Genomic DNA, 107,280 nt, shown 5'->3' with positions numbered 1-107,280 from the left:
ACAGAAGCTGTCTCTGCTCAGCTGCTGCATCCCCACAGCAGAGCACCCTCTGTGAGAACAAGGCAAGCCAGGGAAGCTACAGAACAGCAGCAATTCACTGCACTTCTGTCCTCTGGCTACCTACATGCCCAATTAGGTAGCTCACTTTCTAAGGGAGAGAACATGACTCCAAGCTCTGCCCCTCCCTTACACATTCTTCCAGCCTCCCAGACATCCAGTGCCATAGGGAGTGCTGTGCTTTACACACAATTAAGGCACTTGGCACCACCAAAATCAGGTTTCATGAGCTCCAAGGAGCAGACAGGCCAGAGACAGGACTATGGCACACACTCAGTCCATCATCTCTGGAGAGCTGAGTCTCAGGGAGGTCAGCTGGGTGAGCCCTTCAGAGCTGCCAGTCCCCATTCAAGCCTACACTACTGGCTTCCCCTGGGGAGGAAACACTACCTAGCTTCCTTGGCAGCCTGCACTGTGTTTACCTGCCAGTACTTAGCAGGTTCTGAGGCTTGCAGGATAGAGGTGGTTCATCTTCCTCCTTCTCTACAACCGCTGAGACTCCCAACCCCCTCATACTTCAAATGCTGTAAGAACAAACATGAGATGAGGAAAATTGGTTTCAGATTTTTATTTCTCTGTACTCTTTAAGCAGGAGTGACTGAAATAGAAACCATCATGAGTCCCATCGGGGGAATAGTTTGATAAAGATAGGGCAGGCAGTCACCTCTGCCCCATGCCAACCTGTACAAACATCAGCTGCCACTGTTTAGTAACTAGATGGTTTTCAAACAAGTCCGTGAACAGTCATAGACTACACAGAACAACATGCCAGTTCACAATAGGAAACAACTTATGTATACTTCTTGATTTCATCATAGAGGACTAAGACAAAAGCACCACCCATTCCTCGGAGTACGTTTGACCATGCACCTTTGAAAAAGGCCTTGGAGCCCTCATCCCGGGCAATCTTCCGCCAGCAGTCAAGAGTGCCGGAGTACATTATGTCAGCTGCAGGAGACAGACAGCTTTAGCAACTGGATGCCCACGACCCCCAACATCCAAGTCAGAAACAGCCTCATGTATCTACTAGCTTTACAACCTCAAGTGCATCCCATTTCTTGGCTGACTTTCTCCAATACTAGCACATCAGAGGACGAGACTGCCCAGGAGAGATGGTGCTGCTGCTGCATTGTCTCTGAGAGACACTGGGAGGACCAGTTCAAGCAGAAGGCTGCAACTCCTTGCTTTGACACCAACACTTCCAAACCCAAAAGCTACCGCACAGTTGGCCAGGCTGTGCCTACAATGGAGGCTGTATTTTCTTGTCCCAGAGACATTGACTTGCAACATCCAAGGGTGGTTTCTGCTCCTCCTACCTACTGACATATACCTGACTTGTGCATGCCACCTTACAGGTGTGCTGCACAGGCTGACCCATTCGTGTTCCTTCCTGTCACCTGCTTCTGCAGCCCCTCCTACATCCCTGCTTACAAGAGATGAGGATATCTACACAGGCTGATGAAAGCCAAGCCACTGTGCCTTCACTTCAGCTCCACCACCAGCTATTGATTCAGGGATGCCCAATAACTCTTATACAGCGAGGAAGAAACTTACCTCCTTTCCGGCCAGACTGCATCATCATGCGACGACGAACCGTATCAAAAGGGTAGGAGACCAAACCAGCGACAGCAGTGACGGTCTGAGCAATCATCCAGCTGACAACAATGTGGGTGTTCTTTGGGTCTGGAAGCATGCCTGCAGGAGAGAGGCTTTGATGAGAACGGCAGGTAAGCCACCAGCACTATCGAAATGCACTTCAGGCCTGCCGCAGCCTACAGCTCTGTTTTTGTGCCGTTTGGGTCAACCTACCCTTGGCAGTGTCGTAGATGCCAAAGTAGGCGGCTCTGTAGATGATGATGCCCTGGACAGAGACACTGAAGCCCTGGTACAGGCCCCGAATGCCATCCGAGCGGAAGATTTTGACCAGGCAGTCACCGAGCCCACTGAACTCCCGGTCGGCCCCGGCTTTACCCACATCCGCTGCCAGGCGGGTTCGGGCAAAGTCAAGGGGGTAGACGAAGCAGAGGGAGGTGGCGCCGGCGGCACCCCCGGATGCCAGGTTACCGGCGAAGTACCGCCAGAACTGGGTTCGCTTGTCCACGCCGCCCAGGAAGATCTGCTTGTACTTATCCTTGAAAGCGAAGTTGAGGGCCTGGGTGGGGAAGTACCGGATCACATTGGCCAGGTTGCCGCGCCAAAAGGAGAGGATGCCCTGCTCCCGCGGGATGCGCACCACGCAGTCGATGATGCCCTTGTACTGCTTGTCGGCGGAGATCTGCTTGCTGGCGTGCTGCACCTGCAGGGGCCGAGATGCCGCTGTCAGCGCCGCTCCCCCGCCAGCCCCCGGCCCACCAACGCCGCCCGCCCTCTCCTTGCGGCGACCTTGGAACGGCCCCGGCCGCCGGCGCTCACCTGCAGCAGCAGCTTGACCCTCTCGATAGGGGCGACAGCTGTCTTGGAGATGGCGGCTGCCACCCCGCCGGCGAGGAAATCCTTGGCGAAGGACACGGCCGCATCGGTCATGGCGGGAGCGGCGCGAGCGGGAGGCGATGCCGGGCGAGAAGGCGGGAGCGGCGCTGAGGGGGCGCCGCAATGGCCGTTAATATAGGGGCCGGGAGCGCGCGCGCGGGCGGGGCGCACGGCCCGCACGCCCATTGGCTGCGGCAGGGGGCGTGGCCGCCGCAGGGGGACGGGGCCGCCGTTGGAAGCGGTGGGGGGCACATGGCCGCGGTGAGGGGAGCCCGGCATGGAGATCCTCGGGACAGGGCATCCCGGGATGGAGCACACCGGGACGGGGCATCCCGGGATGGACATCCCCGGGACGGGGCATCCCGGGATGGAGCACACCGGAACGGGGCATCCCGGGATGGACATCCCCGGGACGGGGCATCCCGGGATGGAGCACACCGGGACGGGGCATCCCGGGATGGAGCACGCCGGGACGGGGCATCCCGGGATGGACATCCCCGGGACGGGGCATCCCGGGATGGACATCCCCGGGACGGGGCATCCCGGGATGGAGCACACCGGGACGGGGCATCCCGGGATGGAGCACGCCGGGACGGAGCATCACGGCGTGGAGGATCCCACCAGCACCGCGGGCAGGCCGTAAATGCGGCCCTGGCCGGTGACGCCGCCTGTCCCTGCCCCGGGCACAGCGCACAGCGCACGGCGGTGGCGGGGCCATCCCGATGCCGTGGCGAGAGCAGGCGGGCACGGCACAGCACGGCCATGGCGCGGGCTGGATCGGGGCGGGCTCTGAGGCTGCCTCACCCACGGAGGCGGCCAGGCCCCCATCTCTCTCAGCGCTGCCGGGAGCCGCCCGGGCACCCCTCGGGATGCTGTCACCCGCACACCGGCAGTGACCGAGCTCCTGATCCGTGGGTGGAGCCCCTGTGCAGTGCTGAGCTCAGCTGAGATGCTCAGACAGAAGCTCAGCAGGTACAACCCGCCCCCCATCACCCAGCGGCATCCAAATGTCACTCGAGTACAACTTCACCTGTCCAAGAATTTAGCCTTGCTGCTGACTGGTTCTTCATGGTCATACACCATTGCACGTTAGTGCTCCACTGATGAAGGGCCTTCTTTCAGTGACATCTTAAATATTTTAGTGCTGCCTTTTGGGGATTTATCACATGTATTTGTGATTACAAAGGCCAGGCTTGGTTGATAAAAGGTTAGGTAGTGCTTGATAGGTCGTAGGAATGCACTATGATACAAAGGTGGTAGTAGCACATCAGAAACAAGTTAGAGATAACTTTGACTCACTTGACTCTTCAAAGGTTTGAAGAGTTGATCAGACATTCATATGTACCCAATCTTTCAAATCTATTTAGAAATACAGTGTTAGTAAAAAACATACAAGTATGCTTGGACAAGGCAAGAAATTCTTTCCTCCCCAACATGCTTACAATTCACATCTCCATATCCATACATGTCCAGTAAGTCTCAGTATTATTACCTGCCCTGTGCCCATGGGAAAACAGACACAGAGAAAGAAACACCATTACTAGGCAGTATTACTAAAAAGCCTGGAGATTTCAGTAGAAATTCTTGCATGTTGTATGTATTTTATTCTGTTTTATTATTTTTAGCTGACTTGGTATCTCAGATTGCTTTATGAAAATCCATTTTCTTAATGTTTTTGGAGACAATTTATAATCTCATTTCTATTCTCTTGCCTTTCTGAACTTGGTTTAATCTCAAATGGCTATTCAGTTTTAAAAAGCACCTAAATTAATGCCATTTCAAGTTCCAGTAGTATAGAGTTTTCAAACTAGTTGCATCTTTCCTCTTCAGTATGTGCTTGCCAGACATATTCTTTACATCCATTCAGCAAATACAATACAGATTTATTCTTTCCTATCACAGGTGTCTCACTACAAAAATCATGCAGTCCATTGAAATGTCAGTACCTGTAGCTCAGCATGTCTTTCTTGCAAAGTCCCTCAAGAAAGGTATTTGTGTATCTGCAGTGGACACTCTGATGTCAGTTTTCAAGTGCTGATTTCCTTGGCTCAAAATTTTCCCTTCGGAGGAGCTTCAATTCTCTCAGTTCTTGTGGGTGTAAACTCTGGTCAACGCCAGGTGTTAGCTTGTAATTTAAAGGAGATTCAATATAACCATTTCTGTAGAGACAAACCCGCTTGCAGAATTCAAAGGTGCTAAACATAACACCGAAGTATGGCACAATCTGATAAAAAAGCAATATAAGAAAAAAAATTAGACTCAAAACATCCATAGCATAGATGTTTTAAAAAAAGGGAACTTCTAGGACTTCAGATCTGATCTAATAATAGACCTTGTCCTCATTTATATAAAATCAGAGTCTCATCTCAAGCTATACTGGCAGCTGCAGTGTGCTAACAGTAGGAGTTTATTGTTGTTACATAACTAATTATAGCAATATTGTGAGGAAGAAGGTCTGTGCTACCCTATAGATTACCAGAACTTGTCAAATACCCAAGCACATCCTAAGCAATCTCAGCAAATCCTGGCAGGAAATGTGGAATTTATTCTACACACACTGGAGTGACTCCACAATTTTCTTCTCTTGCCCCATGCAGAACCAGCAGCTCCAGGGCCACTGGCTTCGTATCAGCCAAGGCAAGGCAGTCACAGGCAGGCCATGACAATCAAACCTACTGTCACTCAATTAGCACTCATTAGCTTACCTATAGTGCTCTCTGTAGGTAATCCTCATCACAGCACTGTAAAATGTATTTATGTAAATTAAATTACCTTCTGTTTAAGCTACCATGCTTTATTTCATGTCTTCAACTCAGCAAATCTGCAGTAACTGAAGCACATGTATTAAATAGCTGGCTGAAAGCACTGCTTTTGGACTTCTGGGCAAGTGGCTTATACAAGCACACTTCTTTTACAGCTCACTACAACATATCAAATCACTGAAGCTCAGGTCAGGAGAACTTGTTTAGCTGTCCTAAGTGGATTGCTTGCAATCCCTCATCCATTCCACACCTTGTGTGTTAGGAGCACCCCCTTCAAAGATGTTGAAATGAACTTTCAAGTGGTGACATCTAGAAACCAAGCTTGTATTTGGAGAAATACAACCAAACCAAGTTCCAAGGCTGCTTTATAACCTGTTTTGTCACTGATTCTGTCATCTATAAGCTACTAAGTACAAAAGTATGTCATAAGCTTTCTATCCCCAACTGCCCAAAACTGTCTTGATTCCTTCGGGATAGTGTTTGACTGGGATGAAAGCAACACCTCACCTTGAGCAGACTGGGTGTGAGTCCACTCCAAAGCCCAAGCACACCTTTGTTCTTCACAGTTTGCCGGAAGCAGTCAGTCATGCCAGTAAAATGGACATCAACTCCTCCATAGTGGGGAAGCCAAGGACTCTGAGCCTGTCAAGAGACACCCAGAGGGATTTAGAACAACAATTATTTTCTCCATCCTTGTATATAAGGAACAGTCAACACCAGGTTTCAACAGACAGATCTGGATTCCTCCCAGTTTTGCATTAAAATATAAATTAAAAAGGGAAAGAACTCACTCTTTGATAGGTATGAAAGTGAACAGTAATTTCACACAGTGCCTCCTTTTGCACCATGCCACTACTAGAAATAAATCCCACTCTTTGAGGACAAACCACCTGAACCAGAGCCACACATCCCATCAGCCCCATGCCAACTGCTCAGGTCCAGGTAGAGCTATTTCACACTCCTGGCAGTGGAACACTATGAGAGGGAAGGTTGGAGCCACACTGCCTTCCTGTACCCCTGATCAAACCAGCTGACTTGTCTCTGGCTGCTGAGGCTGTGCCTGCACTGCTGTGAGAAGCATGAACTGCACTACAGGCTGAGGAGCAGCAGCACAGCAGAAATGGAAGGATGGAGATTTCAGCCCAGGCTGTTCAGGCCCACCAAGGGCTGCAGGTGAGCAGTTGGTGCCCATGCTCCCATATCAATGTGCTCAGCTGATAGGTACTAGTTAAAGTTACCTGGGGAGAATCCTGCTGGCTGGCAGCTGAACTTCTAACTGCAATACAGTGTCTGTTCACATGGAAGAAGTGTAGTTGGTCATTTTTAACAGCTAAATCCTTCTTCATTAATCTCCTACTGCATTAGCACAGACAGGATAACCTGACCTTGAATAATCTCATCCTCATCCATCTGTGCACATGCAGCCATGGATTTATCTTGCATTGACAAATCAGGGTTTCACTCAAGCACAAGTGACACTTGTGTTTGACACAAGTGACACTCAACTGACAAATGACACTTCAGTGTCAGGGGCCCCAGGACACAGATTGATGCCTTGCAAACTGATCATCCTAAGATAGAAGTTTGATAAAAATGGGGCTTGTACAGGTAATTAGTGGATGAATATGGGTATCATGATCCCCACATTGATCTGAAACACCACATTGTGTAGCAATTTGTCACTCCTTGTCCAGACTAATCTGTAGCTTCTCAGAGCTGCTAAGCCTATGACAAGCCTCATCAATTGACAAGTGGTGATGAGATTTTCTAGGTGCCTTAGCTATAGCATTTCAAATACTTGGCAACTGAGATGCTGGAAAGGCAAACAGATGAAAACACACACTCTGTGTATAGCAGAGAAATTGCTAATCAAATAATTACTGGCAAGTCTACTGTTAAAATTTAAAGGCTGAACAAAAAAACCCTGATAACACCCACACTAAGGGCACGTATTCTTTGTTTAAAAAACCACAGATCATAATTTCTTCTCTCTTTTTTTTTTCTGCCTGATTGAAATGCATGTGAAATACCTCTTATGGCAGGTAACAGGTAAAAACCTTATGCACAAAGACTTTCATGTCTGTACTGCAGAAGATGCTGAGTGCTCAAAATGAGACTTCAGAAACCAATTCCATAAGAATGGTGATATTAGCACCAGTAATCCTTAGAAGAAAACTAAAATTATTAAAGTATACCTAAAGATGCAACAGCAGTCACAGGAGAACTGGATTCAAAACCCTCTTCTGCTTTCTGGATTGTCAGTCAGGTTCCACAAGGGTTTTTTTGTAAATGAAGTTATAAGTAGTCAAGCAGTAAAGAAAGACAGGTTTCTGAAATGCTTCAAGAACGCAAGAATGCCATTAAGATATTATTTCCTTCCTTTTTCAGTCCCTTTGTTGTAGGCACAGCAAGGCCTGCCAGAATTTAACTGCGTAAATTTGACCTAATCCTCTTCATTACTGTGCACATTGCAAAGGCACAGATCAAAGATTTGATTGCAGTACCCTTGCCTGCAACACCAAAAGAAGTGACAAGCACAGTGCAGATTTCAGTGACACACTAAACACCTCCAGAAGGCAGTTTAAAAGGAACAGGTAAGCCAAGCCTCTAGATTTCCAATCTGCACATAGATACTGACCTTGAGAGATTTACTGAAATTATTTATAGCACCGTTCCCCATAGATAGAGCTGTTTCTAAGATTTCAGTCTGTGAAGTAAAGTATGTGTTGCCAGCCTTTCTGCTTTACAGGAGCTGTATGCTTCTAGGATCCTACACACAGTCATTAAATAACAATTGTTCACAGAATCTCAGAATCACTTACTACAAGAGGAAAACTAAAATCTGTATCAGTGTGTAGTTAAAACTTCAATATTTTGGAACATAACTAAATGAAGTTAAAACGTATTAATAAAAGAATACTGCAAATGTGTTTCATTTGGCACTGTTGTTCATGAAAAAGAGTTAGCTGTGGGTTTTGGTGATTCTTCATCTAAGCATGTCCACCACACTGCAACCCTCACAACCACCCTATGGCACCAGAGCCAGAAAATGGAAGGAGTGAACCAGACCAAACTGGTTTTTCTACTTCTTTTGCAGAAACCTATCATGACATACAAATCAAACAGCTAATCTCATCCCCAAAACGTCAGCTTTATGACAGAGAATTTCATGCACACAAAGCAGCTGAATTCCTTGCTTTTGACACCCCTTGACACTATGGGCTGCTGCATGGAAACCTGCTTATTTTGAAGACTTCCTTTCTCCCAGTTGCAGCTGTCTCAAACTGCAGGAGGCTGGGGATACAGCTCCCTGTTCTGATAACACAGAGCCAAGGTGTTACTCATAGTAGTAGCAGGGCTAAGTTGCTTCTCGTTTTACCTCTGATGGACAGTAGGCTCTCTAAATGATTAAAGCACATCAAATGCAGAATTGCCTCCACTTGCTCTCTCACAAACACAGTATTTTTATGTCCAGAGCCCACCAAGTTGATTATGTCACTGCAACACATCCACAGAGGTAGCATTGTTCTACTGCAACACTCAAAAACTCAAAAAGAGAGATGTACAAAAAATGCCCAACTACCTGCACACAATATTCTTCTAAAAGAAACAAAATATTTAAATAAGAGTGCAGTGTCATGACTGCAGGTTAATTGTTATAGGTAATTGTTACCTGAAGACTCTTCAGACACTGTCTCTCCCATTGCCTGCATTACGAGGTGACTGCCACAACAACATAATCCCATTCTGGGAACTGATCTCACAGACCTGTTCAATGACCCCCCCTCAGCCCCTCTCCTGGGCAGATAAAAACTTTTCACTTGCTTTTTGGGACATTTTGGTTTGTAATTATTTGTATTCACATGTACTGGAGACTATGAATTAATGTATTTAATTCATGTACTTCCCCCCTTTTCCCAGTTCATAAAGTCTGTTGGTACAAATATTTACTATTTATTTTTTGAGTACACATTACTCTTGGCACAGAGTATGGAAGACAGCTAACAGTGAATAGCTGTCATCAGTGTCATCAGCTGTACGCTAATGGCAGAGAGAGTAAAACTGCTTGTTATTTACATATTTTCAACAGATTCAGGTGTCCTACATTTCTGATCATTTAAAAAAAAAAGTGCAGGAAGACAATTCACACATAGCTCAAGAGTTCACACTCTTAATCTGGAAGCTAAAAAAAGACATCTTTGCAGTCTGGGTTAATAAGGGCACATGCAGCAGGCAAGTGCAGCTGTAGTTCAAAGGAAACTAAAGGTCAAGGATTGCTGTTTTCATTCAAGTTAATACCACTCCAGTCAACAGAAATTTTACTTAAGTGAGAACTGGATGCTTGAAAGAGCATTTCATTCCACCATAATGAAAAAAAAATTATTAACACCTGTAAATACATGTTAATATTTTGGGGGAAAATACATCCTCTTGGGCTTAATAAATTCTTCCTCCTAAAGGTCAGCCTTACTCAACAGTCATTCCCTGTCAGTGGTTTAGTAATGCTGACATACGCCTGGTTAAAGTCTACCCAAATTATTTAGGCACAGAGGAAGGTAAACCATGGCAAGCTATCAGGATACAGTCAGTTCAGAGCAGCACAGCACAGCTGACCTCCAGCGTCCTGCACTCCAGGAACACCTTGTCCCTTCCTCTGTAACCTGAACTGGGAACAAATCATGCCTTTCTGGGAACAATGGCACCAAGTGAGCAAAACAGCTTCATGCTTGGTCGAAAGCTTGACTCTTTGCTTTAAATGTATATAACCAGGCCTGTTGTACCCCGAGGCTTCACAGTTGGTTGCAGAATCCCTCCTTTGCTGCTGAGCCTAAGCTTCCTCTGCTTTAACACCTGCTGTGTGAGGAAGTCTTTAATACAGAAGTATTTTTCTTCAAGGCAGTGCAAACCCCTTGCATGGGCAGCTCTGGGTGGCTTCCAAATGCCACCCAGATGGTTCAGCTCAAGCCCTACAAATGGGTGCATCACTTTCATGCACATTAACACTAATTTATTTAATGGTGCAAAACTTTAGGCAGACTGGCTTGGTCCCATCCTTCACGCAGTGGATGGCAATGCTAGTTCCTGCATCTCCTGCTGCCTATCTAGGAACTGAGGAGAAAACTAATTTTTAACAGGACTGGGGCTTTTCACAGGTCATACTTTCATTTGTCTTATGTGGATGAGTTAAGGATTTACACAAAATCAAAATAAATCACCTATAAAAGAATCACAGAATCACAGAATGAACTAGGTTGGAAAAGACCTTTTGAGATCATCAAGTCCAACCTATGACCTAATACCTCCTCATCAACTAAACCATGGCACCAAGTGCCACATCCAGTCTTTTTCAAAAAATGTCCAGGGATAGTGATTCCATCATCTCCCTGGGAAGATGATTCCATTGCCCAATCACTCTTTCAGTGAAGATTTTTTTTCTAACCTAAATTTCCCGTGGCATAGGGGAAGTTTAACTCGTCTTAAGACTGTGTCCTCTTGTTCTGTCAGTTGCTGCCTACAAGAAGAGACCAACCCCCACCTGACTGCAACTTTCAGGAAGTTGCAGAGAGTGATAAGGTCACCTCTGAGTCTCCTTTTTTCCAGACTAAACAACCCCAGCTCCCTCTGCTGTTCTTCACAGGGCCTGTGTTCCAAGGCCCTCACCAGCCTTGTTGCCCTCCTCTGGATGTGTTTGAGCATCTCAATATCCTTCCTAAATGGAGGGACCCAGAATTGGACACAGCACTCAAGGTACAGCCTCACTAGTGCCAAGTACAGGGGAAGGATGACCTCCCTGCTCCTGCTGGCCACACTATTCCTGATACAGACCAGGATGTCATTGGCCTTTTTGGCCACCTGGGCACACTGCTGGTTCATGTTCAGTCAACCACTCCCCCCATGTCCCTTTCTGCCTGGGCACTGTTCAGCCACTCTGTCCCCTGAGCACCTGTAGCACTGCAGGAAGTTGTTGTGGCCACCAAGAGAGTGTTGATCAAGTTTTAGCTCCTGTTCATGGAGTGTTTTCCATAATTAGTCACCTCACATGTCATAGGTACATCACTCTAAGCACAGACAAATGGATACAAGGCTGTCCTGTGTAAGTGGGGGGTAACAGTACTAGCTGTACCTCCAGAGACAGTATTGCATTAAAGTTATGTCTGTAATAGCTGTGTGTGAGCAGCAGCAAAGCCAGCCTGTGTCAGGTCCTGTCTGCTGGGTGAGCTTATGGAGTTTAAAAAGGTGGGCTGAGTTAACCCAGCTGATCTGTCCCAAAGCAGATTAAAGAGCTCTCACTCACACCACACTGATGACAAAGCCAAGGCACTGTAAGAAGCTGGCAGACATGATCAGCTGGCACTGCCAAATCTCACTTTGGGGGCATGGTGGCCACTTGAATGGCTGGGGAGAGCATTTGGAGAGAATTGCATTCTGCCATCCCTCAGACTTCCTGCATTTTAAACAGGTGAAATGTGTTTTCCTGCTTTTCTTCAGCAGGCCACTGTGTTGCAGTGCAAAGCTAATCTGCCTCAAGGTATTACACAATTATCACACCACAGCTTCTGAAGTGAACAGGTTTAGAGTTAAGGCAGACCTCACAGTTAAAGCAGCCCGGTCCTGCTTCCAATTCTTGAGCTACAATTTCTTCCTCTTATTCAGTTTTCCTACCAACACTGTTCAGTGTTCCAACTTGAGAGTCAGTCCTCACACTTTTCTCCTGTGGAAGTCTGGGGATTTAAGAGAAATGCTTCTGAGATTTGTCCAGATTCATAAAAGCTGATCTAGGCTGTTACAGAAGACAAAGCCTATGTTATGCTCCATAGCTTTTTTCCAGCATTGTCTCAACCATCTACCAGACAAAATACTTCCCTAACCAGCAGAGCAGCATTCTGTAACAGCTTAAAATATCTTTTTAACAACATCAATGAAACTATAAAAATTGCAGGTAGCTCAAAGTATTCAGATAAACAAGAGTGAGGAAACAGTAAACAAGAGAAGGAAAGAAGGGATTTTACCACAACCAGAATCTGTCATCTATTACCTATTTGCTAATAACCAGAGCAGCCAGGCTGATCTCAAATTCAAGTACCATCCAGGCATGGCAACCTGGTTGATGCCTTAATCCCAGCAGCAAGAAGAAGATGAGTGTGAGATCAAAGAGAGAAATAAGAAAAGTAAGAACTCACACTGCAGTCTCCCCCTTAGAGATGAGACTCTAAATATTTCACCTATCTCTGCACTTGTTTTCACAACACTTGATGGAAGTTCCTGTCTCTGAAATCTCCACTCTTGTCAAGTTTACTTGAAGCTGCACAGCAGAATCAAAAGTTATTGGGGCATGGACTAGGACAGAGAGCTAGCAACCATATATGCCTCACTGAAGAAATCATATTAGAAGTAATACTGCTCCTTATTTGCTTCCACACTATGGAATTTGTGTGGTCAAATGGCTCAATTTCTGAAAACTTTTGTTTCCTGCTGTTCACTATTAAAAGGTCTTCCTGCCCAAAGTCTCATGTATGCTTTTGAGATGTTGTATGAACCACATGATCCAAAAAGGATTTCTTAGTTTTAAACCAGGTCATGACTCCAGTAACTTCCATATTCCCAGCTGAGAAGAACACAGATCTCACCACCAGCAGTGACACTACAGCTTGTGAGCTTACAGAGGCTGCACACCAGCCCAGTGACTGTCCCAATGACAGAACTCTTTGCAAGTCACTCATGCTTAAGCAAAGCAGGAGCACTGCTCATCCTCTCAGCAGAGAGAAGGAAGATTTATCATTCTCTTTTTCAAAACTCTTTAACCTAGCCACTGGGTTCTTGCTAGACTGACTTCTACCCTGCAAGGGGACTATTTTAAAATAAATACTTAAATAACAGTATTCCTTTTAAAAGAGAGGTTTAATTTTAAACAGGGTACCTCAAAGAGGAAATTACTGCTTAGTTTTTTTTCATGTTATTAACACACAGCATTTATATAATTTACATCAGATTTCACATTGGCAGAGCATATTGTGTTCCAAGGAACAAAAAAATCCAACAAAAATCCCAAAACACATTGCAGATTTATAGGCAGTTGAGGCCAAACTGATTGAATTTGAAAAGAGGCCACTTCTTGGGTGATACATGGCAACCATCTACACTAACCAAAAACTGTAAGCCTGTTTGTTTGCAGGAGTGAAGCAAAGTCAAAGCCTGCAATTTGAAACAGAAAGATCTGCACTGAACAATGCTTTCCCCACAGAGATGTCCTCACAGCTTAAGGATGCAGTGCAGTCAACACCAAAAATGTGCTGAACCCTGCACTTTACTGACAGTATGATTTATTCTATATTACATGGGTTTGATGGCAAAGCTATACCTGAGTAGCATTTACTGGTGAAGGAGAGTTTAAGAAAGGTCTTAGTCAAAGATTAATATTAAAGTATTGAGACACGGCTGAGCTTCTGAAGACAATCCAAAGTTTGTTCATGCAAGCAGGCAAGGAGTAACTGTGGAGTATCTATGAAGCTTTAAGGACATCTTTGTGCATTTTGCTTAAAAAATTACCAAGGTCACATGTCAGTCTGGGATGGAGGCTGAAAAGTGCCACTCTGGGGTGTCTGAGCCCACCTCTGCACGTCCTGAGCACAGAGGGAAGTGCCAAACTTGACTGTTGGGTTTGCATTGACCATTTGTGTGTTTGTGTGTTTTCAGTTCCATACATAGCCTGGGATGGATGCCATTCTAATAATAATCTTCTGCACAACCTGTACAGCTTTAAATTCAACTTCCCTTACTGAAATGCCACAGCTCAGTCCAATAGGCACTTATGAGGGCTATCATTGGCCAAAAAAAAAAAAGATGTGGGAAAGTAGAAACATTACTGGCGCTTCCTTAGACCAGACTCATTCAAAGTAAAAGTTATATGCAAAAGGTAGAAAAAAAAAACTGAAAAAGAAAAAAGTGTTCTTGTATGCAAGTCTGCAAGCTAAAAAGGACAGTACTTGAATATGGCTGAGAAACTGGATTTAACAAAGAACCTCACCTATTGTGAGGTAAGGAAGGAAAGCCAAGAATAACAGTCAGAATAATATAAAGATCAGTAAGTTTTTGTTCAGAAACTGAAACATCATAAAAGTAAGTCAGGAAAGCACTTACTATAGAACATAACCCTCTCTTTCATGAATCCCCTTCTACAGATGTACAACAAAAGCCATATTTCCATGCTGAAACATGCATACAGTACCTCTGAATTCTCTAACATGCCAATCAGGAGCAAAGTGAAAAAAGGAAGACAAAGGAATAAATTAGGATAAGCACAACACAGAAGACTCAAATATTAAGTAAGATTCACTCATATTAATTAACATTTCTTTTAAGAAAAACATTCAAGTATATATAGCAAACACAGCATCTTAAAAAAAAATAAGCTCAATAAAGCTAATTCTAACAGCAAAGGTGGGAGAAGCCATGGTTACAGAGCAAATCTGATACCCTAAAGCATCACCAAAACACAATTCTTCCTCAAGAATCGTTCACTGACAGTCAGCTCCTACTCCCACAGCTGTCAGTGACAGAAGCAGCCAACGTCAGAAGTGTAGGATTCAGATATTTAAAATAAGAAAGGAGGAAGCAAGATTATTACAATGGAGATTAAAAATAGCATCTTATCCTTCCTCCCATAGGAGAATTAATTTCCTAGTCTATGCAAACACTTCAAGCATTGTCCAGATGAGCTGAATGGAGGTAAGTCTTCTAACACTGCCTAGCACATCAGGTAAAGATCTGAATGGGGATGTCCTGGTCTCATGCCTGTACTCAATCTCAGAATCTATGGAGACAACCTTCTGTCCTATTTTCTCTGCTCTATTTTTGAAGCTCCTGAGTCTTACAACTTCTTGGCTCCCCATCAGCATCAGCTTCATTGGAAAAATCTTCTTTAGCAACATACTCCCTCCATCTGTCAGGCTTGTGGGACAAAAGGTAGGGAAAAGGAATCTCATACTGACTTCCACAGTGGGCTGGGTTCCTCTTCATAGACCATAAATCCAGCATTCACTGCTTCAAAAAAAGCCCAGCACTTCTCCACGTGCACTGCAGAGCACACAGCAGGCCCAGAGGTAGCTGAAGGCTTCGGCAGTTCCCTTTTTCTATCAGCCAGAAAACCAAAGCACTAAATAGAGGCTGCTCAGAATAAGACGTGGGAGAAAAACTGATCAGAAGTATCTGCTCCTCCATTTTCTACAGAAATCTGAAATGTCTTGAAGTTCTTTTCCTTTTCCTCCCCCTTTCTAGGTCCATCCCTTTTCATGATACTTTTCCTGGTGCTGTACTAGGCATTTCTCTCTTCTGACCAGCACCCTACAAACTGCACAGACCAGCAAGCACAAAGCAGAGCTGATCTCTGCAAAGCTGGGCCATACCCTGGTGCTAATGGGAAAATCCAAACTTCTTGGGTAATCTTGCAGGAGTTCCAGTGCGCTCTTGGTATCAATATGGGTTGCAATTTTAAACAGGTGTCTTTTTTGGACAACTCTACATGAATTAAGTAATTTCCAGCACCCAACAAATTACAGGATTTTGCACCTAGGGTGCTTGCTCTTTTGAAATATCCTTGCCTTCTCCCATGCCTTCAGAATAAATCACTGAACAGGAGGTGTTTCTCTAAGCTCAGAGAATCCGTATTCAGTGTTGCAATGCACTTATGAGGAAGAAACCCTCTCTGCTGATGAGCCTTTTGTTTTCATGTAAAGTATTTTTAGCCTCTCCAAGTCGTACATATTTAGGCTATAAATCCAGTTCCCGTGTTGCTGAAGTACCGATCAGACGATTAAGCCTCCCCTCGGTGGAAGAGCCCAGCCTAGTGGCAGGAAAATGAAACGTGTGCCTGTCCCACTTCTTCACTCCTGTCACGACACAGCCCGACACAAACCCGCACCATTTACAGCCAAAACCGACTTCTGAACAGATTACAAAATCTGAGTGTTCAAGTAACTGTAACACAGCATCTGAGCCCTGAAAAGGGGAACTCGGAGAGCAGGAGAGGGAAATGCACAGTTTCACTGATCTTTTGCTACCTTGTGACTTGCCACCAGGCTACCACTTGATGAAGGGGGTAAGAACCTATATAAGGCTGCAACAATTACTGACCGTTTTTCTAAAAATACCATAAAAGCCTCCCATAAATCAGCATTCCCAGGAACTAGGCTGAAAACCCAAACTCATATGCCCCTGCCAGAGAATGACCATATGATGAAAACTATTCACTGTCTCTCTACTGAAGTTCCAATGAAAAGTCAACATCAGGAAGTGAATTACGTCAGTGAGAGGGAAGCTGTGGGATAGTGGTAGTTTTGTGGGGTTTAGGTCTTTTTTACATCATTATTTTTAAAGTTCCGGAGAACAGATCAAGAAGTAACTCTGGTTTTGTTGATGTTCCAGGAAACAGCAGCACCTGCAGCTGGTAAGTCACTTGTTAAACAGAGGAGTCAGAAGTAAGAACAATGATCCTTCAGACTTAATACTGAGCAAGTTTGTTTCGTGGTGAGGCATAAATGGCAGACATATAAGCCCTGAAAATCACATGGATCTCATTCATCCTGCCTACCACCAAGGGGACTAAATTTCTTCAGCTGGCAAACTTTCAAACTTTCACCGAAGGTTTGCCAGTTCTGAATTTTGAGAATTTGATGAACTACTATGAAAAAGGAAAGAAATAAAACTACAGAGATGGAGTCTGAGGGCATAAACATATCCCATGATAGTACTTGAACTCACATTAAAGGTATAACCGCCCACTCATAGCAATGATTTCCAGAGTTTAAAAACAAAACAACAAACAAAAACCCACCAATGAGCAAAAAACCCAACAAAACCAAAACCAAAGTCTCTGTAGCCTACTGGTAAGGGAAATAAAGTGGTACACATGATCACCTGGCTGTCTTGACCCAAGTTCTTGCACCAAGTACCTATGACAAAGTACTGGTAACATGAATATTCTGTACCTGCATCTTCCTCTTGACAGTCTCAAAGGGGAAAGAAAGTGTCTGTGCCACAGCAGCTGCTACACAGCCATTTGCAAAGTTCTGAAGAGGAGTGAAATGAATGATGGGCTGTTGCCAGATTGTGTCTAGACTGATGTAAACAAAGAATGAACCTGCAGAAAATGGGACAGCACCTAGAAAGCAAACCAGACAGGATTAAATCAACACACTGTACACTAAGAAAGGACAGCTGCCCATCACATAACTAGAAAGCTGGGAGGAGCTGCTGCCAATTTACACGTCACATTCCACAAACCCAATCCAGATTTTGAAGAGCTTCATTCTTTAGTCCCTGGTTTATCACCAAAGACCCATATTGTACCATCTAGATATGCTGACAGGGGCATACATTTACCCACTAGAATGTTCACATTGTTAGAATTATTAACTGCTATAGTCTCATGACAGGCCAGGCTGCCATGTTTCTCCAGATTCTCTCTTGTGACAAGCTCTTTCCCAGTCCAACCCAACCCCAGCATTTGCACAGGTAATCAGAGCTATGTCTTCAGTCGAGCTCATCAGGGATACTTCTGGCCTCTTTTGCTTGTTTCATGCTCTCATCAGTTTTATAGTGGGATTATACATTTATTATTACTGTTACACATTTTATACAATGTCATATTGTGAAACAGTGGACTCAGTTAAATGGCATTTTTAAAGGCCATGCAGAGTAAATAGTTAATTAATAATTTAAAGTAAAGAGAATATAATGAATCTTCATTTTTCACACCTACTATATACTATAGCTCACACTGGTTTCACTGAACAGCTCAGGAGACACTCACACTCAACAGGAATTACAAGCACTCTGTGTGTGTGTGTATAAATGTGTTTTAAGAGTTTAATGGTGAAAATTGTGCATCTAAGCACAATTAGATCTTCTATAAAAGAAGGATAAGAGTATTTTTCTGAACACTTAATCATACATAAATGCTACACATATGGTTCTAATTTGAAGTAAAAAAGCTGCAGCAAAGGTTATCAGTATTGCAGTGCCTCAAAAATTTCTACATCTTCTACAAGAAAACATTCCTATTTGCTTTTGAAATCAAGTGAGCAAGCGAACACACTACACAGCTGCAACAAAAGTCAGGCAGTGAGGTGATTTCACCCCACTATTGCTTTACCTAATATTGCTGGTGAAACACCACGGTAGAGCGCACGGAGCCCCTCTTGATGATAGATCTTATAAAAAGCATGAAAAATTCCCTGGTAAGATGGTTCCAGCCGGTTCTGCACGATGAGCCGTGTTTTAATCACGTCAGTGGGATACGTCACGATGGTGGCAACCATGCCAGCCAGGCTTCCAGCCATGACAGCTCTCCAGTGCGAGATATGGCCCAGCTCATCCATGAAAAGGGTAACAAGTCTAAAAGCAAACACATATAGGAAGTACTATTAATGACACTATGAAAAAAACACATGAAAAATTAAGGTAGATGATTCTTGATGCAAATGTTCTGTCCACAAGCCACTTCAGCAGCAGGAATTGAAATTTTAGCATGTGATTAATCCAAGATCTTATTATACATAACACCACATAAAGATGAAAATCTTTTACAGGATGAAAATCTTTCTTTTGTATTTCCACATACACAATGAAAATTACCATGATTCAAAACACATCTGCAAGAAATTATCCGATCATCAGTTAAAGACACTGGTCCAACCTGCCAGTGAAGGTTATCATGTAAGAGGAAATATGTAAATAATGACATCCCAGGCCTTCTGAGAGCACCTGAACCTTTCTGTTACTTATCTTGGAACAGGAAGGTTCACAGGGACACACCTCCAGAGAATACTTACGTCCAGCCACTATTATGCTCAGGAGTTTAAGTCTCAATTTGAAAATTTGAAATTGAAGCACAGTTTTAAAAGCTACACACAAATCATACATTTGTGGCGCACTGAAAGACCTTTCTATTACAGGAAACTCCTACATCAGGGAGTAATGTCCTGGAGGCAGCAAGAAGCAAGTAAAAACACTTCAGAGTTTTCACTGGATGTAAAGAAATGTATTATTCTATTTTGGCAGCATTAACTAAAACATCTAAACAGCACATCTACGTTTAACCTACGTGGTGTAACCATGTGCGGAACACAATAATTTGCAAGTATTTACAAGTCACTGCTCGCTCAGTTGATGTTTTTTCACTTGAATGTGCATTTCCTACTGCATGACAAATCCCTGCATCTACTTGTCTCAAGCCCTGTGAGTGCCCAGGGAGAAAGCCCAGCCAAGCAGAAGCAAAAGGGCATAAACCTTTCTTCCTGTGTGTCTTATGCAGTCCCTAAACCCACACAGCCTAATTTTCCTGCGTGTGGACAAATGTGTGGGGAAGGTGGAGGGGTGTCTCTGGGCACTATGTGACAACATTTCAAACTGCCATGGAAAGACAAGAGTCTGTGAAATCTGTGCTCAGTCCTGCTCCCCTGGGACTGTTTACCTAAGCTGCCTTATAACTTCTCTTTTTGTGTTTCTTGCCTTTATGTACACTATTCTCCCAGTAAAAAAGACTTTCCAAAACCCCCAAATAGTATATCAAGGACTAAGCATAGGCACCTTGTATTTAATTTCCTGGTAGCCTACTTCCACCCATAATTCAGAACATCCTGTACAAACTAGGCACAAGCTTTAGCCTTGCAGAAGGCATACACTGTTTCAAGCTGAACAAACAATGAAGTTATTTTGCTCAAAATCAACTGCTGTATATTGGTACAACACACTGCCTTTTCTGTGAACTTTAAATGGCATTTAAATTACTGTTTGTACCTTCCCACTCACATTATGTTGCTCTTTGTTTGACCACTGCATCAATTATGGCACGAAAAAGCTGTCCAGTTTTAGGGTCACTTCATTTCTGGTCTCCTGAAGGGCGCAAGCAGTCATGGGCAGATGACTTGCTGGGACAGATGAGTGACAAACCCAGCAGGTTGGCAGCACCAGCAGGGCTGTGCTGCTGCCCAGAACAGAAGAACTCAGCTGCCAGCTGAGTGGAAATGTCATGTGCATGAACAGCTGACTGCAATAAAAAAAAGAAGCCAAGAAGCCCAGCCCCCAGAGTAGCAAAACATTCTGATGTGTGCAAACAGTCAGGCACTCCCTGCACAGGCTGAGAGATAACTGGCAGCAGAAGGGAATCCTAGGAAACAGCACAGCCAGCAGAGATCCATCAGCACTGCTCCATGTTCATCCTGCTGCAGTCCTTCCAGCACTTACCTTAGTATAAAGTCTGTGAATTATCAAAAACATGGTCTTTAAACAAACAATGTCACATATCAACATCAAAACCGATCAAATTTGCTTAACAACTCCTGCATGATAGGGTAAAAATATCTGACTTGTGATTTTGTTATTTTCTTTGATACAAACAACAGAAATACTTGAGAGTGTACAAATTAATTAAAGAAACTGGTTGCAAAGAACAGATGTGACAGCCACACCTGCAGGTTGCACTGGAACTTCATTTCTAAATGAACCCGAGCAAAAGAATTTTAACAGACTATCCACCCTTCATCATGTGAAGAATACCTATCATTTTATCAGCAATTGCTGGCATATCACCAGGCCCTAACAATCGCTACGTGCTAAACAAATTAGGTAAATAAAATTACAAGCAAGAGTCCGCGTCCCTGGGGAGAAGGGGCGCACAGCCACTGACCGGCAGGCACGGACAGAGCCGTCCGACCGAGCCCGGCCGGACAGAGCCGTCAGACCGAGCCCGTCACACCGGACAGAGCCGTCAGACCGAGCCCGTCACACCGGACAGAGCCGTCGGACCGAGCCCGGCTCGGACAGAGCCGTCGGACCGAGCCCGGCCGGACAGAGCCGTCAGACCGAGCCCGTCACACCGGACAGAGCCGTCAGACCGAGCCGGGCCGGACAGAGCCGTCAGACCGAGCCGGCTCTCCCTCCGCCGCCCCGCCGTGAGGAAGGCGGCGGAGCCCCCGAGCCGCGGGACCCGCGCGGGCGGCGCTTACCGGCGGGAGGCGGCGAGCTGCAGGGCGCTGTAGGGGCACAGGCGCAGGCAGGCCGTGAGGTTCCCCTTCCAGAGGGCCCGCACGCCCTCGGTGCGGCACAGGCTGCGCCCGGCGCCGCGCAGCCCCCGCCGGCAGTGCCAGGTGCCCACCTGCGCCAGCACCGTCAGCAGCTCCAGCGGCGCCGTCAGGCTGAGGCTCAGCGCGCCCGCCAGCCCGGCGCAGCCCAGGCGCTGCAGGGCGGTGACCCGGCCGTCCCGGCGCAGGGTGGCCATGGCCCCGCCGTTCCGCCGGAGCGGAGCGGAGCCGAGCGGAGCGCACCGAGCGGCGCGGCCCGGCCCGGCCCGGCCCGGCGCGGCCACAGCGGGGGCGGCGCCGCCCGCCTCCGCCGCCGGGGGGCGCTGTGGCGCGGGGCTCCGCGCGCCCCGCGCTCGCGCTGTGGAGGCGGAAGGAAAACCCGGAGCGGAGCGGCCGGAGCGGAGCGGCGCTGGCCGCGGGTGAGCCCGGCCGGCGCTCCTAGCCCCGCTTGCACCCGAATTCATGGATTAGTACACATTACTACACTATTGCATTTATGCAGCTAGAAGAAAAGCAACAGTGACCCAGCTGCACCCAGGACACACTCCTTTCTCCTTACAATTAAACGTATCTCCACGGACAGTGAATACACACCTTTCTCTTTACAATTAAATGTATTTCCACAGAACCCAATGCAGCAACGGCACAAAAACACCGCGTTCTGCTCCTGAAGCACTCTGTTGCTGCTGGAGCTGAGTGACTGAGTGATCATCATTAATAAGATTTACGAGATCAATTAGTTCAGGTTTTCTGACGTGCTGCCAGAGAAAAGAAAAAAAGGCACAGGGAGAGGAGAGACGAATGTGGAAAGGAGATACAAGTTGAGACCAGAATCTGTGGAGTGAGGAGATAACAGCCAGTACGGAGGTAGTAGCAGAGATTTGCACCAAAACAGGATGTTCTGTTTCTTGTAACAGAAAACCTCAAACAAACAAAACAAAACAAAACCCATCCCCTCCATAAAACCGAAAACCAACAAAAATAACCACCCGAAGAATTCCACTCAAACTGAAAGCTGTGCTCAGTATCTTCTTACAGTGCATTCAACAGAACAGTGTCGGGTGACTTAGTCTGCCTCTGGCAAGAATGCTCTGCTGCTGATCCAATGCACTATTCTTAGATCAATAAAAGAGCTAAAAGACATCTCTCTAGAATTGCCTCTCTCTCCAGGAACTCAGCTATTTATGGTGTTGTATTTTCTTGGTGAGAAGAAAGCATTTAACCATCAAGGAGGAGAAGAAAAACAACAATAAATGGGTATAACTTGCTATGCATGATTAGTGCTTGGAAACAGAAGATTTCAAACCTTACTTCAAGACTTCAAAGAAAAGGGTGATATTTCTTCCAGGTTGGGTTTTTTTTTGTGGTTTGTTTTTTTTTGTTTGTTTGTTTGGGTTTTTTGTGTGTGTGGTGTTTTTTTTTTTTTTTTTTTGTGTTTTTTTTTTGTTTGTTTGGGGTTTTTTTGTTGCTCATCTGCACAAGACAAACCTCAACTTAAGATTCTTACTAAGCACTGGAATTTTCCATTCAGTCTTCCCATTTTTATTACTAATTTTGGGGCAGGTTTTTCCATACATTTTCTGGCTGATAAAATGAATCACTAGTTAATCTCAGCCTCCCACAAGCAGTCCTTGGAGAAGAAGGGGTTGGTGTGAGTCTCTGTTGTCATTTTTTCTCCTTTGTAAAGGGAACTGCCAAAATAAAAACAAATTATACATTAAAAAATTGGATATGTTCAAGGTCAGGTTGGATAGAGCTTTGGATCCACCTGATCTAGTGGGAAGAATCTGTGCCCATGGCAGGAGGGTTAGGAGCTAGATGACCTTTAAGGTAGTTTCTGTCCTTCCTTCCTCTCCTTCCTTCCTCTCCTTCTTTCCCTCTAAGCAAAATAACCCACAACGTACAATACAAAGTATTTCTGAAGTAACTTTCTTGTAGATTAAACCCATCACCATACAAAATAATTAGAAAGTCTAGACAGGGAAGCTAGACACTTTGAAAAAAGAAAACACCACCAGGTATTTTCTAATATTACCTTAAAGACATGCAAGCTTAACAAGTTTTCTGTACAGCCAGCTAGGTGATGGCAGATCCAACCCATTATTCACTTGTTCCTCACTAGAAAGCAGTTGTGTAGGTGAGCTGCCTCTCACTCAATAACTGGTCACATTAGTATCTAAGGAAAGGATATTTCAGCAGTGCATGACTTAGTTTCCTGGGTCAAGCCTGCAACGACAGCAAACTGCGATAAACAAGGTTGTATCATTGTTATTTATTGAACATAACTATGTGAGTTTTCTCACTGTCCCTTGGAACAGGTTTCAGTTTTCTATTTCAAAATTAAATACAACTCTGAGGTTAGGGTTTTCCTACAGACTGTACAACCTAGAGGTAGCAGACCTATACCTATATTCTCAATCAGGACAGTTATCTTAGCTTTTAAATTGCTTAAGCAGTACGTAACATTCAGATGTAATTCCTGGAATGACATTACCAAGCCACAAGCAGAAACATAGCCAAGAGTATTCCTTTTATGTATTTAAACAAGCTTTGTGTTCAGAGTTTCTTCCAACCATCTTCCTCCCCAGCCTAATCCTGAAGCTTCCAGAGAAGTTTGTCTATGTGCCCTGGTTGCCAGGCTTTAAAATAAACTAATTTGGTTGTGATGCTGCTCTGGCATTCCTTGACTCCTTTCCCAGAGAAGACTTCCACACTGCTCCAGCTTGATCCCAGGGAGGATATTCTACAATGGCAAAAGACTTCAGTTTACAGTGGTTTGCTCCCTGAAATACAGAATATAAAATAGATCGTATTGACATAATTTGCTTAATTACAGGCAAGGATCTGGTTTCCTGCATCCAGGGGGCACACTCTCGGACCTTGAAAAAATAGCTTTGTGTGGCTACATTAAAACCTTTTATTCAAGAGGTAAAACATTAAAGTTTCTCAAGTTGCAGGTTTGGAAAAGCAGTAGGGGTATATAATGACTGTGCTGCTGCAAACTGATCTCAAATGCCAGTTTGCCTGTTTGAATTTGGAAAAATTATGCAGAAGGAAAAAAAATCACATAGAGTATACTGGAAATTTGTATTATCAAAGCACAAGTTTATCTTTTAAGAAAAAAAACCCTCAAACAAATGTCAGCATATAATAACTCCTAAGAAACCTTCCTAACACAAGAAGAAACAACTGTGGAGAAGGCACCCAGACCAGAACAACATTAGTTAGTAAACATAGTATCTATGTCTTATCCATTTGTATAGTCAGAAAACAAAGACATGCTTTTAGGCACACAAAATTGTAACAGAAATACACTCCCACAGTAAATATATGTGTAACCCTTGGTCTCAGGTTGTGATTGCATACATAGAAATTAGTCCATTGCAGAGTGGAAATGGCTGGTACACCCCCTCTGCCTGCAGTCCCTACCATGTGTATCCCACGAACACCACCCGTCCTAGTCACAACTGTATTGGTCCAGAAGAAGAGGTAAAGTGACTGTTTATAGCAAGGTGGATGAAGGACATAAAAGGTGTATAAACATATATATATATATATATATATATAAAAGTTTGTACAATTGCATTTAGAATACTGCAAGAGACAAAAAAACCAAACTGAAATCTGAAGGAATAGTTGAAAAAATAACTACCCTACCTTCCTACCTTGAATCCCCTTGGGAATGCTAAATTCAGAACAACCAAGGAAGTGGGGACGGTGCCATCAGCCGCACATGGGCAAGCATTGCACCACTGGGAGCTGACAGCTGTACTGTGCAGAGGCAGGACAGTGCTTTCCCACCAGGAAAACACCTGCAAGCCAGTACTAAACCAGGGAAAGGTTGACATTAACCCTCACACACCACTCAGGAGCTGTGGTGGTTGAACTACTTGAACTACCTTTGCTACAGAACAAAGGAAAACACGGTATTGCACCACAACCAAGCGTTTACTCTGTCTGTGCGAGGCAGCTGCTGAGGAGTAACTTTTTCTCTTTGGCTTATTTTTAATATAATGCACACACACAGTGACCACAGGATGAAGATGCTGGCAGCAGGCGGCTGCAGCCGAGAGTGGCCGTGCAGGTCACGGGTGAAGGACCGGGCAGGAAGAGGAGCCACTGTGTGAAAATGCCAATCACTTGTTTTTAGAATTTTAAAAAGTTTAATAATAATAAAATGATTATAAAAATAGTAATACAATTAGAGTAATATAAATTTAGAGTTAGGACAATTACAAGATAATAAAAAGCAAGGAATTACGGACGTCTGGATGTTTTTGGGCACTAAGCTGCCAAAAACATGTTTTGTGAACAAAGGATTAACCCTTAAAAACCATAAACTGTTGCATATTCATACATACTTCATGGTTATGCATAGATTCTGTTTAAAACAAGAAATCCTGTCTGGTATATGTCAACTGCTTCTTTCAATCCCCATAGTGTCTTCGAGTCTGAACAAGGCCTGAAGAATTTAGCTTCTTCTGATAAGAAAACCATAAATTCCTCTTCTCTGGATGATTTAGGTGTTCTGTGACTGTTATCTCAAAGTGAGTATCTCATTCTTTAAAAAAACCCCACATACATAGTTACTATTTTATATTGTGTTATAACCTAGAAATATATTTAACACACCACTTAAGAGAATTAACACAGCATGACTTTCTAACATTACCCATCCAATATTCGTTGTAATATTTGCGAAAAGCCAATCACAAAGCACGCATTTTTCACACGCTGGCCCCTCCTGGCACTCGCTTGGCGAACCGCTCCTCGAGAGCACCCGCGGCGCTCCCGGCCCGCCCGGCGTGCGGCCGCGCTGCGGCGGCGGGCGAGGCGGGCGCAGCGCAGGAGCCGCGCCCGGGGGCGGCCCGGGGGCGCGGCCGCGCTCCGCCCCGGGTGGCGGCCGAAGGGCCGGCGGTGCCGCGGAGCCGCGGGTAAGAGCGGCCGGGGGGGGCGAGCCGAGCCGAGCCGAACCGAGCCGAGCCGAGCCGGGCCGGGCCGCGGTGCCCGCTCCGCCGGGAAAGTTGTGGCGGCTGCCGGGGCGGCTCCGCTGGGGCCGCCCGAGCCCGCGGGGCTGCCGGGACGGGCGGGCCGAGCCTGCCTCCGCTCCGGCGCTGTGCGGGCGGCGGGCCGGGCCGGAGGAGCCCGGAGGGAGCGGAGGGCGCGGCGGGTCTGGGCCCGGGGGCTCTGGGCGCTGGGCCCGGCCCGGCTCGGCCCGGCCCGGCTCGGTTCGGTCCGGCTCGGCCCGGCTCGGCTCGGCTCGGCCCGGCTCGGGCAGCCCGAGCTGGGTCCGCACCTGCCGGGCCGGCAGCCGGGGCGGGGTCGCGGTGCCGCGGCTCCCGCTGAAGCCGCCGGGGCCGGGCCCTGCCCGCCCGGCTGCCCCCGGAGCTCGGGGACCGCGGCCTTCAGAGGCTGCATGCACCGGGCTGGGGCTGGCGGTGTGTGTGTGCTTGTGTGTGTGTGTGTGTCATCCTCGCCTCAGACAGCGGGGAGCACACCGGTGCTGGGAGTGTTCGCTTCAAAGCGCTCCGTTATTGCAGTGTTCGTGAGAGCAGCGGCACTTCAGTTAATTTTGCATAGAGCAGGCTGGAAAAACTCATTTGTTAAAAATCAGTTTAAAGCTCTTCTTTATACTTCTCCTAGTGTCTGGTAAGTGCTTGTCATAGAATCACTGGGGTTGGAAAAGCCCTCTAAGGTCACAGAGTCTAACCAGTAACATTTACCATGTTTACTGCTAAACGATGTCTCCAAATGCCATAGCCACAAACCATTTGTAGGCTTCCAGGGATCACGTTTCCAGCCTCTTCCAATGCCTGATCACCATTTCACTGGAAAAGTTTTTCCTAATATCCAACCTAAACCTCCTCTGATGTAATGTGAGGCCATTTCCTCTCTCATTACCTGGGAGAGGTGACCAGCACCCACCTGGATCCAGCCTCCTTTCAGGTGATTGTAGAGAAACATAAGGTCTCTCTGAGTATCTTCTTCTCCAGGCTAAACAACTCCAGCTTTTTTCCCCTGCATGATAAACTCTGCTGCTGGGGATCAGTACATACAGTTGCCACATTGCATTAGCTTATAGTGCTCCTACATACTCACTCTGCAGAATTAAAATATTTCCTCTGCCTTGAGCTTGCCTTCACCTCTGCTGGTGGGATTTCTTGAGGGTTACACTGTCCATGAGAGCATGGGAAGTAACCTAGGAAAATATGGGTTTTTTTTTCTCTTTAAAAGAACCTTTTATCCTGACCTGGTTGATGGTATGGTCTCTAAAATGGCTGTGATGGCCCAGGGCCTGGCATGAGTGACCAACTGGAAAACTCGGGATGGTAAGAGTTGTTTGAGCTAGCAGTACAGTGAGCAAATGTGAGGGGTGCCTTTGGAACAATTATTCCCAGTACTTGCATGTTGCTCGTATGGACTATGTGAGTGTTTCAGGTTAGATATTGCCAGGTTGTTTATTTTTCCCAGAAGTGTAAGTTTGTTTTAAAGTATGAACTTAGGTGACACAATTTAGGGTGTTGTAAGATAAGGACAGTTCAGCCTTCAGTTATTGTAGTAAATCCTAGTGCAAGGGCAGATGTGTTCCAATTGTTTTCACCATGGCAGAGTGGCCAAAAGGAAATAATAATTTGGAAAAGGGGTTGAAAGTCAAATTCCTTGTAATTTGTCAGTTGCAGCAGTTAAGGTAGTGGCTTATTGATAGGCCAGGGTTGATTCCAAAAGGCCATGCTGCTGAGCAGCAATTCAGTGCATCAGCCAGTAAATAATTCTATGCCTTGTTCACAGTTATGTAGAGAGAAATAAATATATGATGCTTGAAGAGCTCCTGGCTATGAGCACAAGTGGGGAAGAGCAAGGGTAATGGTGTGCACTAACAAAACACTGTAGTTTACTCAGCTCTATGAAGAAAATTTAGGGCTTTTAGGTGATTTATTGCAGTAGTAGGAAGATGGTTGCAGCTGTGATGGTGTAAGGGTATAAGTGAAAGAAGATTTACAAGAGCAGGATAATATATCAGTTGGTTCAATAGAAGATGTACTTGCAAAACAGAGCAAGATTTTGTGTACACCAGGTGGTCTGCAGGCTTGACATTCACATCTCTACAGGCTGTAACAACAGAGTCCTGGGTGTTTTAACCTGTTGCACAACAAATCTTAATGGGGTGGCAGAAGTTTGGTTGGAACTAACTTGGTGGAAAGCTTTAGGAAGCTCTTTATTTTAATGCACAGTGGGTGGAAAGGACTCTAGAGATTACTCATTGCTTCAGTCTTGTAGAAAGTGCTTTGTGTATCTGTTTTGCTTAAATGAGACACTGAAGGTGTGTCTCTATACATACACAGCTGTGTGCAGAGATTAATCCTGAGGGATTCAGCCTTGCCTGACAAAGTTAAAATTAATTCTGAGTGCATTTGGCTGCAGTTCCCTAAGAGGAGCGATTCAGTGCTGCAGTCTGTGCTGTAGCTGCTGCTTCCAGAGATTCCTGGTTATTTTATATTAATGGCACCAGCTTTTTCTCCAGTACATATGTGGGTTTTTTCTTTGTCATTCTCCATAAAGTGTAGTCACCCTCTTTTATCAAACAGTTTCTGTGCTTCCCTTGTACATTCCCATGTTGAAAGAAAACAGGCATTTTTCAAGTAATAACAGTATCATTTATAACCTGTGAAAACCATCTTACAAACTTTTTTGTCATGTTCCTTCAGTGGAAGCTTTTATGTGGCACTCTTGCAGTTCTCTTTGTATATGTATCTTTTTTTTTTCTCCATTTCATTTAGTTTGTATTTATGTTAAAATGATGTCTATAAAATAAAGAAAAATATAGCATATGGACAGCATTAAAATACACTAAGCTTTACTTGTAACTAGGTGCTGAGATTTTGTGGAAGAAATTGGCACAGATGGTGGTTTGCCAACTTCTGTTTTTTTTCCTTGGATTTAGGCCTGAAGAGTCCTTGATAACCAGTGGAAGCGTCTCTGTAAACTTTTTGTACAATTAAGCATGTGAGGGGGAAAAAAATCCTTTTGTGACTATCCTGTTTGTACAAGATGTAGGTGTACTGATATATGGAGTTCAGGTATCTGAACTTATCCCCTTTAATCAAAACCCAGCATTATACTCTTTTGATTTCCTGAAAAATTTCTCTGGTAAACTAAAGGTTGCCAATATTTTCAGTGTAGTTGGCACTGAAACTGTGAGATGTTCTCAGGAACCGATGAGACTCTGAAAGATACTTAGTTTCTTGTTGTTAAATATGAAGTAGGTGTAACAGCTGTCTGGTGATTATTGGCCTGGGAAGGGTACCTGTTCTCTTCTCTGTACCTTTTTCTTTAAGTATGTTGAGAGATGAATCCATTGAAGTGGATTTTTATAATGCCTAGTGTGGCATTATAAAACAAGATGTGCAACCTGTAAGCTTAATTTCAGCAGCCTATTGATTTACCTCTATAAGCACTTATTAGGGAGTATCCTATTTCATTTTTTAATCCCAGCTGGTAATTTCTAAACTGTGACCCTGAAATATCCCTCTGTGCTGGAAATGCTGGAAATAATGCTTCCTATTACCTTTTTTTTTTTTTTTTTTTTCTTTTGGAGAGACAGACCTTGATGCAACTTACTTGAGTGTTTTCTTTTAATGTGCTCACATCTGGGCATTTGAAGCTGATGAAATGCAGCACACATCAACAGAATCCATGATTTTTTAAGCAAGCAAACAAGCATTTGATCCAAAATATGTTGCTCTAAGAGTCAGTGAACTCTAGTTTTGGCAGAACTGCATGACTCATGCAACTAGGAATGCTGTGCTGAATATGCTGAATTTTGAGTCCCCAGAAGAGCCTACCAGGAATGAGTTGGCTCAAAGGCATGATGGCAGACTGTGAGCCCTGATGTCACAGCAGGAAGAGACATTTGAGAGAGGGTTGTTTGAGCTGGATTGACAACCCAGAATGAACTTCAGAAGTTCTGGCATGTCAGGTTAGAGAGAGGCATTCTCAGGAGTGTAGTGGTATTTTGGTGTCACCTGAGGTCTCTCATTTTCTCAGCAGGTTGTCAGTGTTTGTATAAATACACAGCAAACTGGGCTGCTAAGTCTGATTCTGCCTCTTCTGCAACAGGTGGCTTTTAAAACAAGCCAGACATTTTTAGTGAAGGAACCATAAGACAGAGAGGCCTGGAAAGACTAAAGCTGCAAGAACAGGAACATGTTTGAAAAAGAGGGAAAAAAAGAGAGTGGGTTGAAAGGTGAGAGTATATTTTTAGAGAATGTCCCATTTTCTTGAGAGTTGTTACACTTCATCATACCAAGTAAAATACAGGCAGACTGGCTGTGTAAAAATCCAGGCTTGGAGGAAACGGGAGTTGAAGAAACTGAAACAATACTATGTAGTTGTTACTTTATATATAGGAAAGAAAACCACTTTGAAAATTCTGCATTTAAGGCATCCCATGCAGGGTCTGGATTATGAGAAACGTTGAATTGGAGATATGCCAAGGTCCCTTTCAGATTGGATTATTCTGTGATTCTGTGGGCCTACAGTGAAATCAAAGAGCTGTTACTCTCAAATTTGTTCTGAGGATTGTTTCCTTAAGGTTCTGCATGTGGGCTTTTTGTATTGTCCTTATGCCCTGAAATAAAATTAATGTGATGTACATTTCTCAGTACCTTCCAGTTGAATGGATAGTCCAAAGCTATGAAATGAATACTTTTCTGTCTTTACCCATTTTAATGGTGATATCTTTAGTGCAGTGTTCTTAAATTTGCACATGAGTAATAGTAGTATATTGAAGTTTTAAATCTTTAGATAATGTGTTTGGATGGCATCCTAAACTGTCATTAGTAATCAATCATGTTATGCACCTTCTTGAAAAAACAGACACTTAGAATGCAGAGCATAATGAATCTAATACTAGGTCTCTAAAAGCACTGCTATGCTTGCATTGCTAATTCTTCCTTATTCAAACACTTATTTAAAAACTGGTTTTAAACACTCATTTGTGTGAACACTGTTCCTCGAATTTTCTGAAGGTTTTTGTGATGTGTCATATTGATTATATGGTAGAGCTACTTCCAAAGTTTCCAAAAAGTGGTGATAGCCTGTTGAGGTTTAACCCCAGCTGGTAATTAAGTCCTACAACAGCTGCTCGCTCCCTCCCCCTCTCCCCATTGGGATGGGAGGAGAATCACAAAAGTAAAAGTGAGAAAACTGAAGGTTGAGATCGAGACAGTTTCATAGGTAAAGCAAAGGCTACAAGAGAAGCAAACCAAGGAATTCATTCCCCACTTCCTCAGGGCAGGCAGGTATTCTGCATCCCCAGGACAGCAGGGCTCCACCCCACATAAGTGACTTGGGAAGACAAAAACCATCCCTCCAAATGCCCCCCCTTCCTCCTCCTCCTCTAGCTTTATTGCTGAGCATGAGGCCATATGGTCTGGGATATCCTTTGGGTCAGTTGGGATCAGCTGTCCTGGCTGTGTCCTCTCCCATTTCCTTGTTCGTCCCCAGCCTCCTCACTGGTGGGGTGGGTGTGGAGCAGAAAAAGCCTTGGCTCTGGGTAAGCCTTGCTCACTGATAACCCCTGAATTACTCTTGTAATACCTCTTAAATGGAACCCTCATGCTAATCTGTAGGGGAGATTTGTTAATTTAAGAATTGGATCCAAATGATTAGTCTCTAGTTGTGTCCTTGGGGACAAACAGTCATGTGATGCTGTTGTCTTGGCGGTGCTTCTAAAGGAAACCCAAGAGTACAGACAGTTTGAAGAGACCACTTTCTAACTGTGGGGATCAGTTGGGTGTGTGTAATTTATGTTTTTTTAAAAGATGTTATTTAAGCAAACAACATTCCCTGTTAGCCAAATGTGATTCTTGATGACTGCTTATTATTAGTGCTTCAAAGACTTACACCCAATTCCCCAGGACGCACAATGTACAACAAGTGTCATCTAAATTGTCCCATATTGATAATTACCTAGAAAAAGACGTGGTGATGAAAAGAAGTTCAAGAGAGAAAAAGGAAAGCTAAGCGCAAGAGGAGAGAAGAGAGGCAGATAGATGGAGATGAGGAACATCCCCCAAAGCAGCAGAAGGTACCGGCTGAAGAACAGCAGTGGCCAGAGAATATGCCTGAATGGGAAGAAAGGAAATCCCTGCTAGCTCAGAGAAGAGTGGAGTCTGTCAGACTGCTTACAGTGCTGTTAAATCGTGTGAAAGTAAGACTCTTTTAAAACGTATTTTAAACTTTTAAGGATATCTATTAGAGCTTGAATAATATACCAGACATTTGATATCTTGATGCTATTCAGAAGATTGCTCTGGGGCTGACTGAACACTGAGAAGGTCTGAGGTCTGTGTCATGGGACAATCTGCTCTCAGTCTTGCCCTGAGAGCAAACATAGTGCATTTTCATCCAGAAACTTTGCCTTTGTGCTTTTCAAGACCTTGTCTTTACTGAGTGAAAAATAGGGCTGGAAAGGCTGTTTTAGCTCTATTAGACTTGATCCAGTATTGCAAGCAAGGAACATAAGTGATGCTCTCTCTGCTTGTTTTGGTCTCAGGTCTACAAGTGACTGAACTAAATTGGCAAAGATTATACCCGTTGGATTTCTAATAGCCTCTTACTTTTCTTGGCCAGCTCTCATTAGCAGGCTTATTTCAGTTTGATTCAGATAATATCTTGAGAAAGTCAGCAGAGAAGTGATAAAAATTTGAGTGTTTTGCACACAGATTAATGCTAGCAGCTTTAATTTAGTGCTTTGGGCAAAAAAGGTTTCAAATGAAAACGGTGGTTTTAATTTCCAATATGACTTTGTCTCCACTATTTGCAAAGAAAAATTTGCTTGCAGCTTTTAACAAATGTGTATTTTTCTCAGTCCTTAATGCAAAAGATTTCTAAGGGACTGTAATTTACTATGAGTTGAAGTCAGAGGCCATCCTTGCCATTCAGCCTGAATTTTAGGGCCCCATTACATCTGACATAGCCTTCTTAATTACGAACATGGTATGTTAAATATATTTCTATTTTCTTGATTTCGCAGTTGGCAAGTCAAAAAGCGGATCCTTCACTGGGTGTAAAGAAGGACAATTCATTTTCTGAAACAGCATTTAAAGACATACAGCAGGAGCTGATTAACTCCCTTTATCGTACGCACAAAGAGCTGAAACGTAAGGAGTTTAAGTGCCCGTTAACCCAAAAAGGTAGTGGTTTATGCTGTGAGGAAGGAGATGTGAGTAACTTCCATGCACCTGCTTGTCCCTTAGTCAGGACAATTTTAAATGATCCCTCTCCAGCCCCGAGCTCTGACGGACTGCCTGGCAGAGATGTGGGCAACTCCTCCACCGAAGGCTGCGGGCCTTTGCTGATCACAGTTACCCAGGACGGCAGGGTCATCCAACCTCTCCGTGGAAGGCACCGCCCGCCACTGGATGTAGTTCACACACAGACATTGCCTGAGGAAGATGATTGCAGAAAGCAAAAGGTTTATGAGACTGATGAATTCATCCATTATTTATTAAACTACTATCAGACACCACACTATGCACGCGTTTGCTTAGAGCCAAAAACCACTGCGAACAAGTCCCGGTGGAAGCGAGTGGTGTCTGATGATGGTAGTGGGTTTAGCACCAGCTTGAGTAATAAACATGGTCAGCACTTCAGAGAATTGAGTCCTGTACAAAACCTCCACAAGAGAAATCGTAGTAGTGATAGTAATTTTAGGCTGGTGATCACTCTTGGGGAACTTGAGTCAACAGACAAAGTGTTGGAAAGCAAGGTCCATGGGGGCAAGCTTGCAAAAAAGCTGCAGGTGCAGAGGAATTACTCACTTGCTGTTGATAACTTACCATGTGCTGGACTGAATCATTCTTTGGAGTGCACTACTGTTACTCATAAGGAGGAATTCAAAGAAGATGGTAGAGATGAAGGCACTGTACCATATGGAACATGTAGATCTGCTTGCAGATTAAAGGATTTGTTGGAAGAGATCAGTGATTCTGAGTACCTTAGAGAGGCATGTGGCGGCTCAGTGAAGAGAGCAGAAAGAAGGTATGAAGAAATTTACAGCAGTTGTAATAAAGGTTGCTTGTCTGCAAGAGCTGGGGAAAGAAAATTACTGATTTACCATAAAAATGTAGCTCTGGAAGGTCAAGAGAAGGAAATCAGCCAATGTAAATCCTGTTCTAATTCTGTCCATGAGGGCTTGGCAAAGCAGTGTGAACGTAAACTTAAAAAGTCATGCAAGAGGTCTAGTAGTAAATTAAGATATGAAGGAAAGAAAAGTGAGAGACAATCCAGGGAAAAGGAGAAAAATGATCATAAAATGAAGAAAAAGCGAAAAAAACTGTCTTCTAATCTTTTATCTGATGAATGTGGCTTTTCAGAGACGGACAGTTGCATGCAGCTGGAGTCGCTCAGAAAGATACAGAGAAAATGTAAGAAAATGTTGCACAAAAAAGTGAAATTCAAGACACATCACATCTCTATGGCAGCACCAGATGTTACCCCTCATGAAGGCTCGCCCCTTCAGGAGACCCACCAGAGGAGAGGTGAGAGAGGGACAGCACATCTAAGGGGATTGAATTTGACAGGTCTGTGGCAGGTAAGATTGCCACAGTTCTTACAGTGATGAATGGTTTTTTATTTTAAAAGGCATAAGCATGGTATAAAAAAAAAAAACAACAGTGCAACTTCTCTGCAATTAAGGGTTTGTTCAGTTTAGCTCTGAAACACACAGCTGCACCTCAAGAGTAATATTTGTATACTTAACTGGGTAGCACAGTATCTGTCCTGGCACTAGCAGATGGTGGTTATTCTGTTAACAACATATATGGTAACAACATGCTGTAGACAACTAGAACACTGATAGACAATTTGATGTGTGGCACAGCTGTGTGAGAAGTACTGTCTCAGGTGAGTAAACTTTTACGTTGCTAAAAAAATACATCTGATGTTCATACAGGATTGCTACTGGCTGTTCTTACAGCCTTTTTTACAATTTACTGTGCTTCCAGTTCGTTGGTGGATATCCTTACAGCCTGACAAACCCATTTCAAGTCACTTTCTCTTTATCTACAGGAGATGAGAGGAAACTAATGTTGAGAAGACAGATGGATACAGATGTCAGAGGATGCCCTCTATTTCCTCTTGAAATAATTCAGACAAACCCCTTCTCAGATACTGTCTGTGGAGGAGAGCCCAGAAGAGGATGCTGAACAGCTACTGTATTATAGCTCTGAAGTTTTTATAAAGAAGTGGGAGAGGAAAGCCCTTTGGTCATTAAAAGGTATATGAACTACTGGGTTGGTTTTTAATTTTTCTTTTTTTTTGCTTATGTAATTCCTTTGGTTAGAATATCTAACTGGTGTAGTGAGGCACAGAAGCAGAATCTGTGTTTGCCTTTTGGATAACAGGACCAAAACTTTCCCCAGAGCCAGAATAAACTTTCATGGACTAGTGGCTAAAGAACTTGAAAGGGCACAGACCAAGATCTTGGAGCATTACACTTTAAATGCAGAGAATCATGAAAATGACAGTATTTACTAATAATGAGTAATTGTGAAAAAACCTAATTGTCAGTGTTAGAGCAAGCATATGACATGCCTCCTCTATCAGATTGTTATATTGATGGGACTGGAAGGTGTGGGGGACATTTATACTCATTTTTGATAAGTATTAGATTTCCAAATGTGAAAAAAGTCCCATCTTCTGTAAAACTCACACTAGAAGATTCCTTGGTTTCTATTCACAATTCTAGAGGTGTTTCTGAAAACTCGCTGGCTTTTGGGAGGATTTCACTGAACTTATGCTCAGTGTAGTGCTTCCAGGAGTCTGAATGGTTGTCTAAGCAAAGCTCTGAGTGTCAGATAATGAAAGGGCAGTGCATCTCAGCCTGCTGACGGTCCCCATGTAAATGCAGGTTGACAGTTCACAAGATTGTGAAGGCACATATAGTGAGGTAGCTGTTTAGTATGAGTTTGCCTACAAATGCTTTCCAGAGGAATTGTGAAATGTTGTCCGAGTTGTGCTGCATGTAGATAAAAATGGGAAAATGCAGTCTAGGAGCTTGAATGATATCCATATTTAGTCATCTGGCTGTATCTAGAAGACAGCCACAATTGCTTTTGGACGAAGTCCCTTAGCAAGGTACAGAGTTTGAAGTTCAATACACTGATTATTACAGCTTTCATTTTATTATGCTTTATTTATTACATGTCAGTAGACGAAGTTAATGTGAAAATGTTGCCGTCATTAGATAAGATCTTACTCATGTTTGTAACTTTTGCTCTAATAAATAGTTATAAAAAAGAATATTTGTAATTGTTTGTGGTAATAGGTTTTCCCCCAGTCTTCAATACTGGTGATTCCTCTAGGCTTCTAAGCTAGATTTTATCAGTCTTTCTGTTCATATGTCCAGACGTTGAGTGCCTTTTCAGGGTCATGAATGACAAATGCTTGCTACTCAAAGTACTGTTAATCTATTACTTTTATCTAAAAAATGTTATTTTCTTGACAGAAATATTTTCTGACTATTTTGAAGAACATTTATGCCCCTCTCAAACTCCCCTTTAGTATTTTATACAGTTATAATGAAGAGGGACTATTGTATTTGGTGACCGTGTAAAATGTTTTCAGTTGCACTGATGTGACATACCAAGGGTGTTTTTTCTCTATGCAATATTTGCAGATTAAAGTAAAAAAATTTCCCCCTCTGTCAGTCTATACAGCTTTGTGTCCATGAGTACCCATTTCCCATGAGACAGGCCTTTTGGTAACAGGTGAGGAAATATTTCTTTTTGTTGATCTGGGGGAGAAGGAACTAAAGCTTTCCTTCAGTGTAAATTTCCAGTATTTTATCAACATGTTGTCACAATAAACAGTAACAAATAAATACTCCATTTCTGTAATTGCTTCATGCGTTCACCTGTATTGACTGAAATTGATAGAGGATTTGCTTTATCTCCCAAGTCCTCATTCCATGTAAAACATCGTTAGTTAATAAAATATGCATGCACTTTAAAATATGAGACATCATTGTAATCTTCATATTGAAAGTGAACTTCTGTGTTTCCTATTTGTCATTGTTTAGAACCTGACTTCAGGTGTTTAAATAATAATTTTGCTTTTCACAAAATCATAGAATGGTTTGGATCAGGACCTTAAAAATCATCTTGTTCCACCCCCCATGCCAAGGGCATGGGCACCTTCCACCTGCTCCAGCAGTGTCCAACCTGGCCTTGAACACTTCCAGGGATGGGGCATCCAGTTTCTTGTGGCAGCCTCTGCCACAGCCTCACCACGCTCACAGGGAAGGATTTCTTTTTCCTGTCAGCACATTTAATAGGAGCCCCTCCTTTTCATATACTGGACTGCTTAATACGATCTTATTATCCTGAAGGCTAATCTTTAAAGATACATGTAACTGATTGCTTTAAAACTTTTAAAATGCATGGCTTTGTAGATTGGATTTTAGTTGTTATAGATATGTCACATCCCACGTATGAAAGTTACCGAATGTTTTGGGAATTAAAACATTTATTAGATGAAAAGCTGTATTTATATAGTTAATCAATGGAAATGTAGAACATTTCTGGCATAATTTCGTAACTTCTCAGTTTGAACCTGATGTATGCTATTGTGCCCAGCTGCTGTTTCAAGAGGCTGGGTGTTTTTTACAGAAACACTTTTTACTCTGACATGTATGAAGTTGGGACCTGAGACTGCAGATCTTGCTATCACATCTAATTTTCTGTACAGAACTAGTGAAAATGCCTCCTCATAGAGCTGGTATGAAGAGAAGTGGACTGAACAATGCTTTGTTACTGAAAATATGTGAGCTGTGAGTTGTACCTTGTGCTGAATACTGAAGTCAAAATCCTACAGGTTGGTTTTAAAGCAGAAGTACTCAAAGCCCATTATTAAATCAGTCTATCTGCCTGAAATACAATACAGCAATTATTATATAAAGCCCTTTCTTCTTAATCCAGGGTTTCCAAGCAATGCATAGAAAGCCTCACCTTTCATAAAACCCCTTATGCAATTTTCAACAGAAGCATTCAATACTGAACTTTTTTTTGTTTAACTGAAACAGCAGGAAGTAAGAGCTAATAAAGGTGATTACAGGCAGGTGAAGTCCAGGTGAAAGAATATCTGAATTTTACAAAGCAGTTAACAGTATAGTTGAAAATAAGGTATGACTCAATTGTTTTGATTTGTCCTGGAGAAGATCTTTGTGACAGGTGTAGGACATGTCAGACGAGGGAGATTAGTGATATTCTCTACATTTAATTGGTCATCATGACCTGCCTGGTTAATGTACAGCTTGGTAAGCTGCCTGGCATGATTCTTTTGCACAGTCAATGCTGCCAGTCACTGTTGAAGGAAGGGTTCAAGTTGTAATGAACAGACTAAAAAAGAAGCTAAAACCCATCCATTTTCTTCAGCACTTTAGAAGGAAATAAAACCCATGCCTGCTGCTTTGTGAGCAGCTTTTGTGACATGCTTCTTCTTTCACAAGAAATTCTGTTTTCCTTGAAAAAGTAACAGTCTTAACAAAGTGTCATACCTCCTCCCCAAGAAGTATTAACAATGAGCTTTGTCTTGTGTTAGCATCATTTTGTTACTATTTTTCTTTGTGATGCATAATGTTCTGATGTACAGATTAATCCTTCAAAGAGTGTTCAGTTCCTTGGAAAATGCTATGGAGTAACTTTAGAGTCAAGGGATTGGGTCTGGTAAGGATAGGTTACAGCCTTCCAAAACTCCAGCTTTTGCGCAGTACTAACAATTACTTGGGTTTTTTTTTCTGCCTAACCCTGTTTTTGCAATAGAGCATGTTCTCTATTTAATATTCTGTTAAACTTTTAGTAGCAAACTGCATTTACAAGCATTCCCTTAGAACATATTTTACTCAATCTATGCATTGGATAATGTAACAGATCAGAGAAAGACAATATAAATTTTGAAACATTAGGGGATATAATATATAATATTTGGTTGCAGTAAATAAAAACAATCTCCACCATTATGCAAGAGTATTTTATTTTCTGCCTTAAACAAATAAAAGCACATTTCCAATTTGAGGTAAACCATTAGTAGTAGTTTGCAAAGAGTATAAATGTCTCTAAAAATAAAACAGCAACACAAAGGTCATGACAAGGTCTATGTGAGTCTCTAGACCTTCGCCAGGTAGTTCATACAGTACCACTTTACACAACTCTGGCTCAAACAACCTTGCTTTTCATTGGAAGGCCCAGTGCAACCAAAAGAAAATCCCAGGACAGTGTTGGGACTGAGGGAGAGTCAGTTGCTCTCACCACAGATGGTCTCAGGCACTTTAATATGTTGTGTCAACTTGTTTATGAAAGCTGCTGTTCTGCAACACACTCTACTTCCAAACGCTTTTGCCTAGCTTACACCTTCCCACTCAGAACTCAGTTCATCATTTTGGACATGTTGCCAAATTGAAACAACCAGACAGCCGAGTCAGAGAAATAAAACAGAGGGCACTACACCAGACAGGCACCCTGGATATTCTGCACTAGCCGAATCACCTGGACAAGAAACAAGTTTACAAGTGATCAGCAGATCATTAGTTATCTTGGAATTTATAAGAAAGTCTTACAGAAGTGTTTTGGACGATGAACATTTACATTTTTCCTTGGTCATATCCATTTACCCAGCCCTCTCAGGTAGGAGGCAGGTCACTTAGAAAAAAGCCTAGTAATTAAGCATAGAGGTAAGCCAAGAGAGCAAATAAGTAAAAAGCAACTCAAAGGTCAAGTCCACAGGTATAGCATTGCTGGTTATGCATGAGATTGTGTCATTTCTTTTAATGGCAACATTCCAAACCAACAAAGGCCTCCATGCAGAAACAGCTTACACTGTTTTATTTTGTACAGGAAGCTTATGTATGTTATGTTGACCAGTAATGCTTCTCTACTAGGTAAAGGTGCATGTACAAGAGCACTTGTTAATCATGCCATACCAGCAACTTTTTGTTTTTCAGGCCTAGGAATCAAGAGCAGCTGATCTCCCATGTTTAATATAATTCCATTAACATTCATAAGAGTGCTTTTTTCTAAGAAGAAAATCAAATGAACAAATGAACAAGTCACACTCCATGATGTACCTTTAGGGATGCCTAGTTCTACTCATTATCTAAACTTCTGTTAGATGTGCTTTAAAAGTGAACAGAGAATATTAGTCTATGCAGAATTATGTATGTTGAATACATCAAGCATTCATCAGTCTTTATTAAATACTTAAAAGTGATTTAACCTCTCAAACATTCTTAATCTTTTTCAAAAGCAGTGTTTCATCTGTAAGTTGTTAATGCAATATCTTGAAAGCCAAATTATCTTAGATAATAATGAATTACACTGCACAACAAATGAGTATGATGCTTTGTGGACAAACAAAATATAGTCCCTTTTCTGAAGGAATTACAACCCAGGGGCCAGATCCTGCAGAAGCTAACACAAAAGAAGATTTAGTGGTGTTTGTGTTGCATATGTGAAGTGAGTCGTGTGCTTGTCTCCACAGTTATAGATTGGTAATGAAAAACTTGATTTTGACCTACTTTGCACTAAACAGTGATAGCAGAAAAACAGTCCTTTATTGCCAAAATTGCAGCTTATTTTTGCACAGACATTTGTCATGCATACTGCTTATTATGTGGGTTTAAAGGAAGACATAATAGACCTTCAGAAGCTTCCCACTGAATTTGAAAAGGAAATATTTGAAAAGAAACCATTGACTGTACCTCTGGACCTTTTGTAAGCCTGGCTGCTGTTGCACCTTGTGAAACAGAAGTGGAATGTTACAAATGATCCTTGAAGTTTCAAAAACAGATTGTTCCTCACTGCAGTATCTACTCTTTCTTTCCATCCTGGGCATCTTTTTCGTCTTCATCAGAGTACACAGTGGGTTCCTCCCCCTCCTTCAGCAGCTTACCAACATGATGATACTTAACTGGGGGGGAAAAAAAACAAACAATAATTTTTCTGGTTATAAAGAGACACCTTTTTAAACTCTTCTGTTTTCTGAATGAACAGGATAGCTATATTTCAATAAAACAGCTCTGAGCAACTTGTTCCAAACACTGGGGGAAAGGAGAAAAGCTAAAATCAGCTACTAATACTGTTGGTAAGAGTAACGTGAAGGTGACTCTCATTTTATTGCCTAAACCAAAAGATGAATAAACACAAACTGAGGGACTCACACAGCCAAAGAAATAGAATCCTGGATTAGATTATTTTTCTTGTCAACGTTAAAACCAAAGGCATTGTTAGACTATTTACATCTATTAAACATGCACACATATGTGCACACACGGACACAACTTGGAAGGGGTTTTATTTTTTGTAATGTGTATTACAAATATTCAATAGGACAAAAGGGAGATAATTTCTCCCAAAGATAGAGGTAGGTCTGCTATCTGATTATATGATTAAGCCTCTGATTTATTTTATATCTCCTTTTGAGCATGTAAAAATGCCAAGACATGTAAGGACTGAGAGCTATACTATGTTGCCTGTCAACTTCAACAAAGCAAAAGAACCCCCTGATTACAGGTGTGTCAGATTAGCAACGTTGTTACAACAATTTAAAGCAACTATTTGACATATTAAGTAGGAACACAGTAATAAAGACAGTGTATTTCACTGTCAGTCCTGATGTTCAACACTTGTAAAGGGAGGTTTAACATTAGTTCAAGTCATATATTTGATAGCATAGTTCTGGTTTCTGGTATAAGCTTGTTAGCATAATAAAACAGCTATTCAGTGTGGCATGATTAACAGTCTTAATTAAAACAGGAAGAGGGCCAAAATAGTAGGGGCACATCAGGTCAGGACTGAGATTTCTAAAGACATGTGGAGAAAACTCCATTGTAGTTGGTTATAGTAAATCTTTCAACACTAGATTTAAAAATAAAACACAATTTATTTCCGCTATACTAGTTATTGGTGTATGCAATTTCATCATTTTTGTCCCAGCTGGCTACAGCCTTTTAACTATTGCTTCCCCTATTACCAGTTAACTGCTTCTTTGTAAATAGGTTTAAAATTGCTTACATGTGAATTGTGACTCCCAGTCCCTCAAGGTCTCTTGCTGTGTAGCGTTGAGATCAGAGAGGTCGTCATACGTATCCCTCAGTGCCTCCTTATCCAGGCAGAAAGTGGCAAGACCTCGGGATGCATCTCTTCCAGCAAAAATCCCATATGGGCCCTCTTTACAATAAAAACATAAGCAGCATTATTGCAGAGGTAATGGAAGCTACGTTATCTTCATAGATCACAGTCCCCAAACTAAAAGAGATGATGAGTTTCTACCCTGAGCCATACATCAGTGCCTCAAATTTCTGAAATGCTTTAAAGTTTTTATTCTAATTGGTAATAAGAGAAAACAGAGGAAGAGGACAAGAAACAAAATAATGACTGAGGTTTGCTGAAACATCAGGACAATGAACCACACAACGATGCATGGTACATATAAGGATAAGGATAAGCATACAGACTGGGATGCACATCCTTAGAATAAGGAACAGAGGAAGGATTTCTATGTCTGAGGTGAAATGGAAGTTTTCTAATGGATACTCCCAACTTGAGATGAAAGGATGTCTTGACAGAAAACACAGTAGAGCTACTAGAAACTATCAAGTTGGAGGAAACATCTATTAAAACAAAACCCAAGATGAACTCAAATGATCAAAAAATTCAACTCACAGCAGATAAGAAACATCAAGATAAACTCTTGCTAAACTTAATTAATGATTAACTTGCTTGCATGACAATCCAAAAATCGAGATATTACATGTTCAACTAGACATTCAAAGTTCTTCTAAAAAGAGCTTAAAGAAGTTAGATGTGAACTCTGATTTTTGTAGAGCACATGCCAACTTCCAGAGTGTGCTTTTTCCTAAATTAATCAAAAGAATCTTACTTTTCCATTAAATTGAAAATCAAACTAGCCAGACATTGTGGTGAACCATTCGGCAATTACCAAATCAGATGCAACAGGCAGCTTTTATTGCCATCAAGGAAGGAAGCATCTAAAGCCTGGACCTTATGTCAAGTGGGTTTTGGGTTGTGCAAATACAGAACTGCACATTGAACTCGCTGTACTTATCATCCTGACTGCTGCAGAATGCAAAGTTACAGCCTGGCTTCATCCAGTGACGGTCTTGTCTATGTTTGGCCCAAAAGTAGTAACTGATAATGTTTCCAAAAACATGGTGTCTCCTGCATTTTTCTCCTCGTCTCTTAAGTATCACTGGCAGCTTGCTACTGCAGCTACCAGGCTGTCTGGACAGCTCAAGAGTGGTTATGCCAGGCAGATCCTGGTATAAATGAGCAAGCCTCAGTGAGCCGTTTAACAGGCAGTCTCTGATAAAAATAAAACCCCATGACCTCGTGGAGGTGATAAAACTCTTTCACCTCTTCACTCTTTCACAGTCCTATCCACCTCATCCCTGGCTGCTCTACAAGCATATGTTATTCAATCTTTGCACGTTTGAACTATGCTCCTGGTAGAACGCTGTTTTAATCTAAATTGCCAAGTATTTAGTATAAATATTATGCAATAGAGTGATACCCACTAAAATGGAACGCAATGGCAATACTGAGAGAATGCTTCGCTTGTGCTGCCTGCCATCAGGCAAAGGTAACCCAGGCTGACAAAGCCGCCCAACCTCTTATGGTACGTGTAGCCTGCCATTCGTGGGAAAACACCGAGAATAATGAAACAACGTAAACCGGCAAAGCCGGAGTTCCCACAGCACGGGGCCCGGCTCTGGAGGCCGGGCGGCAGCCGCCACCCTGCCCGCGGCTCGCCGGCACAGCCCGCCAGCGCTGCAGGGGCGCGCAGCCGGCCCGGCGAGCAGCCGCGCCCTCCCAAACCTCCCAAACCTCGCACCGGGACCGGGCCGGGCCGGGGTCAGGCCGTGATCCCCGCGAGGGAACCCCCGCTCCCGGCAGCACCGCCCCGACCCACCCCGCGCTCCCCGCCGGCGGCCCCGGGCGGAGCGCCCGCGCTGGGCCCGGCTCGCAGCCGCCGCCCTCACCGGGCCCGTAGAACTTCCTGGCGCGGGTCACGTCGAAGACTTTGCCGTTGACGGCCATGAGGATGCGCGGGTCGCTGACGCCGTCGAAGGGCCGGAGCTGCTCCAGCGTGAAGTCGCGGCGCTTCATCTTGGGCAGCGGCGGCGGGTCCGCGTCGCCCGCGGGTGCGGCGGGCCGCTCGCCCCGCAGGATCTGGTAGAGCAGGAAGAGGCAGAGGCCCAGCAGGCTCAGGTTGAGCGGGGAGCCCACGATCTCCAGCAGCAGCCCGCCGCCCTCGCCCGCCGCCGCCTCCTCGCCGGCCACCGCCACCTCCTCGCGGGCCATGGCGCCGGACTGCGCGGCGGCTCCGCGGGCTCGGAGCGCGCAGCACGGAGCGCGGCCGGCGCGGCGGGGCGGGCCGAGGGCCGAGGGCAGGGCCGAGGGCAGGGCCGGGGCGGGCCGAGGGCCGGGGCGGGCCGGGGCTGGGGCTGGGGCCGGGGCGGGCCGAGGGCAGGGCCGGGCCCGGGGCCGGGGCGGGCCGAGGGCAGGGCCGGGGCTGGGGCTGGGGCTGGGGCCGGGGCGGGCCGAGGGCAGGGCCGGGGCGGGCCGAGGGCAGGGCCGGGGCGGGCCGAGGGCAGGGCCGGGGCCGGGGCGGGCCGGGCGCCGGGCCGGGCCCGGGGCCGGGGCGGGCTCGGCGCTCCGCGGCGGCCGCCGGCGCTAGGGGGCGGTGCGGCACCGGCCGTGCCCGCGGCTCTCCGGGCCGGGCCGGGCCGGGCCGAGCCGGGCCCGCCGCGGCGGCACTCGGTTCCACAGAAATTCCGGGAAAAATAACCTCGGGATGGCGTTGGACCCGTGTCAGGGCTGCCGCCATGGGCCGTGCGAACCGCCCTGCGGGATGGAGGCGGAGCCAGGCTCAGCTCCGCGGTGCCAAGCGCTGAGACAAGACGCAGCGGGCAGAAACTGATGCGCTGGAAGTTCCACCTGAACATGAGGAAGAACTTAACCGTGCAGTGACTACACAATGGAACTGATTGTCCTGAGAGTTCGGGGAGTGTCCCTCACTGTCGAGATTCCAGAAGCGTCTGGATGCATTCCTGTGCCTCGGGCTGACCTGGGCAGGGAGGCTGGACCCGGTGACCCACTGTGGTCCCTTCCAGCCTGACCCGTTCTGGGATTCCCTACACTCGCTCCACCTGTGCTAGTGCACATCTTCTCTTTCTTGGCAAGGCACTGACTTTTCCAAGTGCTCTAGAAATGTTGTCAAACCAAACAGAAGAAGAGGGAAGAAATTACCAAATTTCTGGGTTTTTTTCATTCAGGTATTACCTCCAGGCCCCACAAAACCACAGAAGCAGCGACCACGATGTACTAATATAACATGAAAATAAAAAATTGTCCTGCCACAGAGCTCTGTATTCATGTTTCTTCTCAGTGGAGGCTTCGGTGAATTAAAACTTAAGCTGAAGGAAATACTAACTTGGATGTATCTACTTGGTGTGGTGTTCATATGGTGCAGCAAATGGAGTCCCAAATACAGGTACAATACAATTGGTGACTTCTGCTCCTCAGTATCAAGTGTGAGAATGCGCAAAGTGATGCTTTGGGCCTGAGTAGTTGCCTTTGCAAATTGTGTCCTTCAAAAAGAACACAAACAAATGCCCTGCCAGAGTATCGTCATTCTCTCTACACGAGTCAGTACCTCAGGGTACGCGTAGAGGAGAAATGCAGTGTACCAGCCTTGATCACAGAATCGCTAAGGTTGGAAAAGATCACTGAGATCACCAAGTCCAAGCGTTAACCTGATCTCACATGATAGCTTGGCAGATGGTTCATCCTGCTGCTTCAGGGGAAACAGGCAGCTTTTACTGACCTAGCCCTGGGACATGTAGTTACAGAAAACTGCAAGAACTACATTGTGTTTACTTTCTAATCCTCAGTGTTAGGAATATTTTTAACTCTTTGGGTCAATGCAGATATGACTTTGAGTGCTAAGATGTTTAGACACGTTGGCTCTAGCAAGGGAGGGTGTTTGGTTCCACCTGCTGTCTCCTTTGGGAAGCTCCTTGTTTTATGGATCAGTACTGGAACTTGGATCTCTCCTGTCATGTATGCACTGACTTTGCTTCCAGCTGAGATTTGTACTTGTTAATAAAATAGCTCTGCATTTTGACCCTATTTCAGATACTAGAGAAATCTCTGAAACTTCAGAATTATTCAAACTGTATTACCTAGTTAATTCTGCTCAGTGGAGACATGACACTATTAAACTTCATTGTGTTGATATTATGTTGTAGAAGAATAGATGTAGAAAAAAAACAGCAGAAATGTGGAGGGATATTTTATATTTTTTTCAACAGCGAGGAAAAAACCCCAAGACTCCAAAACAACCCCAACCATGAATTTGGCCTTGAACCAGATGCTAAGACAGGGAAAAGAAGCTCTGTTTATGCCTAATATCCAAGAGAAACTATTCAAGAACAGTTCATTCTTAGATTAAGAAGGGCCAGGAAACCTTGCCAAGATCGATAGAATCTCAAGTAATTTGCCATGCGAGCACTGGTACTGGAAGTTACAGTGGCCCAACTTTTCAGCTCTTTATAAAAAAATATTCATATACCTTAGAGTGCATCTTAAGCAAAAAATAAGAACAGATATTTAGAGATAAAAGGGTATGAATAAAATTATAATACATCAGTTGGAAATACCTAAATTCATGAACCTTTTGTTACACATTTCCTTCTAGCAAGCCTACTTGGCAATTCCTTTAAACAGGTTCTAGTCAGAGAGGAGTTGGCCCCAGGTCTAGTTAAACACCACTGGCATTAGCTGTGCTCCCACACAGGTTTTCCTCCCCATTCTGTAGACAATAATAGCTTTCTCCTTTAAACTATTCTGCTTGCATCTATGAGATGGGTTGATAGCCTCCAACACAGTGTTCTAGTATAATACTCTCTTCTTATTAATTGAAGAAAACCCTGGAACTCGGACAATTTTCATGTCCTTGCAAGTCAGGATAGTTCTGCCAGTTTTAAAGTACTCTTACTCTTATTTTTTAATAAGCAGCATTGATCTGTTAGAGATGAAGAAAAATTAGCTCTGTTACACCTCATCATTCTTCCTACTGCACTATTTCCCCTTTGTATCTTGTCTGGTAGATTTAATGCATCTTTTAGAGCAAATTTAATGATTCTAAACAAAGTGTGCTTTGCCTGGGTTCCCCATGATTCTATTGTTACCATGTGGTTTTGGGCCTCATGTTCTCTCATTGTTCCTGTGGAAGCCCTTCTCAGGAATTCCTTTCTCTGACTTACCTGATTAATTATTTTAATTTAAGCTAAGGCTACAAGTTTGCTTAGATGCTAATGCCTCATTTGTATTACTTGTGATTCCCAGAAGTGCTGGTCACCTGGAACTACTGCTGATTTTATTTGACCTGCAAGGAGCCAGGGTTTCCAAAGTTGAGAGAAAGTATCTCAGTCTTTTAAGTTACTGAGAACTGGTGATGAGTAACACCACTGGCAAATTAGATCTTTGCCGCCCAGATTGAAGTCTGATTATTAGCTCCTATTTGAGAATTTGAGACTTCAGCAAGGTGTTGTAGGATTGCATTGCAAACAGCTTGTGGTACCATGTAGCCAAAGAGAGAAGATTTTTGCCTTGTTGTCCAATGGCCTTCTTATATGAAGTGGGTCCGTTCCAGGTGTGAAACAGGCACCTGACCCAAGAATGCCCTGAATTACACCTAGTCCTCAGATCAAAAGCACAGACCATCTTCTTGCGGGGCTTGCTTTTTTTTTTTTATTAGTTTTTATTTCCATCTCCATCACATTTCAGTTTCTTTTTTCAGTTGCATCTTCTAATTTTCTAGCTATACTCTTCATCCAGTAATGTGCAAGGAGAAAGGATCGTGGAATGTGAAGAAGACACTATGCTGAAGGCTATCAAGATCCTGTCATTCCTGGAGATAAATCTGTAAACATCTGCAGCATAAAGCGGCTCCAGATGGGATTTTTTACCAAGTTTTAGAAAATGTTATCTGAGAGGAGTATTGGAAAGACAGGCTGTTTGTGCTGGGGAATTGCTTTCCTTAGAAATAACCTGTAGTGAACTTGCAACTAAAATCTTTCCCTCACTGGCTTCATCTTCCCTCCTTCCAGGACTATAGGTTTCAGTTCAGTCATGTGGAACAGGGCTGACAGTCACTGTGACAAGAAAGCTTGCTTGTATGTACAGCAGTAGGTACAGCAACTACACTAGGAAGTTTTAGAGGTGTCTTTTAACTATAGATGAAAATCCAGGTGTGAATTATCAGTATTGGCTCCCATTTTTGAAAGGCAGCAGGTATCAAAACCAATCTGCACAAGCTGCAGATACTTCTGGAAGAGGCAAAGAAAAAAGAAAACATAAATCCACATGTGATTCTTGCAATGTAAGAGTCTTAGTATCCCTAGGAAGCACACTCATTGACACTGAAAGAGTAAATGAAATCCCTGACTTCCTGAAAACAACTTGGATTTCCTTCCAGGTCTAATGAGCCAGAAGGATTTTATATATCAGAAGTAACTGGATGATGTGAAGGAAAATTGGTGCATGCCCAGATCAGGTCAAACCAGTAGCACTGTTAGAGGGATTAGGAAATGTTATCTCTGCTCCATTAGTGTTGGATGTGGGAATGCTATTCATGGCATGTACACATGTTGTTCACAAGGAGATATTTTTATTTACACTGGAGACATTCACTTTGCATTTTGGAATACATGAGCTGTTTTCACTCGTGTCACTGCATCCCTGAAGGAGGGCTGGTTATTTCTCTGCCAATGTGATGCAATGCCAGTTTTGCAACAGAGCAGGTCAGTCTGTTTCACTGGGAATTGATAATAAAATTCAACATTGATAGATTCAAATGTTAGAAGGTGGAAGTTATCCATAAATTCTGCTATTTTCCCAGGTGTAACCTTGCAATGTTTTTGTTGCAGAAATGCAACAAGATGGATGGATTCTCATCTCAGTTTATTTAGCTGAGATCGTTTCAGTCACTGAACTTGATTTGACACAAACGAAGACACTACATAGTGATCCAGTAGAATCCAGTTTTCAACAGGCTAAGGAAGCATGATCCATTTCTAGTTATACAATGCCCTCAATGGGAATTTTTTTCAGACCCTCAAAGCCATCCCACAGCCTGAACAATGTCACCTGAATCATGTTGCTGAGGGGATGCCTCTCGCTGTGCCTTGAGCCCTGCAGGTAATGTGCTGAGTGCTGACTTAGGCCAAGCTGAATGTTTTCCCTGAGACATCGTGTCTCAGGAGCTGAGCCCCAAAACCTGTCGCTACCATCACATGAAGCTGAGTCGGGGAAGGTTGAGGTTAGATACCAGGAAAAGGTTTTTCAACCAGAGAGTGTTTGGGCACTGGAGCAGGCTCTCCAAGGAAGTGGTTACAGGACCAAGCCTCTCTCAGCTCAGGGAGTGTTTGGACAATGCTCTCAGGCACATGATGTGATTCTTGGGGTGTCTTGTGCAGGGCCAGGAGCTGGACCCGATGATCTGATGGGTCCCTTCCAACTCAGCATATTCTGCGACTCTGTGCTCACGCCACGGTTGTGCCTTCACAGCTGAGTTGTCACAGGTTTCTCAGGCTGGAGTCTGTACGATTCCACGGACAACAAACCAGTAGGAAGCCTTGGAGGCAGCAGGGACTTCCCAGACCACAAAGGCTTGAGAAAGAGCCAAAATTCCTTCAGCGTCAAAAGCCAAGCGTTTTGTGGAAGGTGCTCTCCCAGCCACGCGCAGGCTCCGGGCGGAGGCGGCGCATCCCGGCGGCGGTGCCGGCGGTGTGTGTGTGTGTGTGTGTGTGTGTGTGTGTGTGTGTGTGTGTGTGTGTGTGTGTGTGTCTGTGTGTGTGTGTGTGTGTGTGTGTGTCTGTGTGTCTGTGTGTGTCTCTGTGTGCGTGTGCATGTGTGTGTGTCCGCTGCCGCGGGAGGTGGGGCCGTGCCCGGTGCCCGGTGCCCGGTGCCCGGTGCCCGTGGGCAGCAGCGGGCGGGGCCGGTGAGCGGCGGCGGGGCCGGGCGGGGCGGGGCGGTCCCCGGGACGGGCACGGCCCCGGCTCCCGGCACGGGAAAGGCTCGGCCCGGCCGCCCCGCGCCCACGCGGAGCCCGGCCGGCGGGTTCCCGGCGGTTCCCGGCGGGTTCCCGGCGGGTTCCCGGCGGTTCCCGGCGGGTTCCCGGCGGGTTCCCGGCGGTTCCCGGCGGTTCCCGGCGGGGCCGAGCGGCTGAGGCGCTCCTGATTCCAGCGCTGTATTCTCGGCTCCCTTCGGCGGCGAACGCAGAGGCTGGCAGGCTCCAGGGGCATCCCCGTCCCGAACTTACAGACTTGCAGTCTTCCAGTGTCGGACCTCTACGTTTTATGCTCCAAATCAGGTTTTTAACCTATGTTAGGTAGCTGGAGTTAAGTAGCTGGTTGTTAAGATGAACTGGACTTTATTTTGTCTCTTAGGTCGTTAGTGGCATTGCTGGAGTCGGTGGCTGTCTCCCAGGTGCGAGGTCCTAGCGGTGGTGTGGGGGACTGGGAGAATCCCTGTGATCTCAGAGCTTCTGTGCAGGAGTGATGTGAGAGAGGCTGTAGGGTCTCGTAAAGGGTCAGATCCATAAAGTGCTGTAGAATGAAAATACACTGTGTCATTTCTTTCATTATTATTTCGCTGATACACGTAATTGCTCGATCTTAACAAACAGCTGTATGCAGGAATAAAGCCTTAATCGCATTACAACTTCGATGAATTTTCCATAACTGCTCTTGTACAAGTCAGCGTGGCTCATGTCAGGGCAAGTGCTTTCACCCAGGTGACAAACTGCAGACAAGTCATGAACACAAAATATCCAAGAACCCCAGCAAACCACCTTCAGTCTTTTCCATTTTCTAGTTTAACTCCTTTTTTGAAATGCCATTCAAAGTGACCCTTTCCCTTCCAGCCCTTGTGCTGTCCTTAGCCCACATCCTGTGGAGAGCTGTCTGAGTGGACTTCTCTCCCTAGAGCTGTGTGCTGGGCAGAGCTTGTCTGATGCGCATGTGGATGGGGTCTCACTCATTTCAGACCTAGTGTAGCAGACTGGAGAAATTTAGAGTTATCCTAGTACACACACATTCTGATCCACTTGGGATTACAGTCTCTGTGGATCTTTTACACTTCATGCTGTCTTTCTGGTATTTGACAGAAACTGAAAGCAGTTACAGGTAACTTGAAGTGTACTGTTTGAAACCTTTCAAACAGAAAGGCAAGCTTGGTGCCCTTATCTTTTATTAACAGCTTAATGAATGTGAGTTTTCTTTTTCTTTCACACAATATAATAGATGATAATTAGGACTCCAATAGCTTTGCAGATCCATTGTAAGATAGGAAATGCAAATATATATTTGTCTTGCTGCTATACAACAAATAAAATGAAAACTTAATCCAGCGATTTCATAGGCATGGAATAAATTTTTGCACTGCTTGCTCAATTGGTTCTTTATAGTTTGGACCTCTAGCTCTATGACACATGGACCAGTACATTGGTAATGGTTCATGCCAACTCCTGAAGAATATCGTACCGGAAAATTTATGTTGAGTTAGTGAAATTGCTCATCTGTTTCCAAAGCACGTCAGTAGATCTCTTATCATAAGTAGATGACTTATCAAGAACACACTACATAAAAGCAGCTACACTTCTCCAGTGAGGTTTGCAAGGATTCCAGAACTGTCCAGTTCAATGTAGAATTTTGGTCCATATCTGCAAAATTAAAAGTTGACTTGGTTCTAACTATAGTATAAGAAAGTGCAAAGCACTTCTGACCTTGGACTTGACCTGACTTGGCTCAAGTTTAGAGTATATTTAGATATTTAGGGGATTTATTTATGTATATAAATGCTTTTTCTAATATACAAACCCAAATTACTTGAATGCTATATGAACAAAAAAAAAAAAAAATCCCTCATTTTTTTTCAGATCAGTGAGAGTTGAAAAGCTTTTCTACATAAGCTGTTTGCATATGATTCTGTCAAAGATTTGATAGAAGTTTTCAGAAAATGAAATGTCCGATTCCTGGATTGACCATGGAGATGGAGACATGCCTAATGCAGATTGGATCTTTCAAAATCTTTGTCCTTTGGAACCCACAGTACAGGGTTTTTGACTGTATTCAGACATTTGGGAAGTAGATCCTCTTTTAGGCTTCTTTTTAGTTTTTCTGGGAGCAGTTAAGTGCAGACAACTATCAAAAGTTAAATTTTATCACTTAGGAAGTGAAACTTAAGAAGTTTTACTGGCATTGGTTTTTGTTTCAAAGTTAATATTTTTTCCACTTGTAATGGCTCTTAATTTGCTGGTCAGGGAATTTACTTCAGACAAATGCACAGCTATGTTTTCTTTCTCCAGAAGATGATGTATAGCAGTCAGAGAATAAATAAGAAGTTGTACTTGGTCCAAAGACTTGCTCAATACAGGCCCATTTATTTAAATCCTAAATACATTTATTTGGAGATCAGTGGGTATTTATAATATTTCACAAGAAAGCAATAGCGTAGCTGCAAGTGCAAATACTGGAATCTTGCATAAGCATTAAGAAAAGGGCTAAGATGTTTCTCAGTTTTGAACAGCTGTGAAAATGGGTACTCAGGGAACAATAATTTGTGTGTGTGTGTGAGTCTGATACATTTAATACAAACAAACACATCTTTAGTTGTTCCTGCTTAATACCTGCTAAAATCCTCTACAGCTTTGACCAGAATGTTTCCTGTATCTGATACTCTTGAAGTGTGTTATTAATTCATAGGTATTCATTGATTTATATGAGGTCTCTCTATATATAAAATTAAAAGGAAGTACACACAATATATTAAACTGGGGAGCTGATTTTTTTTTCTGCTGAGGATTTTCAGTAATCCTTATGTTTGTGCTGTGACAGTGTGCGTGGTGTGGCTGGTCTCAATATCTCTAGTTATGTAACATAAACATCAAGCTGTGCTGTAAGTCAAACAGGGCACAAAGCAGTGTGACTGCAGCCTCTGTGGTACATCAGTCTGCAAGCTGACTGCTATGATCTGAGGAGCTGAATTTAGTGGAAAGGCTGTCATTGATTTTAATGAGCTCTGGAAATGGCCCAAACTCAGGAATCGGTGGCTTGGTTTTATTGGAGTGGCACCAGCATCGTGTTGAGTCATGTGTGCACAGATACATAGACATCCTCTTAAAGTTTAAAAGGAGTGCCAATGCCATGAGCAGAGATGCCATTTGTATTTCATCATTTTCTTCTAAATGAATTCAAACACACTGCATGTGATTTTGGTACTTGACACTGGGTTTGGTGGAAATGCAGTTCTCATCCTTCCCTCAGATGAGTTTCTATGCCAGTTCTTCTGTCTAAGTTCAATCTATTGTGCAGTTTAAACATAAATAGATTTCTCCCCATTTGGAGAGGTTTATTTCCGTGTCTTCAGCTGACAGGTTCTATGTGCAATGGGAAGGAGTGTGTGACAGGTTAGAACTTGACACCACCTCTTTGGTGAGCAGCAGACACTCGCTGATGTTATTAACAAGGATTGTTTCAACTGCTATTCATCCCTGACTCCTGCTGACTATTGCAGTTCTCCCCCAAAATCTTGTAATAGCTCACACAGCCAAGTGACCATGCAGGGCTCTGAACATTATTCTGAGTAACCAAAAGTGCATCAAAACTGGCAAAATACATCTCCAGTTACAAAGCTTGAAAGCAGGATCTTTAATAATTCAGAAACTCAAAATGAGGAGAGCACCAAATATTTTTTCAAATATACCCACTTGTTTAAGCTGTCTCCTAGTTTAGATGACTCAAAAATGCTGTGTTTGATCAGTATTATCACAACTTTTGTGGATTGGATAGAGGAAAAAAAGTAATACAAACAATTACTTGCTCTGATTCTGATTCTTCTGCTCTATTGGTCCTCAAACTATGGCCATTGCATCTTCTTAATCATGTCACCACTAATACCATTTTAACTGGTGACCAGTAGTAATTCTGCAACAGTCAGTGGCATTTCCTTTAGATGGTTTTGACTAACATGCCTTTGTATTTAGCAACTATGTGGTGAGAAAACTTTGTACAGGCCAAGAAAATTATCTGAAAGTCTTATTATTGTTTAGCATTTGAACATGGTTGTATTTGCCTTTGTGAAAAATTAAATCTCTGTTTTCTGTGGTGAGAAAATATTACAATATCAGTTTTGTAACCAGGAAAGCACTGCAAATCCATCCTGTTAAGTTAGCTCATAAATCTTCAGTGGCTTTTAAATCCTATCTAGTCTTATGTACATTAAATATAATCAGTCCCCAATAGAAGGAGGGCTTGCTTAGTATTCCCATGACCAAAGGGAAGCTCTCAGAGTGCACAACAAGCAGAATTAATATTTGGGCTTCACAGTAGCTTATCTCCAGGCAATATATAGAGTCCCTTGAGGACTCAATTAGTATCATGCCAGGAAGTATCAGTTGTATTGGCCTCTGTTATATCCTTTCTGTGTTATATCCTATCATTCTGTGTTATATCCAAAGCAGTTGTTTCATGAGAAAAGCTGAGTTTGTGTTCTTGGGTGAGTGTTGATAAGATCTGTAGAAAGGGTAGGTGACTTTTCAGCTCCATGGTGCATGGTGACAGCTGCTCCACTTTTTGTTTGGACCTGCAATGTTGGCTGCATGAGTACCTGGTTGGAAGGATCCACTTGGTAGCAAGGATGATTTAACACTTGATGCCAATACCAGTGGGTCTCAGGTATGTTCTGTTTAAAGGTTAGCTATAGGGCTGGAGTGGTGAGGCTGAGAGTGGCATTTAATCTAGGAAAGCTGTAGGTGTTCCCTGAACTCCGTGGTAAAGCAGAAAGATACTACAACAATGGACTTAAGTTTGACACGGCTTTTAACTGCAGCTTTTTTGGCTGCCACTGATCCCAGGATGATAGACACACCCATCAGCAAATAGCTAAAGTGTGTGCCAGGCTCTGTGGCTGGGAAAGACCAAGCAGAGATTCAGTTTAAACATCTGATGATGTGACTTAATGACACAGAATTGTGGTTTATTCAACAGTTTTAGGTAAAATTCTTTTGCAATTAGCTTATTTCCTGCCTCTGGGTATATATATTAGATATTTTCCCTTCCCACTACTGTGGGAACAGCGCCAGCATATTTAAGAGACAATTGAGAGCACACTGGGGTATTTAAAGATTGCCAGAACTTGTCTGAGTAATGTGTTAGGCTGCTGTGTAAGGACTCTGATGTGCTATGTGTCTACTCTGGTGAAATTGGCCCCATATGAGGGATTTTTTATTATGTGATGATTTTAAAACACTCGACATGCGGGGCCAAACCAAGTTGTGCAGTCTCACTGATTTCTAATTTAACTCAGCATTTTGATGCCAGTATTCCTGTATGAGTTCCCATGGCTGAAGGCCGGCTAGTGAACTTAAAATCTTGGATATTTATAGGGTGTCTATTCTTGTAGGGTCTTTCTGGCTGTCCTTATTGAGCAAGGAAGCATGGGAGAAGGCTCTAAAATACAGTTTCAGACACCAGGAATTTTGAGTTCAGTTGCAGTTTATGGATTCTGGAGCAGTCACTGAATTACTCGTCCTCAGTTCTCCCCTCTGTATCTGCAGTATGGAATAATACATTCTGTACAGAGGGGCACCGGTCTGATATCTCACAGATATCAAGTGGTAGGAATAAATTTATTCTTACTCAACATTTTCACTTGTTTTGCTGACTGGGGAATGAAGTAGGTACTGTATTCATGCCTTTATACAGAGGAAAGGTAACAGAAAAAACACCATGTTACCATTGTATATGCATTTGAGTTAAATGCCAAGAGTATGCAGTTCTGAGTTTTATTTTTCTGTTTATTTCCCCTTGGAGAAATAAAGCCTGCAGGCAGGACATCCTGGGACTTCCCTGCCTTTCTCGGAAGGTTAATGGTCACCTTATCTTTAGCCTTGTGTTTGCAGGCATTGGATTTCCCCAGAGCTGTGCTTCCGTGCTTTCCTGTATTATTGCTCCTGTCGACAGCACTGAGATGGCATCAGAGACGACCTTTGCTTTTGAAGTTTCATTTCAGTTGCAGCTGGAATCCAGGATGTTGATGGTTTTAGGAATATTATTCCAGATGTGTGAGTCCCTGGTTCTCCTCTTGCTTATAGCTGTACAAACAAATCAGAAGTAACTCTGTTGAAGAGGTGGGCCTGCATTAGTGTTGAACTAATATACATGGGAAGTCATTAAAGCTGATTGCTGCTCACAGCACAGGCATTAGTGGCAGCCTTGGTCTGATCTGTCTCTAAGGGACTTGGTGAGAGTGTGTGAAGGACATTTACTGGATCTATCCCTAGAGAGGAATTCGGGAAGAATGGCTCATAGAAAACCCAATTCATTATTCAAATCATCTCAGGATATTTGTTTAGACTCAGTAACTGTTACCTCTGATGTTCCACACTCAGACCAGGCACTGGTCCATGTGCCTGTAGCTACATACTGTGTTCTCACATTTCTTTCCAGATGCTCTTGTGTGTTGGTGCCTGCCCGGACACTGAGAAGGAAAAGTTCTGTTTTTGGAAATTAATATTCTCTAGCATGGTATTTTCTTATGTCAGAATGTGCAGAAATAGAGCTCCTTTGTTCAACTTCTGCACTAACCCCACCAGGACAAAAGAACCACAGTTTTCCAGTATATAAAATATTGACCATGCTAGTATTTTCACAGGAAATACCAGCTCTTCCACTGTGTCAAAAATAATCTGTTTTTCATTTAGATTCTTTAAAATCTTAGATTTTAGATTTTTGGTCCTGGATGAAAAAAGCAAAGATGTGAGAGGCAGCACATCCTGGTCTGTATATACAGGGATGCTGTTACTTTTCTAAAAATAAATTACATATTTATATGCAAACAAATCCTTGTTTATCGTAAAATGTCAAACAAGCAATTCTATCTCTGGATCTGTATTATTTTTTAGGCAATTGATATTTCCTGTCACTGAAGTCTGAGGTTGCATCTGTGATCCTGTTGCAGATCTAGAGGAAATTACCTTTTGAATGACACATGGCCTGACCTTCATCTCCAGTTAATCCAGGAAGAGTTCACATTTGGCTGGGGGGGCATAAAGGATAGATTTGGAGTGCCAGTATTTTTCTGGCCATATTTTAGAATTCAGTGAGGCACTGGATATCACATACCAAAGTTTTTCTTCACTTCCTCAGAGGAGAAGACAGTGTGTTTGTGATAAACTGCAAGAAACAATGAAGACTTAAAATTACCAAACACTGGAATCAAAGAGATTAAATTATTCTTATTATTGAAGGAGACTGCAAGAAGTCCCTCTAACAGGGAATGACAACAAAAATCCCCCAAATCCCATACATTGTTCACAAAGTGTGAAAACACACATCATTAAAGCAGCATAGAGTAATTAGACTCCAGAGCAAATATAATGGCAAATTTTTCTGGCATGAAGTATTTATTTGTACATATGTAAATATACACATTAATAAAAATATGAAATAGTGCATATTTGAATGCGTCTGACTACACTCTCTACTTTCAGTTTCAGAGATAGGCTTTGACCCTTATTTTCCTCATTATATTAATCACAGATGGATGTACAAACTCTGCAAGGCAGAAATCCTCTTATCTCCACTTCTTTGTTGTCTGCAGACCACTGTGTTGTTTAAAGCTCTGGTAGTGCAGCTTTTAACAGTGATATGTGATTAGTTGTTTCTTTAGAAATGGAGAGTTTTCGCACAAAATTTCTAAGCCTGGCCAATTTGCCAGCCTGGAAATTTCACTTGAAGGAAAGCTGAATCCCTTTCTTCTTCAGCAGAGGGTTTCTTGAGAGCCACATTTATGTTGTCACATTGCTGCAAAGTATTGCTAGGGGTACCAATGTGACATGCTTGTAAGGAGCACACAGAATCTTCATGCCTTAAACCCCAAGTGGCTCAAAGATTTGTATATGATGGCTCATCCGATCACAATGTGACATTTACCTTGCTAAGAAGTCAGTTCAGAGACATCAAAATATACTGGAAATCTGAAATGCTACAATCTATCACTTTGGTGTAGGATTTTTACTCCTACCTCTAAATTTGTTTAGTGAAATGCTCAAATGAAACTTTTGTCCCTTTCTGAAAATAAATTTTTAAAAATGTAAACCAAACACTCCTGCTTAAACACATTTTGTGAAACGCATGATTTCCTAACTGTGTGTCATCTGGTCCCTTCCTGCTGCTGTGTGTCCTGCTGCCATGCAGGCTTTGGATGAGCACTTTGCAAAATGTGAGGTGTTTGCAGTCAGGGAGCTGGGGAGGGGTTTGCCCTTAGAGATCCAGTGGCAAGAGGCTGCAAGAAACTCAGTAGCTCTGTTGGACACGAAACCTACTCAGGATTGCTGGCTGTGTGTGTAGCTCTAACACCTCAGCTCTCAGGCTGTTGGCATGTACCCTGGGTATTTGTAATATAAGTGTATTTGAGTTTTCTCCATTGGATTAGTAGTTGCTGTTGGTTACTTAAGTTGAAGAGGCCCTTTTTGCAATGACTCAAGTGCATGTGAAATAAATAGCTTGATGATTTTAGGAGCTGTATTTTGGTGCAAGGATTTCTTAATGGTTGGCTGGGTGGACCTTGCTCAGTCTTGCCTCCCTTGTTCCCTTTGGAGAAATTAAGAAACTTGTTGGGAAGTTTACCAGGTGCTGGGAGCTTGCTGCTGGTACCACTGTGGGAGGACAGGCTGCCCTGGGACTGCTTGTTCTCCCTGCAGATTTGGATGTGCAGTGATTTGGGTGTGCAGTGATTTGGGTGTGCAGTGATTTGGGTGTGCAGTGATGTGGGTGTGCAGTGATGTGGATGTGCAGTAATTTGGGTGTTCAGTGATGTGGGTGTGCAGTGATTTGTGTGTGCAGTGATGTGGGTGTGCAGTGATTTGGGTGTGCAGTGATTTGGAGGTGCAGGGGGCTGCTGCAATGTTGGGCTGTTAAGGGAAAGCCATGACTGAGTTTGAAGAAAACCATGATTTTCAAATGAAAGTAGGCCTAAACTAGGCTATTTCAATCAAGCCAAGCCACAAACTTTAGAAGCAATCCAGATCTGATTTCCAGATCTGAAATTTCAGGTGTTTAAACTTGCTGTCTTCTCTATCTTTGAAGAACCATCTTTACTCTGCTGAAGTCCATGGTTATTTGGTGTTTACCTCCCAGCTGAAAACAGTATAAATTAATTAACTGAGCAGCCCATTCACTTCAGCACTTGATGAGTGAGGAGCAGATGTCAGTGCAGTGATGTCTGGCTGTCAGAGCAGGTACAGCTCATACCTGCTTGCTTGCACTGATTTGCCTGTGGACATAGAGCTCTGATGTTTATCAACATCTAAGATTTCAGGGCTGTACCCAAAATGCTCAGTGTGTAGCCATTTGAAGCTGTGCTGGTGATAAAGAGGCAGAGGAGTTAATAATAAATCTAGCATGATGTACCTTCGAGGGAGATATGAAGATAGAGAATCAAAAAGTATTAAATCCTGAGGTGGGATAATTATTTTTAATGACTGTTTACTAGCCTGTGCTTCTTGGAAAGTAAGGGGGTTTTGGGATGGTGCAATGTGTGTTGCTAGCTGCTGGTTGCTGAGAACAGGACTATGACTAAATGGAAGCCAACAGATGAAGTTTTGCATGTTCAGGTAAGTAACTTCAAGACAAAAATATATGAAGGAAAGAAACAATATTGAAAGGAAGCATATTCTGAAGGCAAGCCATCTGAGGGGGTTTGGAGACAGGAAATCTGCTTCTTGTTAGCAAAAATGCTGATTTTTTTTTAAAGCTTCCAGGCTGTGTTCTATGCCAGTTAAAGTGATGAAATTATTCCAAAGTCATCAGGATTACACCCTTCCACTAGCTTTAGGGACTGTGCCTTCCCACTGGAAGGCCATTTGATCTTTCTTGATTTTAAAAATAAATGTGAAATTCTCATGAGGTCTTCTTCATTTCTTACTCTAATATAAATGTTTCTGTTGGCAGCATTTTTCTGAACAAGATGCCAGGCAGATTTCAGATGCAGTCCTACATCCAAGGTTTTGTGCATTAAGCCAGTCAGAATGTTTCTCCAGTAATCTCCAGGAATTCCTTCCTGGTGGTGGTTGCCCAATAACTGAAGCCTTGATTTTGTTATTTTTTTTTTCCCCTATGGGCTTTGTCTGATGGATGGAGATTAATGCTCTCTAGTGATCTTTTTTCTGCTGGGATTAAGAGTTCAGCCTGAAGTCATCGTGACAAGTGCAGTAATTCCCAACAGTGAAACTTGTTCAGGTTGAACTTCCACTAATGCTACTGTATTTTTACTGCTTTGCCTTTCCCCAAGAGACAGAAAATGTGTTATATCTTCTTGAGGTCAGCTTTGATCTGCAAATGCAAATGTACTCTGTGGATGGCATTGAAGTTGGCTGCTTGTAGAGGCTTTTGCTTTCCAGCTAAGTGAGAAACTGGACTAGAGTATGATTTGTTTCCTGTTTGTGATGGCCTTTGCAATTGTCATCTGATACTTGTGTGACAGCTTTCCTTTGTGTAGGGACCTTTATAGAAAATTGAGAAATGGAGCTGTCCATTCACAGATGTCAAACTTCTGCACTGTTAGAAAACTGCTGCAGCTCAGCCACTTATGGGACTCCTTCACAAGAAGTCTATTTCTCAAACCATATGTGTCTCTCATGAGAAAGGTATTAAAATAAAGTACTTTTTCCAAGTATTCAAAAAGGACTTCTCCACTGAATGTCTTTAAGAAACTCATATAAAAATACTTAATAATACTTCCTCCTAATGGCTTGCCAGACCCAAGTATTCAAACACTATATATCAGCTGAGAAATACAAATAAATGTGGTTTTCTTCTGATCTTCTAAGAATGACTGTAAATCTTTACTTTTCTATTATGAGAGTTATGAACCTCCTAATTTTAAATATCCATGCACTTTTTAATTTGGAGCTGATATTCTTAGCAAGCCATGTGAGTGCAGGAGCAGGCTCAGGCTGTGGCAGTGGCTGCTGCTCCCTTCCTGTGTGCAGGCAGCACCAGCAATGTGTTGCCTCTTTGGTTTTACCTCAACAAAGGTCATTGATAGCCATGATGCAAATTCACTTCCATGTGATTTTAATGCAATGTAATGCCAGAAATGTTTAGTACAGCAATATTGTCCCCAGGACTTGGGTCACCCCTGTGAAAGAGGCACCTTGAGGTTTATGTTCCCCAGCATTTACCTGTTTCCACACCCAGTGAGTGCCTCCTTTGTTGTGATAGTGAGTAGCAATTGTTAGGATATTGTCAGAGGTCATCACCAGGCTGTAATTCTGCCATATGGGTGTGCTGGCTAATTTAAACTCTAGAGCTTTTTGCCTGACCTTGCAATACTGCAGGGATGCAATATGTTTGGGTTTTTTTCCTGTTAATGTGCAGAATAACGTTAGAATAGATTGTGATTTACAGTGAATTGGGATAATGCCTGTTTTGAAAAGATCCTGTGCTCCCCTTTTGAGCCAGAGAATAACTGCAGCTTTTAGTCATTATTTCAAAGCTGTTGCAAGTATTTTCTGTAGCTTTCCTCTGTCTAAAAAAATAACAATAACAATTAATCTCCTCAGGGCTTCTCCACATCCTAATTATAAGCAAGCCTCTTATTAGTCCCACAGGGAGACGGAATCAAACGCCATATGGCATTTTACACTTCGGATGCTGTGCGTACCAATAGCTGGAAAGGGACAGGAAAAGGGGGAGTTAACAATTCATATCCATTTATGGAGCAGGCACAGCCCTCCTTGGAGCCAGTTCAGCAGAGTCTGAGTGCCTGGGATCAGGAACTTTATCTGGGCTGGAGCTGCCGGGGCTCTCGCGTGTGCGGGCAGAGTCCTGTGCTGGCATCCCCACCCAGGGGTGAATGAATGCACACAGCCTCCCTGGAAACACCATGGCTGGGTTCTACGGGTGCCTGAAAAGTGAAAAGTAAGTGCCATGCTGAGCCCTCCCCTCCACCTTTCCAAAGGGAGCTGAGTCTAGTGGGTACTTTGAAATTCTCTCTTTGTTGTATTGCAGCTGCAGCGTTGAACAAAGTGGGTTTGCCTTGGGTCTGAAGTGCCAGCCTGAGCACAAAAGTGCAAAAAAATACGTCCTGGCTAAAGTATTCATTTGGTGAAAATTGGTCAATTTTTTTCTCTTTCAGAGGTATAAACATGAAACATTGAAAAAGGCATTAAGAACCTTTTCCTGTTTGATTATAGCAAGAGGGAAAATGCCCTCTTTCCTAGTGATCAGCTGTATTGTTTCTATATTAACACATAAAAAGGAGAAATACAGAAATTCACACTGGCTTTTAAAAAATATTCAGCTAGAAGTCTGGCAGTAAATACTGGTTAAGAACTTGATGAGCTCAGTTTTTCTATAAGCAATCTGAGGTTTTTTTGTAATTACTCCCTGTTGAGAGATTTGGTTGTATTTAAATTTTTTTTTTTTTATTGCTTTGCTGGCATGTTCTTTTGGAGAATACTATCAAGGGAAAAGAGAATGAGAGATGCATGCTTTAAGCCACCATGAAGATGCATTCTGTTTTTCTTTTGACATTCTCCCTGCTGAGGGATGGAACAAAATTTCCTGCTGCCAAACCTGAGGAGTGGTTTGATGGTGTTTTGCACCAGCAGACTGCAGAGGGCTCTATTCTTGCACCTGGTGAGAGATTCCAGACAGGGAATGTGCACAGTGGAAGGCAAGTGAAATTGTGTCTTGGGGCTTAAGATGTGAATACTGATAGTTAAATGTGTGGGTAAATCCTGGATAGCAGAGGGAGGAAAGCAGCTCAAAAGTGGAGCTGGCAATTGACTCCTTTTCCTTCTCCCAAAGCTTGTATCCCTCCCACCAACAGTTTGTCTCACATTACTCTGGTGGAAATGTGCATTTTCAAAGGCACACAACTCCTACTGGATTTCTGTTAGCATTTCCATCCCACATTGACTCCTTTCCTCCTCTGAAATTTGTAACAGGGAATAAATATTTGGCAGAGAAGTTTGCTTTAGAGAAAGGGAGAGTGTGCCATCAGAACTAGTAAAAAGGGCTATGAGTGAGTCCAGATGAAGGTAGGTGGATTGGCACTTGAATTGATAAAAAGTATTAAATTTCCGTTGTTTGATTCTCCCCCCGCCACTCCAAATCCTTCAGAATCTAATGCACTTAAAACAAATTTGAAATTCAGAGAGAGGCTATAAAGTTTGGACAGATGAGGCATTTTACATGTGGTAAACCATCTCTTCTTTCCTGGTCAGTCTCCACCTGACTTATGAGGAACAGGTTTTTTTTTATTCAATAGATTATTCTTTATTGATATTCCTCAATTAGGTCTCTACACTTGATATATATGTATCCTGAGGAATATGTTGTATTCCTCAGTCTGTTATTTCAGCCCTGTGAAGTGTTCCCAGGTGAATCAATACAACTACAAACCCTTTGCAGTCTTCACATATTTTATATGCTGATTTGGCTGTGGTTATTGGCAATTAAAATGTGTTCAAGACACCAGTTGCAGAAATAGTGATGTTTTTAGCCTGAGATTAATTTTAAATGAAATTTATTAGGAGTTAAACATGAAGTATTTGTCTTTCTGGAGAACATTGAAACAACTTCCCGAAATTTTCATGTTGTCATTTCACCTGTAGGAGATAATTTGCTTTCTGAATGAAAGCTCTTTTGGAATGAAATTACTTTTATCCTTTAAGCAATTGGTTTGGATACCAGTAGGAATTTGAGCGACTTAGAGCTCAGTACCTGCCAAGAAACCTATAATTGCCATGGACTTTGGGGAAGGGTTCCCTCCAGGGCTTTGAGCTGCTGAGTCCAGCTAAAGGACCTGGAGAGTTTTAAAAGCTGCTTTAGGGAGTGCTCTGCTGTGCTGCTGTCACATTTATCCCACTCTCCCACATTTTACAGGAGGAAGCAAAGGCTCTGCCTTGATAGACTGTAATAATGTGTGGCTAAATCTGATTTTATACAGTCTTGTCCCTGTGCTTTGTTAATGACCTCTTATGAAATGGAAAAAATAACCTAAAGCCTAATCCAGGTAATTCTTCATCACAATCTTGTCTGCTATTTCACTGAAATAAAACTTCTAGATTGTTTTCATATTTCTCTTTAACCAGTAAAAGCAACCTGAGTAATCTTGAGTTCTGCTGTTAAGTTTATCATCACCTTTGTTGCAGAGTTCTGTTTCTTTCTTGCTCCAAGCATGGTGCCAGGAAAAAAATATTATACCTAAAAAGGTATGATAGTTTCCTAAAGCCTGTGGAGGAATCTTTTCATATGCTACTCAGTTTTTGGGACTATCTAAGTATGTTGTTATGAGCTGAAAATGTGGTTGCTTGAATAGTAAGGTTCACTGATGGTCAATGCAAACTGCCAATTTCCAAAGACAAATATAGTGTGTTAGAAGCTATATAAAATATTTGGCTGAAGGCTTTATGTGCCAGCTCAGACTGGTTTCTATAGTAGGCTATAAGAAAATGTATTTAACTGTGTTTAATGTGGTCACTCAGGATTTCATGGTGCCTTTCACAAACAATCCCAGAATTATGGATTGAATGTCTTCTGCTTTGCCAAGCTTTGCACTTCCAGTGGGGTATTGTGTTCTTTTATATTCCATAATTGTAAAAAAATGCTGATGTGCACTTTTATCCTGCAGAGAAGTTCAGCATTTGGGCAAAGCAAGTTGATCAAGGAATGCATCAGTAGAATTTTCAATATATTTCTAGATAGTTTGAGATGAAAGCAATTGCCAATCTAAAATGATGTTATGACCATGAAATTGAGTAAAATATGTTTTCTGGAGTAGGTGCTGTTGCTGTATTTTGTGTTGTTGCCTGTTCAGAGAAGTGTCAGGAGTAGATTGTGGCGATTGCTGGGTTTATTCCCAAGATGCTACAGAGCTGTCCACCTGATGGATAGGCTGTGTGTTCACTGCCCCTGCACCTTCACCTCAGCCTTCTTGTGGAAGAGGCTCGTGGGGGACGGTGGAAATCCAAAAATCCCTTTGTCCTTGTGGCTAGTTACACTTTTTACAGCTTTTGTTTGTGCAGTCCTTCAAGCCTTTGGCTCCCCATCCACAGCAAGCAGCTGCTGTTTTAGCTTGGACAGTGACAAGTGGATTGGAAGTGGTTTAAAGCTCCACCAGCTGCTGAGTATGATAGGTGGTTTCTGCCCAGCAAAGCAAGTTCACTTGTGCATGGACAAACCTTTAATGAGTTTCAAGAAGCAGCTTTTATGCTCCTTGAGAGAAGAGATCTTAAGAGATCTCCCCACTAAGGCCAAATCAGAGAGCGTGAGCTGAGTCTCCTCAGGGGTTGTGAGTCTTTTGGAGGAATCTTTCAGTACACAACCTAGGAGCATATTCTTCTATTAGACAATTGTACAGTGTTTGGATATTTGTGAGCATTTTGTCTTCAACCCACAGGAGCCATTCAGTGCTCTGCCTGGTATTAAATGTACAGAGACTTAAGTCCTGTTCTCTTATTCAAAAATAGCAGAGAGGGTGAACAAAAGCAGCTAGGAGGTGTCAGAGCCATGGCACTGCAGGCAGTTGGGCACTGTTAGTACAATGGTACTATATTATTAATGAAAAAATCTACTATTTCTCTTTGTGATTCATTCTGTTTGACTCATATTTGTGCAAGAAGTTCAATTCTGGCTTAATATGCCAGTGAGTCACTCCCAGCTCCTCATTCTGTTCATGCTTCTCTCTGGACGGTGTTTGTTTTTGCAGCCACAGTGGTACAGTGTGTTTGCTGGCTGTAGGCAGAGGAATTCCAAGCAGGCCTGTTTATTTGGTTTCACTGGAACAGCCCTTTTGCTATCACCAAGGTTCTCAGTATTTGGCAGATACACTGTCAAACTGACCTCTAGTGCTGCTTGTCCTACATCACTTGCAATGGAGCAGAAGCTTGGGTTGGGACAATCTGCTGAATGTGATTCTCACTCTTCTGCATCATTTGACCATCAGATTTTTTGTCTATATAATTTTTGCCAGACTGAGCCATGAAAACATCTTGTCATAATTTTCCCTTGTGTTCTCTTCTTAGACAGAAATTTCTGCTGCTTCAAGTGTCTAGCTTTGTATGCCTAGAGCCAACTGGAGAGATTAATTTGTAATTTCCTTCTTGTGCAGAGGTCTACAAAGTTTTAGACTTTCACATCTGCTGTGATGTGAAGGCCTATAATTGGATGTAAAAGCTGGAATCTGATGATATATGGAACAAAAATGAGGTGGGTTCAAATTGTACTTCAGTAGATAACCTACCTGAGCTGGTGTAGGGCAGCTGGTGCTGATAACTAGCCAGATTTGAGAAAATTTGAGATAAGTCTGTCCATGGGGAAACAGGAAAAACCCCAAGGTAATTCCAAGGTTGATTCCCTTCCACCCCCCATATTCCTCCTGCTGTAAGAAAACTGTTGAGCACAAGGTGTTCTACACTAACATAATTCAAGCTTATAGCTCTGCATTACATCTGTTATAGTCTCAAGGTTTGTAAAACTATTATGGATTAAGTAGTTTTACATATTATTTTGAATACAGCAAATACTAACTGCAAACTCTCTTATTTTATTTTGTTTATCTTGTTATTTTATGAATAATTATTTTTTTCAAGTTTGCAGGTGACCTCCCGCTCCATTGTGGGAGTCACTGTATAAACAAAGAAAAAAAACCCCAGTCAGTTGATATCCTGTCTGATTTTGCTTGCAGAAGCTGAGCTGCCACTGCTCATCACTGTGCCAAGTCAAGGTTGTGCCAACAGCCCAAGGTTTCCAGCACTATGTGTGTGAAAAAGGTCACAAACATCATTATTAATTTCTTTAGCTGTATTGTTTTACCTGTGTGTGCTGCTGCATTTGGAGAAGTGTACCAAGACACTTGGTAGAAGGGTGCCAAGACATTCTGCTGTGTCATATGCTATAGCATGTTGGTATCTTCTAACCCCAGCAATTCAGCCCTACAACAGCCACTCATTCTGGGATTGGAGAGAGAATCCCAAGGTAAATGTGAGAAAACTGGTGGGTTGAGATCAAGACAATTAAAGAGATAAAGCAAATGTCATGCACACAAGCAAAGCAAAACAAGGAATTTATTCCCCACTTCCCCAGGGCAGGCAGGTGTTTAGCATCCCCAGAACAGCAGGGCTCTGTCACATGTAATGGTGACAAGAAGACAAAAACCATCCCTCCAAATGCCCACCTTTTCTCCTTCTCCCCAGGTTTCTGTGCTGAGGATGAGGTCAGGAAAGGCTCTGGGTAAGACCTGCTTAGTGATAAGGGAAGCATCTCAGAGTTATCAGCACTGTTTCAGGCATAAAAGCAAACCACAGCTCTAGACCAGCTGCTAGGATGAAAATTAACTCTACTCAGCCCAGAGCAGGGTGCTCTTAGAGGGAATTGTAGCACTCGGAGTCAGAGCAGGGAAACTTGGCTGTGCAGACAAAGCTGCTTGATCTTACTTTTTAACCATTCATCCAGAGCCAAGGCAGCATTCCAGCTTCAAAAGTTTGTGGTGGTTGTTCCTTTTGGCCTCTGAGATTCAAGGATCTGGTGTTAATTAATGAATTAAATATTTGACTTGTGTTCATGATGAATTAATTTATGCTTATGCATTCTGGGAAATATGTAACTGTGCACATCTGCTGGGGCTTCCAGGTATCACTCATCTAGCAGGGCACTTGTAATCCACACAGTAGTTCTGATGCAAATGAGATGAATTTGAGTGGTCTAGCTCAGAATTAGGATGGAGACATTGTGGTAACCATCAAGCTATCTGTGTACATGGGAAAATACAGACCTGACAGAGGTGTGGAGGAATTGTTTGCTGGTTCACTCTAGCAGTTAAACTGCTTTCCATCACTTCAGTTTAGTAAAAAGAATATTTCAAAAGCTTAAATTAAAAAGATGCAAATTGTCTCATTGCTTCCTTTCTTGAAGCCTTGGCTTGTGAAGATATTACAGAATATCTGTCCCCATCTGATTCTCTCCCCTACATTCCTGCATGTCACTATCCCATCTTGCAGTTCTTGTTGTCTTTGGTGTCAGTTTCTGCTGAATTCAGTTGAATTCAGCTTGATACTCCATTGGTGCAAAACAGCATTAGCTCAGATAATCTTATTTTAGATGATCCTGTTTTAGAGAGGTATTTGTGTCTGGAATCCCAGAGAAGTAGGATCCCTTTTTAGTAGTTGCTATCCTGAAGTGAAAGGTCAGGAGCTGCCCCTGGGACAGAACTGGCTCAGGAACTGCTCTGAGCACATGGATGATCTCCCCTGGCTCCAAGAGTTCTCCATGTGCTTCACGACCAATGGTACTTCAGGAGCTGCTGACTCAAGGCTCTAGAGAGAGCAGAGCAGGGCCAGCAGGAGGCTTTATTTAGAATAGAAGGGAGGGAACCCATCAAACTTCTCACAGAGCTGCAGAAGAATTCCTCTGCAGGCACAGGGCTGCCTCTGCCTCCCTTGCTCAGGAGTCAGAAATGGGCTCTGAATTCAGAAATGCCCAGGGGCAGTGGCAATTCAGGCTTAGCCAGGCAGACACTCTGTGTTTGAACTGGAAAGGAACTGGCCTTGTTTTTATTTGTTGTGTGTACAGGCAGCAGATACTCACAAATAGGTTTGGGGACTTCACATGAAGAGAGATTTCCTGAGCTTCCTGCCAAAGGCAGCTTCTGAGACCACAAAGCCTGTGTTTTATTTGCTTCTTTATAGCCAAAAGATGGCTGGCTGGTTTCATGGTGTTTTGATCTTTAGAGTGAAAATTTGTAGCAGTTTGTCCCAGAATTTTCTGTTGGCCTCCCAGTTTTTAAGTGCACTTTGAATTCTTGGTCATTAAATGTCTTTATCATCTCTTGTCCTGTGAAGTTTCATTGTATCTGAAGATTTTCCCCTCCCATCTTTAAGCTTCTCTTTAACCAAAAGTTGAGGGATAAGTGACTGTTTTGGAAAAACCTTAAAAAGAAAGCTTTAGATGTAGCCTAAAGTTCCATGTTTCTCTATTCAGTTCAGTTCTCTATTGTTTCTGCCTCATTTTCCCTGCAATAGTCAGCTTAGTTTGGTAAAAATGCCTCCAGACTCTTTTCTTTCAGGGAAAATCCAAAAATCCAGGACGTAATGATTCTTCCTAGTTTCTGAGAATAACATACTGGAAATCACTGTGACTCAAATATGAGGGCAAGGCAAATATGCAGATTACTGCTGTGAAATTTTATGGGTTTTTAAATTTACCTTCGGTGTGGTTCTAGCACTTGTGTCAGTCCATACAGCTCCAGCGTGCTGTCTCCTGCAGCAGAGGTGATACTAACCTCTCCCATAGGGCTCACTAAGCTTTCCAGGAGTTCAGTGTGACCATTGTGATTCCACAGGTAAAGAAGCTCGTGGCTGAGTGATAAATAACTTGGCTCTTGATATAAATCCAGTCATTTGCCCTGCAATTCAATGATAGAGCCAGGAAAACCAGTGAATTGACCCAAATCCCAGCCCAACAGTCTCCATCTGCTAGAATATGTTTAAAAGACAAGCTCTGTCTCATAGATTTTGCTGTGTAAACTAATACTTGTCACCTTCACAGTTTGCAGATATTTGCAATTTCCTGGAAGTTTTCTCAGCCTCTCAGTCTTTCACACCCCTGTGGAGCATGTTGATGCCAGCTGATGGCAAACCTCTTTCCTTTGCCACCTTTTGCTGATCCCTACAAAGCAGCCCATAGACTCCCAGGGCTCTGCACACCACAGGCCAGATCCCACTCCTCTAACTTCATGCTTGAGGGGTCCAGGTGAAACAAAATTAATTAGGAATTTGGAGAGGGGGTAAAAAGCACATACACAGGCTAGAAAACACAGCACCTAAATATGCCCACTACCAGATCTGGGATGGAAGATTACACTTACTTGGAGAGGCAGAGACAGTGAGCTTGACTTTTATTCCCATACTTGACTCTCTGACATCTTGACTCTGCTGACATGAGGCATGTCTGCTGTTCAGTGATAGTGGCTTGACATTTCCTGTTGCTTTGCCTTGAAGCCAATTCCAAAGGCAGTAATGCACACTGGGAGTAGCTCCCTGGCTGGCAAAGGCAGCCTTTGGTTACATCCCTGATGATTTTTAAATGCATGTTCCTCCTCCTCTGCAACTTCTTCACACGTATCACTGTCGAGTGGATCTGAGAGCATCTCCTGCTGCTGGCTGCTGGTTCCTTTAGTGTGGTTGCTGGAAGACTTTGCTATTCTTTTTCTTCTTTTTAGGAAGAGTGGGAGAAGATCCTCATTCCAGCTATTTCCTGAAATTTCCCCAGTGTGTTAGTGTGAAAAAAAAAAATTACTACATGGGAAAAGCTTAGTCCTATGCTAATGCTAAACTGTGGGATTTAACTGGGTAATTTAATGGCCATTCCTTTAAAATGGAGACAGTCTGGGGCCAAAATCTTGCTGTGGCTTAGATCATGACTAGGTTAGAGCCAGCCTTGATTTGGGCAAATTTCTGTCACATTTCTCCTGATTGGTACTGACCTGCAAATGCACTGTAAAATCTGTGATAAATTATTATTAGGGATGGGCTATCAAGATCCATTTTCCTTGGCTTTTGGCTGACAGGTAGATATTTGCTGTATTGTCTGAGCTGATGCACAGACAGCAGCTACCTAAGATCATGCTAATAAGCACAGCAGAGTAATTAGGTGCATGAGGACAGCTTGAAGTGGCAGCAAACCAAGTTAATCTGTCTGGCGTGGGTGCCAAGTGTTGCAAAGCTCTGGGACTCCAGTTTGGCCTCCTGAGCTGGGTACAAGCCAAAGCTGCCCTGCTGCTGGTGCCTGCCTCAGGTTTCAGGCAGCAGGTCTGTGCTGCAGTCAGTGCCCCCGTGCAGGGACACAGTTCCCAAAATCAGAAATGGAGGAGTGCAGGGAGGGAGGGAGGCTGGGGATGTGCAGCAGCAGTGCAGGGGCAGAGGCATTGACTCAGTTTCTGGACTGGTACAGAGTGCTTATGAATTTTTCCCATTTACCCTTCCCCCTTCTTATCCTCTTGGCTTCTCACACAATTACAGAATGAGTCTGTGTGACTGTATGAAAGGCATTTCCTCCTCTTACTTTTTTTTTTTTTTTTTTTTCCTAAAGTCTGCTTCAGCCCACCAGCTGCTTTCCATTAGTGTTGCACACACACTCACTAGGAGGGCAGGACATAATGCTTCAGGCACTGTTGAACAGCAGAAATCCTTCAGAATTGCTGTCAGGCAGAGGCTTCTCAAAGCAGATTGTAGCAAACAAGAGTTCAGCACTTTGGGACCTGTCTTCTGGAGAGTCTTCACGGAGGAGCCAAGGTGTGGGGACAGAGGGGGTTGGGGGCATTGTCTGAATGCAAAGTGTGAGAGCTGGGAGCAGATCTCTCCATGTGGAGGGTTGTTTGCTCTGGATATCTTCTCAAGGTTAGGAGCTGAATGTTGCCTGTTGGTATGGGGAATTATGACCCCCTGCTTGATTCTGAGAGAATATTTTATTGATATTAAATATTATCTAGATGCTTATCCAGACTTCCTGGTGGGTACTACTGCTGTATTTATTATTTGTGATCCTTGGAAAAGGACCTTAAACTTTCTTGAACTATTCTTCTGTCAGTGAAAATTACAAGATCAATATTCTTTAACTTTATAAATTCTTCCCCTCCCCATTACCAGTGGAGAGAGTTGCAAGGATCCTGGTGTAAACTGCTATTTGTGCTATTCTCTTATACCTACATTGAACAGTCATGGAAGGGACCACATGGGAGATACCAGCTAAGGGCTGGCAAAAAACTTTGGGAATATCATCCTAGAAACACTACATTGCAGAAGAGCACAAAGGGATCAGCTGTACAAGGTCAGATCCTGGTTGCCCCTCTCATGTTGGATTGTACCCCATTTCAACAAAGCTGTTTTGTTGAATCTTACACTGTTCAGATATTCTGTGACCACGGGCCTGGAAGTGCAGGTCACTCAACTCATGGGCAGCAAAGGGTTGCTGAGTTTCTGATATGCTCAAGGGATGTGAAAATTGAATAGAAATCTTGCTGGCTTTGCTATTGCTAAGATTGACTCTGAAATCCTTCAGTGAAGTTGCAGAGGGTAAACTTCACTTAGCTGTTATTGGATTAATGAGTTCATTGATAGCTGGTTGGTAAAAAGCTGGGCATTTCCCAGAGAGGAAAGCCATCAACCACATTTTGTCAGAACAAAGTCCTCTAATGTGCTTTAATAAGAGAGAAGAAAATTCACCTCTCATTCACCTTTTGCTGCAGAATGTAATCTGAATATTAAACCTGCATTTCGTGTTTTTTTGAACCTTGGTTTTCAGGAGGAATAGAGGGGTTTTCTGTGAGGTCCTGCAGTAGCTTGAAGTGTGTTCTGGGGGAGGCTGGCTGCAGGGTGGTGACCTGGAGGACCAGATGAGGTCCACAGGCTCCATTTTCCTGTGCTGATGCATCTTGCTGTGGAAAGTGTGCGTCCTGAAATCTGGAGCACAAGCTTCATTTCAAATAATATTTGTAGCGTGGTGGAAATTGGTCTTTAAAAGCTCCAGGCAAAAATTTCACCTCTTTCTCTTGGCTGCTTGCCACTGTCTGTCTCCTATAGGCTATGGAGATGCTAACTGAATGCAGTGCCTCGCATTCTTGAGGCTTTATTTCCTCAAGCATTTATTTGATAAGAAAGAAGCTGTTCAGGGTTCAGCATCTCCTTTGATCTCTCTGTCATAAGGCCTTCAGGAATGCTCCTGCAGAGCCATGGACTGAAGCTGAAGAAGCACTAAGGGTGGGCTAGGAGCTTGCTTGCTGTGCAGTTTCCAAGTCTTCTGCTCCACTGGAGGCTGTGTCCCTTTTCTGAGGCTGAGCAGAGAGCATTTGTCTTGGACTTTTGTTGAATGCAGGAAATTTGAGTCCTGTACAAAGTTAACTTCCCAGGAGTCCTTAAATACACAAACCAAGCAGTGAAAGGGAATTGTCTTTTATTCATTTAGCATTCTCCCACCCCTCTACCCCCCATGTACATATTAAGTCATGTGTTCAGCTCAGCAGAGCAAACGGTCAGAACACCATCCTGGAACTTTATGTCTTTTGCCCTATCATTGCCCTCCCATAGAGTACTCCAAATATTTGTCCAGTTGGTTCAATTTGCAAAGGGGAGACAAGGACATTTCTCATGTCCCTGGAGATTTCTTATTACTTTTCAGACTGACTAGTTTCTGTAATGAGTTGAAGAGCTCCAAGTGAATGCAACACAGTGGGGTTATCAATGGAAATGTTATAGGGGATAGCAGAGATAGCCTAGATCTAAAGCTCAAACCAAGTGAGGGTAGTGGTGTCTGTTAAGTTCCATTGTCTGTTTTGAAGGTAAAGCAAACCCTACAACTTTGTAGGAGTTTAATTGTTTTAAAGTACACCCTAGCAATGTAAATAGAGTCTAAAAATGCCAATATTATTTTTGTGATTGCATCTACATAGGAAACCACTCTTTGCAAGTAATTAATTAATTCACATTTGTGGTAATCCAGCCCATCACGCTGTGCAGGGAGGGCAAATGCTGTGATTTTGGTAAACTTTCAGTCTTTTCCATGGCCCTACATAGGAATTGATGCAGTGGACTTACTGGCCATGGCTGAGTCTGGCTTTTGAGAGGTGTGGCAGATTCTACATCTTGTGTGCCCTGTACCTCTGCAGCAGGAGGTCTGTGCCTATGCAGGGATTGCAAATATGAGAGAGGATTAAGAACATATTAGAAAGCTGTAGACTGGGGAAATTCACCCACTGTTCCACTTCTAGTGGGAAGCAAACAGTAGCTGTGGCTTGGCAGCTCTCCTGTCCTGGCTGGCCGTGTCTGCCCCTGCTCCCACACTGAGGAGAAGTCTCCTGCATCCTCCTGCAGGCATCTTCTCCCAGCTGTCCTGTAGCACCTCAAGAGTATCAGAAATACTCCTCTAAAGGGCCATTTATTTAACCTGATATTTTTATCACTGAAAATCAATACACAGGCAGTATTTGTTAAAAACTTTGTCTCTAATGGTGTAATGCTCTGGGAGAGCTCACAGGGTGTTAGTACAGCTGATTGAAATGGATGTACATGGTATTGATACATCTGACACTGTGTCTGTCTGCTGTTATTGAGGCCTGGAAGTGGTGGGTGTCTGGAGGTTCGATTAGTTAATGCCTGTGCATCCATGTGTATTTGTATTGATGGGGTTTTGTCCTCTTTTTCTCCATTACACTGACCTCCAGGCTAGGGTTTGTGGCTCGGAATATTTGCTAACAGTTCTCTGTAAAGTACAACTCACTGCCACCAGAATTTGAAGTCTAAATGCCATCTGATTGCTAACTTTGCTCCAGGTATACCATCAGGTTTTTAATGATGGTATCTCCACTTTGCTGGTAAAATATATACATCATATGTTATATGGAGTTTTTTTGTATAATTCAACTACTTCAACTAAATCAAAAATTTGTGATGTTCAGTTCACTGGAAAAAGATGATGAGGTATACAAAGGCACCAAACCATTAGGTCCTAAATGGGGCACCCTTGTAGTTGACACTTGAGCCCCATGTGCCCCAGAGAACTCAACTATAAAATTGAGTTAATGCTGGAGCTGATTTCTCCATGAAGAAAATGCCTTAGAGCTGAACTGCTTTGCAGTTGTAGCTCTACTTGTATAAAAGATACACCAGTTGGAAGTATATGCTTGCAGTTATAATAAACACTGCAGTCAAAACATCTTCAAAGGCTGGAATGATTCTGAGAGAGCAGCTGAGATGATTGAGTGAGTTAAATAAATGTTGAACTAATGCAAACAAAGATGAATCTGAAAGCATCAATTTTCTCTTGCTTTGATTTAATTGAAGGTGGATAAAGCAGAAGTTAGAGGTCTAGATGAGCCATACTCCAGGTCCACTCACATTCTTTGAAAATAAACTCAAGGCTGGGGACTTGTCAGTTTGTCCTTGTAAATTTGTTGAATGCTTTCTCAATGTTTTGTTTAAAATGCATTTCCCTTTACCTCAGAAAAATCTAATACAGTGTGAATGGTGTATAAAGCTGAGAGGAAAAATTGCAACTAAATTTCTTTTTAATATAAAGAAAGTCTACTGATGACTGCTTTAAAGAAAGTATGCAGGAAATGCAAACATTTTCATAGATAATTGATGAGACAAGGGGAAAAAAGGATAAAAGTTGAATGGTTATGATCATACTGAAGGAAACTTAGAAATCTTATATTTTATTGTCAATATTGTCTGACAATTATTTCAAGAACAACCTCAGTGTATCTGTTAGGAAAGGTGCAATCAGCCCTGCTTGTTGCAATGACTTTTTCATTGGTTTTTAACAAGCTGAAGTGAGATTATTTGGAACTAGATTGTGTTGATGCTCCCCTGTGCCCAGTGCTCCCAAGGGTTCTGTTTGACTGCACTTTACTTTTCTTTTATACCTCCCCAATTCCTCCCCAGAGTTCAGCAGCTTTACAGTTTCCATGTCTGTGTGGCCAGTGCAGGGAATGTTTCTCTCCATGGCCTCTTTTCTCACAGGAGCCCTGCCTGTTTTACCTCCATGAGCTGCTCCTTTCTTGTCTCTGACAGACACCTCTGCCTCTGAGTTTGTGCACTTTATCTTTTAAGGCTGTCTGAGGATGTGGGCTCATAGAAAGGTCCCAGTGCTTTTGGGCATGACAGATTTTAGAGTACGGGGGTGACCCAGAAGAAATGGAAGAGTTTAGTGATCGACCAAATTACTACAGAACCACATTCTTGTTTGCTGTTGAGATACTTGACTTAGCTGTATTGTTACACCACTGAAATGTGGAAAATTGTTAGATGTGACCTGTGCAGAAAAGAAAGCAGGATTTGGTTGTAAAATTCTTACTCTTTGAATCCTGACAGCATATGGGAACCTCAACTTATATAAAAGTATCACTGAGGTACCCTGAATAACAGAACACAGTATTTATGAGCTGCCCTGCTAAACTCACATTTCCATTGTTGCTTGACATTTGTACTGTAACTCTTGTGGTCTGCTCCTCCATTCCTTTGTCTGGACAGACACCCATTTGGAAAATACAAAGTGGAACCAGTTAACACTGAATGATCTTAAAACTAGGTTGAACTTCTGTTTTCATCGGGGAGGAAGATGATGCCATCATCTAATTTGGTTGATCAATAGCCCTGCTGGCGATAAGGTTTCAGAGCTTGTGGTTAAAAGCTGATTGCACTGGATCCAAAATAAATTTGATCTATTGGTTTCCACAAATGTAGCATAGCCCGGAATGATGTTTCGGTGCTGATGCTTAACTGGTTTTAATAATGATGACAGACTAGACTGGTGCCTGCTGTGAGGACACTGTAATGCATGAATGCTGAGCACTTATGTTTTTTACAGTAGTGTGGAGCTGTCACTCCCTAGCAAAGGTTCATTATTCTAAGACTGGGAAGCATTACAGTGTTTGCTGAGCAAGTGTAATGACATCTGTCCTGAAAGCAAGCTTTGATTCTGGTCTCCTAGCAAGACAGAGGTACTGGCAATGATTAGACTGGATTGTTAGTTGTGGCTGGAGAAGTAAATTCACTGAAAAATGAAGAGTTCTGTGGCCAAAGTGCACAAAAGTGTGCAAGGCATGTTTCTGATAGCCATTTGGGCATGTAGTTTTAGAAAGGATCCAGCTGTGTTCTTTCTTCATGCTGGGTGGGACCATATTCTGCTAGGGAGATGGACTAAAATTTAACTGATGCTTTCATCTCTGTTTCAGTGACTATATAATGGCCACGAGACCCACAGAGGTCACTCAGTCACCTGAAACTGGAGACACAGTCGAAGAGTCCACAGGTAAGCAGTTGTTCTCTGAAGGTACAGCTGATTTGGAAGATTTGTTTTCTTCAATTAGTCAGGTCTGTAGTAACCTGTTTTGCAGTGTTATTTTTTTGGGGCTTCTTTTTTAGTATGAAGAAAATTCTGCGTGTCTTTGTCAGCTGGAAAAGATGATTTAATGTGCAATACTGAAGCAACATATCCTGTTGGAGGATATTCCTTTTGAGTCTGACTTGGGTTTTAAAAGCAGGATTTTAGAGCTTGAAGGGCTGATTGAAATATCTCTGGAGAAGTGGCCGGCACACCATTTGGTCTTTCTCTCTTTTCATTGGCTAATATTTTGCAGTCATCTTAGATGTTTGTGTTTTAAAGGTCATCTTGCTTTTTCCTTTAGAAATATATTTGCCACTATCAAAATATTGTTAGAAGAGATAAGCAAATGGCAAAGAGACTGTTAGTTGAACTCCACTTGGCAGATGGACAGAGGTGAAGAAAGTGTATTGAAAGATGCTCAGCACTCTCTGGTTTCTTAGATTTACTAGTTTGTCACTCAGTCTAGTGCTATCCCAGCAATCTGGTAAGCTTGCGTGGTGCCCATGCATGAAAATTTTGTACTCAGGTTCACTAGAGGATTCAGGAAAGAGATCAGATTCTGGCCTGGGTGATAGGAAAAGTAGAATATGGCTCATGATCTGAAGTGTTGGCTCTAAATCCACCAGGAATATTTCTGACCTTAAATGAACAAAATTTTAAATAGTTAAAGGCTGCTGTGCTGTTGCCAAGTAGTTCAGGAGACCCTTGGCTGGACCTGGATAAAGCCATTTTAGAATTTTCTGTTTACTTCCAAAGGTAATGAATGCCTCACCTTTCCCTCTTCATAATTAGCTCATGATGTACAGGCTGTAGGAGGCTAAAATCCCACCCTTCAAATCCAGCCAGTTAGACTGATTTCTTGAGGTTTGCTTTATTGTCTGTAGTGCAAGGCTTCCAGTGCATGCTGCTCCTCCTTTGTGGCAGGAACCAGGTTGCTGTCCAAAAACTGTCAGCATCCAATTTTGGTGGCACTGAATTCCATTATTTTATTGCCTGTCTGCCAATATCTGGTATTTTTATGAAGCTAAAATCATGACACTTTCTGAGAATCTTGTCTATGGGTTGGGGTTTTTTTTCTAGGTGTTTTTAATGTTGAAACTATTTAGTCCTTGGATTTGAGGGTAAAAAAATATAGAAAATACTTCCTGACTGCACCCTAGGAAGTAAGAGACCATAGAAGATCCCCAGATGAATGGTTTTAATTTGATCATTTGGGATTATCAATTTGGGAGATCATTGACCTCCCAAATCAGGTGTTCCCCATGCTTTTTGCAGTTTCAGTTTTTACACTGGAAGAAGCAACCTTTTCTTTTCTATCTTGTTATAGGGAAGAACTATTCAAAGAGCAGAAAGTTCTGAGTTAATTGTCTCTGTGCACAGCAGACACAATGAAATAGGCACTACACATACCGTAAAAAGTACAGAATTTACAAGCTTTACAGAGAAAGGAAAATGCTTGTTTTCTGTTATAGTTGGCTAAAACATAGCATAAGCAACTAATTTTTGGGAAGAATTTTCATTTTTAGGGCAGTAACCTAGAAATTTAGTATTTTATTTTTAATGCCATAAAACTGAAGATTGGCAACTGTAAGATTTCAAAAATCACCAGTGGACGAAGGGGAAATATGCATAGTTGTTTGAGCTTGGATTTTTGTTATGCAATGATTTTTTTTTTTCCATTTTAACTATTAAGGTCCTCTTGTATTTTATTGGTTCAAGTATCAAGTACCAATTGATTGTTATGTTGGGCTGCTTCACAGTGCACTGAGATGTTGGCACCTTTAGCTTAAATGCAAAACCAGAGCACAGCTGTTCCCAGCAGGAAGCAAACAAGAGCATTGTCTTTCTGAACCATGTTTTTTTGCTAAGTGCTCTCTCATAGAACAGTCCCACAGTTTTCATCTGCATCCAGCACTGAGTGCCTAGTAGTGATTTTATCCTTTTTTACATAATAATATGGCAAGAACTCTAGAACTGCAGGGAAACTTACTGTCTTCTCATTCATCTGAGGCAACAGAATGTTTGCAGCTGAGCAAAGCATGGTTGAAGAGGAGTTATTGCTGGAGGGGATGTACCCCACACATCAGTAATAAATTAGAGTCTAAAGGAGGCACTGGAGTGACTGATGTGTCTGCATCAGATACTCTGTGTTGCACAATGGTACAAGTGTTGGCCCATGCCAGCTGGGGATTGCTCATTGGCAGTGTTTGGAAATCCTTTCTGTAGCTCCATTCTAAAGTTAGCCCCACTTCTGATCTAGACAAGTATTTGGAGTAGTACCTTGGCAATGTTTGTTTTTGTGGCAAGACTTAGGTCTGCTTCTCCCAAACATCCTTAGGATCACTTGTTGTGTGGTGGATTTTTTGGTGTGGATTTTTGTCTTGTTTTGGTTTTTTAACACTCTCCTGGTTCTCTGGAAATACCAGCATCTAATTAAGCTCATCAATAATGCCTGCACTAGAATCCAGCTTTCTTTCTCTCTGTGCAACTGACAGTTCACCAGTGTACATGACCAATGTACATGTCCTTGTTTCTCATTTAGATAGCTTTTGAGTTGCAGAGCTCTATGCCTGTCTCAAAGTTTGGCATTTCATTCTTTGAGTCATTGACTGTGTCAGCAGACATTGCAGAATTGATAATTTTGGGGAACTGCTTTCATTAAACTCATTAAACTTTTGTTTTGCCTATCTAAGATAAACCAGATCAGCTTTGACAAATTTCCTGGAAGAATACCACACACATTGTCTAGTTGCTGATAGGAAAGACGGGAATGGTCAGGATGTGTTTCTAAAGGCTCTGAAGAACACATCATGCTTGTTTTATTGAGAGGCTCTGTGCTTGCTGTGTGACCTGTCTTCTCTTGCCAGTTCTTGCTACAGGTGCAGCATGAAGCTCAGTGAGCCCTGTGGGAATATTAACAAATCCCAAACCCTTGGGATTAGCTCTGTTGTGGGGGCCACAGCAATACAAGCTGTGTGTTTCATTCACTCATTGCCTGATAAGCAGCAGTGGAAGATAAAAAGCCTTCCACTGATAAACCCTCCCTAATAATAGCCACGTCCCATTGGTGCTTGTGGGGCTGCAGGGAGAGTTCACTTTCCATGGCTTGAAAGACACTTTGGTCTCAGGAGCAGCCCAGGTCACTTGGCCAGCAGCTGCAGGGCTTTGGTGGCTCTGCACAGGGGCAGCCGTGTCACCAGGCCGTGTCACCAGCCCTGGGGACACTGTGGCAGCGTCCTTGTGTGTCCTGGCACGTGGTGCTGGCACTGGGCTGAGGAGCAGCGAGGAGACAGGGGAGTAATCTCAGAATCATTGTTTGTTTCTCAAAGTGGCCACTGTCTGATGCAGCTGCGTGGTGGCAGTTCCAGCCCAGATAAGGCCCATTGGCAGAGATCCCTGCACGTACAGGGCACACGTTGAGACAGAGCATCACCAACTCAATCACTGCTGGGAGAGGACAATAATTGTCTGGAAATAATGCCTTGCTTATGAAGGAATCCTCCAGCTGTGGGCATGGGTTATGCCAACTGCTGTAAAGTATTAATTGAACAATGAAGCTGGCTCAGATGTGCAATGATGTTATTGCTCTGAGTATGTATTTAAGTCAATCTCAGGAGTCTTAGTACAATAGTTTGACCCAAACCACTCAAAGTGACCCCTCAGTGTAAGGGTCAGGGATGAAATGCAGGACTTGTGTGCTGAAAGAAATATACATAAGAATGCTGAAGTATCTTAGATCTTATTAAAAATAAAAGATTGGTGATGTTTCTTGGTGAGATTTTTTTTTTAGTTCTTTTTGTATTTTCATTTAGACTGTGGAAAATCTGAAACCAAATGAACAGATTTCCAATTGTGTTCTTAGGGCTGCTCTGTTTGGGACTTTTGTGTCCTGAAAGACTGTGTCTTAATTTAAGTTTTCTTCACTGTCCCTGGAGAAGTTGTTCATTTTATTCTGGGACAGTTTTTTAATGTGGAAACATATTTTGTTTTTGGAGTTTATTAATTCTTTTTCCAGTTTCAATCTTTTGCCAATGTTGAATGTCCTTCAGATGTTGTCTCCTTAGAGCACTGAATAAAGAGTAAGCAGAACTAAACCAAACTAAGTAAAGAACCTTAATACCTAAAGACATTGACAGCAAATTTTATTGAAGATACACCAAGCATGATGACTGTTCAGTTGTAGATAGATACATTCTCTATATAAGATTTTTTTTGCATAGACTGGAACCTAGGTAGGCACCACTATTGTCAGCTTAATGCCAGTGCTGCTTTATAGGAACCAAATGTAAGAATCGAAGCTTCACCTTTCACTGGACTCCAGCACTGAATTATTTACAAAGGAGCTGACTGAAACTGAATGGGCTGCTCTAGCTTTGGGGCTTCCTCCAGAATTTAAGAGATAGCATTACCCAAGCTAGGCAATACCACCAACTTTCATAAATTTTCTTTTTTTTTTTTTTTTTTCATGTTGCAGGAAAGAAAAAATCCAAATTTCAGACTTTCAAGAACTTCTTTGCCAAGAAGAAAAGGAAAGTACCTCCACCTCCCAGGGGAGAGAGTAATTTAAAACCTTGCCAGTCCAGCAGCGATGTCAGCATTGCTGTGCTCAACACTACTGCACTTCATTCACCGAGGGAGGCTGGGTAAGCTGGCAGGGAAGGAAAATAAATAAAAGTGGACCTCTCACAGCAGCAGGATGAAAGCATGAGTTGGCCCCTCAGGAGCAGCCTCTGTCCAAATTTGTGCAAAACAAGCCCTAATGCTGATGAAGGAATTCCAGGAATTTCCTCTTTGCTGGTGCTTGGAGACTCAGCCTGGAAAGGAGGGGGAGGGCAGCCGGGGCAGGGGTGACCCAACCTCTTAGTGTAAGAGTGCAGATAGCCCAGATTGCTTTGATGGTTTTTAGTGTTTGAAATCTGTCTAGGAGGGTCTGAGCAGCAGCAGCAGCTTTACAAGAAGAGGATGATGACTGAGTGCTGCTAGTACAGAGAAGACGTGTGGAGCTCTGTGGGTGTTTTTCAGCATCAGTGATGCCCTCTGTCACCGCTGCAGTAAAAAGTATTTCTGGTATATTATGAGTGTGTGATTGCTTCTTCAACTTCCATACCTAGCCCTTTGGGCATAGATAACAACTGAAGGGCCCTGGTTTTGTGTCAGCCACCCCTGGAGGGCTGTGCCTGTAAGGGAGGTTTGCAAGCCCATAGGAACATTTCTCAGCTCTGGAATGGTGTCAGTGCAAACCGATGTCCTTTTCTCAGTCAGTGGGATACAAGCTGTCAGCTTGCACTGCAAACACTGCTTCACTGATAATCTTTAGACCATCAAACTACACAACTACTGCCCATAGAGTCCCATCATTTCCTCTGCTTTGGTTCCTTTGGGAAGCTTGAATGTCAATACACATGAATGAATTGAGCATTTGTATAGGGAAATCAGTGTGGACAGGCGATGGCTGAAACATCTGGGCTTTAGTTAGTGCATCTTTAGCTTCGGCAGAAATATACATATGCATATACACATATGCGTATATATGGAATTACATGTGCATATATAATATTTACAAATACATATATATGGAATATATGCCTGGAATTACAGAGGAATGTAGATTTGCATATAAGAGACTGATCTGTACTAAAGCTGAAGTTAATTCTATATTTAATCCTATGGTTTTTTGATGACTGACAGAAGAAAATACAGTAATTCTCTTGCCAGCACATCTGATACATATACAGAGAGAGGAAAAAAAGACAGAGATCTTGTACTGGCAGTCTCAAGGAGACCTCAGTCCTTATGGGTAAAGAATTCCCCATATGGAAAGGCAAATACATCTTAATGCACATGCATTCTTTGAAATCAATAAAATATGCGTTAATAGTGAACATATATTGCAGTAAATAAAAGCTGCATGACTGTTTTTCTTAATGCAGTAAAATTATGTCTTGCCTATATGGAGTACCTCTCATGCTGAAAAGGACTATAAAATCAAACACAAAAGGACGGGATGTCTTCATTAATGAAGAAATAAGGCAAGTGCCTTGCTTGTGTGTAGAGCTGCTGTCCTGTAGACTAACACAGACATTAACCATGATGTATAATGGGAGGAAGCACAAACTCTGACCTGTGCTGTGAGAGAAACAGCTCTGATTACCTTTGACACAACATAAATTTAGAATAAATTTATTTTGCCCTGCTGTGAGGCTGTGTATAACTGTAGACTGACTGACTACACCTTTGGGGCAGCAGAAGGGTTAGTCCAGCAGCTAGAGGAGGTGTCTCTGGAGATGTAAAGAGGGATGCAGGAGGCAAAAGAGTCATTTGTTTGGGGTTTTTTTGCATAGTGTATTTATTTAATGAATGTTCACAGTCTTTCTTGGCTTTCTTCTAAATAAAGAGAGAATCTATGGTTAGGAAAATGGCAGAGACCTCTTCTGTCTGATTTCCTTGCAGTAGAGCTTTGACATACGGAGTTGCTCTTGTCAGAGTTGTGTTCCTAATCATCCCCTGTTCCCCAGAGTCAAACTTTTAGAGGCAAAGCATTGCCTTTGCAGCATCTGAGCCAAGGAATCCTTGTAATTTGCATTTGTTGATAGTCTCATGGCCAACAATGAGAGAATATTCTATGATGCTTTCCAGTTCAAGACTAGGATGAAATCCTGGTAGAGGCTAACCTTGTTGTCTTTTGGACAAAGTAATGTACAAATAATACCTGCCTATGCTGGTGGAACTTGGTTAATAAATTATTTGGGGCCTTCCTGGTTGTGCCACTCAAGTACAAAATTTGCTCTGCATAACTTAATAGCCCAAGCCCAGTCAATCTCAGTTAATTACAACTCAGTTGACAGCTGCTGTGGAAACTCATCATTGCTTCACTGGGCTGAACACCCAATGAGCACAGAAACAGAGAACAGAAAGTCTTACCTGTGTACTTTAACCTGGCCATTGATAGGTCTGTAACTGTAGCCATGGGCACCTGTCCCATCCACATTTTTTAATACACTTGGGATCTGATTATATTTAGGATGTGGGTGAATGCAACTGGTTTTATTGCTGGACATGAGAGGATTTGAGTCAAGTTTGTTAACATATCAAAGTTAAATTTTCTGCCCACATTTACAAGAAGGAAAATAACAATCCACCATCTTTGGCAGGTATGAAGCACACCAGGCTGTAAAAGCTGTATCGTGAATGTCCCATTTTAGGCACTCTGCCACTGAAGGAGGCATTTGTCCCTTTCTGCACCTTTCTTAGGGTGGTTTGCATCCACTTAACTCCTAACATGGGACCTAATCATGCTGGACTCCCTCTCTAGTCAGCAAACTGACCTGTGTGTTCAATGCAGATGCTGAGTGCATTGCAAAGGGACGTCTGCCTTTGATCAAATGTGTTTCTCCTCTCTTCTGAGTATAAAGGAAGCAAACAGTGACTGTCTTAAACCTGCACTAATCTGAAGTTAAGCATGGTGCATCCCACTCTGGCCTCTTTATCACCCTTCTGCCCTGGTGCTGTGGGGAATGTACCCAGTGCAGTGACCACTCATCCTTCCTTCCTTTCCAGGCCCAAGGGTAGCATGGGAAGCAAAGCCCTGTCCCATGACAGTGTCTTCATTTTTGAGTCTGCACCAGGAAATGTGACAGGTGACGTCTTGTCTCAGGAAAACATACCTGGAAGAGTGAAAACTCTGCAGGTGAGAACATCATCCCCCTATCAGCAGTGCTGCTTTTTGTCAGCTGTCTCCCAGGAAAGTCTGTTGCTTGATTCCTTTTGCTGTGTGCCTTAGGATTTTGCTGACTGAAGTGTCTAAAGCCAAATTTGCTCTTTTTGGATCTATTCTGCCTCTTGGAAGCTGAATTTTTGAGCAGTCCTGGAGCTTTCAGCCTTCCCCAAGTCTCATAGTGAATGATGTGAATCCAGTTTGTGAACTCTTGGAAATTTTCCTTATTAAGTGTGTCCTCTTCCAATGGGATTTATGTTTTTTACTTCATAGCTACTGATTTTGGGTTAAGGCCATTTATTTATACTGTAGTGTGTCCCTTACACTGTTATTCTTGAAATATTATTTGTGTTACTCTTTTTAGTAGTTCTGGCTCAGATGTTTTCATTATACATGGTAGTGCCAGTGGCTGTGTAAGTGTGTGGGATGATGGAAATGTCAGGATGCTCTGACAGCTTTATTTATATAATTATTCTTTTGATTTCTGCTGGGTCATTTCCTTCTTACAAGGCAATACTGAACCCTCCTTGACAGATCCCTTATGAACTGTTGATTATATTAATTGCATTTCACTAACTGACCAGCTTGGAACACTCAGATAAAAGTTTAAGGTTTTTCCAGAGACTGAATACAAATGGCTGATAAAGGAGCCAAAGGTCATTGAAATTCCTCCTCTGCTTAGTGTGAGCTTCATGTTGCAAAAGACAATTGAGTCACATGTTAAGTAATAGAAGATGCACAGAGGGACTTGTTCCCCTCTAAGAGTGCAAAATAGGCAAAGCTATTTTTTTTTTTATAACTAAAGGAGTAGCAGAAGAGAACATGTTTGTGTATTGCAGAACATTGTTGAGGGGAAAAGCTCTTTTCATGCTGTTTGCAGTTCACTGTGCCCTCTCCCCATCCATCATCCTGCACAGTAATGTAATACTGCCAGCACTATTTTTGTAGCTCTGACAGACAGGCTTTTTCTGTGAGCTTGACTCTTGTCAGAATAAAAGCCAAGCAAAAATAAAAGCAGTTACTTTCTTAGCAATGTAAATTAACTTCTACCGGTAGAAGACGGAATGCAAATTCAGTTTCCCCCACACCAGTTTGCTGTCTGCATGTAATAAATTTAATAAATCTAAGACAGGAAGTTGTGAAAAGAGACCAAAGCAAAAATGACTTTCTGTCTTTTCCTTCCCATTAAATGCACACTTATGTTGTATGCCTTGTGTTGCCCATATATCAAAGTATTGCAATATATTGCCCATAAATTGGAAAAGAAAGCTGTTTGAACTGGGGGGGGGGTGTGGTGTTAGACATTGTGCTGCCCTGTGTGGCAGCTAGTTCTATAGGAATTATATTGCAAATGAATCTTACTGAATAAGATTCACTAGCAGCTTTTTGGGTCTATTTTACAGGAGTGTAAATGACTGCACAGATTGCAGGAAAGCACAAAACTAGGCTTAAAATTACCCAATATGGTTTAATAAACAAAGAAACAGAAAAATTATGTCTGCATGTTTATGTTGGGAATATTCTGTTGAGATGTTTTCAGTTGAAGGACAAAGTTTGTGTTCAGACCTTGTTTCTATTCCAGCTTTGTTACAGCTGACAGACTTAAGCCAAGAATTTTAGTAATGGTGTTTCCTGAGATCTGAACATTTTTATTTTGAGGGAACATCTGGCTGCTTGTGAGTTTGCAGACTTTGTTGTATTTTTCTAGGGTCAGGGCCTGCCAGAACATTCTTTTGTGCAATCCTGGAGAAGAATCCACACACTCTTTTACAAATAAAGTTGTTCCTGGCTGCTGTTACCAGTCTTGCTGTAGACATGACCAGGATGTGATGGTGGGGGAAATTAACAAGCAATTCATTAGGGTGGACCAGAAATGAAATTAATTTGGTATTGTATAAAAATTGTGACTCAGCTACTTGTGTGGGAGAGGGCTGTAACAAGCTCTCAAATTTGGAAGGGCTCTGTGAGGGAAAGGTGACTACATAAATCTGAGGTTGGGAATGCTGACTGGCAATACTTTGTGTGACTAAATACCTAAATTTGTGTGACTAAAGAATTAAATCTAGAATTTTGAAAGTTTTTAATTTAAATTGAGTTAAACTGTAGTAAATTTTCTGGAATGATGAAATTCCTGTCTTCTTTTGTTAAAGTACTGAATAAAACTGATTTTAATTTTATACCAATGCCAGTTTTAATGATGGGTCCTTGATGAATGTAGCTGGATAAAATTTTATTAATGGCTCTTTTCTATGAATGATCTGTTACTTCAAGTTCTTCTGATAACTAAAAGATTGTGCATATCTAAAGAAGCATGTCCAGAACATCATCTTTAAATTGTATCATTGAAAGATTATGTTCTGTATTTCAACCACAGCTTCAGCTGCAGCAGAATGTCAAACTTGGATCACCTCCTCTTGTTATAACTGGGAAAAAACTGGAAGATGCAGGTGCTGTTTCTGAAGATGATGGTTTACCTAGAAGCCCTCCTGAAATTTCAACCCTTCATGAAGTTCTGACAGATTCGCCAAACAAGGTATAATTGTCATCTCACCCTAGTGAGACCATCCAGACAAAATCTGCCTAGAGAAGGGGAAGAGCATTTTGTTTGTACATGACAGTACAGATCAGTTAAAACCAGAATAAATTACCTAGATGGATTGTGGACTTTTCACTCTGAGGTATACCTAGAAATTGACCCTACAAATACCCTTTCTGTGTAGATTTTTCCACGCTTTAATGTAGACCAGGACTCTGACCTCTGTCATTAGCAAATGCATGATTTTAGACTTCAGTGAACTTGTGAAAATTTGTAAATCTTATGATTTTAAAACAATAACTTAAAATAACTTTATAAAATGTACTGCCTCCTGTGGTCAGCCTTCCTGGCATATCTCAGTGCAGGAGAAATCTCCCCTGCTTTATGTTTGATGCCAATGAAGAAATCAAACCCACTGTGACCCAGGCACCCCGTGACCCTTCCTTTATTTTTCCTCTTGTGTTTTCTCATAATTAGCACTGGATATCCAGCTCAAGATAATTCAGTGTGATACTTCCCTTGACTTACCCTCTTCCTCATTTTATCCCACAGTCCTCCAACCCTGTTCAGCGTCATAGCTCTTTGAGTTTAGGCGGGACAGACAGTGAAGATGAACAGGTAAATAGCTCCTTTTCCTGCTAATAAAATCTGGAGTCTGTATGGAGCCAGTGCAGTAATTTTTGTTTTTAAAATTTATTCTGGGTACAGTGTATCCTAGGAAACAATTCTTTAAGAGTCCAGAGTGAGACAAATGATACTTAAAATGTACCTCTCAGGGTTTTCAATAAGAAATAAAGACAGGCAGAAATCTACTGGTAAGTGGGTTGTGTGAACAGCACAGAGGCAGCTCTGTGACACAGTATGAATCTGTAAAGTTACACAAAACATTGGACCAGGCAAAGCACTTCAATTCTGCTCCCATATCCCAGGGCCCTCATTCCAAATAATCACACCTTCCCATCAGCATGGATTGTGAGCAATGCCCTGTATCTCTCTTATCATGGGAAATGATTGCAGGACCAGCCTTTCCTGATGGCAGGTATTCCATAGGAAAGGGTGTGTTTTAATTTGCAATTTTCTTTGGATGATAAATGACCATGAGAAGCAGCAGGTTCTGCTCTCAGAACGACACAGTCCTTGACCAGATTGGAAAAATTTGCAGAGGTCTTATTTTCTGATGTACCTTGACAGTTTTTGTAGATGAGACATGAAGATGTTTTCATGATATTTAAAACTCCATCAGCATACATGTTTGATATGCTGTGTTATATCCTAAGCTTAAACAAAACTAAACTGCAAATGCCAGTGCAATGGCTATGTGTCACCCAGCTTTATGAATGAAGCTTCTTTGGCAAAATGTCTGTGACATCTTGCAAGTGTTCCAGGAAGTTTAATCTGCATTTCAAAACAGTAGCAAAACCACTCAAACTTCACGTTTAGGGGGCTTTTGTACAAACATTTCTGTAAACCCTTTATTTTGATGGCAAAATCCTAGGTTACTGCTGTTCAGTTCCCCAGAGCAGCATTTCTGTGAGGATGAGCTCCACATCACTGTCTGGAAGATGCTTCTGATCCACTGAGAAGCATTTGATTTTCCTGAAAGTTGATCTTGAAAGAGAAAAGTGGCTATGGCAGCTTTCTCAGAGATAATGAGGAGCTACTTCTGTGTCTTTTCAATAATGTATTTCTGCAGCGGGTCACGTTACTGGGATGAAAAGGCAGCTGTACAAACGGCAGGAGTGTCTCCTGCTGGTGTGTGCATAAACTGCAAAGGGCTTTGCAGGTAAGAGCTGGGTGGGGACAAGCTGAGAGGTATTTCTCTTTCTGTGTTAAATACCCGTGAACACACAGAATCGAGTCATCTCTCTGCAGAGGTGACTTTAGACACGCATTTTAAAATGAGGATTTATGTCCAAAACTACGGCCATTTCAAGCTTCTGAAATGGAACGAGCTAGCAAAGGAAATGTTCCAGAGACGCGGGGGAGTAAAGCAAAAGATATACAGCATTGTATTTCTGTTTTACAGATACCTTCTGGAGCTTCCTCCAGGCCCATCAGTCCTTTATCCTCTGCCACTCAGGGGACCCCCCTCTCACGGGGCAGCAGCTTCCTTCCTGTTGATTTTACCATCCCTGCCAGTCCCCTTGGCTGCCTGGACACCTCCGCAGCCAGGCACAGGATTGCCATCAACCCTCGGAAACAGAAAGGCTTTGCCAGCAAGCATCAGCTGCCCCTCCAGGTGGGTGTTTTCTGGGAAAGAATCACTGGGCAGAAGGAAATGACTGTCAGTTTTAAATTATTATTTGAAATATTTAACTTTCTTTTTTGTTTCCTAGCCGTGTTCCTTTATTTCTTCCACTGGAAGAAGGGAAAACACCTCTTTTGCACCAACCAATCAACCAACCAACTAAAAAAGACTCTGAAAATTTCAATATCATGGAAACTGAAAAAAAAAGAGCAATTTTTGGTTTTCACGATTTAGCCAAAAATTGTGGGTTATGGTTCATTTGTAAAAACACTTCTGGTGTTTGAAAAGCTAAATGTCAGTTTTAAGGAGGCCTAAGTCTATTTTTACAAATCTAGTTCTTAATTGGGATAGTACATTACCCACAGTGTTGGTAAATTACAGGATGGAGGTTTTGTTTCTATGATTTGAGTATTCATAGAAATGCATGTGTATAAACTACAATTTTTGTGCATGATTCTTTAATTAAAGCATCTTCACTTCTTTAGGTGCAGCAGCTGGAAAATGAAACATGTCTTCCTGCAACTCCAGAAAGGAAGGGAAATTCAACAGAATTACTTGAGAGTGACAAACATAAAAGTGATTGGGAAGGTAATGAAGGCATAGATATTGCTACTTTGGGTGCTTGAACTCTTCTGCATAACACGGTCAGGACCTGTTTGAATTGTTAGTCCTTCCAAACTAGGCATTTTTTGGTTCTATAACATAAAACCAATCCTGGCTGCTAAATTGTTGTGATGGAAAAAATCAAGTACACTCATCAAACTGATGCTGAAGTGGTGAGCTTTGAGGGCAGCACTCAGAAACACATGAGCTGAAAGCACCATGGTCAGAAACACCTGCCCTACACAGCTGGCTGGACCTGAGTGTGTGAAACGGAGTTCCTTGGCACTCAGAAAAACCTTAACCTCAGCATTATATGTTGTGTGTGTCAGGTGACTTTGATTGGCTTCTATTTACTGGATCTTCCTTTGCCACTCACCCAGAGAGAATTTTCCCAGTCATTGTGGATGGCTTTTCTAAGCACACACATGCAGAAATGTCTAGAGAAATCTGACTGGTAGTCTTACAGCTAAGGGTATGCACAGGAAACAACTAACAGCAACTAATGTGTACACCTGAGACAGACAGCAACTTTCACTCCCTGGATTAGGTATGTTCAAACTAAAATTTTATTAGTCCCTCACTTGGACAGCCCATTTCTAAATAGGCTCTGAACAAGCTTATTTATCAGTCAGCAGTGCCCAGACATGGGGCATTCCTGTTAAAGGACTGCACTATCTGGAGTGCATACAGATGGTGTCTGAATTGCAACCTTTAAGTGCACACTCTTTTCCTCTGTTTAATATAGGACTACCAGCCCAGGTGGGACACTGTGCAAAGGGAAGTGCTTTTAAGGAGACACCAGGTGTAAAAACTCCCACTGATGCTGCCTCTGACTCGTGTGATTCCACGCGTGTGGTAGAAGACCCCTGTGCTTGGCTGCAAGAGGATGGGTGCCCTCCTGGTGGGGGCCATCACTACAAAGGAGCCACACTTCTCCTGAGGCCTGAGCCTCCTCCAGGGGACCTGCAAGAACAGCACAGTGCAGGAGAGTTGTACTCTGCAGATGGGCCTGCTAAAGAATCAAAAGTGCATCCTCAAAGTACCAGTGCTGAAGTACCTGAGCTTCCAGAATTGCAGCCACTTGAAGGAGAAGCTGCTGTGTCTCCAGTCACACCAGCAGCTGACTTGTTTAGCAGTGGTGTGGAAACAGTGGGCATGGATGTATTGGCAGATGGTGCACAAAGCTCCTCAGTAAATTCTGTGGATCCAAGCATTAAAGCCCAGGAAAAGGGGGATCTACTGTTTATTGGCAAAGAAGAGCTTTGCTTTGGTACTACTGGGAATCCTTCCAACCTTGCTGTCTCAGATACTGCACTGAGTACTCCACAAGCTGCAGTAGCTGACTCAGAGTCTTGTTCTGACATCAAGACAGTGGCTGATTTGAGGTCTGAAAAGAGTTCAGTAGCAAAAAATGACAAGGAAACTCCTGAAGTTATGGAATTTCAGTTATCCAAGAACAGTGTAGGAAAAAAGACAGACTCTGCTGCATCTGTGTCAGAAGCAGTTAGTGTGGTACCTTGCAGTAAATTGGAAGTATGTTTTAAAGCAGAAATTATTCCTGTTTCAAAGGGTAACCAAAGCAGTCAACAGGCCAACACATCATGCATTTCTGAAAAACTTTCCATTGGGTGTCTTGCCTCTTCAAGTTTGGCTGGCTTGAAGAGTAATTTATCTTCTGATGCTGGCAGTAAGGAGTACCAGGTAAGCACTACAGCTTCTCACAGTAAAACAGCAGAAGGCAGTCAGTCATCAGATGAAAGTGTAAAAAGTCCTCTTAAGACTGCTTCTGCTAAACCAGTCAGATTTACCATTGCACCAGCGTGGCAAAGGTCTCTCTCAGGGGGTTCAAATTCAAAGGAAGATTCCTATTCCAGAAGTTCTCCAACATCCCCTATAAGACCAGAGTTCTTTGAAGGAATGACAAAAGAACACACACGTTTTGATGCAGTTATGCAGGAATCAGCAAAAGCCAACTCAGATAGATTTGATCGAGATTGTAAGGACAGAGATCTGCATTTGAATTATTTTATGGGGTGGGCTGACCATGAAACACCCAACTTCGAGAGCCCATTTGGAGTCAGACTAAGAAGAACATCATCTTTACTAAAATACCAGAATGAAAGCCGTGTAGAGCCTCCAAAGCTGATCCCTCCAGCTGCTCCAGCTGCTTCTTTTGCTTCAGTGAAGGAGGATCAGAAATTGATGGGCATTGGGAAGTCACCTCTAAGCCTTCCTGTCAACACAAAATCAGTTGTTAAAAAAACAGATCTCCTAGAAGACAAAAATACTGCCAAGACAAGATCAGAAGAAGTGGCAAAGAAGCAAAATGGTTATAAACCTTCAGGTATTTACACTGTATTTGTACCCAAACATTAGAGAAAACAGTGGTCATGTAAAGAGCCTAGGCAGAGCAGCACGAAAAAGAAAATTAAAAATCCTCTTGGCTAAGCACCAAATTCAGTCTTGAGTTCATCACCACTATAATTTAATTGGCTTGATGATTTGGCCAGTCAAGAGAATTCTTGGCTTATCTTAATGAAGGGTGTGTTCCAGCAAGAAGAACAACAGAATAATTGCTTAATGCCTCTGAAACGTTTCTGGTATTTGTGTATATAGTTGGAGTTTTAACACAGATTTTTAAAACTTGCTGCAGTTTTAGTTAAAAATTCAGACTGCAGCTGCTCAAACCATAACTAGGAGTTGCATTAAGTGAGATTATTTTTTAAAAAATTACTTAATTTAAAATATTTTAAAAGTGACAAGGAAGCCTGTATTCTACTGCCTACATGAAAAAATCATTACTGTAGTACTCATTTAATCTACAATGGAAGGATGTTGTTTCAAAGGCAAAATCCATTTCACAGTGATCTCAGTGGGACATCTGCTATTGAGTTAGACAGAAGCACAGTTGAGTCAAAAAAGGAGAATAAACAGAAAAACCAGTTATTGCCAAGGACAAAATCATCAGGGAAGGTAATTTTATCTCCACCATGTTCAAAGACTATTACAGATGCTGAAGGATTTAAAATGTGAAGCACTAGCTTTAGGCTGACTTGACCTAAATACCTTCTTTACTTCAAAAATACTTCTTTTGTAGAAAAAGTCTCTCCATATTTGGAAACTGCTTCCCCTGAACCAGCTTGGGTCTCTGTGGCAAAGCTGAAACAAAAGGGTTTCCAGGACCATCCTCTTGCCAAAGAACATAAAGATGAACACAAAGTGGATCAAGGGGAGGTAGAGTACCAAGTAATGTTCATGGGTGTGAATCCTGCCCCAGGTCACCTGGGTGCTTCTGCAGACTGTTCAATATTGTCTTCATGGGAGGTGTGTTGTGAGCACTTTTCAAAGAGAGCTTTACATGCCTGGCCTCTAAAACACTGAGACAGACAAGTGATGCAAGGGAGCAAATGCCTGTGACTGCACTGTCACTGATTCATTTCACAGCTGGATTTTCCTGTATGCTCCTTTGCACTGCTCAAACCTGAACCTTTTCAGAGCTTTCTTATTTCCCAGAACTTATTTATGTAGCTGCTTTGAGCTGCATTGGCTTCCTCACTGCTTTTTACCTCCCTCCAACAGGCTGTTCCCAAACATCCTTGCCTGGCTTTTGCTGGATTTCCAGAGGCAAGCGTGAGAGGTGCAGGGTGAGCTTTATCAGTGCCCATGTGTGGCAAGCACATTTCTCTCCCTCTCAGGATTTTTCATAGAGGTGCACAGAGAGAAATGAAAGAGAAAACAATTTCTATTGCTGCTCCTTGTTTTTCCTATGTGGAATGTGTTTGGAGAATTGTTTACCTGGAGTGAGTGCTTGACTGGATTCTGGTGAGGATTGTTTGAGCCTCATGGCCAATCCAACCCAGCTATGGCTGGACTTGAGAGAGGGTCATGAGTTGTGGGAGAGTTAGAGTCAGAAAATTTAGTATGTAGTTTTAGTATCTTCCTTTTATATAGTATATTAATGTATTTTAGCTATAGTTATAAGAAAGAAATCATTCAGCCTTCCGAATTGAGTCAGACATCATAATTTCTTCCCATTGGGATCACCTGCATTTACAATACCCATGGCTGGCAGTCAGTTGCATTCTTTTCTTCTCTCCTCATGCTGCAGCCAGAGGTGTGTGCTAGTGAGGGCCCTCTGAAGAAGAACATGCCTTCCATCTCTCAGGACAAGAAAACACAAACCAAGGCCAGTGTGTCTGCAGCAGCAGGTATTCTTTTTCTTTATATAGAGGCTACAATTTGCACCAGTGAGTGGTGTGGGTGGCAGGGGATGGGGGAAGAGAGACATGATTTTTGTAATCACACATTTTTGTAAAGCACACTTTATATAAGGCCTATTCAGACCATGTTTTTTGTATAAGTCAACATAATGGCTTGTTTGCTCAGCAGAGAAAACAAGTGAGGAACTCTTATCTCCACTGCCAGTTCATGAAATGGCATATAAACAGTCTGGTGATTTATTACTGGTCAAGATGAGTACTAAAGAATAGAAGTTGAAGTTGGAGAGTGTCCAGAAGAGAGCAGCAAAAAAGGTCAGGTCTTCTAGATCTCCAGTCAGTCAGGAAATGCTGATAGGAGTGGAGTTGTTTAGTCTAGAAAAGACAACTAAACTTTCTGCCATAAAGACTACTCTTTATGGCCAGCATGAACTTAAAATGCACCAGGGGATGTCTAGCTTAGATGTTAGGAAATACTTTCTAACAATAGGAGCAGTGAGGTGCAGAAGAGCGTGGCTTGCATATGGAGAGTGTGCAGTTTCCATGGCTGGAGTGTTGGATAGATAAAAATGTATCAGGAATAATTTATGTAGAGTCAGGTTCACCCTCAGGTGAATACAGAGGCTGGATGGCCCCTCTCCTGAGCACTTGGCTCTGTTTCTTTATATTAAAGATGCAGGGGAAGAGTGTGACTCACTTGGTGACTCACATTAGCTCTTCCAAGGCTTCTGCTGGGCTGCAGCTTCTCCCTCCCTGCGTGCTCAGAGAGGTGCCAAACCTCAGCCACACGCTGCAGCTGGGTACAGTCCTTCAGCTGTAAAAGCACACTGGGAGCCATGGATTGCAAATCCTGCCTAAGTAGGTAAGAGATGCAGCACTGTGCCACACCTGTGGCTTTTCCATTGCAGACTCCTGTGGCTGGCAGAGTAAGAGATGCTGTCTGGAAAGAGCCCATGCCCCTGGCCCCTTTCTTTCCCTGTGTAATCCAGCAGCACCCAGAGCTGTTGTACTGGAGATATTTGGCAGTACCTTCGTGCTGCTCCCTGTAGTAGTTCTTGCTAGAGCTGTTAACCATTGCTGAATCTACAGGTCCTACAAAATTAGCTTTCTCCCTTGCCACAGCAGGTGACTGGCTCAGCGTTTTTGCACCAACACAGAAGCTCTGACGTTGGTTGCAGCTAATTTTGTGTGTGAGATTGAAATGCCACACCTTTTAAAAAGGATTCTGCTACAGGCCTGCCTTGTCTTGGTTTTAGGTGCAAAGTGAGAGATGAAACAAACAGGCCAGAGGTCTTCCTTTGAAAGGCTGACTGGATTTCTATATATTGCATCATCCTAACCTTGGAAGCCCAGCAGTCTTTGGTCAAAATTCAGAGCTTCAGAAATTGCTCTGCTACTTGTTTACTAGAACTTGCAGTCTTTGTGGTGCTTACAGCAGAATTACAAGTTCTCTGATTTGGTTCCCATTAGCACAACCAGGATTTTGTCTACTTGAAAATGCTGGTGGTGGAAAGGATGTAAAGTTAATATCCAGAGGAGTTATTTATTTGGATTGTTGTGCTTATTACAAAGAAGGTTCTCTCCCAGTATGGGGAAATGATTTTCAAAATCAAAATTTCAGTAACACCTGAATTCCTACCTTGTCTTAGATACTTCAGAAAATTTCTTGTATGAGCTGCAGCCTGTTTAATGGACAGTATCCTACCTCCAGCATTCCTAAGCACAGTTTGCCTCCTGCAAGAACTATCAACCAGCCAGAACTTTTAAAAGACCAGAGACCTTCTGTGTGAAAATAGGGAATTACTTCAGCTCTGCTCAAAGAGCTGATGGACATTTTCCATTGATTTCAGTGAAAGCAAGATAAAGATTCTTTTACTTAACATGGCTTAGGCCATTGAAAAATTTCAGACAACGTGAAAGGAGCAGGCCTTTGCTAAATAGGAACTCAAAGCCATCAAAGAAGCATTATCTGTGTTTCTACATCCTTTGTGACTATGACAGTTGTCTGTTAGGTTGCATCAAGAGGAACCATCAAAAATCCTACCATCATAGTTTACAAGTGAAAGTACATAAAGCAGTGGTTTGATTCCTACCTGGTATTTAATGATATTGCTGGAGCAATATTTGTGTTGGCAATGAAGACTAAAAAAATCTTTAAGTCTTCTCAGTATTGGAAAACATAAACTTTTAACTCCACAGCAAGCCTGGGGTAATCTTTATCCTTCAGCTATTTTGTTTCTGTTTTCCTAAATACTCAGAAGTCTTATGCTTTGTTTTTCTTGCTCTCACAGAGCAAAACTGGCCTGTGGAACTCCTTGCTGTGCAGTTTAATAGAAATCAAGAATTTGAAAAATTAAGAGATTAATTAACCAAGAATCTGAATTAGACAAATAACTGGGGCTATAGTCTTCACATGCTTGAAGAATTTTGAAAAAGTCCTTCATTTATTTGGGTTTAGACACTTGCTGTTTGGACTGGGGAGCCAATTTTTTTTTATGGGCACATTACTCACTGTTTAGTATCAATTTTCCTGTTGCCATGGCTGGTTCTCACCATTGCTGTAGCTGGACCAGAGAGTGCCAGCAATAGCCAATTAATAATTCCTTTGTCTTATTGGTGAGTCACAAGCATTTTGGGCTGTAAAACAGTGTCTTTTGAGAGAAGAACATATCTCTAGACTTCTAATGAGTGATGTGTATCCTCTCGTGGGCAGGTAAAGTTGGGCCAGTTTCTCAAGAAGCATCTGTGGTTCCTGCTGCTGAAAGGGAAGCAAGGCTCTCCTCTAACCTGGCAATGACACCCTGCAGTCCTGCTGAACCACCCTGGCTGTCCCTGGCCAAGAAGAAAGCCAAAGCATGGAGTGAAATGCCCCAGATCGTACAATAGCAAACGACATGACCATCCTTCTTTGCATTGCCAATAGCTGTGTTAACTCCATTTAATCCCTTCTTTACTGTGACCATTTTTTTTCTTTTGAGAAATAAGAGCCTTAAAAACTTTTGATCAGACTGTTGTATAGAAAGACATAATGAAGAAATGCCATTGTGGGCTTAATCTGATGTATTAGGAAGCTGAGCATTTTCCTACTACCAGACATTAGGAAAATTTGATTCATTTTTATATGCTTACACATCTGGTGATGATGTTCTAAAAAGACATGCTTCAGGCTATTGAAACATTTCTCTAGCAAAATATGTCTTTAAAGTTTCTTTTAAAGAAACTTATTCTTTTAAAAAGACTGCACTGTATTTGGTATGGTTTGGCTTTGAGCTAAGAAATGAACGTGTGCTTTGAAATATTCACAATGCTGGGCACTGACGCACTGTGAGTCATGGACATTGATGTCATCACACTCCTTTTCTAGAGCTCTACCATGGGCAGCCTGGCTCTGCTTCAGGCTGTTCATGATGTGTTCTGTGATAGCTGTAAGGTCCAAGCACGTTGTGAGCTGGAGTGGTTCTGGCTTTTGTGGGAAGTCTCAGTGCTGTTGCTCCTGTGCTTTGCTCACAGATACCCACTGGAATGCCCCAGAGCTGCACACCAGCTCTCTCCCATGCACTGGAAAACCACCACACTGTAGCACATGTCTGCTTTTAGTTGTACTTTTAGAAATCTGGGTAAATTAAACATTCTATTAAAAAAAAAATCCTTCCTTTCTTTAATTATGGCAAATAGTGATTTTTTTGTGAGATTCCTCAGCCAACTGTCTCTCTTGAAGAGTGTGTTGGGGTGAGAACTTGCTCTTTAGAAAGTGGCATCTTCTTTTCAAGAAATGCCACTCTCCATGTTCATAAGGATATATATTTAGTCAATGGTATGTAATGTTAGTCATAAAAGGGGCATCTGCTTTCCTTCTTGGCTCATCAGTCTTTAATCATTAACTCAAGATCAGTCTGAGAATGTGCAGCTGGAGCAGGATTATTCTCTCAGGGCCTGGCCTTGCATTCACTTAAACTCACAAAAGTTTTGCTATTGACTTTGAAGGATACAGATATTTGAAAAATGAGCTTTGTGAAATTATGCTGGTGGCTTAAGAGACAGGGGCACTTACTAGTCCTTCCAGTTCTTGCAGAATTGCACGTTTATGTAGTTTTTGTTTACAGTCAGTGCAAAATTTGAAGGCTGATTGACTGTTTTTTAGCTGGAAAGTTGTTAGCAATTTTTAAAGGAAAATATTATCTATTGATAGGATTAACTGCAAACCAAAGAAAATTGGTTTCAGATCAGCTCAAGCGAGACTTTAATCTTCCAGTTTTGGCCTGAATTTAACATGTAGATTTTGCAATTTGAAAACAGTATTAACTAGGAGCTAGACTGTGATTTTTTAAATAAAGGTGAAAACTTACTTGCCCAGAAAGGCTCAGAATCTATAGATACTATTTATTCTGGGTTAACACCAGAAAGAGTAGGAGTTTCACTTGGTAAGGAAACAAGGAGTGGCTTGGTAATCAATGCCTGTTTTGTAACTTCTTTTTCTCTGCTTTAGGAAGCATATATTTCCTTACAAAGAACTGAAACGTTTGTATTTCTCTGAAACTTTTGAGTGTAATGTAAAATAATTTACTCAGCTTTGATTCCTGGAGTTTTGTACAGTTGTCATCCCACCAGAAGCTTACCAACCCTGTGTAAAATACAGACCTTTCTATATTTAGCAAACTCTCTTCTCATGCTGTTAATGTGGATTATGATTCTTCACCCAAAGTACTGCAATGGATAATATAATCTCTTTCCCTGTGTTTTTCTTTTGGTCTTAATATTGTTCCTGTCTTTTATGTTTGGTATGTATATATGTTTTTGTAATCCTTATCTTGAAGGATCCCCTTTTGTATTCCATTCCCCTGTTTGGTTTATTAAATGCTGTTGCCAGTGATGATGACATCATTTCTGGGAAGAGGGATGGATGGCCATCATTCATTCAGGAAGAAATAAAAACAGGTCTTTGGTCAAAATTGACTCTGTACATGGATAAACTGCATAGATTTTGTTTTGGGGTCATTTTTTGTAACTTAAGACTGATCAACACAGCTGGTCAGGTGAAGGAACTTTTCTAAATCTAAGTTTAAAACATCATGAGGCTGCTGATGGCTCTCCTGTTGCTCTGGAGGTGTTGCTCCTTCAGTGAAGGGTTGGTTTGAAGGCAGGCACTCAAGATCCTAGGAAGCCTTGAAAAGACTTTTTGTGTGTGTTCAAAGAAGCTGCTCTAGGAGATTTTTGGAGTGCTTTAACAAAGAAGGAAAGCACTAGAGAATCGTGTGATGTACATTTGAAATTGTCTTGCATTCTGGATTTCTGCAGTTAATGTTTTCATGTCTCTGCAGCTAACAGAACAAAAAGTGTGTACAGAAAACATCAAAACTGAGTGTCGTGTAATCACAGGAGGTTGGAAGTGGGAATATTAGATAAATGTTGAAAGATCAGTGATTTATTGTTGCATTTACAGAAGTTGGTAACTATTAGCATGGTTTTGATTTCCTGTTCTAGTGTAATTTTTAAGTGTTCAGTGAGTAAAAACAACTAATATAATAAGCTCATTTTGGGTGATTCTTTTCAAGAGGCAATCACTAGCTTTGACAATGAGCTGTGTTGAAGTGCGGAGCTCGTTGCAGAATGTCACGGGGAGGTTCTGTGGCTCGGAACGCGTGGTGCAGGATGCAGAAGCTGTGCCTGAATTCCCTGTGCCTGACCCGGCTCCGTGTGACAGCAGAGGGTGCTGCCGCATCCCCGAGCAGCGCAGCGCAGGATTTCAGTGCATGCGAGGAAAGCGCTGAACTCCATCCAGCCTTCTCGTGTAGAAGTTGGGATAGAGAGGACCCTTCAAATGTATTATGGTATGTCTTCTTAAGGGCTGTTGTCTGAAAGAAAAGATGTAATTGATTTTGAAGTATTACAGTAGAAATTCTCAGCTCAGAAAAGCTGCAGTTCCTGAGTGTGTGCCACCTGCTCTCCTAAGTGCTTTTCAGATCAATACAGGAAAGACATCAGCCTGTGAGTGTACTCTGTCCTTTAGAACTGCTCCTGGAAGAGGATAGATCTGAAGGATACAGGTAATGAGAGATGTGATCAGCAGCCTAAAAAAAGGCCAAACCTTTCTCTTTGTCTTTTCCTCCCGTGTTTGATAGCCTACCTACAATTCTGCTAGAGATTTATCCTGGTTATAAGATTTGGCAAATTTGTCACATCAGTCATCACCAAAATATTAATAATGATGATGTGGAACCCCTTGGGGAATCTGAGTATCTGTTTAAGATTCTGACCTTGATTTGCTTGCTATGCTACAGAATTCTGTCTCCTCTATGTTGCCAGGAAATACTGCACCCAAAGCATCAATAGTTGTTACAGGCTACAGCCTGGGATAGTTCTTGGTGCAGATGTTCACTGAAACCTTTGTCATTGCAAACAGCTTTTTATGTCTTTTATGGAAGTAGGCATATCAAATAAACTGTAATTCTGGTTTTGGAACACAAGCCCGTTAATCTGCCCAAAAAGGTTACTCAGGTATTTCCAGCTGGGTAGTTGAAGGAGCATGGCTTGATGATGAGTGAAAGTTCAGCTTGAGAAATGAAAGCCTTAGAAGTAAGAAGCTGCAATTCAAATTACTCTTCCACAGTGGAATTGATCTAAATCTAAGGAAGGGCACTGAAAGCAATCTTTAAAAAGTGGTTTTTCTTGTACTTCTCTCTGCACTAAGGAATACCAGACCTCGTTGCTGTGAACCACATTAAGTAGGTGAGAACCATGACTGCCCTGCAAATCAAAACCTGTTGTGAGCTGCTGATCAAGTCCACAGCACAGCAGCATTTTAAAAGGAATTGCTGTATGATCTGTGCATTAAAAATGCAACTTCTCAGGAGTGAGCTAAGCCAAACTTTAGCAGCTTCCACTGACTAGAGGGGCAGATTATTGACTATGGAAAATGTGAGATGCTATTTTTATTCTCATTGTGCTAGGAGTGATTTAAAAATAAGCTATTTTAATAGCTGTTTATTTTTTAGAGGCAGTTCAAAGAAGAAGAATCTAGAGGCAGATTATCTAAACAGGATTATTAACTGTCAAGTCTTGGACTGATCTGTAAGCCAAGTTAGTCACTAAACAAGAAGCAGGTATGGAAATGGGTGAAGCATGGAGTATTTAATTTATATAATTTAATTTATATAATTTTGTATGATGTAGAAATAGAAATACAGAGGAAGAGATTGATTGACATAAATAACCTACATGGAAAAGGTTGTTTGGTACCTGGAAGCCTCATTCCAGCCTTTCTTCTCTCTGCCTCAGAATATATCACTTCCCTCTCTAAGCATTCTTTCTTTTCACTTGGGGGATCAAACCCAATTTTTACTTATCCTGTTTTGTAGTCAGTCCTATTTTATGGAATATGGATGAAAAGCTGACAAATGCAAGATCACCTGTCAATACTGGCAACCCGTGTTCAAAGTTCACCCTAATCTATGTGGTTAAACTAATACTCTATTGCATTTTCTCTATTATACCATTCTGACTCCAAATTAGCTTTGATTTACAGGTATTTTTCCAATACAGAAGGGTGGGATTAACCACTTTAAAATTAGATCCTTTCCACATTACTTAGGAATATGTTTGTGTGGCATTGAGCTAACTTCTTCCAAGTTACACAATAAGTTCACCGTAACAACTGCAGCAATGTATGGCATAAGGTCGAAGTCCTGAGGCTGTGTTGTGTTTCCATAGAGTTGGAATTCCAAGCAGCAGCCTCCCCCGATGGTGTCCTGGCAGTGCTGGGAGCTGACAGAGCAGGAGGGGACATTGCTGGTTGGCTCCTGGCGGGTGGCACTCGGGCTGTGCCCAACGTCTGCGTCACCGGTGACGCGGGCAGGGGGTAAAGTGACACTCACTGAGCAGCATGCAGGGGTGACTTGCACCCCAAAGGTGCAAATTCACCACTTGTGCCTGTGGGGTGAAATAACTTCACTGGACTTGGTGAGCTGTAGAAATATGTTTTATTCATATGGGAGTAAATAAAGTGACATTTCTGTCACGGCTGGATGTACAAATTAGGATATATCTACGTTAAACTTGAGCTGTGTTTTAAGCACAAGAGGCATTTACTCAGTTTGGATCCTGAGTCATACATATTTCAAAGAGGAAGAATAAATATATGTTTTAGTACTGCATTTAATTCATAAAGGGAGTTCTGCCCAAAGATGAGTGACCTCATCTGTAGTTGCATGAAATCAGAACAGAACCTTTTTTTGTGGAGGTTTTTCTTCCACCTTGACAGAACAATTTATTACATAAGCATCCTTAGTGTTATGATCCCTATAAAAAAATAACTGTCTCCTTACTTTGCATTGTTTATAAAATAAGAGCTTTGGCTGTGAGATGTACATACTGTGGTAGAATAATCACAAAATAATTGTGTGTAAAATGCTAGAAAAATCAATATCAGTTCTTATTTGCTATTTATTTAATAATTTCAGAGCATTACTTGCTACTAAAGCCCAAATTCTGCAAATCATGGTTTGGTGTGGGCTGAGGCTTGGACTGACCTGTGGGGCCTGTCCAAAGGGAGATTGTGGGTCTGGTCCTGCTCTTCACTGGACATACTGGATTAGGCCCCTTTTAAGAGATGTTTAAGTGAAGTGTAACAAAAGCTTTCAGGAAAGTGTGTTATTTCTTTAATAGCAAACCATGTAATGCAAATTCAAACTATGTAACTCAGGAGCTGATATGCTATGGGCTGATGTGACAAAGTGTAATGTTGCAATCTAGAGTACAACCATACTTGGGTGGGAGAAATTTGGGTCTTACCACTTACTCCTGGAATCCAAGCCTGGTAACCAGGTTGGTGGGATTCCGGGGCTGTGCTCAGTCTAATGCCCTAAAAATCAGTTAGTGAGGACAGTGTGTCTGTATACTCTCACTTTTGACCTACTGCCTTCAAAGGTGAAATCCATAAGAAAAGGATGGAATAAGATAAAAACCTAGACTTTGCATTTGTTTTTATTAACAGTATGGGCCTATAACCACAGTACTGCAGTAAAGATTTTTTATTTTAGGGAGTGACCTGAACAGCAATGGTCTTTATGCAATTTTCCAAAGAAATGTAGAATAACAACAAGAATTTCAGTGTTAAGTGGCACTTCGGGCTTTCTTTCAGATCTGAGGAACAGCTCTGTCAGACAGGAACAAATCTGCTAAAGCCAATGGAATTAGTTTGGTCTAAATAAGATTATAATTGGGCCTTTCTGTTTCTGCATTGCTCAAAAATAAATCCCAGTAAACAACTTGAGGTCAAGTCTTCTCCTAGCTATGCCAGAACTATGTTGAAATTGAGGGAAATTGCCCCAAATTCACATTGCCTGATAGCCTACAGCATAAAAATGGTTGAATATATATCTGTGTTTCCTAGGTAGCCCTTTCAAACCTTGACTTGTAATTATCAGTTCTAGTCTCTTACTAGAAATACTGTTTTGTTGGCTTCTTTGACTTCCTTAAGTTTACATACAGCAACAGCCTCCTTTGCAACTTTGCCAAAGTCACTGGAATTCACAGGAAGTGAGTGAATATAACTTATGTTGTCTGTCACTTCAGATATTCCTTCCCCTGAGCTGTCCCAGGGTGGGAGATTTCACAGGCTGACCACAGCCAGGTTGAGGTTTTGGTTCTGTGTGTTGTGGAACTGTAATGTAGAGATGCTCTGGTCCGAGTTTGGATTTGAACTCTCAGAGCATGGAGATATTTGGAGGATTGTTTTTGTTTTTAAACCCATACAATTTTCTTGTTCTTATAAACAGTGTTATTTTTGGAGTCACTCTATTAATATACAGCCTAATAGCAGAATAGCTGCTACTACCAACACATAATCATAAATATTTCTACTAATAGCCTAAACCTGACGTTCTGACTCTAATTAATCTTATTATGCTTAATAATAAATTGTATTAATGCTTTGGACATATTTTTTAACTGGTGAGGCTGCTAATCAGTTTTGCTAAAGTGGCATTCTCTGGGCTAGGGATTTACCTTGCTTGAAGGCAGTATTAATTCCTGGCTAAAAAGATGACTGTCTGTACTTCTGGAATCATCAAACTAACTCTTTGCTCCCCCTTTATTCTTTGTAGTGCAGTGATGTGCATTGAAAGAAATCAATTTATGGGAAACAGTCTGTCTACAGCATGAAAAATAGTTTTGGGGTAGGTCTTAGTTTCTTTTTGCTTTCTGAAGTCTTTGATGAGTTAACAGCTGTGTGCTTAAAGCACAGAAATGAGAGCTAAACTGAATGACCTGTGACCATTTATTGTCACAGAAGCGGTGAAGTGCCTGTGTCTAATGCAGGCCTATGTTTGGAGGCAAATTTTCTCTAGGTAGGAAGGGCTGAAAATAGGAAGCAGGTTTCCATTCTGGTTTCCCAGAAGAGTGTGTGTGTTTTGGCTCCACAGAAGGCAGGGAGTAGACACAGAGGTTTTGCCTGTTTTCTACAGGATATCCCACTCCACTCTTGCCTGATACCTATTTTGTGGAATATGTTCTGAAAATTTGCCTTCTAGCACTGGTTTGCTATGGAAGCTTGTCCAGCATTCTTTATGTTCTGGTGAGACAAGGTTTTGTGAGACCTGCAGGGCTTGTGGATGGCTGACTTTGACCAGTGTGAAATGATGGTTTCACCTTCAGTGCCTTTGCTGAGCTACCACTGATGCAAACTGCCTCCACAGAATAAACCCAGTGTAAACTTTTCTTCAAGGATTGAGGAAAAAAGTTGGTTTCTGGCAATGAAATGCTGTTTTTATTTTAGGCATCTCAATGTATGACTGAGGAAATAATCTGATTAGCACATTTGCTGGAGAAATGAACCAATGGGAAGGTGAACATATTAATAAAAGATAGAGTTGATTTATACTCAAACTGGCCTTTAAATTTGCAATATATGCTGTAAGAACATGCTTATATAACCTCTATTTCTATTCATAAAGGTTTATGTGGGTCTATATTGAATTATGCATTTAAAATTAATCCACTGAGGCAGCCCACTGAGATGCCACTTCTCATTTAGTAACTGCATTAAGGACTTTGTGCTTCATTTAGAAACTGTGAGAAGCTTGCTTTGTGCTGTGGAGAGGAACTGGCCTGCCAGATCCAGACTGGCTATTATAGGGTCTTTAAAACAACCATGTCTCTGTCTCTCTCTCTCCAAGTTAGCAGTAAAAGTCTATTCTTGACTCGTGTGACGTGACTCGTGCAGCTTGGCTGAACCTGACAGACCCAACCGACCCGGGTCAGATTCCTAGAAAAGATTAATGAAGGTTTTCTTCAGGGCTTGGGAACAGCTGATTCTGCCTTTGCAAGGCTCTGGGGACCCAGAGTGAGCAGACACATACATTAGGGCTTTTTACCAGCAGCTGTAATTCAGATTTATTAAGTGTTTTGTTTGTGTAGCTTTCCAGTTCCTCAGACATTGCGAAAGGGTCAAGAGCTCTTCTAGATGTTTACATAGACTTTATTCTAAGAAATCTCAGACTCTTAGTTTGTCTGATTTGCATTCTTCAGAGTGCAATTATGCTGCAAAAATGGCATTGTGTGGCTCTGGGTTGTGTCTAAATTAAACTTATTTGGCTTAAAAATAAAAGCTTACTAGTTCTGCATATCCACGCTAATGTAAAATACAGATTGACATATCTACAAAGCCTGTCTTGCTGATCACAAAACATCCCTTCTAGTGGGAATGAGTGTCTTAATTGACTCTGGGCATACCTGTTGTCGTTCTGTTCTGCTTTTGGTTGTTATTATTATTAATATTGTGCTTTTTGGCCTTAGTTTAAAAAACTTGTGAAATACCTGGCAAGGCTCAGTTTGTATTTCTCATTCTGGGAACTCATACTGCTCAAATATTCAAGCATCTTCTGAATAATTAAGAAATCAATTCTGTGAATACTGACACTGGAGAAGTTTTCTCTCATATAGAGTTGTGTATCTTCTCTTCCATATTTCTGACCTAGTTGTTCCCTGTCCCTTGTATTCTCCACTCCACCTTGCAGATAGTCCAGAGCCACCTGGAAGTTCACCATGTTCTCTCTGTGTGCACCTGCATGTTGGGTGATTGGCTGGCAGGCTGAAATTGGAAAGGAGGTGGTAGAAATATTAAAAAAAATGCCTAAAAGTCAGCCACCTTGTTCAAAACTTCTCAGAGAAGATGGACACGCAGGACCATATTGTAAGTGAAGTTCTGTATAAACCCAGGCTAAAAGTATAAATATTTGTAAGGAGAACATTCTCTCATTTATACATTGTCTCCACTTACCAAACATGTTTTGTTTGCTGCTTTATTTCTGTGCGAGAGAATTAATATATGTGATTTACTAGAGGGAAGCTAAGTTGGAAAAAAGGATTTTATATAAGCACAGAAAGTGCTTATTCCCCTGATCATTTTTATCTGCTACAGGATTCAATTCCATAGTCTAGATTCAGCTGCTATAAAAAATTTGTCTCTTGCATGTGTGACTGTGCTCTACTAGTTGGAGGTTTCACTGCTGCAGGGTGTCACGCAGCCAGTCCCAGAGAGGACTTTGACTATCAGGGTAGATACT

The 107,280-nt window shown here is 42.5% G+C and overlaps 5 protein-coding genes across 18 annotated transcripts; 2 read left to right on the top strand and 3 right to left on the bottom strand.

Annotated features, from left to right (window-relative positions):
- Positions 1 to 610: 610 nt before the first annotated feature.
- Positions 611 to 2,635, bottom strand: SLC25A5 (solute carrier family 25 member 5). Its single transcript, XM_021548424.4, has 4 exons — positions 2,470 to 2,635; positions 1,867 to 2,353; positions 1,612 to 1,752; positions 611 to 1,005 (listed from the first exon to the last, which is right to left on the bottom strand). The coding sequence occupies exons 1-4, from the start codon at positions 2,578 to 2,580 to the stop codon at positions 848 to 850; spliced, it is 897 nt and encodes a 298-aa protein (XP_021404099.1). The 5' UTR covers positions 2,581 to 2,635; the 3' UTR covers positions 611 to 847.
- A 1,229-nt stretch (positions 2,636 to 3,864) lies between these two features.
- Positions 3,865 to 21,646, bottom strand: SLC25A43 (solute carrier family 25 member 43). Its single transcript, XM_021548425.3, has 5 exons — positions 21,293 to 21,646; positions 18,439 to 18,680; positions 17,273 to 17,445; positions 5,796 to 5,930; positions 3,865 to 4,750 (listed from the first exon to the last, which is right to left on the bottom strand). The coding sequence occupies exons 1-5, from the start codon at positions 21,562 to 21,564 to the stop codon at positions 4,547 to 4,549; spliced, it is 1,026 nt and encodes a 341-aa protein (XP_021404100.1). The 5' UTR covers positions 21,565 to 21,646; the 3' UTR covers positions 3,865 to 4,546.
- A 4,591-nt stretch (positions 21,647 to 26,237) lies between these two features.
- On the top strand, positions 26,238 to 37,269 carry LOC110480505 (A-kinase anchor protein 17B-like). Of its 5 annotated transcripts, none has more exons than XM_077786520.2 (5): positions 26,238 to 26,301; positions 32,343 to 32,579; positions 33,405 to 33,531; positions 34,747 to 34,911; positions 35,441 to 37,269. In XM_077786520.2, exons 2-5 carry the CDS (start codon positions 32,490 to 32,492, stop codon positions 35,575 to 35,577), a joined length of 519 nt encoding a protein of 172 aa, XP_077642646.1. In that variant the 5' UTR covers positions 26,238 to 26,301; positions 32,343 to 32,489; the 3' UTR covers positions 35,578 to 37,269. The 5 variants fall into 5 exon arrangements, with proteins under 5 accessions (XP_077642646.1, XP_077642645.1, XP_085427005.1 ...); XM_077786519.2 differs by having other exon boundaries at positions 33,405 to 33,564; XM_085570879.1 differs by having other exon boundaries at positions 33,405 to 34,411.
- A 2,117-nt stretch (positions 37,270 to 39,386) lies between these two features.
- Positions 39,387 to 44,805, bottom strand: PGRMC1 (progesterone receptor membrane component 1). Its single transcript, XM_021548497.4, has 3 exons — positions 44,427 to 44,805; positions 42,439 to 42,594; positions 39,387 to 41,335 (listed from the first exon to the last, which is right to left on the bottom strand). Exons 1-3 carry the CDS (start codon positions 44,746 to 44,748, stop codon positions 41,235 to 41,237), a joined length of 579 nt encoding a protein of 192 aa, XP_021404172.1. The 5' UTR covers positions 44,749 to 44,805; the 3' UTR covers positions 39,387 to 41,234.
- A 5,752-nt stretch (positions 44,806 to 50,557) lies between these two features.
- KIAA1210 (KIAA1210 ortholog) lies at positions 50,558 to 99,588 on the top strand. 10 transcript variants are annotated; one of them, XM_085570873.1, is made up of 13 exons: positions 50,558 to 50,824; positions 77,251 to 77,327; positions 81,877 to 82,045; positions 83,333 to 83,431; positions 84,960 to 85,089; positions 87,491 to 87,649; positions 88,205 to 88,270; positions 89,679 to 89,891; positions 90,386 to 90,488; positions 91,249 to 92,847; positions 93,601 to 93,737; positions 94,612 to 94,711; positions 97,434 to 99,588. In XM_085570873.1, exons 1-13 carry the CDS (start codon positions 50,811 to 50,813, stop codon positions 97,604 to 97,606), a joined length of 3,039 nt encoding a protein of 1,012 aa, XP_085426999.1. In that variant the 5' UTR covers positions 50,558 to 50,810; the 3' UTR covers positions 97,607 to 99,588. The 10 variants fall into 10 exon arrangements, with proteins under 10 accessions (XP_085426999.1, XP_085426997.1, XP_085427000.1 ...); XM_085570871.1 differs by having other exon boundaries at positions 50,558 to 50,842; XM_085570874.1 differs by having other exon boundaries at positions 50,558 to 50,940.
- The last annotated feature ends 7,692 nt before the right edge of the window (positions 99,589 to 107,280 follow it).

This window comes from Lonchura striata, chromosome 4A (genome assembly GCF_050655825.1).
Source record: "Lonchura striata isolate lonStrDom1 chromosome 4A, ASM5065582v1, whole genome shotgun sequence".
NCBI lineage: Eukaryota > Metazoa > Chordata > Aves > Passeriformes > Estrildidae > Lonchura > Lonchura striata.
The sequence above is the reverse complement of the archived record's forward strand: the minus strand, read 5'-3'. Positions and strand labels throughout refer to the sequence as shown.

What these genes read in the sequence shown, in the direction of transcription:
- SLC25A5 (XM_021548424.4), bottom strand. Translation starts at nt 2,580, where the DNA reads ATGACCGATGCGGCCGTGTCCTTCGCCAAGGATTTCCTCGCCGGCGGG. An exon ending in GGGTCAAGCTGCTGCTGCAG is followed by an intron (nt 2,354 to 2,469) that starts GTGAGCGCCGGC and finishes CGGCCCCTGCAG; the next exon opens with GTGCAGCACGCCAGCAAGCA. An exon ending in GCAGTCTGGCCGGAAAGGAG is followed by an intron (nt 1,006 to 1,611) that starts GTAAGTTTCTTC and finishes TGTCTCCTGCAG; the next exon opens with CTGACATAATGTACTCCGGC.
- SLC25A43 (XM_021548425.3), bottom strand. Translation starts at nt 21,564, where the DNA reads ATGGCCACCCTGCGCCGGGACGGCCGGGTCACCGCCCTGCAGCGCCTG. An exon ending in CAGCTCGCCGCCTCCCGCCG is followed by an intron (nt 18,681 to 21,292) that starts GTAAGCGCCGCC and finishes GTTTGCTTTTAG; the next exon opens with ACTTGTTACCCTTTTCATGG. An exon ending in TGTTTCACCAGCAATATTAG is followed by an intron (nt 17,446 to 18,438) that starts GTAAAGCAATAG and finishes TTTGCTTTCTAG; the next exon opens with GTGCTGTCCCATTTTCTGCA.
- PGRMC1 (XM_021548497.4), bottom strand. Translation starts at nt 44,748, where the DNA reads ATGGCCCGCGAGGAGGTGGCGGTGGCCGGCGAGGAGGCGGCGGCGGGC. An exon ending in CAGGAAGTTCTACGGGCCCG is followed by an intron (nt 42,595 to 44,426) that starts GTGAGGGCGGCG and finishes TTTATTGTAAAG; the next exon opens with AGGGCCCATATGGGATTTTT. An exon ending in CTGGGAGTCACAATTCACAT is followed by an intron (nt 41,336 to 42,438) that starts GTAAGCAATTTT and finishes TTTCCCCCCCAG; the next exon opens with TTAAGTATCATCATGTTGGT.
- LOC110480505 (XM_085570878.1), top strand. Translation starts at nt 32,490, where the DNA reads ATGCCTGAATGGGAAGAAAGGAAATCCCTGCTAGCTCAGAGAAGAGTG. An exon ending in TGCTGTTAAATCGTGTGAAA is followed by an intron (nt 32,580 to 33,404) that starts GTAAGACTCTTT and finishes TTGATTTCGCAG; the next exon opens with TTGGCAAGTCAAAAAGCGGA. An exon ending in GGAGACCCACCAGAGGAGAG is followed by an intron (nt 34,912 to 35,440) that starts GTGAGAGAGGGA and finishes CTTTATCTACAG; the next exon opens with GAGATGAGAGGAAACTAATG.
- KIAA1210 (XM_077786518.2), top strand. Translation starts at nt 71,541, where the DNA reads ATGAGTCTGTGTGACTGTATGAAAGGCATTTCCTCCTCTTACTTTTTT. An exon ending in AGCATCAGCTGCCCCTCCAG is followed by an intron (nt 89,892 to 90,385) that starts GTGGGTGTTTTC and finishes TCACTTCTTTAG; the next exon opens with GTGCAGCAGCTGGAAAATGA. An exon ending in CAGTGTGTCTGCAGCAGCAG is followed by an intron (nt 94,712 to 97,433) that starts GTATTCTTTTTC and finishes TCTCGTGGGCAG; the next exon opens with GTAAAGTTGGGCCAGTTTCT.